Source organism: Pseudorca crassidens, chromosome 20, assembly GCF_039906515.1.
Source record: "Pseudorca crassidens isolate mPseCra1 chromosome 20, mPseCra1.hap1, whole genome shotgun sequence".
Lineage (NCBI taxonomy): Eukaryota > Metazoa > Chordata > Mammalia > Artiodactyla > Delphinidae > Pseudorca > Pseudorca crassidens.
Genome location: NC_090315.1, coordinates 32,851,520 through 32,995,698, shown reverse-complemented (window position 1 = coordinate 32,995,698; position 144,179 = coordinate 32,851,520). Strand labels below are relative to the sequence as shown.

General features: G+C 45.8%; 1 protein-coding gene and 2 long non-coding RNA genes across 5 annotated transcripts; 2 read left to right on the top strand and 1 right to left on the bottom strand.

Annotated features, from left to right (window-relative positions):
• Positions 1-71,620: 71,620 nt before the first annotated feature.
• IRX5 (iroquois homeobox 5) lies at positions 71,621-93,091 on the bottom strand. 3 transcript variants are annotated; one of them, XM_067720905.1, is made up of 4 exons: positions 92,410-93,091; positions 90,953-91,358; positions 90,013-90,792; positions 71,621-71,735 (listed from the first exon to the last, which is right to left on the bottom strand). In XM_067720905.1, exons 1-4 carry the CDS (start codon positions 92,656-92,658, stop codon positions 71,671-71,673), a joined length of 1,500 nt encoding a protein of 499 aa, XP_067577006.1. In that variant the 5' UTR covers positions 92,659-93,091; the 3' UTR covers positions 71,621-71,670. The 3 variants fall into 3 exon arrangements, with proteins under 3 accessions (XP_067577006.1, XP_067577008.1, XP_067577007.1); XM_067720907.1 differs by lacking the exon at positions 71,621-71,735 and adding an exon at positions 85,048-85,764 and having other exon boundaries at positions 92,410-93,086; XM_067720906.1 differs by lacking the exon at positions 71,621-71,735 and having other exon boundaries at positions 89,449-90,792.
• A 4,433-nt stretch (positions 93,092-97,524) lies between these two features.
• On the top strand, positions 97,525-105,202 carry LOC137215549 (uncharacterized). The gene is made up of 5 exons (XR_010939312.1): positions 97,525-97,608; positions 98,683-98,828; positions 100,220-100,285; positions 103,256-103,310; positions 104,926-105,202. It is a non-coding gene; the product is annotated as an uncharacterized lncRNA (long non-coding RNA).
• Positions 105,203-112,209: 7,007 nt separating this feature from the next.
• LOC137215550 (uncharacterized) lies at positions 112,210-141,409 on the top strand. The gene is made up of 7 exons (XR_010939313.1): positions 112,210-117,325; positions 125,943-126,243; positions 130,109-130,235; positions 130,436-132,276; positions 133,823-134,045; positions 136,877-136,966; positions 137,211-141,409. It is a non-coding gene; the product is annotated as an uncharacterized lncRNA (long non-coding RNA).
• Positions 141,410-144,179: the final 2,770 nt, after the last annotated feature.

Here is a 144,179-nt window from a genome sequence, read left to right as displayed (position 1 = left end):
GTGCTGAGGTCTGTCCTGGACCCTTTAGATCGTGATCATGTGATTCAGCTGTTGTGAACAGCCTATGACATTTGTGACGTAGCCTCCATTTTCCAAATGGGGAGTTTAAGTCCCAGTGACGTTAAAAAATCTCGACTCAATCACAGAAGATTTGAGCCCAGCTGGTCAGATACTTTCTGCCTTTCTATTCAACCAGGCTGCTTCCTTTCTCTGAGGCAATACACACACACATACACACACACACACATACACACACACACGCACACACGCACACACACACATGCACACACTTGTTCCCATACACAATTCCTTGCATGAAAATACACTGTAGCGAGAGACTAGCTCAGCCCCCATGTCCCTGTGTCTCTGTCTTGTTCTCCTCCTGTCCCCCTCCTGTCCTCGGCTCTGTCCTTCTTACTTTCTGTGTGTCACACATACTGTCCAGTTTGAACTCTCCTCTGAGATTTCCAAAGAAGCCCCATCCACCTGCTTAAGTTTTATAGTTTCCAGTGAGATGTGCCAGAGGGGCCACCAGCTCCAGCCTTGAAGGAATTGTTCACCAGTTTGGCTTGCAGGGGAGGCCAAGCAGAAACTTCTAAATGCATGAAGGGCGGCTGGAAAACACCCTGGTATTTACAAATTGTTGTTGAAGCCAGGAAAACCCCAGGGAAGAGGATGAGGTAGGGAAGCAGTGCAGAGAGAAACTGCGAGGCCTCAGCCTGTCCAGGCGTGGGTCACCAACATCTACTAGCATCCAAAAAGCCTGGAAGAGGGGATGGCCAGACAGCATTGTCCCCATTGTACAGAAGGGGAGACTGAGGCCAGAGAGCTCCAATGATGCCATTCAGTGAGCTGGAAGTATCAGAGGCAGGAATCAAACACGGGACCTGAGGTCATAGAAACTGCAGCTGAGAATTCAGTGGAGAACTCAGCGGGACTCACCATCCATGGGTTTGTCTAGCTGCGTCCATTCTGATTGGCCAGTGCCCATACCTTACTGATTATCCAATTCCTTCACTTATTGGATCCTACTCTGGCCCCAGGCTGGGCACAATTGGGGGATGGCAGAGATTGGACAGAGAGAAGCTGGAGGTCTCTGGGTCGGCCACAGAACTCTGAGAATACTTCCGGGGCTTGCTTAGATGATGAGGTTGGGTAGACCCCAGCCCAAATTCTATTGTACACAAGTTTCTTCACGAGAAGTTCCCACCAGTGGAAAAGGCACTCTCCCCTCCACCTTGCACTTTCTGTCCCTGAAAATTGAATGTATTACTTGACTCCTTGGGCCATTTTCCAAGCGATCTCCCCATCTGATCTGTAACTTGGCCTCTGACGGATTTACAGGTCCAGCCTTGGTCCCGATTTTTCTGTGCCTTCCCGTGTGCTGCTCAGCACGGATGTCTTAATACGCCAGCTGAGACTTCTTAAATCCACATTGAAACAACTGTTGGGTTTTTATACCGTTGTAAAACTCTTTGTAGGGTATTCATAGAAAATGTTTTATTAATTGCCATATGTTTATTGATTTCTCTTTCATGTCGGTTCTTTTGTTCTTTCTTTGTAGTGGCAAAAGATCTCTCTGCATCATCATTTGCAAGTTATCTAAAATGTCAAAGGTGTTCTTTTGAAGTTTATTATAGATCACATGCCATAAGGCCCGGACGTTGGGTATTTACAGCAAGGGGGGAATTCCTGCACGGACTTTCAAAGCTCACAAAAGAATTGAGATCATATTGGTTTAAAACAAGACACACACACAAAACCCCAATTTATCATTTTTTTACAATTTTTCTCATTTTGAGGGAGTAGGGGTGGGTCGGCAAAGACATACCAACGAGGAGAAATGAACAAATGTTCTGGCTTATTCATAGCATGGGTCTCCCTCTCCGTCTTGCAATCTCATTGTGGTCCAGGTTATGGAATTGCTCCCCAACCTTCAACCTGCAGCCTAGCAAACCTTCACTTGGAGGTCCCCTCAGCTACCCTGCATAAGGGGGATAACCTGCCACTTTTCCCAGCAGGCCAGCTTCCGCCTCCCCATTTCAGTAGAGCCTGCTCCTGCTGAGGTGCTCAGGGGGGACCCCTGCGAAGAGAAATCTCCCCTACAGAGAGGAGGTCCTAGAGGTACCTGGGCTCTACCTCCAGGATCCAGGGTGGGGGATGGATGGGGGAGGGCCAGGAAAAAGAAAGTAAAAAGTGAATAGTGTAATTCCCCAAGTTTTAAGGGAGCTATTGATGTCTAAGTCAGCAGAGCATTTTCTTTTGAAAACCCCAAAAGTCATATTTTAAAAAGCCTAACCGGGAAAAACTCGCACTTTGATCTAGATGGGATATGAATGAGATCCACGCACTTATCAGGGAGGCATGAGGAGCTATTTTCCAAGCTCCCTCCCTTCCCAAGGGAAGGATGACTCCAACAAGCTGGAATCCAGCCCAGGCTTGCACCCCATCATGCTGGTGCACTTGGGTGGCTCACTGATGCTGCAGGAGCCTCGACTGCCTCATCTTTACATGAGTATAATGATTCCTAGCTGATCTGGGTCTCCAAGAACTCATGAGGGTCCACTGACACTTAGGAAAAGGACGTATTGTCTGGACTGCCTTCCTCCTCGGTCTCCTTTGCTAATTGCCAGTGTCCCCCTGGCTTCCGGTCCCCACTGCTTGGTTGGGAATTGGGGCTGGGGGCGGGGGTGGGATTTAGGTTGAGGACTTGATGTTTTGTTGCTAAACTCAACTAGCTGCGCCTTTCTCCCCCAGACTGGGCAAAGAGTCCGTAGCTGGAATCTGGCAAAAGAGCTAAAAGGGGACTGTGCCTGGGGCCCTGAGCTGGCTCTGCAGCAAAGGGAAAAAGAGAGACTCCCTGGATGGGGAGATGGAGAGGTTTGGGGAGGGTGAGGCCAGAGGCTGGGCCAGAGACTCCCAGGGGAGAGTGCTTGAGAGAGGCCTGTTGGAGCCTCTTTTGCTCACTGTCACAAAGCCACCATCCTGGTGGAGGCCTGAGCACTGCCCTGCTTCCCAGCAACCATGGGTCTGATTCCCAGTTCTGCCAGTGTCATGCTTTTTGCTCCTGGGTAATTTACGTCCTGTGTCAGAGCCTCAGTTTCCTCATATATGAAACAGGAACAGGCTGGGACTAGGGTGAGGAAATCCAAGTGCACCCTGGGTATAAGATTTAAGGAGGCACTCGCTTACGTGCTCGAGCAAGTGCAAGGTTGACACCTGAGAGCGAGTGCCTCCTTAAAATTGGCCTCCCACTTGTCTTGGCCCTGAATGGAAACTTGGCCATGCCCCTGAGTTTTGTGAAGGTCTGACGGGCCAGTTACTGGCTGCAATTGTGTGTGTGTGTGTGTGTGTGTGTGTGTGTGTGTGTGTGTGTGTAGAGGTTTGCATCCAGGCTCTAGAGCCACATCCTGGCCCTACCACTTTCTAGCTGTGTGACTTGGGCAAGTTACTTAACCTCTCTGATCCTCAGTTTCTTTGCATCTGAACAAGAGGTATTATTAGCTGCTTCTTTGCAGATTTGTACTGAGGTTTAAATAAGCTAATAGAAGTGAAGTGGCCAAGACAGTGCCTGCTGCATAGCGCGGTCATAGTTAAAAGTGCCAGCTGTTATTAACACCTGCCGCCTCCTTGGTGAGGGCTGCTGGGAGCCTAGAGTCCTTCCTTGTCCCTTCCCCTCTTCTTGCCACAAGAAGGAGCTTCTACCACTACCCCCTGGGCTTCCTCAAGACCCTTTGCCCACCCTCTCTGGGTGTTATGCATGGGGCTGTGCCCACCTCTCACCCCTCCGAGGCCCAGGAATTGCGGTGAGGACAGCTTTGGGGAAGGTTTCTGGGGCTCCCTCCCAAGCTTCAGGGTCGGCAGAGGAGCCTGTGAGGGAGACTGTCCCCAGCCCGAATCAAGCCCACGCCCACTCACACAGCCTCCCCTGGCCTTTCCCCAAAGCCAAGAGCTGTCTGTAGACCCGGAGAAGGAAACCAAGCTTCATCTATTCACACGTTTGTCCTCATCTGGGCCTGGCTCTATCTGGCATTGGGGACCCAGAGATGACCCCGGCTCTGCCCCCAGCCTCCAGGAATCCCCAGTCTAGGCCAGAATGTCTCCTGGTGACATGCTGGGGGGAGGGGCATGAGGCTTGCGGGGGGTGCAGGGGTGAGTACAGAAGTAGTGGCATTAGGGACACTTCCCAGAAGTGGTGACCTTTGAGCAGGACCTTGGAAGGGGAGGGGACCTTGGCTGGAGAGAACTTCGCCAGGCAAAGGGGTGTGTGTCCCTGGCACAGGGAGTCACCTGCACAAAGGTTTGTGGGCAGGAGAGAGGCTGGGAAATGATCGGGTAGGGAGGCCTGGAGAGCATCCCAGAGACCCTGCAGAGGCAGGTTAGGGCAGGGCCGGCCAGGGTCACGGGGTTAATGGGCAGGTTTGGAGACATGGCCTTTGGGGTATAGGGCCTGCCTACCCTTTGGGGTATAGGGCCTGCCCCGCCGGGGGCTAAAGCCTGGCTGGGTCCACGTTCCGTCTCTCCTACCCTTCACGATGGAGAAGCCATTTTCAAGGTCCCCAGGGCAGGATCTGCCATCATCTGGCCATTTGTGGACATCGTGGGCAGCTCAAGTCCCAAAGAAGTGCTGAGGTCTGGTCTCCCTGTGGGGTCTTTCGGATCACCAAGTAACAAGTGGGAGTGATTCTTTGATATGGTCCCGTTGGAGAAGCCTCAGATGGACTCTGGGCTCAAGAGGAGTCCATTGGAAATAGTGCCAAGTCCCTAAGCAACCAGGTGGCCTAACAGAGATGCTCAACTCCTGGGAGCTCTCCTGGGGCCTCCTGGGCCCTCCTGAGGGCAGTGCCCAGTTGCCAGGCTCTAGACATGGGTCACTGCGTTTGAACTGGGAGGTGCCTGGAGAGGCGGCCTGGGCCAAGATTCCCGGGACTCTGGCCATGGTTCCTTCCCCCCTTTCTCTGTCGTCTTCAGTAAGAGAGCCTGCTGGCCAAGAGCCACAAAGTTGACTTCCAATCCCAGCTCCACACTTTCCAGCTGTGTGACCTTGGGCAAATGAATGAATTTATTAGAAGAGAAGTTTCACACATCTTTGTTTTTTTCACTCCTCCATCCCCAGAGCTGAAAACAGAGTGTGGCACATAGAAGGTGCTCAGTAAATATCCGGAGCTCTTAAAGTCTTAAATGCCTTAATTGTCTCATGTGTGTAAAGTGAGCAAAATAATAGTACTTATCTCAGAGGTTAGCTGTGAGTAGCAAATAGAATATCCATTAAAAATGCTAAGCCTGGTGCACGGAGGCCAGTAGGTACTCAGTCACTATGAGATCACAGTGTTATCGCCATTGTAATCACCACCACGGCCACCTCACCTTTTAGAACCTCCCAAAGCACTTTCAGTCCCATGACCTCTCAGGAGTTTCTCAATGCACTAGAGATGGCAGGTGGGCTGCAATGAGGTCCAGAGAGGTCAAGATTCTTCCCCAAGGCCACGCTGCTCCATAGTGGCGGGGCAGCCTAGCTCCCTGACCACCCCTAGCGTGTCCTGGCACCCATCTAGAGAGGCTGACCTTGACCTGTCCTTTTATATACCATCCCGAGCCCAGTGCAGCGTCGGGTAGAGGAGTCGTCCAGTGGGGCTCCCTGATCGAATGATGAACTAGGTGACTATAGCTTGCTTGCACTACCACTTTATTTGTAGCTGGGACACGGTATAGGAAACTTTATGGCGTAAGGCAGAAGTCAGCAAACTTTCTCTGTAAAGGTCCAAATCATAATTATTTGGGCTTTGTGGGCCACATGGAGTTTCTGCCTCAACCACCAATGCAGGACCAAGCAGCACAAAAGCACCCTTAGACAATACATAAGTGAATGGTGTGGCTATTTCCAGTCAAACTTGATTTACAAGACGGGCAATGGCTAGGTTTGGCCCACAAATCACAATTTGCCAATTCTTGCTGAAAGAGGACAAGCCTAAACCAACAGTGAAAACTCGAGTCTGGTTTCAACCTACTGACTCCCTTCCTCTGGGCCTCAGTTTCCCGGTTGGTTCAATGACAGGGTTGAACTAGATCAAGGGTCTCACAATGAACTTCCTACAAGGGCAGGCAAGTGGGACAGAAGTGTGATGTGGCCCGGGGTGGGAGGGGGACAGCTGGAGGCAAGCTTTCTCATCTGAGGCAGCTACGATGTAGCATCCATTGATGGTGGTCAGGTCTCCTGAGAATCTGCGCGAGCAGAATTGTATGTGAACTGCCGAGATCTGTAAGAACTTCTTACTGACATACAACACGCGTACAGGAAAGTACATACAGCTTAATTATCCAGCTTGATGAATTTTCTTAAACTGAACACATCCAAGTAACTAACACCCAAATCAGGAACAGAAGGTGACCGGCACACCAAAAGCCTTCTGTGTGCCAACCCCCAGGGAACCGTTTCCTGACTTTGCACAATTTTTAATGTGGCATCTAGTTCTCTCTCTCTTTTTTTTTTAAGCTCTGTGTAGACTAAACGCATCGGCGGGCCACTTCTCGACGGCTGGCTCGGACATTCCTAGCGCTCAGTGACTTGTTAGTGATGACATTTCCAGGCACGTAAAATCGCAGGCTGTTGCCCAGAGCCGGCCACGCAGAGCAGACAGCAGGTGGGCAGCGCCCCGGGAGTGAGTGGCCGGTGTTTTTGTTCCCCTGAAGGCGTGTGCAGTGAGCAATCAGAGTGACAATGCGGCCCAAGGGGCATCCTAAGTGCCTTCCGAGGAGGGCAGCGGGAGGAGGCCGGGCCGGGCCGGCGCACTCGGCTGGCTTATTAAAACGACTTTGATCCCTGGCTGCTTTGATATCCCGGCTCTTATAAAGAATTCACTTTCAGGGGTAAATATAGGTAGTTCAGAGAGATTTTATGACATACCGTACAGGCTCCTCTTCGAGAGACTTATTTAATTACTGCGGTCGGGAGGGCTGGGGGCAGCAGAAATGCTGACAGAGAGTGGCTGGGCCTCTGTGTCATCTGCTGCCCACCAGCGGCACTGCCCGGCTCCGCTCCCACGGTCCCTGCCATTGGAGGGACCGTCTGTGTTGGCCTCTTCACCAGGGGTGCCCAGGAAAGGCCTAGGCTGGGGAAGCAGGCAGGGCCCTGCTACCTGCTGTTTAATCCGGGGCATTGGAAGAGGAACCAGGTGGGAGATGCGGGATGCGGGGCAGTGCTGCCCGATGGTCATTGCTTGTCACAGTGAGACCTAGCTTCGAACGAATGCAAGCTCTGCCAGCGAGTCACCTGGGGCAAGCGCCGCTCTCAGAGCCTCAGTTTTCTCATTTGTAAAGTGGGAACAAAAGCAGTGCCCACGTCCTAGGGTGGGTGTGAGGGGTTACAGTCATCATGGCAAGGGAGAGACTGACAGTGCTGAGCACACTGTAAGCAGAAAACCCAGCTCCACTGGGACCCAGACCGTGCCCTTTGATGGACCCCGGGCACAGCGTCACTCCTTCCAGGCTGTAGAAGGAGATGCTGTGCTGCTGAGGATCCTGTCCTGAGGGCTCTGATCCCTCCTCTGTCTGGGAGACTTCCCCACCCACACTGGTCCTGCAACACAGGACTACAGAACAAGCAGGACCTGTGTGGGGTAGGTAGTAAGTACCCATGGCTAGAGAAGTAAAAAGAGGCCGGGGAGGGAGTCCCGGGCTGCAAGGAGAATAGACTGGAACAGTGTGCTTCTCACGCTTAATTTCTCAAAATGCAGATTCTGATTCCGCCGATGGGGGGTGGCCAGATTCTGCATCTCTGCAGCATTTCCAAAGCTGCTGGTTGCCAGTCTACTCTGAGAATTGAGGGCCTGGGTGATCCCTGGGGCTTTCTCACCATGCCTTTGCCCCAAAGCACGTTCTTGTTTGGGTCACTCATGGGGTGCTCAATCCAGAATAATTCCCATTCTGTCAAGTGTTCCAGGATTTGCATCATCCAGAGAGGTGACACATGTAGAGAACTTAAAATAGTATTGAAATTTTAGTAAGCGCTCAGTGATGACAATTGAAACTGTTATTCTATTCTGAGGAGAGAGACTCAACATATGAGTATCTCAAAAGCTTCTATGTATTGACCATCTCTGTGTATTGGATCCTCTAGGGAAAATCATGAGGATAATAAGGTGTCGGTATAAAATGTCACAAGAAATGGCTATCATCAGCACCATTTTATGGATGGGAAAACTGAAACTCAGAGAGACGAGGGGATACATGCAAAGTCCCAGAGCTGATCAGTGACTAGGCAAGGATTGGAAATCAGTCAAGAATGTCAAACCCAAGTATCTTCTGCTACAGCCCCGCCTCAGTGATTTCTCCCATCTGCTATACACACATACACACACACACACACACACATATACACGCACACATGCACGCACACACACTTTGGGCCTGCCACTGCACTAGGCACATAGAACTCACGCATCCTTCATTACCTCGTAGAGTTGTTATTTTGTTTTCATGCCAAATGTCCCATTAGCTATGCACTCTTGACGGGCAAGAGTCACGTCTTCCTCATGGTTGACTGTCCAGGGTCTAGCGCAGGTGCTGGTATACAGTGGGTGCTCCGCACGTGCCTGCTAAATGAAAGAATGCCCAAGACATGAAATGAGCAAATTTACTAACCGTCCTTTGAGAGGGCCAGTGAGTTTGTTGCTTTTCCTGGTAACCAGCTGAATAAGCTCTCCCATCCTTCTTCTTGTATCTGTAGAAACACTGCCAGGTGACAGACAATGAATCCATCACAGAAAAATGGTGGTTTCGATCTAGAAAATACCGCCTTTTGCTATCATGGCCTGCTAACTAATCCCCTGTTCTCTCCAAACTGCAATCAAAGAAGGATTAGATAAAAACAAGATGTCAAAGCAGAGTAGACTCCAGGATGGAGGACGAGAGGCCTTCCTCATTCCAGGGGCCCTCAGTGCCCTGGCAAAGACCTTACACGTAGTAGGTGCTTAGATGCTCGTGGAATGAATGAGTCAGTGCTGGCTATTTCAAGCAAGAGAATGGAATAACTGTCCCCAGGTCTCTTCACCCCAGTCACACACGCATACACACACACTCACACACACATGTATACGCACACATTCACGAGCCCTTTCGGCATGGGGGAAGGAACCTGCTTGGAGGTTTAAGGGACCCTGGCATCCATCAGTCTGGGGACAGGAGCCCTTTGCTCTGTTTTTCTCTCCTTCTTCTTCACTCACTCCTCGCCTTGCCCTGGAGCTGAGGCAGTAACTAATATTGTTTCCTGGCCTAAATAGATAATTGCCCTTCTGGCTGGATGAAAGATGTCTCGCGGAGCAGAGTGAAATATCATTAATAAAAGAGACTGATTTACTCAGGAATTCCTCCAGAAGTGAGATTAATAAGCCATCCCCTGGTGTTAGATATAATCTTCAGTTCTCTCCTCACTGCATGACTTATTTTTGCAACAACTGCACTATTCTGTCATTAATCATTAGAGGAGGCCCACAGTTTATCTAGGCTAATGGGCCTGATACACAAACACAACAACTTTTTCCTCCCATTTGACAAGGGAGAAATTCAGGGGGAAAATTAATCAACTGTGTGTTTCTTGTTAAGGAAAGAATCTACCACCTGACCCAGGATTCAAAGCATATACACACCGTGGTGTGAATGAATATGCCGTATGACTACAGATGGGCGCATATATATGGAATATGACTGTGAATAGATAGATATGGGGCCTGGCCATGTGATTCTGTGTGTGCTTAAAATTGTATAAGCTGTGTTTGTGTGTGAATGTATATAGGGCACAAATAAATATGTAAGATATCAGAACCTGTGAATATATTGTATGGGATTATGCGCTCAGCTTTACGTGTAAACAGGTGACATGAACCTATGTATGTGGAAAGGTGCATGGCATATGCTTGTCTGTGTAAATGTATATGCCCATCTATGATGTCGTGTATGTAACTAACTTATGATGGATAATTTTTAGCATGTGTATCCCAGCTAATGAATGTATGCTTAATAAATGTTTCCTATACTAAATTGAAAGACAAAAGTCTGTTCAGTGTGAAAAAAACAAATCAACAAACTTTTAACTTACCCATTCCTGCTCCTTGGGATTTTCTGTCTGGCTGGCTATCTATCTGTCTACCTATCTATCTATATCTATCTATCTACCTATCTATCTATTCATCCATCCATCCATCTATCTATTTGCTGTCTTAGGCTGGGCACCCTAGAAGCAGAATCAAGACAGGGGTTCCCATCAAGTGATTTATGGGGTGGAGGAGAGGCTGACTTCCCGGCATTGAGGCAGAGGGTAGTCTCTATAGAAAGTCGCAGCCGCGAGCCGTTAGCATCCAACACTCCCAGCAGCTGGGGATGGGCACAGCTGCCCAGAACAGGGGATCTGGGAGCGGCACCTTAGCATATAAGGTACCTACCTGGTCTAGATTGGAGCTGGACTGGAAGAGTTCTTGACAACCAGGCTCTGGAATTTCTTAGACTCGATTTTGTGGGGAAGGAGGTACTGGTAGGCTTCAGAAGCTCCAAGATCAGACTGGGCTTCAGGACAACAGCCCTGGGGACACTCAGAGGCAGGGCTGTGGTGCTCCACGAGAGACCTGGGGCATTAATGGAGGCACTGGACCCCCAGGCCTTGCTGCCTCCACCCTGGTCCTTCAGGGGCCTACAGGGCCACAGCACCCGCTGGGGTCCCAAGCCCGTAGGCACAGAGACCACGGCTGCCCTGCCATCCCCTCCCCGAGCACGCGGGCGGTTCTAGCCACTGTCAATGACAGCATTCAGCCAGATGGGTTCCTGTCCCTTGGCCAGAGAAATGTCTGATCCCGGTGGGAAGGTGAGAGGCCGCTGGGTGCTTGTTTATAAACCAAGCTCCCTGTCCTTGTGGCAGGCAGTGAGGCAGCGCCCACGTGGGCAGCCAGCCCTGAGCCTGAGCTCTGACAGAGCCCACGCTTGTCTGGGCGGCGGAGAGCCGCCAGCCTGGCCCCCGTCTCGGGCGGAACCGGGCAGCAGCCCACAGCTTGGGTTCCATCCTTGCCCCCTCCCCGGGCCACGGAGGAGTCGGGTGGTTACACAGGCATTTCTGATGTTGTCTCATGAAACCCGAGTGCTGAATCCTGAATTATAGCCACGCTCCACTTGGTGACTCGAAGGAATGTGAAATGGGGCAATTCTGGCCGCCCTTGCCAATTGTAGTTCAGAGAATGTGGCATTTGTAGATGGAATTAGAGGCGGCTTTCATGTTAACAAACTGAAATGAGCAGGGTTTGGTTTTGCAAAATAAACTCCTCTCGGCCTGAGCTGCCTGGTGGTGGCCCAGGCTGTAGACACCCCATCTGACTCACGCGGGCCCTGACACCCAGGCACACACTCTCACAGCCACGCCATGTACGCCACGGCCACACAGGCGTGCATCGGGAGAGAGGCAGCTCTGTCCCAGCGGTTTAGAGCTCAGAGCCAGGCTGGGTTCAAAGCCCAGCTCCACCACTTAATGAATGAGCCGAATGACCTTGGCCAAGTCCATGGCACGAAAATGTCTTGACACTTCCCTAAAATTTGCTTACATTCCTTTTCAACAAAGGGCGAGTCCCGCCTTGAACTTGGACCTTGAACAGCCACGGTAGCTAGAATGGAAAACTGCCTTCTCTGTTCACTGTGCTCGTTTTCTTCATTATCTACTTTTTATGCCAAATGACCTTGATTTTTCCATTTCTGGTAGCAATCAAAGGTTTCTTTTAAAAGTAAACTTAAGTTCACAAATGAGTCAATTTAATGAAAAAAATATTATAACAAGGGATGGTCAAAGGAGTCTGTGGACTGGGGGAGCACGAGTGAAAGAGCTCTTCCAATGACTGCAGTGTGGAAAAGGCTTCATTTAGCTTTACTGCTTCTGCAGACCTGGGCGACCTGACCCCCTAGCCCTGTCTATGGGAGTCTGGGCGCTGGGGCAGGCTTAAAAGGATCCTGCCAGGAGAGTCAGTGAGGCCGGGACCTGCCCGTGGCCTTTGCAGGGTGGGGAGCCCCTTCCCTGCACACTCCGGATTGGAGTCGCTCTCTAAACGGCCATCATAGTCTCCAGCCCTCAGCTGGAGCTCTAGAAATTCAATAAGACAGCTAGCTGGACGGGAGCGCTGTTTCAAGGGTCCAAATGGATACAGGGTGCTATAGTACCTTCCTCAAGTGAGACTCCAAATGTGGAAGGAGAGAAAGGGAAACACAGAGGGAGGGACCCTGTACACACACACACACACGCATACATGCACACACATGCATGCACGAGCAACACACACACGTACATGCAAACACACACGACACATACATACAAGACATATTCATGCTAACACACATGCCTGCGAGCACAAATATACACATGAACATGCATGTGCAAACACACACAAACCACTCACACAACTGCTTCCTCCCGCTGAGGACAAGATCCTGGGGGAGGCCAGTGCAGTGAAGAGACCAGCTCTTCCGGAGGCCTGCTCGCCTCTGGCCCCAGGTGCTCTTCCCTCCTCTCAGAATGGAAGTCATGAGTAACTCCACACAGCGCCTGACAGAAAAGGTATTTGCTCCATCCTGACCTAATTACAAGGGCCATCCTGGGCCTGGCCTGGCCAGCTCAGCCTCTCCCTGCTCCCCTGCCCGTCTACTTTCCTGTGTGCTGGGGAATCTCTGGCCAGCCCGTTTCCCGGACATGGTGTCCATTAGGCCTCAATTACCTGGCAGGGCCATGGCCTTTGAAGTGGTTGCAGAGACCGCTGGGAGGCCATTTTTCTCTCACCTGTCACCACTTATTTTCCTGGGCTCCTGGCCTGTGGCCTGCCATTTTTAACTAATGGGGATTAAATAATCCAGCTGTAATACAAATGCCCACTCCTGGCCCCTGGGTCCACCTTGGAGTCATTAAGACCTCAGATGGAGCTGGCAGGCGCTCCCTCTGGAAGGGGTAAGGAGAGGCCGGGCAGCACATTCTGGATTTTTTTATTGCCTCCTCCTTATAGCTATTATCCACAAACACAACCGCTAATGAGAGGGCTGAGGAATTTGGGAGAGGAAAGGTTTCATTTGGGCTAGAGAAGGAAGCCATCGTCTGCCCTGAAATAGCAATGCCATGTCTGAGAGCGCCTCTCCCGCAGCACCCCACAACCCAGGGCATGAGCCGTGAAACTGTGGGCAGAAGGGGGCGGGAAAGAGACCTGCAAGCTGGGTTTCTAGTACCTGAAAAGAAAGGGATGCCCACGTCTCACTCGTGGGCTTGGCAATATTTACCGCACACAGCCAAGTGCCCGGGTCTGCATCAGGGCTGTGGAGGGACTGTGTAATTTATCACACAAACCAAGACAGCTCGGAGAGCGAAAGGGAGAAGCTGTAACAGTTTCTCCAGGACAACAGGCATAAACCAGGAATGTCCTAGGCCGGGACTAGGGTGAAACATGCGAGGCACTCATCTCGGCTGCAAAATTTAAGGCTATGCCCAAATACTCAGTCCTCAAGATAAATATTTTAACAAGCTGTTTTTAAAAAATCGAACTCAAGTCCAAAAAAAATTCTAGGCACATGAACAGATGCTCAACTTTGCTAATTATTAGAGAAATGCACATTAAAACCACAATGAGATTACACCTCACACCTGTCAGAACAACTATCATCAAAAAGAACACAAATAACAAATGTTGGTGAGGATGTGAAGAAAAGGGAACCCTCGTACAGCCTTGGTGGAAAGATAAATTGGTGAAGCCACTGTGCAAAACAGTATGGAGGTTTCTTAAAATCTAAAACTAGAACTACCATATGACCCAGCAATTCTACTCCTGGATATATATCAGGAAAAAAGGTGAAAACACTAATTTGAAAAGATACTCACACACCAATGTTCACAGCAGCATTATTTACAATAGCCAAGATATGGAAGCAACTTAAGTGTCCATCAACAGATGAATGGATAAAGAAGATGTGGTATACACACACAATGGAATATTACTCAGCCTTGAAAAAGAATGAAATTTTGCCATTTGCAACAACATGGGTGGACTTGAAGGGCATTATGCTAAGTGAAATAAGTCAGACAGGGAAAGACAAATACTGTATGATATCACATGTGGAATCTAAAAAATAAAACAAACTAGTAAATATAACAAAAAAGAAACAGGCTCACATATATAGAGAACATTAACTAGTGGTTACCAGTGGGGTGGGCGGTGGGGAAAAGGGCAAGATAGGGGTAGGGGATAAAGAGGTACAAAGTACAATGTACAAAATAAATAAACTGCAAGGATATATTGTACAACACAGGGAATACAGCCAATATTTTGTAATAACTGTAAATGGAATATAACCTTTAAATCTGTGAATCACTATGTTGTACACCTGAAACTTATATAATAGTGTACATCAACTATACCTCAAATAATAAATAAATAGAAGAATTTAATTCCAAGCAACTTAAAAAAGAAAGAAAAGAAAAGAAAAGAAAAAAAGTTAATGGGCTAAACACTCTAATTAAAAGGCAGCGATTGTTAATGAGAATAAAGGTCATTGTAAGACCAGAGAAGCCATACGGTTGAATGTAGGCCTGATGTTTACCTCGTAGGGGCTGATGCAGCTTACTGGTGGTTAGAAATACTTCCATACCAGTTGCTAACTAGGCCTGAGTGCTCACTTCATCCTAAACCCTAGCGCTTCCCTATGAAGCCCCACCTCTACCACCCAGCATCTCAATGCTACATGCCTAGCACAGGACAAGGATCCTGGGACCCTGCTCCAGCACGGAGGCCATGGTCCATTCTATTTTGACGTTTCCACTGCTGCACCAGTTGGCAATCTTTTGAATATCACCCCTGGCTGAATGTCAGAATTTGAAATCAGGGGTTACAAATGCCTCACCCCTGGTCTTGCCAGCCTCAGCATGTGATTCATTTCAGTATTTTGTTTCTTGCGCGCATTAAAAAGAGTATCCTGATTCGCACCGAAAAATAGTTTCAAACGATAAGAGTTTTATTTATTTTTTGTCCACAATCCAACTTGCAATCTCAGAATATACTTCACTTTAACAAAGGCATGCGGAGAGATTTTATTCCAAGGTGTTCCCCCCCACCAAATATTAAATTGGCCATATACAGTAATGTAGCAATGATCTCCAGCAGATTCAAATTGGGGAACAGACCTTGACATGTCTTTTGATGTTTTAAGTTTTCTGTAATATTGTTTTTATTATAGCTTTTTAGATACTTAAATCTATATAAAAATTTAAAACTGTCATTAAACGTTTGAAACGCTAAGGGCTGTATAGAATTTACTTTAAACTCCGCCAGCCTGTCCCCGCTCTATGTGTGGGTGCGTCTGTGTGTGTGTACACATGTGGGTGTACACGTGTGAGTGTGCTGTAGGTGTGTGTACGTGTGTGTGCTGTGTGTGAACCAGCACTCTTTCACAAGCATTATCTCCTGGGTGTTCACTAGTATCTGATGGAGGAAGGAGAGAGGACGGCTCTGTTTCCCGGCCTCTGCCTCTGCCTGGGGGCTTCATCTGCTCAGCCTGGAGGATGGCCCGTCCCCCGCCACGCCCACCAGTCGCACCCAATTCCCATCCCGCCTGGCGACGCTGGTGGCTCCCTGTGTCTGAGTGCAGAAAGGTCAGTGATGGGGTTTTAGAGACACTCATGATTACATCCTGGATGACCTCGGAGACGGGCCATTTGGGGGCTGACACCTTTCTAAACATAGCACGGGGGAAGGGCTGACATCCCGTTCGTCACCAAAGCCACTTACCCACCCAGACAGGCCCACACGCCAACAGGAGCCACTTATAGACACCTTCAAAAGGGCCCAGAGTGGGTGCAGTGCCCAGGGGAAGGGAGGGTGTGACGCTGTGGCCTGAGGCCTCTTGACCAGAGAGGAATCTCTGGAGCGTGACATTTAGAGAGGCCGAGGGACCTGCGTTCAAATTCTACCTCTGCCCCTGCCCGTGTGGGATCTCGTCACTGCTCTGAGCTTCCTTTGTCCCATTGGCAAGACGGGGATAGCGTTGCCCTGACTGTTCCTAAGAAGCAGAGCTCGCTGCTGGGGCTGAGGCCTGGAACTGACCCCCGCCCCACCTTTGGCCTCTCCGGCTCAGAAGCTGGGGAGAGGGTCTTGGCCGGGGCAGGGGTAGCTGTGGGCACGCGGGTGTGCATAGATGTCCCGATTCAGCGCCATACGCGCTGTGTGTCTTTGGGTGAACCGCTCTCCCTTTCTGAGCCTAATTTCTCTGAGCTGCCCCCTGTCCTTCCAGACCTATTGTCAGTCCTTCTTGAGCCACTGGTCTTTAACATCTGCATAAAACAGACTTCATCGCAAGTTGGGCTGGTCTTCATTGTGGTCTAATTGCCCCAGAGCCGGCCCAGCCCTGGGTCCCCACGAGGGCTTGGGAGCCTCCAGTAATACAGAAAAGGCCCGGTTCCCTTCCTCTTGGCACACAATCTCATTTTTACCAGGGGCCCAGTAGCTTCCATGCTGCCCTCAGGCTTCTGTCAATGCAAATTAATTCACTCCAAGGTGGCAGAGACTAAATCTGTCTCCAGACTCATGGCTTTTTCAAAGAGGGGCTGAAAAGGGCCGTGCTTAACCCAGCAGCATGACTGGGCGTGAGTGGCACCTTAGAGGTCCACGGGGAGGATGTCTAAAAGCAGAAGCTCCTAAAGTCATAGGTCAGCGCTAACAGCCGTGTCCCCCACGGGCCCAGATCAATAGGATTCTTCAGGCCTTCCTGTCTTGTTTGTCCCGGAACCACTGGGTGGCAGGAGAGATGGGTTCCAGGGGATTGGATGCAGGCGGACCTCCATCCTCAGGCAAGTCCTGCTGGGGTGGGGGTGCTGCTCTGGGTGAGCGCTGGAACTTCATGGCAGATTTGGTCGTGAGCAGCCCCTCTGCCCATGGGCTCAACTTCCCAGGACATTGTGCCCTGTGGCAAAGGGCACCCCAGGGGGTGATGCGTCCGGCTTTGAAGTCAGAGAGGCCTGCGCTTGCATTCTGTCTCTGCCCCGAGTGAGTGTGCAACCTTGGGTAAGCATTCCCCTTTCTGGGCCTCAGTTTCCTCATCTGGAAAATGAAGCCCATGTGTCCTCCTGCACGGGCTTGTGTGGAGGCTTCCAGGAGCTGAGCCACGGCAGGCTCCAAGCGCAGAGCCTGGGGCAGGATCCAGCTCTCCACAGACGGAGGCGTCGGAGGTGCTGGTGACCGTGGGGAAGAGGAGGAAAAGGAAAAGGACCACGTTAGAGATGGTGATGGCTCGGGAAGCAGGCCGTAGCTCTGACAGCGGGAGCTAGGGGTGCTGCAAGCTCCTCTCCCTGCCAGCGACGCTCTTTGCCATCAGCGACATCTGGCTCTCTGCCCTGGATGTGTATTAGGAGTGATTACGTGTCCCTTTAAATTCTGGGAGCTGTCGCTAACGGGTGCCGAGGTTTATCTGCACAGTTTATTTCAGCTCCCTTGCAGCCCCTGCCCTTCTCTCCTGAGAGGGGCAGGGGAGGAGAGACACCTGCTCAGTGTGTTTAATTTCCATGAAAAGCGTGCTTCCTGAGAAGGAAGCCCTTTGAAGTGCTCCGGGTTGCCTGGAAATGAGTCCCGAGTGACAGCCCCGACCCCAGACATGGGGCTCCCCCTTTCTGGAGATGGAGAGGAAGAGGAGTCCTTTCTAAAGGGGGATTCAAATTGGTTAGAAATTAAGGTGGAGGAGAAAAATGATGATGAGCCCGACCTGGGGGTGAGGACAGAGTGGGGCTTTGGGCGGGGTCTGGCCGGCCTGGGCTCCTGTCACATGATAGTCACATTCTGGTTGAGTTTCGGGGCACATTTCCTAACCTCTGGATAAAAAGGAAGAGCTGAGCCCCATCCCCAAAACACACACACACACACACACACACACACACACACACACACACACACACCCAGGAGGATGAAATGTCCTAGAAAATGTTGGATTCGAATTGCAGAGGTTGATATAATCACAACCACCCAGAACATTTGTGGAGCCAGGGCCAAGAAGCCCCCCTTTTAATATTCCTCCCCCAACTGCATGGCTCACTGTGTGGGCCCCTCACAGAGGTGTGTGGACCCTCCAGCCCAGCCACCCAGCCCTGTCCACACACTGCCACCCCTCGGAATCAGGGACATACACATCGGCTGCGTAGCTCAGTTTTGGGGGATTGGACTCACTGAAAAGACCCACAGAGCCCCTGGAAGGACGATTTGGGCAAGAATTCACGAGTCCCAGGTACCCAGAGCATCACCTAGAAACGGGACTGCAGGCTCTGAGCGGGCAGCCCCCTTTAACCCTTGACCCTTGCCTCTGAAGACACCTCACCTTGTGGGGTGAGGCGTAGCTGCAGGAGGGACAGAGCTGGGCTTCTCCTGCCAGGTCTCCACGGAGTACTGACATCAGAAGCTGGGGAGGATGCGAATAAACAGCGGCCGTCAGCCACTACCCGTGGGGGCAGAAGTGGGCACAGCTATTTTGGAGGGCAATTTGGTGGTGGCTGCTGAAATTTCAAATGCACGTAGATCCTATGACCCAGAAATTACACCTCTTCGTGGCGACCCCAGGAAAAAACACCACTGCGTCCAAAGAGGTGTGTGCAGAGGTCACAACATGACGTATAAAAGTCACACTAGGTGAAGTAAGTCAGAGTGAGAAAGACAACTAGCATATGATATCGCTTATATGCAGAATCTTACAAAATGATAGAAATGAACTTATTTACAAAACAGAAACAGACTCACAGACTTAGAGAACAAACTTATGGCTACCAGGGGGAAGGGGGGGGGAGGGACAGATTGGGAGTTTGACATGTACACGCTGCTATATTTAAAATAAAATGCTTTTCCATGAAAAAAAAAGAAAAGAAAAAAATAAAAATAGGTATAAGGATTCTTTTGGGGAGCATAAAAATGTTCTAAAATTGGTTGTGGTGTTGGTTGCACAACTCAGTGAATATTCTAAAAGACATTCAACAGTACACTTTAAATGTATGAATTGTACAATATGTGTTGTACCTCAATGAAGTTTTTTAAAAGAACTATAAAAAAAAGTTGAAAAACTGGAAACAACCTAAATGTCCATCAGGAGGGGAATGTTTAATTAAACCACAGAGTGGCCACACAAGGAACACTGTGCAGCCATTAAAAAGAATAATGCTAAGTCTGTACGTTCTCACAAGGGACAGTCGTGAAGGTGTGTTCTTGGTCAGAAAGAAGCATGGTATTTTGAGCCGATTTATAGCAAATCAAAACATAATACCACCATATATGTCTACGAGTATATGCACATGTATGTAAACACACAGAAACACGTCTGGAAAAATTCACAACGTGATACCAGAGATTATCTCTGGGGAATGGATTAGGGGACTAGGACAGGATTAAGTTCAAAGGAAATTTAATCTGTAATGTGTGAATATCTGCATATAGTTATGTGTTCCTTGTGTCACTAAAATTTAATCTACATTTTAGCTGAGTGGACACTCGATTGAAATCCATCTATGTTTCCTTTCCTTTCATCTTTAGGGCACGTGACAGTCTCCAAAGCATTTCTCACCCAGAGTTTGTAAATCAGCAGAGCCAAGAGAACCCCGTTTTACAGATGGGAAAAACAAGGTTCGTTACAGGGACTAATCAAAAATCTCCAAACCCGTCCTAGTGAGGACTCTACCTAGGAGCATTAAGAGGGTGGCACATAAGGAAAATGTCTAATTTCTTTAATGAGATAGAAAAAAAAAAGAAACCCGTATTCCCCTTATCATTATTCCTTAGCTGATGAAATGTGGTCATCTGAGTGTCCTGCTTCTGCTATGGCCTCTGCCTGGAACCCCTGCCTCACTCTACTTGTGTTCATCCTTCCCAGCATAGCTGCATCTCACCTCTTCCAGGAAGCCATCCCTGACTGCCCCAGCCCTATCTACCTCTCCTTCCTCTGCTTCTGTGTCTGCGAGAATAGCTATGTATCCACAGGAATACTTATTGTGCACCTTCTATATGCTAGCGGCATAAAACATTTTTTAAATGCACACGAAATATTAAGGAAACAACTAAATGTTAAATCGTATGGCACCGGGAGTAAATTATTCAAAGTTTAGTTATTCGGAAACCTCATTAGTCCAAAATACAACTCTAGAATACTGTTGCTTTATCCATACATTTTTACGTAAAGAAGAGTCCCACGAGGTCCTACTGAGGGCTTAATTACTCTTACGTGACAAATTATTCTAACAATCACAGTGATGTGGTTTCCAAATCTGAAGAAGGAACACAAATTAGAACGGGGAGAGAAATGGCGTTTCAGCAGTTGTACATCAGGAAACAGGAATGACATCCCCACATCCCGACAGGAAAATGAGAGAGAAACGCTAAAAAGCAGACAGGAGACTTGAAAAACCAGAGCCCCTTGGGACATTCAGTGCAAGGGCAAACAGTCCTCCACACTTGGGTGGGTCTCGAGCACATTCTCGATGTATTAAAACACAGAAAAATAATGACATAGTTTAAGTCATCCATAAAAGTTAAATAGTGTTCAGAGCTCTCTAAGAAAATAGGGATATACATGATTTATTTTAGAAAATTTTCCCCTGGAAAAAATTTAAATAAGAAAAAGTTGTATCTAGAAAGGGCAGCCTTCAATTGTCTAAAAATTCAAATATGTGAAAAAGCTTTGTTGCCTCATGATTCTGGGTAGCTGAGGCGGGACAGGTTACAGCTGATTGTCCCGTGAGTGCTAGTCTCAGTTTCCTTGACCCACGGAAGATGCGTGTTCTGTGACCACACCAATGTGGCCCTGGCATGAGGCTTGGCTCGGCAGAGGAACATGCCCACCGGATCACAGGCTTACAACTCAGAACTGGCTTTGCACTCCAGACTCCTGCCCAGCTCTGTACCTGGCATGCAGCTCTGGCTCTAAGACTCTGGTGGCATAAGAGTGAGCTGGAAAAAAGCATCTGAAACAGATGACGATAAACCAGAGGGGTGGGCATCTGTGGTCTAAATTAAACAACGCCTGAGAGGAGGTGGGAGGCGGATACATAGACATGAAAGAGACGGAGTGGCTGATTTATGGATAAAGCAACAATGTTCTAGAGTTGTATTTTGGACTAATGAGGTTTCCAAATAATTAAACTTTGAATCACTTACTCTCAGTGCCTTACAATTTAACATTTAGTTGTTTCCAGGACTTTGTGTGTCAGAAAGCCTCAAGCTCACTGAGAAAATCAAGAGGTTCAACGTGGTGAAGAGGGTTCATTTGATTTGCAGACTGCAATCATCTGCTAATGTCTGTTGGGGTAAGAAGATTCAGAAGCCAGGTCCAGACTCAGTGAGAAAGACTGCTGTGAGTGATTGGCTTTCCATCACTGATGTCTGCCACAAGCAGAAGGAGAGAGGGGCAGCGAGCATGATAAAGATTTGCTATCCTTGATCTAGTCTAATGCCTTTATTAAACAAATGGGATGGTGGGTGGTCTAGAGAAAAGAGTGATTTGCCTGGAGTCACCCAGCAAGAAGCAAGGAGATGGTTTAGAACTGTGCTGTCCAATATAGTGGCCACTAGCCACATGTGGCTACTTAGAACTTGGGATGCAATTGGTCCGAGTTAAGCCGTATAATTACAAAATACACATCGCATTTTGAAGACTTAATAGGAAATATCTCATTAACATTTTTATATTGATTGCATGCTGAAATGATAACGTTTTGGACATACTGAGTTGAATAAACGCTATTAATAAATTAATGTCACCTGTTTCATTTTACTTTCTTAAAATGTGGCTACTAGAGAATTGTAAATTCGTGGCTCCCATTACATTTCTATTAAACAGCGCTGTTTTAGAACAAAGCGGAGGCTGTCTGCCAGGCAGAGGGGAGTCAGCTATGGGGGACTAATTATCCTAATCTAGGAGGTCGTCCTGGGGGCAGGTAAGATCCAGAAATGTTTTGGTAAGTCCTGGTATGCAGTCCAATTTTATCTTCTTAAGATTATTAAAATATTGGAACAAATTGATACACCACCTTAGAAGTTAGTCACTTCCGTGTCCCTACCCCATACTGTCCCACCTTTTATGGTACCTTCCATGTCCCGGACATATGTGCTTACCTACCTCCATATCATCTCATCTCACCCAAAGGAGGATGGCATCTCACTAGCTCCATCCTACAGCTGCAGCAGTTGGGGCTTCAAGATGCCAGGGACCTTGCCCAAGCTAACAAAAGCTAGGCAGTGACAGAGAGTCAGTGCTCTTTCCTCCATGGGGGTGCGAGGGAGAGGGAACTCCTCAGCTGGTGCCTATTTTTAGGGCCAGGCGAAGCCAAAGAATTGCATTCGTTCTCCTGAAAAGCTCTAAATGGAATGCAGCCTCGCAATAAACCATAATCAAAACCTGACTTTGCAAAGCAGGGAGGGAAAGAGCCCCCTCCTGTTAGTCCTTCATTCAAATTTCCCTCGGGAGGAAGCTGGGGCATGGCTGGGCTCACATCTGGTGGGTGACGCTGCAGGGCACAAGCCCTGGGTGGCCATCCATGGGCAGATCGTGACTCTCTCCAGGACTCAGTGTCCCTGTCTCCGCCATAAGGAGGGTTGGGGTGATTTCATTTAACCCCTCCAGCCTCTCCAATTCCAGAAAATCTGCTCTGCTTCAAGGCTGGTGACTCAGGGACACTTGATGGGCTCAGCTCTAAGGAGAGTGGAATGGAGACAGAAGAAATCTAAGGATAGGGTTAGTGACAAGGCTTAGCTTTCCCAGCTCTGGGGCAGCATGGTTCTCAGGACTGTTGTGCAGGTTGTTCACTGCACCAGAGCATCCCTAAACAAAGCAAACAGGAGAAGAACTCTACTCCATCCTCCGAGCCGAGTTCCTGGTGCGGGAACCACATCTGCCCTGACGAAGTTGCACCCATACTAATGAGCACAAAATCACTGTATGGGCAAGCGAGGGGTCCTGGTGTTGCCCTCCCACTGCGCACTCACTCCCAAAATGACTCCACCCACCTTTTCTTGTCAATACCTTAACGATCAACACGGAGGTAGTGCCCACTCATGAAATTGGTACATCTTATGGCCTGAGGCTGGAGAGAGTGTAAGCGCCAGCCATGATCTTGGAGTCAAACACAGACAAGGGTACAGGGGCTGGGTGCAAAGGGCGCATTCAGGTGGGTGCATGGACGCCAAGAGACCAGGCCAGCGACCCAGGGACCATCTCTGGCCCTGGGCTTGGACAGCCTCACGGTCCAGGAGCCACTCCACCACCAGCTCCTCATATAGCTTTAGGCAAGTCACTTTCTCTTCCTGAGCCTCAGTTTTCTCATCTATCAAATGGGGGTGATTCTCCCAGGACCCCACTGAGGGTCGGTGGAAAGGTGGATATGGAAGCACCTGGTGGGCCACAGGATCCAGCCATGGCCGACTGACAGGTGCAGTTCAGTGCGTGCAGGACCTCAGCTTCCCCTGGGGCCTCCCTGGGTGACTCAACCCACACTGTCCCTGGCCTTGCACACACAGGCTACCCTATTCTTCGTCCTCAGGACCTTCCCAGTCCACATAAGCCCGGCAGAGATGCCCACCTGCAAAGCTCATCTTGAGGATGATGGACGATGGGGCGCAGGGCTGGGGTAAGGAGACACACTCCTCAAATAGTCACAGAAATTGTCAGCCCCGTCTTCAGAGAACCTGAGGGCCTCTCTCCCCACCCGCTGAGGTCCAGCTGCAGGGGGGCAGTTTGAGAAGGCTGAGACTTGGTCCTTGCTGTGTGGGAGCTGTTCCAGCTGAGGGGACAGAGAACAGGCCCCCAAACCCTGATGCAAAGTCACGGACACATCCACAGAACTGGGGCATGACTTTCACGGGTGCCGAGCCCTTGGTCCACTCCAGGGATGCCTCCGTCTGCACTGCTGGGGCTGACGAGAGGTAATATACCCACCCAACCCCAACTCTGAGGCCCAGGAGGGCCTCAGCTCCCAAATTCAAGGCCAAGACCGGGCAAGTGCTGTCCTGGGTATTAATCAGCTACCATCTGAGGCGTTCGGATCATTCAAGGTGACGGCTGACCCAGCCACTTTCTGTAATTGGGATCAAGTGCCCTCTTGGTGTTTGAAGAGGAGGCTCTGGGGCATAAAAGGCCCTCCAAGGTCTGGCCTCTCAACTCTCCAGGAGGATAGGGGGGCCTAGGCCATCCCCACTTACCAGCCCCCTTCCCCACTGCAGCCCACTGTGGTCTCCCTGCCCTTGCTGCCAGCCCACAGGCTGAGGAGGCGGGAGCTAGGAGCCCACTTCTCCCCGGCACAAGTACAAAGCAGTCCTTTCGCTTCCTCAGGCCTCCCCTTCTGCCTCTGGCACCCTTGGCCCAGATACCGGCTTGAGTCAGACAGATGCGGAGTCCTATCCTAGCTCTGCCACTTATTGGCTAGAAGCAAGTCCCAAGGCTTCCTGAGCCTCGGTTTTCATGTCTACAACACGGGCATCTTCTTATCACCCAGCCAGTGTAGCGAAGAGGGTTAAAAGAGATGATGCGTATCTGTTGTATGTCTGCCATTAATGTGCAATACTATTGCCCCACCCCACATCCCCTCCCTGCATAAAATGGGGGAGAAGAATGCCAACATGCCCAACTCACTAATTTAGCAATGGGTGTTCAAGTTCTTTGTTAGCTCTAAAGTGCTATGCAAATATTTATTGTTATTACATCGGTAATGAAAATTGACATTAATAACAATAGCCAACAACCTATGAGAGTTTAACTATGTGTGTCCAGCTAAAGAGACACCTGTGCTAAATAGATTCCTTTCCTTTCATTGTCTACTTGAATCCTAACATCAACTCAACCCAGTGGGTACAACTGCCATCCCACTTTACAGATGGGAAAACTGAGCCACAGACAGGTTGAGGAGCCTGTTCAAGATCACGGAGGACGGATCAGCCCAGATTTGAAGTCGAGTCTGACTCCCTCCAGAGCCTGCATTCTTGAAGGCTGAACCCTGCTGCCCTCATTAGCAGTGCACTGTCTTTTATTGAGGCCCCCAGGACCCAGCCCCCTGCTAAGGGCTCCCACCTAGATAAAGACAGGCCCTGCCCCTAAGGCCCTGGTTTAGCCCAGCTGCCATCTACTGTCCGCCCCACGATGTCTGTCTCGGAGCCTGTGCACGAAGGTGTTGGCAGAGGGCGAGAGGGCCAGTCCTGGGAGGGCTGCTGCGATCCTGCGATCCTTCCTTCCCCCACCGCATCCATTGATCTCAGCAAGGACTCTGGCAGCCCATCCTTAGGCCGAGAAGCCAAGCATGGCCCCTGCCTCCCACCCTCCCACCATCCCATTAGGTTGTGTCGAGTCACACTGTATAGAGAGAAGTTTGGGGGAACCTGTCTTTTTCCCATGAGTACCACTCCACCTCTGCCTAGCATCTGCTGTGCCTGGAAGGACTCAGAGACTTTTAGCATTTTACAGAAGCGGAAAACTTTGTGGAAAAAAAAAAAAGTCATGTGGGTGAGAAAGCCCAGGGCATTTTTGGGAACTGGTGAAGACTGGAGGGGGATGTGAGAGGAGCTGAGGCTGGGACCTAACAGCTCAGAATGCTAAAAGCCTCGCAGGCTGCACGAAGCCATCTAGACCTCATTCCGTACAGGAGGCACGGAAAGTTGGGGATCAGGAGACTGAGACACTCGGCGGTAACTTAGGAAAACAACTTGGGCTGCGGGAATGAGGATTCACTCATTCGTTGCACAAACACTTACTGAGCACCTACTATGTTCCAGATACTGTTCCAGGCTCTGGGGACTGATTGGTGAATAGGATTGACAAGGTCCTTGCCCTGGGGGGCTTACACTCTAGGGGAAAACACAGCCAGCACTGGAAAAGCTGGGAGAGTGGGGAAGGGGGCTCTTGGAGGATTTCAATTCTCTTTCGGATCCCCTTGTTCCTCGTCTCCGGATCAAGCAAGGCCACCCTCCATCAGGTTCTATGGATCGCAGACATGGCCCCTGAAAGAGGTTCTTCTGCCTAAGCACCTCCCAGAGACTCTGAGCCGTAGTCAATGCCCAGCCCCTCTGTAGGAACTCTGATCCCTTTCCTATGCTCCCAGGCTCCCCTGCTAATCTGCTAGGCCCTTGCTTGTCTGTGCTTGGCTCCTACTTGCCAGCGTCTTTTTTTAATTGTGGTAAACACACAGAACATAAAATTTACCGTTGTAACCATTCGTAAGTGTACAATTCAGTAGTGTTAAGTATATTCACATTGTCTCCAGAACATCTTCACACTCTTTCAAAAACCACTCTCCATTTCTCCCTCCCCCCACCCCCAGCTCCTGGAAACCACGATTCTACTGTCCCTAGGAATTTGACTACTCTCGATATCTCATGTAAGTGAAATCATACGGCATTTGTCTTTTTGTGACGGGCTTATTTCGCTTAGCATAATGTCCTCAAGGTTCATCCATGTTGTAGCAGGTGTCAGAATTGCCTTCCTTTTTAAGGATGGATTTTGTCATCCATTCATCAACAGTTGGGTTGTTTCCACATTTTGGCTATTGTGAATAATGCTGCTTTGAACACGGTGTACCTATATCTCTTTGGGCCCCTGTGATTCTTTTGGATATATATCCAGAAGTGGAATTACTGGACCATATGGTAATGCCATTTTTAATTTTTTGAGGAATCCTTGCCAGCATCCGAAGTTATTAATCAGTATAAAAGCATAGGCACTTTACCATCTTCAAGCACAGGTAACAGGTTAAAAATCTGCCTTTCCTATGGACCATTCAGACGGGTCAGACACATCTCAGGAGACAGCTTTCTAGGCCAAAGCCCACAGGAATAGCTGGTGTACAAATGGTTATGATCTAGGCTTACTGACCAGTGACAAACTAATCACTTGTCTGTTGCTTTAGGCAGCATTGATTGGCGATGTCAGTATCTGAAGACTGCGAGGAAGCTTCCCATGGAATTCAAATACAGTAGGATGAGCTTACACACCTCTTCAGTGGCATTAAGAACCCACTAAAAGGAAAATGGTTTTAATGAGGAGCAAACAAATAACACACGATTAGCCTTGTCAATATCATGGTAGCCAATGTTTCTCCACCTTGGCACTACTGACATTTGGGGCCAGATAATTCTCTACTGGGGCTGCCCTCTGCTTTGGAGGATGGATAACAGCATCCCTGGCCTCTACCCACTAGATCCCTGCAGTACCTTCCTTTCATTGCGACAGCCAAAAATGTCTCCCATCATCTCAAATGTCCCCTGGGTGGTGGTGGGGGGGTGGGATGCAGAATCGCCCCTTGTTGAGAACCACTGGTGTAGCCAGAGCGCCACTCGTCGTGTGTCGCAGTGGCCACTGCTGTTATTTAGACTGTGATGGTCTGGTGACAGTAAAACCGTATACATTTGAACTAAAGCCAACTTGGGCTCACGGGGTCAAGAATGTTTACGGAAAGAAGGGCTCAGAGAGGACTGCTTGGTCCGGGGCGTCCTCTGCTGAAGTTTCCTCTTGTGCTGCATTTGGAAATGAACTTGTAGACCAGAGCCTGCACACAAGACTGCAGGGGGCAGATGTGGCCTTCTGAACAAAACCAGCTTTCCAGGGGCTCTGCACGCAGATTGCCGCTGCCGTGTGCTAATTATAAATAATTATGAATTATTCTTTGATGCTCATGAAAGCGGGTCTTAGGTACAGCCTGTGTTGCTCCCTATGGCATTTGAGAGGAGTGAGCCTGGATTTGGGGGCCATTTTAAAGAAGGAGGGCCATTTCCATACCCATGACAGAGTCGACTGCATCTCGGGGCGGGGGCTGTCTTGGAGGAGGGATGCAGAGAGGTGTGGCATTGCTCCATCCGTGCTGGACTGCCGACCCGGGGCAGGAAGCTCCAGGTGAGGTGGGCAAGGAGACCCTCTCGACTCCCCCACGGATCCATCCTCCACCTGCCAAGTCAGGCTTCAGCACTTGTGCTAGGTGGAGAGGGGCAGAGTTCTCAGAGGATCCGGGGTATCCCCATCGCTGGCCTCTGATTTTCAGCATTAAGAAGTCCATACAGCTGTTCAAACGAATTCCCTGAGGTTTCCCTCCATCAGGTTCCAGGTTTGCCGTTAGGCCCAGACTGTCCGTACTGTGCAGCCCACTGCGGTGTCCACACCTTCGCCTGGACCCTGTACCACAGAATCATCGCCAGAGTCAGGTGCTCAGGGCTGGACCACCACCCCCTGAGGGTAGCACTGCCTCGGGCATTTGTCACATAACAGACACGTTCCCAGCTGGGGGAGTGCATGCAGAGTCCTTTTCACATTCACTTCAGCAACCAGCTGGATGGGCCAGAAATAGGTTTCCAGTCAGATTAAGCCGCTATTTATGAAGTTATCGGGAGAGGCTGGGCACTCTCCCCCATGGACACGGAACAGATGAGAAGGGGCATTGGAGCTGGGAAGGCCTGAGTTGAACTCCAAGAAGCCATTTGTTAAGGTTCTACATAGCATAAGTTTCTACATAGCATAGTCTGTGGAGAGCACAGGCTCTGTCCCCTTGGGGCCTGTGTTCGAAACTCAGCACAGACACTGTGTGATGTTGGGCAGGTCACTTCACCCTCTACAACTCAGAATCTTCACCTATCCAGGGGGCTGATAATAGACCCTATCCCAGAGCATCCTTGTGCCGAGTGAGTTTACGCATGGAAAGCACTAGAACACTCCCTGGCATTTGAGAAGCCCAGCGTGAGCCTTTCTCATTGCAGTGTAGTCTCCAGCAAGTCACTTGAAATCTTTCTGAGCCTCAGTTTCCCACTGCATAAGAGAGAAACCATAATGCCTCCTGAAGAGGGAAAACTAAACAAGAACGCACATCTGACATGCCGGGCACAGAGCAGGTGTACCATAATTGGTAGCAGTTATCTTTATGTGATGGACAAAACCATGTCCCTAGCCTCTAATTCCTCTGCCTTCTCGCTGTATTGTTTTCTCTCCCTCTTCTGTGTTGGAGGAGCTGAGGGATGTTCTCAGCTCATAATTACTCCTTTCAATAAAAGGGTCTGTGCGTAGAAAGGCTATTTGTCAGATCAGAACATTGAGTGAGCTCAGAGGTGGTGGCCACTTCCCATCCTCTCCTTGGCATTTACCTATCTGGCGACAATTTCCGCTGAAAGTAATTATGGCCACTGAGCGGATAATTAGAGAAGGGCTCCATCTTCCTCTCCCAGCTATGAAAATGTCACAGCTGGTTTCTCATCTCTGAGTGCAGTGAATTCTCAGGAGGCAATCAAGCCCACTGCTGGGGTAGAGATAATGCCTTCTCATCAATGCCCAGCTACTCCCCCTGGCGGCATGGCTCTGTCCCCAACTTGCTGGGTGACCCTGGGCCAGTGCTTAACCCCCCTGGGATTCAGCTTCCTTAGAGGAGGACTGAGATCCCCAACACCATGTTAGGACCTGTAGAAGCCAAAACAAAGCACAGGGCATGGCCCTTCCGGTATCATTCAGAAGAGGGTGAACTGGCCTGCAATTCAAGGGATGTGGGTTCTCATCCAGGCCGTGTGACCTCAGACAAGCCACCCCACCTGCCCAGCACTTGTATTGCACGTCTGTAAAATAGGCATTACACACATGAATCAGTTGTTTGTGTTCCTAGTTATTTATACTCTGCCTGCTTCCAAAAAGGATTTGAGACAGCTTGTAATCAGATGCTGTGAAAATAGACATGGAAAATCAAAGACCTTGAGGAAGGTGGGGGAAGAGGCAAATAGACCAGCCACATGGACCAACATAGCTTCTGTGGTTAATCTGACCCTTTTTGCCTTGGATCCCAGGAAGCTCAGGACTAAATTTGTTATTCCGGAGTTACACAATCCACTGTTCAAAGAAAATCCACTGTTACCAGTTGTTGAAGGGAGACAACCTTTTTCCAGAAGTAAATTCTGAAAATAATCAACAAAGATACCAAACCTCAGAAAACTCTCTATAAATATTAGTCTTTACATTGATTCACTCAGTAACTTTATTGAACAAGATGCCAGGTGTGGAGAATGTTGGGGATACGAGATGAACAAAGCTAACAAAGTCGCTGCCCTCGTGAAGTATATTTTAGTGAAGGAAAACACACAACATATAATAAACAACACCAAGTGCATAAACAAGAAGAGAGGAGATAATAAATGCAACTCCAAAAAATGATAGGGTGAGGGCTGGTGACCTTGGAAAGTCAAGAAAGCATCTTTGTGGAAATAACATTTGAGCTAAGAGCTCAATGGCAAGAAAACAGAAGCTTTGACAACATTTGAGGAGAGACAATATTCCAAGCAGAGGGAATAGCATGTGCAAATGTCCTGGGGGCAGGGGGGGAGAACTCAGCACTTGGAGGAAATGAAAGAAGAGGGGCAAAGCATAAGATGAGGAAGAGAGGGATAGGAGATGAGAGATGAAAAGTTAGATCATGGAAGTTGGAGGTTCTCACGCGGAGCTAAGCCTTAGAATCACCTGGGGAGCTCTTGCAAATACACTACACTCTGGTCCCATCCCTCAAGATTCTAATATAATTGGTCTAGGGTGGGCCCCACACCATAATTTGTTTCAAAGCTCCCCAAGTGATTCTACAGAACACCAGCATGAGAACCAGTGGTGTGGGGCCTCGTGGACTGTCTTAAGAAGTCTACTCACTATGATGGGAATCCACAGGAGGATTTAAAAGTCTTCTCTGCTGTTGGGTGGAGTATGAATCTAAATAGAGTAAGAGTGGAAGGAGGGAGCCTAGGCTATGTTGGGCCCTGGGAAAATATTTTTTCAGGGCCTCTGTCTATATAAATAATTTGAGTCACCCTGAATCAGTGAGTCAGCACCATTCAGGTGACCAGAACTCATAGGATCCTGTGAAAGAAATAGTACACGGTCTAGTGTGAAGGACCTGCTTGCCAGACTGCCCTCCTGGAACTATGGTGAGGCCACAGGCCCTGGGATGACCCCACAGGTATGTGTTCTGGAGCTCCTTGGGGCATCTGGTCTACCCAACGTATGTGTTGGGTTGGGATAGGGGGTTAGAGAGCACAGAGAAGGAGAGGGTTGGGGACCATAGCCTAAACAAGTCCCCGTCTGGACTGGGGGTGCCCAGTGGCACTGCTGGCCCCAACTGGCTCCAGGCATTAGAAGGGGACTAAGACTTACAAACTTTCAAGAAAATGACTCCAAAGCCCAGGACCCACTGAGGTCCAGCCCCCAGACCAAATCTAAGGATGGCACTGGGAGAGAACACAGGTAGTGGAGGTGACAGGTGATGGCAGCCTGGGCAAAAGTAGTAGCAGAGTACAGGGAAAAGTGGACTGCTCCAGGAATCCAGTATACACTGACTGGGAGGCAGAGCTGTTCTTATGAACAGAATTTATGACAATGATACTCATCAAGGCAGCTGACAAATATTGGGTCTTCTTGTTTGAAGGCACATGTTAGAATCACACTTCTTTGCCCACCTGAACTTTTGTGTGGTCATGTGAGTCTCTCCGGCCAATGAAGTGTGAGAGGAAGTGACATGGCGCTTTGACAGAAGTTCTGAGATAGCTCACAGCCCACCACGCTTTCCTCTCTACCTCTGCAAGACGGAGTCTCCACAACCAAGTCCCCAGGGTGGCTGTGCTGAACAGACATCCCCCACCCCACAGTGGGCATGCCACACGAGTGAACATGTGGCTTTGCTGTTGGAAGCCTCTGAGATGAGGCGCTGGGGAGGTATTTGTTATGGCAGCAAAACCAAGCTTGTCCTGACTGATGCAGTGGCTCTTGATTGGCCAAGGCTGAGGTTTCACCCACACTTTCCTCTTGTCCTTGGCCCACCGGGAGGGGGGCCCTTCCCAGCCTTATCCACTTGGCAGGACCCTAGGCAGCCATTTTCTGGGCCTTTGGAAGCCTCTGGAATAAGAACAGGCTGAAAGAGAATGTATGCGTGGCCCTCACCCCGCAGGCTGTCCAGCCGGGGCTCTGGCGCCTCCACCCCGGCTGTGGGCTCATTAGATGAAAGTACTATCACCTGTCAGACAAACTGCTAGAACTGTGATAAATTAATGATCAAATGATACAGTCAGCGCAGCTACTATACGGCCTTGGCTAGTTACAAGCCGGCCGGGTGCTTAAAAAATGCAGCCGGCATTAAAAAAAAATCAGGCATTAAAGGAAAATGTCACCTGGCTTTTCAAAAAGGATCTGTTTTAAAATGACCACAGACGGCTTGGTTTCAGGGTCTTTATTTGATTCCTGTTCTTTGTATTTTGTTTTATTGCTCACAAGGAAGGAAGGGGGTGGTGGTGGAGTGGGGAGAGGGCAGAAGGAAGGTTGGAATTTCTGACAATTTTCACCAGCCTCCAGCCCTTTGGAGCATCTGACATGGGACTCGGCCCCTCTTGACAAACACAGGGAGGTTCTTCCCAGGGCCTGGCTGGATTGAGTATCTGAGCAGTAATTACTATACAAATACAATAGTTACACGTCTTTTGTTCTAGGATCTTTGCTTTCTTATTTCATTTACTCATCCTGATAGCTCTACTAAGTCCCCATTTGTCAGATAAAAAAACTGATACTCAAGAAGTTACCGTGGTTAACAGTCTTCTGAGTGCTAACCATGTATCCTCAATGCACGTTCCACCTCTTGTTTTATGAGCTTAATTTATTCTTTTTAATATAAAATCTCATTACCTGAACATGATACCACCACTTCCACTTTACACGCACCATCTCATTCAACTGCCATCGTGGACCTGGGTGGATACTAACATGACCTCCACTTTAAAGAAGGAAGAGAGGATCAGAGAGGTTAAGCCACTCGCTCATAGTCACACAGCCAATAAGTGGTAAAGGGAGGACCTCCACAGCTGCTTCTGGCTCCTGGGACACTGAAATCTCATCTCTGGGGGCTTATGGGAGCAATTTCCAAAAAGAAACAGGAAAAAGAGTTCTCTTGACTTAAAACCCAGGCCCAAACCTGGACTCCTAATCATGGCGGATACACATTCTGTAAATGTATAGGTTTCCTCTGTGTGTCAGCCCCGCCTGGTCCTTCCACCTCCCGTTTTATGAGCTTAATTTATTCTTTTTAATATAAAATCTCATTACCTGAACATGATACCACCACTTCCACTTTGATATAAGAACAGAGAGAAACCTAAATCAAACCTTTAAATAAAGTCTATAATCATGCAGCACTTTCACTTGCTTTTCAAATTTCTAAACAAAATTAAGTCGAAATAGTTCAAGGAGAGGAGTGTGGAAAGGGAAGGGGAACTAGGGAGGGGAAGACCCCCACACATGGCTTTGCTGGGCAGCCACCAGGGACGTGATTACTCAGAGAAGGAGAACAGCTTCTGCTTGATGCTTGGTTCCTGCTGTTCTTTGGCTCCCCGGCCCAGGTTTGGAGAAGGAATCAAATGAAGTCTGCCCAAACCTGTGTTTGCCAGGGATTGATCTCAAAAAGCCATTTGCCTCACCTTGATATATATTTCAAGGCATTTGCTATCCGGCGTTAATTTTCATAAAGTGAAAATTGATGAGCAGTTTAAAGAAATATAGTCAAGGGCTTTTATTCCCCAGGAGCCAGGGGTGGGCAAGTTGAGGCCACGGGGGATCTTGGCAGCGGAGGGTGGCGCCGGTTGCTGGGAGAAGAAGCTCTTTCTTGGCCTTCAGAAGCATGGGTTCAGACCAGGAGCTTGGCTGGATACCAGCAGAGAAAGAGAACCGTGGGCAAGGCATGTCATTACTCTAGGCTCCCCTCAGTTTCCCCATCTGTGAAATGGGGATGAACACTCCCCACTTCACAGAGCTGTGCACATAAAATTAAAATAAACTATGGGAAAGTGTCCAGCTTTGTGTCCACAGACAGGGTAAGTGATACCCATTGTCAAATCTGAGCATGAAGAGCTGGACCCCTTCTTTCCTTTCTTCAACACATCACTTATCTTGGGATCTGGCCAACGTCTCTCCTCTTCCAGGAAGACTTCCTTGATTTTTGATAATGGATCTGAAGTATCCATGGTTTCACTTTCTTTAGACCTCAGGTAAATAGCACACATCATTGCAGCGTGAAGGGAGCAAGCAGGCTCTGGTGTCAGCCTTGCCTGAGTCCAAACTCTGGATCTGCACATCCTCACCTGTGACCTTGAGAAAGTCACTTGACCTCTGGGACCTCAGTTTGTTTTCTGTAAAGTGAAAAAATTCCCCAGAATCCTGCTTCATCGTTGTTGCTTACATTCAACGTATTAATTGCTGTTAAGGAGCTTAGAAAAATGCCTGATACATAACAAATCTCAATAAGGGGTAACTAATATTATCAATATTATTGCTGTCATCTCTCAAAGCAGCTTAGATGTCTATGGCTCTGTGTGTGTGTGTGTGTGTGTGTGTGTGTGTGTGTGTGAATCTTATGTAGGTGATGTTTTTATTGAAGTTTATTCTACAAACAGAAATACGAACATACCAGAAATCCAAAAATTTTCACAAAGCAAACACACTTGGTAACCAGCTTCTAGATCACGTTGCAGAATACCACCAGCCCCTTGGAAGAGCCCCTTGTGCCTCTCCTGGGAAGCAGCAGTCTCCTGGAGGAAGAGCTGGAATAGATAGAATCCCAGTAGATGCCAGTAGTATAGCCAATCTTAGAACAAATTCTTGAACCCGTGGGGTAGATGGACAAGGGAGAGAGTGGCTGTGATGAAAGCCCTCACCGCTATTCTATTTGGAACAGACCCCCACCCCTATCTCCAACTAGCTGTGAGACTAATCCCTTCCTCCCTCCAGGCCTCAATTTCCCCTTCTACACAAAGAGGCATTTGGTTGAGATAACCTCTTAGAGCTCTAAGGATGAATTCAGTCATCTATTGACTTAAATATTTGAGCACCTACTAGGTGCCAGGCTCTGTCCTAGGTACTTGAGATCCAGCAGTAAACAAAATAGATACCCATCCCTGTCCACAAGAATTCTACATTGTAGCAGGATGGAGTGAACCATAAATACCAGACATCATAAGTAATTACACGTGATTCTAGAAGAGTGCCCCAGCTAGAAGATAAAGGGTAGCCACCTGCCACAATTGTCTTGCCTCTCCAGTCCCCCTGGGTCTGTGTCAGAGCCAGGCCACAAGTGGCTACAAGATGGACTTTTCTGAACTGTGCTCCCTGAAGTGTGAGCCTATCCCTAAGGGGATGAAGGGACCGGGACATCATTTTTTCCAATTTGTCCAAATTAGGACAAAAGATTTCAGACACACAAAAGGATCGTAATAGAAATGAACAACCCCCAGCTTATGAGATGGAGTTGGAGCTCTTTGTACCCCTCTCTGATTGCATGGAGGTATGAATTCTCCTCATAAGGAGCTCTGCCCCACCACTTATGCTCTGTGGATTTGAAGGAACCAGTCCCCACACACCTGCCATTTTCCCAAAAATGAGCACATTGCCTTAGGGATCCCCTGCTTTCTGCCCAGAGAAAGATCTCATCAAATGCACTGAGACCTTGGAGAACATTCTCTCTGCAGAATGAACCTCCCGCTGCCTCTCTCTCCCTAGGTAGGAAGTGAAAACAGGCTGAGCTGGGCAGATGCAGGCCTTCGCTGGAACTCAGTCTGGGTGGAAGAGGCGATGAGAGGCTGGTGGGTGGTGGTGGAAGTGAGTCAGGAGAGACCAGGAAAAGGCTGATCTTAAATACCTGCAGGAGGGGGCAGCAGAGAGAAATAGCATGAGGGGTGAGCAGGAGGAGGAGGAGGAATAGCATCAGGGGTGATATTTCAATTATTTAACTTGAGTGCGTTGCATGGGTCCAAACAGGCCTTCTGGAGCACATCCTGGGTGGCCCATACTGGGTCAGGTTTTTCCCTTTACCTGCTGGATTGTGGGAAATCCAGGCATTGTAAGGAGGGCCTGGAGCCGCAGGGTGGGAAGGCACTCAGGGACTTGCTATGGCAGTTATTTGACAACAGGTTGAATATATTTTAATATTTTTACAGCCAATGTGACTTGTCCTAGAACGGCAGAGATGTGGGCTTTGATTGTAAAGAGCCTTGGGAAAGAATGCTAATGTAGGGCTCATACTCAAGTGCAGAAATGTCTATTCCATCTTGAGTTTTGAGGGTCCAGCTTTATCCTGAGCACAGGAAAAAGACAGTTTTCTGACATCAGTAACCATTTCAGGGGTCCAACGGGCATGGGTTATACCAGCTAGCTGCCTATAATCTACAAACTGATTTGCTGGAAACATAGAATGTTTTCTTTAAAAATTGTCCCTAGTTGTCCACATTTCCAAACGGGGAAATTTCACGTAAAAATCTGAACTTCCAGTTTCTCTTAACAGATCAGAAGAGGGGGCCATTGTCGGCCCAGCACCAGCTCTACATAGTGCCTGGAGCAGGGTGGGGCTGCTCTCCCAGATGGTATGTGCCCTCCCAGATGGTATGTTGCCCAAGTCCCTCTATAGCCCACTTCACTTGCTTATGTCTCCTTCCTGGCCCTGAGTTTGTCATCCCTGAGAAAATGGAAAAAGCAGAGGATTTGAAGCCAGAAGACCTGGGTTAATGTCTTACTCCTGTCTTCTCGAGCTCATCTAAACTCTTGGAACCTCAGTTACTCCATCTGTCAAATATGGGTCATAATAATTTCTTCTTCACAAGCGTTTGTGAGGATCAGATAAACTGTACAAATCACTGAGAGGCAGGACCACACAGAGATAAAGGGCAGAGGCATCTGAATCCAACTGTGTTTAAATGCTGGATTTGTCGCTGCCAGGCTGTATGACCCTGGACCTACCCTTTAACCTTCCTGTCCCTCATTTTTCTCATCTGTAAAATGGATACGATAAGAAGTCAGCCTGACAGGCTGTTGTGAGGATTCTGTGGATTGACACACGTGGAGGGCTTAGTCTGCTGCCACAACATACGTGTTCAATAAATGTACATTTATTACATTTATTTACATTTATTACAATTACTCTTACTATTATATGACTTGCTCTTTTTGTGCAGCTAAAACTTACACCCCTGGATCCGGGAAGGTGCTCTGTCTGCAGAATACCACAAGAGCAATCTCCTTTCACCCAGAATATTATCCCAAGGGAGGATAAATTGTAAGTTGGAAAATTATTATTTAAAATAATTTTGATATCAGTAAAATAAAAAACCAGTCAATGATAATTATTGTGTTCAATGGGACTCTTTGAGGGTACTTTTTATACACTTCCCGAAATGCTTCAGGAATCAGAAAACCCAATGGTATAATTGCTCTCCACTCATCCTTTAAGCATCTTCCTAGTATATCTTTCTGTCGTGAGCAGACCACAGAGCTATATATTGGCGACAAAAGAAAAAGGCTTGAACCATCAACTTTGGTGGGTGCAGAGCTGTGCTGGAAAGCTCTTAGACTGTGCTCAGAACCACTCTTTTGTCCTGAGGCAGTAACACGACCATGTTCCTTGATTTTGCAACAAAAGCGGGCTCCCTCCCCTGTCCAGAAGCAATCTGGGAAGAAGTCATCTTTTTTTTTTTTTAAATAAATACATTTATTTATTTTTGGCTGCTCTGGGTCTTCGTTGAGGTGCACGGGTTTTTCTCTAGTTGCGGCGAGCAGGGGCTACTATTCGTTGTGGTGCGCGGGCTTCTCATTGCTGTGGCTTCTCTTGTTGCGGAGCATGGGCTCTAGGCGCGCAGGCTTCAGTAGCTGTGACACATGGACTTCAGTAGTTGTGGCTCACGGGCTCTAGAGCTCAGGCTCAGTAGTTGGGGCGCACGGGATTAGTTGCCCCGCGGCATGTGGGATCTTCCCCGCCCAGGGCTTGAACCCGTGACTCCTGCATTGTCAGGTGAGTTCTTAACCACTGTGCCACCAGGGAAGTCCTGGGGAGAAGTCATCTTAATGGCCCATCTCCGACGGGAATAAAACGAACAGGATGACAAATGCAGGTCAGGCAGCCTAGGAATTTGCCAAGGATGGAAACCAGTCAAATGCTTCCCTCCGTGATGAAAGTCTGTTCCCCCAATGTATCATGCCTCCTCCCTCGCCTGTGCCCCTTTTCCCAGCAGGCTGCGCCCACGGTGGGTGCTTTTGAAGTCCAGCCAGCGGCCTCCCGTCTCCGCGCTTACAGCTAAACACGCCAGCCCCGGAAGCATGAGCCATTATCATTTTTGCCCTGGGAGAGAAAAGCAAAGATCTAAAACGGCTCTAGGAGATCCAAACAGGGAATATTTAAAATACCAAAGGAACGGGAAATGGGGTCGGGGGTATTTCTTTACTTTTGCCTCCTTTGCGCCAGCAGCAAGAAAACTGTTCTGAGCGCTCCGGGGGGAAGGAAGGGTCGAGGAAGCAAGGACGGTGTTGGGAACCAAGGTGCTGCTGGCAGGAAGCAGGATTTAGAAGGTGAACCAAAATCACTGAGGTCACATGCACAGACTCATGTGTATGCACTGGGCATCTTGTTACAACTCAGATTCTGATTCAGTAGGTCAGGGGTAGGGCCCAAGTCTCTGCATCTCCAACAAACTCCCAGGTGCTGCTGGCCTGAGGACCACACTCTGAGTGACAAGGGTTAGAGGGCTGGTTTTGAAGCTGGAGTTGCACAATTTTTACTTCGACTGTGCCTGTATTTGGAGAGATCTTGGGGTATCTGATTATCAAGGGGCTACAATCCATCATGACTTCCCTTTGCTTTCAGAATCAAGTTCAAGCTTCTTCCCAAGACTTGCAGAGCCTGCAGCATCCATCCCAGACCCATCCATGGCTTACTGCCCCCAGGCCCATGTCCTGTCCATCTCAACCCTACAGTCCAGAAACCAACCATCTGAACTGCTTGCAACGTCTGAACACCCCCATGCTCTGGCACTTCCGGGTCTTTGCACATGCTGTTCCCCCTGCATGGAACCTCAATGCCCATCTCTCTGTATGGTAAACCTCCCTGCATCCAGGTTTCAATTCAGATGACTCTTCCTCCAGGAAGCCTTCCCTGACTGTAGTGGTTAATTTTACATGTCAACTGGACTGGACCATGGAGGGTCCAGATATTTGGTCAAGTATTACAGTATTCTGGGTATGTCCATGAGGGTGTTTCTGGATGAGATTAACATTTGAATCGGTGGGATCAAGCAGATTGCCCTCCTCGATGTGGGTGGGCCTCACCCTATCTGTAGAAGGCCTGAGTAGAACAAAAAGGCTGACACTGCTGAGAGTAAGGGACAACTACCCCTGCCTGACTGCATTCCAGCTAGAACAGCGATTTTTTTTCCTGCATCTGAACTTGAACTGAAACATTTTTCTTCCTGGGTCTGTAGCCTGTCAGCTTTCAGACTGGAGCTATACCATAGGCTCTCCTGGGTTTTTAGCTTGCTGACTGCAGATCTTGGAACTTGTTAGACCCCATAATCACATGAGCCAGTTTCATATTATAATAATAATAATAGTAATAATAATAATAAATTCCATTGGTTTCTATTGGTTCTGTTTCTCTGGAGAGACTTGACTAATGCACTGACCCACCCAGGATTTTCTCTCTCATTTCTGCTGTTCTTGTATTTTCAACTTATACCAGGGATTCCATCTTATACCAGTAAAAATACCATAGCTGTACTTTAGAGCTGTACCATCCAATAAGATAGTCACTAGCCCTATGAGGCTGTTGAGAACTTGCAATAAGGAAGTGTGAACTGAGATCTGCTGTAAGTGTAAAATACACACCAGAATTTGAAGACAGTATGAAAAAAGAATTTAAAATCTTATTAGTGATTTATTGTACCCATTATCTGTTGAAATCATAATTGTGATACATTAGATTAAATAAAATATATTATTAAAATTAATTTTCCCTGCTTTTTTCCTCTCTAATGTAAAAATAGAAAAAAATATTAATATTTTAATGTAAAAATACAAAAAGTTGTGTCTACATCTTATGTTTATATTTCTATTAGATTGTGCTGCTCCAGAGCAAGGCCCAGTCAAAAGTCTAGATCCAACCAAGCTAGAAATGCTGAAAGTTACCAGAGCCTTCCAGGCTCCAGAATTCAAATTCCCACAAGATGGTTTCATAAGAAAATATATGTTAGGGCACTAGAGCAGAAATGAGTAAATTACAACCAAGGGGCCAAATCCAGCCTGCCACTGGCTTTTGTAAATAAAGTTTTATTGGAACAGAACCATGCTTCTTCATTCACATATCGTCTAAGGTTGCTTTCATGCTACAATGGTAGAGTCGAGTAGTTGCAACAGAGACTGTCTGGCCTGCACAGCTTAAAATATTTACCATCTGGCCCTTTATAAGAAAGTTTGCCAAGCCCTGGTCTAAGGCAAGAAGGTGGATACTGTAGCTCCGGCGGACAGAGAGGCCAGTGATTGGGTGCCGGCTCCACGGCTCATTAGCTGGACGTTCTGGGCATGTTACTGCGGACCTCTGAGCCTCAGTGTAGTCTGTAAAATGGGAGAGTTATAATAGTTACTTCATGGGTTGCTCTGAGAAGTGAGAGGATGCAGCTAAAGGGGCTGGTACCTAAATCATAATAGTAATTTATATGTCTATATGTCTCTGTTTGTTTGTTTTGCTGAGTTAGGGGCCCTGCTCTGTGCCTCCACAGGCCCCTGCAATGCTCTCTCTATATAAGACATTTTTCTGCTCCCCGGGTGTCTCCTTACCTGGACCATGACTTCTCTAAGGGAAGAGGAGTCTTTTTCTTGCTTTTGGTAGTTGCAAAACCAGTGCCAGGAAGTGCTGGCTGGCTCCCTCTGGTCTGGCCCTCACTCCTCTTGGCTCTATGGACAGCTGAGGGGACACTTCTCTGAGGAAACTGAGTGAGAATGTGGCCTTCCCACACTGAATTCTCCTCAGTGCTCTCCCCATTTGGGTCTGGGGGCTATGGAACCCTGAGGGGCTGGAGGCGGCAGCCTCTCCTTGCAGTGTTTCGCCCGACCCGTCTTGTCCAGTAGTTTCCACCCTGGTTCCTTATGGGGTGCCTCTGAGTCATTGAGGGACCCAGAGCGGGCGTCCAGATGGGATGGAAGCCTATTTTTATCCCCTATTGATCTCTCTTGCTCAGAAACCATCATTATCCTGGTGTAAAGTGGCCGCTCCCAATGCAGGAGACTCTTGGTGTCTCTGGCCAATGGACACCCGGCAAATTGCTCCAAGCCACACCGGCCAGGGAAACCAAAATAACGTCATGAGACAGCCGTCCAGCCAGGCCCTGCTGGGGCTCTCGGAAAACGGCTAACTTTGACCCTTTCTAACATTATCCACAGCTTGTCTTGTCTTTTCGGAAACAAAGATGAAGCTAGTCTCTAATTGACCTGCTGTCTGCAGTTCTTGACTGTGCCTGCCAGCTGGGCAGAGGTGAGGGGCCTTTGCCAGGGTCCAGCCCGTCAGTGACCATCCTCATGGAGCCATTGGTGGCCCAGGGCTCCGGGCTCACAGAGGAGTCACAGGGACCTCGTACACCGAAGGGCAGCTGCGGCCGAGGAAGAGGGTGATGTCTGGTCCTCATCCAAGGTAAAGCCAAACTCCCATCCAATAGCCCAGAAATCAGTCCCTGCTCCTCTAAGGGCAAGACGAACAAGCTTACCCCTTACGCACCCAGAACTGCCCTGTGGTATAGGAGTCAGCAAGGGGGATACAGTGATGCAGGGGGCACGGTCTTGGTAGCTGGACCCAGTGAGTCCTTTCCCATGGTTTGCCGGGAAATGTTTGACAACCGACTTCCGGGGGAAGGGCAGTAACCTTTATCTGTGGCCTTATTTGCTGATTCCCACAGTGTGAATATTACTCGCATGGCCGATTTCAAGGCACCAACGTGACTAAACGCAGAGTTGGGAAAAGACGCACACGATCGGCTCTCCCGAGCCATTCCACACCAGCTCCAGCTCACCAAGGGCTCCAGCTCTACCCCTGGTTGCTCTGTGGCCTCAGACAAGTTACTTAACCCCTCAGTTTAACTGTGCCTCAGTTTCCTCAAGTGTAAAACAGGACTCATAATAGTGCCTACTTCTTAAGATGATCGTAAGATGCAAATGATAAATGACTGGAAAACATTCCACGCTGGGCCTGGTGCATCGTAAGCACTCAGTAAATGCTGGAAGTAATTACGACCCCTGGGATTATTGCTATTAAGTTCATAACTGAGTTGGCAGGGAAGCACTCACGTACATACACGCTCTGTCACTTAGAGATGGGTGTAAGATAGTGCATCATGGGGCTTCCCTGATGGCGCAGTGGTTACGAATCTGCCTGCCAGTGCAGGGGACACGGGTTCAAGCCCTGGTCCAGGAAGATCCCACATGCCGCGGAGCAACTAAGCCCATGCACCACAACTACCACGCCTGCACCCTAGAGCCTGTGAGCCACAACTTCTGAAGCCCACGCACCTAGAGCCCGTGCTCCGCAACAAGAGAAGCCACCGCAATGAGAAACCCGCGCACCACAATGAAGAGTAGCCCCCGCTCACCACAACTAGAGAAAAACCTGTGCACAGCAACAAAGACCCAACGCAGCCAAAAAAAAAAAAAAAAAAAGATAGTGCACCACTAACTTGTGAAGGGTCAGGCAAAGAGAGATGAGCCTCGCGCGGAGCAGTCCCAGCAGGCTTCCTGGGGAGGCAAGATCCGGATCCGCAGGAGGTGAGCGAAGAGGAGAGCAGTGAGTGGAAGATTGGGGGCCAGAGACAGGACACACAGAGAGAGGAACACGTGAGGGCTCAGTCAAGGGGACGACAGTTCACTTAGAGAGTGGGCCCAAACCCACTTAGTGTGGGCCGGCTGGCGCATGCGGGCTGAACCTCCCGGGGCTCCCAACAACCGGGGCCCAGAGCGGAAGTCCAGGCCACGGGGATTCTGGAGCAGGGCACCTGGACCCCGCTGGGTTCCCCTGGCAGGCCGTGACCTAGAGAATTGGCCTGAGCAGCGGGTCCCGTACCCCCGGACGCGCAGAGTTTGCAGCTGTGCCTCCCTCCACGCCCGCCGCCCGCTCCCAGCCCGGCGGCCCCGACGCCGGTAAGGGCGGGTAATAATCAGCCAGTGTGTACAAAGGCCGGGCTTGTTTTCTCGTTCGGGTGGGGTGGCTGGGTAGCTGTGTTTGCGCCGGGAACTGGCGTAGGGCCTCTGTCCAGCCAGCGCTGTCTCTGCTTTGTTAACATTCCTCACTAACTGCGGCTCCTCCGGGGCTGGAGCCCGGGGCAGAAGGCGGCACCTCGGCCCGCGGGCCTCCGCGGCCCCGCTCCCGGCGCCGCAGACCCCTGGGAAACCTTGGCCCGGCTTCCTTCTCGCCACGGCCCCCAGGGACAGGCCCAGAACTAGCCCAGCTCACCTGGCAGGTGCAAGACCCACATCTCAGGCAATTGCCTTACACACGGGGCCTCCCCCGCCACCCCAGGTGGGTTGAGAACACTCCTTAGGTGTTCCTTTCTATGGCGGCCTTCTCTCTCTTCAGGGCCCCAGGGGCTAATTACACAGCTGGGCCCTCCCCACCTTGCACAGCCCCCAGGACAAATGCTACCTGGGTCCTCCCTCGGTTCTTCGAGCCCACTCCCACCCAGCACTTACACGGCCGACAAATGAATGTTTTGGCCTGTCCTCGGTTCACATAAATAGCCACAAATTCCTATAATTAACTACAGTAAGCTAGGCTGGGATTAAAACAAAGATGGGCTTGTTTACTGGGATGTCCTGAAACAAGCAATTTTCAACATTACAGTGACAACTACTGTCTCTGTCTTTGTTAAGCAAGGCATGGGGTAAGGAGGCGGGGGCGGGCATGAATGGTGAGGGGCCCCAGATGGGAGCCGGGAAGGCGTAGGGATGATCGCTTCTCATGTTTCAGCCAAAACTCCTTTGTCCATGGGTCATCGGACCCCCGAGGCCCCAAGACCCACTCAGCGTCTAGTGGAGACAGTGGAGTCAGGCATAGCCAAAGAGACACCCTCTCCTCTTCCCAGACGTTGGGGTTCGAGTGTTCCCCGAAGAGCTCCCTCCCTCACTCCTGGCAAAAGTGTCTCCCACTCACCCAGTAAGATTCCCGAAATTTCCACCGTTACGTGTTAAAGTGGGATAGGACTCTGGAAACTGTCTGGCCCAAGCCCGCCTCTTCCAGGTAGGGAAAATGAGCCCCAGGAGGCTGTCGTAGCTAGCCGCTCAGGGTAATGGTCTAGCAGGACTTGGCCCCAACTTTTCTTGTCGTAATCTACAAGGGTCAGCAAACTGGGGCCCACGGGCCAGTCCTACTCAATGTCTGTTTTGTTTTGTTTTGTTTTTTAACAGCCTGAGAGCTAAGAAGAGTTTTTACATTTTCCAATAGTTGAAAAAAATTAAAAGAAGAAAACGACAAAGCATGTGAATATTCCATGAAATCTAAGTGTCTATGAAAAAGAAGTTTTACTGGAACACAACCTCTCATCCATTTACAGGTTGTCTATGGCCTCTCTCAAGGTACATGAGGTGAGTAGTTGCCCTCGACTCTATGGCCTGCAAAGCTGAAAAGATTTCCTATCAGACCCCTCACAGGAGAAGTTTGCTGGTCCCTGTGCTAGTATATTACATGCTACTCTATTGCTTTAGTTAAGATAAAAAGGCAGAATTTTTTTCCCAAAAGTTTGTCTTCTACTCGGGACTCTTTTTTCAAACAAAATCTTGGGCACACCTTTGGTGTAGAATGCTTATCTCAAAAGGGGGTCTGTTCTGTTTAGTTGGGTGGGAGTGGGGTAAAAGCCCTGAGGAGACTTTGTGGGCTCCCCGAGCAGGTGGAAGAGTGTCTGAGCCCCCAAGTAAAAATAGCATCTCTTGCTAAGGCCTCCCTGTCACCCCGGAGCTGCAGGGGTGTCCACATGTTACAGTCATCAGCGGACGAGCCAGGTCTCTGGGCAGATCCACTCTAAGAGAGGAATTTTAAGGAGACTTTTCTGATGGGATTGCCTTACTTGGCATGGGTTGGGCAAATGAATTGAACATTCAGTGACTATTTCCTGAGCTCCTCCTCTGTACCAGGCACTGTGCTAAACTCTGAGAAGCCCGAGGTGAACATCAGGCAAAGTCCCTGCCCTCCCAGAGCTGACATTCTAGTAGGAAAGACAGAGCGTGAAGACATTAATTAATTAATGCCAAGTAGTTACTCACTATAAGGAAGAAAAATCGAGTAAGGGCTTAGAGAGAGATGAGATAGTAATACGAAATAAAGGAAAGAAGGAAGGACTCTGACAGGGTAAATTTGAGCAGGGAATGAATGACTGAATGATAAAAAAAAAAAAAAAGAAGAAGAAGAAGAAAGAAAGGGTAGAGAAAAATCCAGACTTTGGAGAAGGCTGGGGCAGGCTGGCCTGCATAGGTCACTAGAGCGAAACCTCAGAGACCCTTAGAGAGCGGCAGGTTGGACATTGAAAGATGACCTTGTAAACTTGGAGATTTGAGCTGGGAGAGGGGTTGCGGCAGGGGGTGGTCCCCCTGCAGACACAACCTTAAAACCCTGTGTCCCATCACTTGTGATCCTAGTTAGACCACTGCAAAAGAACCCAAACCACTGGCAAGACCAGGTATCAAAGGCACAAAGCAATCAATGGAGAATACCCTGGAATCCAGGTCCCTTGACCCCCAGAGAGGTCTTTCTGGGAAGGGTGGGCTGCTGGGGGTCACGGGCAGTGATTCCAGTTCACGCCCTGCTCACAATGTCACGTGTCTGCAGGCTGTGCTCTTGAACTCCCCAATGTCCAACCATTTATACGTGAATTTGTTGATCCTGATGGGCTGCCATAAAGGCAGCTCGGTGCGTGGCACGGTGACAAAGCTCTTAAAAGAGTCAAGAGTGTGTTTACTGGCCACCCAGCGGTGATGAGGGCTCCTGCCAGCTCTGTCTCTGGCCCAAGGGGCCAAGTAGCTGCAAACACATTAGTCTGAGCCCGAGTCTGGGCTGAGAGGGCAGAGCACTGTGAAAGCAGAGGAAGCCAGGCGATTCTACCCACGGTGACCTTCTGCAAGTCACTCACCCTCTCAGGGGCTCTGCTGGCGCTTCTGAAAAGTGGAGGGAAATGAACAATGCAATCTCTTGGGTATGCTTTGGAGCGCCAATGAAGTGACACGTACGAAGCCCTTTAAAAAGCGCTAAAGGGAAGTGCAGGCACCGCTGATGATATTACTAACAGAGGCAGAGCAATGGGTGTCCGGTCTGGCCAAGGAAAGGTCATGACCTCTCTGAATATCAGGAGTCTCATTAGACAACAGGTTGTAGGTGCAGAAATTAAGACGGGGCCTCTGGGGTCAGGCTGCCTGGGTTCAGATCTCAACACTGATACTTGGGGGTCGTGCAGTTTGGGTCAAGTTGCTTTGTTTCTTGGGATTTCAGTTTCATCATCTATAACGTGGAGATAATAATGGGTCTGACTTGACTTAGGGTTACTGCCAGAACTGCCTGTGTTAGTAACATAAATAAAGCAGTTAGAAGGAGCTTAGGGAATTCCCTGGAGGTGTAATGGTTAGGACTTCGAGCTCTCACTGCTGAGGGCCCAGTTCAATCCCTGGTCGGGGAACTAAGGTCCCACCCACAAGCCACGCAGGGTGGCCCGCAAAAAAAAAAGAAAAGGAGCATAGTTCATTGTTACTAACCAGGACCTTCTCTGCCACCCAGGGCTGCAGGGCTGTTGCGAGGACAGAGAGTGAGCTCTGAGATCAGTAGATAGCTGGGTACACGGGGAGGATTGTCTTACTGGTGTCTGGGGGCTGGTTGGGGGAATTTGGTGCTGATGAGGCCTTGCTTCTTGCTTCTCCCTCTTCTTAGGGCTTGTCACTGCGTGGCAGAAGTCGGGAACTGGCCAGAGCTCTTGTTTTCTCTTCATCAAATTATTTGCTAATGTTGAATTTACTGAATGCCAGGCATTAGTCTAGGTGCTGAAGACACTATGGGGAACCAACAGAGCCCAGTACCCTGCCTTGGGGAGCTGGTATTCTAGTGGAAGAGGCAAGAGATGCGAACGCAAACAGATGCACCATATCGTGCCGGGGAGTGAGTGGTGCTGTAAAGGAAACTAAAGCAGGTAAGGGGCTAGTGCCTGGGCCCTGCTTCAGCAGGGAGGGGTGAAGATCTCTGTGAGGAGGTGACGGCCGAGCACACAGTCCTCTCTGACCCTCGGTCTCTTCATCTGGATGACTTGTGGGACAGGAAGAACTGAGCAAGATGTTCGCTCTGGTCACCTTGCCCACCTTGCTGCTGCCTTCCTGGTGCCATTGTGTTGCAGACCCCGAGGCGTCCACCCTGAGCGAGCCCAGGGGCTGGCACGAGGCAGTACCTGGCTCCTCAGGCCCAGTGCTGCCATCAGCCCTGAGCAGAGCTATTTTTTTAATTCGGACCAAAGGTACAATTAACGGCCTCCGCTTGGGCCTCGCCCAGTCCCAGGGCCTCTGCTCAGCCTGACTGACCGGCAGGAGGGAGGAGACCCTCCCAGTGCCCCTCAGTCCAGTGCCAGGGCTATTTTGGTGACTGTTATTTGGGCAAGGAGTGGGCTAGTGGCTTGTGGGAAGGAGGGAAGATGCTAAAAATACGGAGGCCAGACTGAGGTGACCGGCCTCTACCCTCTCACGGGCCGGGCCTCCCTTCCTGGGTGAGGAGGGCCTGGTCCTTGGTCTCTCCTGGGGGATGGGCTGCTGAGGGCTCAAACCCACTCAGGAGCCCTTTGGTTTTGGATCATGTTAGTTGTGGTTTCCATTAGTAGGGAGGCTGGGGGGGAGGCGGTTAAGTGACCTGCAGAGGTCACGCAGCTGGTAGGTGGAGGACAGATGTCTGAAAAGTTGAGAACCAGCTGTAATTGGAGCAAAGGCCAGCCGGTCAGAGTGGCGTCCTGCTGAGGAGACGGTTTGGGAGAAATCTGCATGATGGCATCATCTCCCCAGGCCCTGCCAGTCCTTCCCTTGTTACAGGAAGACCCCAGCCGTCACCCCCCAACCACCAGTGCCCCTTCTCCACACATCAAATCCCACAGGCCAGGGCCACCTCCTCCAGGACGGCTGAAGCGAGGACCCAGTCAGCTGCATTCTCACTCTGCTCTCTGCTTTCTCATCTGCTGAACTGGTGGGCCCAGGGGACCAGGAGGGAGAAAACTCTTCTGCATCCTGGTTTGGTCACACCTTGCTCTTGGGTGACCTTGGACACAACACCCAACTTCCCAGGCCTCAGATCTTGGCTCTGACCACCTTGTAAACAGATATTTGGGTGACTTGCCATGACTTCTACCAGATGGGGGCCCCAGCTGAACTGTGGGTTCTTCAGCTTGAAGGTCAAGGTCTAGTGCATGAGTGAGCCCACCTCTACCTGGGGAGATAGGATCCACTGGGGGAAGGAACCTAAGAGGCCCTTGATGTTGGGATCTAATCATTCATTCATTCACTCATATGTTCCTTTCTTCAGTTATTCCTTCAAGATTTTTTGAGTAAGCACCACCTACATTTAGGCATTCTTCTAGACGATAGGAATCCAGTGGGAAGCAAGTCCAAGCCCTACATCCTTGTGGAACTTGCTTTGTAGAAGGAATGGACAGCCAGTGCACCAAGGAATGAAGCAATGTGCTCGGAGGTGATGGGGCCATGAAGAAGAAAAAGCAGATTAAAGAAATAGGGAGTGTGTGTGTGTGCATATGTGTGTGTGTGTGTGTGAGTGTTTCTATGTGTCTATGTATGTGTGTGCATGCATGTATATATGTGTGTGCATGTGTGTATATGTGTGTATGCATGTGTATACGTTTGTATGTATATGTATGCATGAGGGTTTCTCTGTGCATGTGTGTACGTGTGTTATGTGTATGTATGCATGTATGTGAGTGTGCATGTGTGTATTTGTGTGTGTGTGTGTGTGATGTGTAGGGGGCTGGGAATGGCGGTCAGGAAAGGTCATGTTTGAAGCAGGACTTGAAGAACGTGAGTGTATGAGCCATTCAGATACCTGGGGGAAGAGCACTCAGGGAGAGGCTGTGAAGCACAAGGGCGCTGAGGCACGGCACGCTCGGAGGAGACAGAAGGAAAGACCTCTGCGCCCTTGGTCCACCTTCTGCCACGGGTCCTGGGGGCAGAGGCAGTCCCTACACTCCCTCGCCCATCACAGCACCCTCTCCCCAGGGCGGGCCTCGCTCCCCTCTGCAGCCCCTGGTGAACCTTCACCCTACAATTACCATCCTCTGCCCAGGGCTATTTCCTGCAGACTTGTAAATAGAACCTCTTTCAGCTCCACACACATTATGGTTTGTCTAAAACGGTGTCAAAGGAGCCAATTTTCCTGAACGGGGACCATTGACTAGAGGTGAAGTTTACAGAGGGTCCCCGCAGGACCTGGGTCTGCGGAGTCGAAAACAAGGACCCAGGGGTGACGCAACCACCTGGCAAAGCCAGCTTGAATGCTTGAACAGAGGGGCAGACCTCAGGCATCTCTAGGGTGGATTTCCTTGGGGACGTGGAAATAAATAAGATGGCTAGGGCACAACCTGACTAGCTTTATCAGGGAGGGGCCCCAGCTCGGGCTCCGGGAGCAGGAGGGCCTGGGTGCTGGGCCTGGCCTCTCTGCTATCTTTCCCTCTCCATGAATCTGCTTACGTCTTGTGAGCAGACGCCAATGAACTTGACTAGCCAGCTGAGACGAGTTGCAGCCATCTTGCAGAAGGGAAGGAGGTTTATGATTGAGAGAGGAAAGAAGTATGAGTAACGGGGAGATGGTTCTAAGGACTCTCCCCCACTCTCACGTAGCCCTTAGTGACTTCCCAGGAGGCTGCAGGTCCACGTGATGGCTGCAAGTTGAGAAACAGCACCCGCTCTGGGCACAAGCAGTCCACAGGCACGGGGCTTGGTTGAGTAGAAGGCAGCTGGACTGGGGTCCTCCTGTGAAGTGAGGGTGATGATCTCCATCCTATACATGAAGAAACCGAAGCCCAGAGATGTCACACATTTAATGCTCAAAGTCACACATTTGATAAGTGGCAGAAGCAGGGTTTGAGCCCAAGCCCGTGTCATCCCAAAGCCTGTGAGTCTTCCACACTTCTGGACGTCTCCCCATCCTGACCCTGCTCTGCCTTAGCAAGTCCTGGGCACAGCCCTCTGAGCAGGAACCTCTACCGACCGTGACCTTCCCGCGGCCCCAGAGGAGTGTCCCGTGCCAGCTCTGCAGCTGCCGGCCCTTTCCAGGGGCCAGGCCTGAACCCTACAAGGCTGGTGCTGCCCGTTTTGGCCCAGGTTCCTGTCTTACTTAGGCTTCTATGAATAAAGGTTCAGAGAGCATTTTAGGAACCAAAACCACCTAGTAATCTTCCCTGACTTTAAAACAAAACAAAACAAAAAGAACAGATGTGCAAGGAATATCCTAGCTAGAAAAGTACACTCACTTGAATTATATAAAGATGACCCAGGAAACAGAGGTCCGGGATAGGGTTCTGGACCCAGATTTACCTCTAAGTCATTCGACTTCGCTGAGCCTCAGTTTCCTCATTTACCAAATGAGAAAGGTGTTAATATCTACCCTGTTCACATCCCACTTGAGAAACAGGGTAAAGTGGTTAAGAACACAGGTTTTAGGATCAAACACACCTGGATCTGAACTCTCAGCCTCACCGTTTCTAGCTGTGTGATCTCTGACATCTGTTAGTCTCCTCTCTGAGTCTTAGTTTCCTTAGCTGCAAAACGGAATTAACAATCCTTGCCCTGCCTCTCTTTCAGAATGAGTGTGAGGATACTGAGAAAGCAGGGGGGTATAATGTATCAAAGGGTTTCTTTCTCTCCCTGGGGATTTTTAGTTGTTAAAAGATATATATATATATATTCACACACACATATATATGTATATATATGTTAAAATCATGATTTACATACAAAAAAAGGGAACATGTATCAAAGATTTTATTTAACTCATTAATTAATGAGGCAACAGGCAAGATGTTACAACTGTTCAAAGGAGAATCAAAAGAACCCACATATATAGGCAATCGAGAAAGCAGGAAATGAATTTACAAATAGATGCAAAAATAATCCATCCACATGGCATTAATCAATTGCATTCCAACCAAACAAAATTCATTTGCATTCCTACGAACGAGAAGCGTTTGAATTATTATTAGTTCTCTACAACTGCAGAGATGTAAAATACCTTAAAGACTAAGAAATGCGGAAATAATCCAGAAGGGTGGACTATACAGAAGACACAACAATTTTTTTTCTGCTCATTTCAAAGCATTTCACAAATTTTCCTGACACGGTTCTGGTGCCCTCCCCACCTCCCTCCAAAATAGAGAGCAAAAAACATGTGTTGCTTGAGCCACTGGAATCATGGTGGCAGAAAAGTTTCATGTTAGGTATCAACTTCAATTAATCAGTAGCAACTGCCTAGAGAGCTCTTTGGAGGAGATTTGAAGGCTGCTCACCATGGGAGAGAATGGGTCTGGCCTGAGGGTGAGTGGTGCTCAGAACTCTCCCACAAACTCCCCTCTGTGGACCTGCTCCTCTCTTTCTCCTTCCAGCTGGCTGGACAAAAAAGGTCCCTGGCGTGACATTGAGAGTCAATTACTGCAAAGGACAGAGCCACGAGAAGGAAGGTGCCTGAGTCTCTGGACTGCAGGAGAACCTCCCAGTCAGGATACCGGACACAAGTGAGAAATAGAACTCTTTCTTCATTAAACCACTGAGATTCTGTGGTTTCTTTGCCTGTCTGGATTTGAAATCTTACTTACTTGCTGTGCGATCTTGGAAAAGTGACTTCATTTCTCTGAACCCTGGATTCCTCAAATGCACAAAATGGGGATTATGATATAACCATCACAAGTGAGGCGGGAGAATCAAATAAGAAAATGTATATGGCAAGAGCGCATGCCCCCTTTCAGGCAGACACTTAAAATCAAAAGCATCTTTTCTCCTGGACTGCACGGACAGACCTCTTTACAGTCGATATGATATTCTCTATAAGAGAAGCCAGGGCCAAGCAGGAGCAGAAAGAGAGAAATGAAATGCTTCTTAGCACAATAAGGGTGGAGGGTAAGAATGGCAATAGTTCCCAGTGGGCAGCAGCAAAGCCACGCTAATGGGAGAAATGGCCCCTCCTCCGCTTAGGAGCAAACTGAACCAACTCCAAAGGAGATGAATGCCCGCTGTGATGGTTTGTATCGTTCTCGCAGGTGATCTAGAAAGAGCATTGGTACATGTCTTTTGGATGCAGAGACTGAAGTGGAATCCACCCTCACTCATGGAACTTGACTGCATCCCTAGCTCCCTTTTGGGGTTTGCAATGGCTGAGCTGAGACAGTCCTCAAAAGGGTTCTGTTAGGGACACAGAAAGCACGGAGCCTCTTTCCCTTTGTTTGTAGGAAGCAGAGTGTCTTGAGGACAGACAAGAAAATGCCCCCATATGGAGAGATGTGGAATGTTAGGAAATGTTTTTTAAAGAGAGAAAGTAATCAGGGGGAGAAAGATTATCCACGGTGTGGGGTGGGAGAAGAAGTAGGGGAGCATCCCAGTGAAGTCTGAGTTTGCAAGGATCTTCACAGGACAAGGGAATGACCCTGAGAGTTACCATTCCCACCCTTTATTTCTGCCACCTTGTCCTTTCTGAGAAGTAGCTGACCCTTCATTAAGAAACTCCACTGTTAATGACTAATAAGTGAATTTAATAAAGTTGCAGGGTACAGAATCAATATACAAAAATCAGTTGTATTTCTATACATTAATAACTAGCAGAAAAAGAAATTAACAAAATGATCCTGCTTACAATTGCATCAAAAAGAATAAAATACGTAGGAATAAATCTAACCAAGAAGCTAAAAGATTTGTATACTGAACACTATAAGACATTGATGAAAGAAATTGAAGAAGACACAAATAAATGAATCCATGCTCGTGGATTGGAAGAATTAATATTGTTAAAATATCCATACTACTCAAAGCCATCTACAGATTCAGCACAACCCTTATTAAGATTCCAACAGCATTTTTCACAGAAATAGAACAAACAGTCCTAACATGTATATGGAACCACGGAAAACCCCAAATAGCCAAAGCAATCTGGAGAAAGAAGAACAGAGGCATCACACATCCTGATTTCCAACTATATTACAAAGCTATATTAATCAAAACCATATGGTATTGGCATAAAAACAAACACATAGATCAATGGAACAGAATGGAGAGCCCCAAATAAACCCATGCATGTATGGTCAACTAATTTATGACAAAGGAGCCAAGAAAAGAAAAAAAAAAAGAAACTCCAGGTGTTTGCACTGTAGTCTCAAGCCCTTGGTTTGGCAGAGACTGATGAGGCAGTGGTGGCCAGTGGAAGTGGCCGCCATCTCTGCTTCTCTTCTTTTGGGGGCGCTTGCAGAGATGATGCTGGGGAGGAATCCACCCCTCCTGGATGAAAATGTGTAGTCACCACTTGTTGTCAGCAGCCAAGTGAGACCCATGCCCCAACAGCAGGCACACAAGACCTTGAGGTGTGGGAGAGCAAGACCAAATTTCCTGATCTCCACCCTGACATTGCTCAGAACCCTGCCCCCGACCCCGGCCTCTTCTGAGTTACGACATGAATGGACCTGATACATGATGGTGGGTGATGGCACATGTATGCAGTTGTATATTCCCACGGGCTGGCACAGCCGTGCAATTAACAAGTGGTAGGACATCATTTCTCCCAAATGTGAGCACAGGGTGCTTGTATAGAAGCATAACATCTAGAGCCAGGGAGATGTAGGCTTTGCACTGATCAGACCCCATTGGGATGCTGGATTGTCATCAGCACCGTCACTAGCATGGTTACCTTCATCATGGTCATCATCATCACCATCATTACCATCATTTGCAACATCATTATTCATTACTACACACTTAGCACCTAGAACAGAGTGAATATAAGTGTTGAAGAATGAGTAAGAGGATGCATAAGTGAGAAAAGGGAAGAGCTAATGGCTCTGGCAGATATAAACATGTAGGTGTCTTATTTCCAGATAAGAACTAAAATGAGCCTGGTGCCCGGGGCCCTGGGACCAGTTGCTTCTGGTGCCAAGTGACAGGAAGCGTGTACTGAGCATACTCAGCCCAAGAATTAAGCTCTGAACTCCCAATGAATGCTGCTTCTTTGGGAGAAAATATTGGTTAAAATATGCAACCCCTGCCTACTTCCAGGTGCATCCCCTTAATGTCCTGTGGGAGTAACCGTGAACTTCCAATACCCCTTGGTGTTTTCCTGAGTTACCTGTCTTACAGGCCTCCAGATGAGATGTTTGTTTCTCAAGTGAAGGTGAATGGAACCCTCAAGGCAGAAAATAGAGTCTCTCTCCTCCAAACTGCATGGCCACCCACAGACTCCAGGAGAGTCATCACTCCTGTGAACAGGTTTACAGCCAGAGACTGCTTCTTGGCATGGAAGCTCAGCAGCTCCAAACACATCTATCATCTTGTCAACCGCCCTGGCTGCTGGGAAGAATTTGAGAACTATGACTTTTTAAATTTAAACATTCAGAATGCCTCACTATTAAACTTGGGACACTTTGAAGTGGAAATGTACTTGGCACTCAGAATGATCTTTTACATAGGTGGCTCTGAAAGCTTGCACTCCAGCCACCAAGACATGCCATGTTTTCTATCAGCCTTGCTTGCTGGTTGTAACCAGTCTCTGTAGAGACTCTGTCTTCTCCCTTGTATGAGTTGCTGGGAGAAGCATGGGATTTGGAATGACCTGGATTGGGATTTGAGTCCTACAGCTGAAATTTTTTAGCCGTTTGACTTTGAGCAAGTTTCTCAAACTTTCTGTGCCAGAGTTCTTTGTTGTGTTAAAAGGAGATCACAAAAGTTGTAACCCCTATCTAACTAAGTGTATCAGTCAGGACAGGCTAGGTCATGCTGCGTAACAAACAACTTCAAAATTTCAGTGCTTTAACACAAGAAAGATGCATTTGCTCACTCATCTACATGTCTATCCCACTGGCATAGAGTTCTGGTATATGTCCTTTTCATTCACCTAGGCTGGTAAAGTTACCACTGCCTGGAATATCACTGGTCATCGTGACAGGGTGAAGGGAAAGTGGAGAATTGTGAATTACCTCTGAAATGCTTCTACCCAGAAGCAACACATTCACTGATCTGGGCAAGTCACAAAGCCACACCTGAATTTAAGGGGAGAAGAAAGTGCAATTCCTCTGTGTCTGGAAGGGGAGGGAAACTGGAAATTTTGTCCTGCAGGACTCATATCTACCATGCCAAAGTTGGAAGGGGAGCATGTGTGAGAATCCCTTAGATTGTGGAAGACTCAAGACTGTAAAGAGTTTTCACATTCATTACTATTTTCAGAATATTCTGGCCACTGGGATGACCACCTTATAACTAAGTGACACACTTTCCAATGCCAGGCCTACTTTTGTGGTTACACTCACACTGGTGTCAAGAAGTACAACTATAATCATTGAGGGCTAAGGAGAAAAGGAACAGAGATAAACTTAACATGAAAAGATACATTAGTGTCAAATGAGAACCGATTGGCAAATGTATTACGGAATGCTTCCGGAACGCAAAAGAGCATCGGTGTAGCAGTCAGCACGATATTCTTATTTCAGGTGATGATTTGGTTTTGGTAAGACAATGTTATTCTTCATCTTAAATATTTATATTTTAAAATTTGAATGTTAATATTTTAAAACGTGGATGTTACTACTTTTTAGCAAAGTTCATATTTAATTTGTCAATGTGTTTGCATTGTATAGCAGTACAAGGGCTCTAAGCTAGTTTTATATTTGTAGTTTGCAGAGGACACTTGATGATTGTTTTGTCACTCAGCATTTGAACACTCTTCTGATGATAGTCAAATCCCCATCTTATGAATCAAGTCCACCATAAACATGGAGAAGCTGAAAATGCCAGCAACTTGCTTTCCCAGCCTCACTTGCAGCTAGGGAACAATCACATGACCTGGGTCCACCAAACAGATGTGCTCTCACCAGAGTCTGAGCAGGAGCTTGTGATGGGAAAAAGGAGACCACGTGGAACCCTTTCAGAGGAGGTTGGCGGCTGTGGTAGTGGCCACACCTGGGGTGCAGCACAGGTGGTGTCTGCAGAGGGCTCTTGACATCTATGCCAGCAGGGGCCCCACCCCAAGCTCTGTAGGACCAGTTCTGCCACTTGACTTGAAGTTATGGCATCTCCATCCTTGTTCCCTGGTCTTAAAGGAGAGTCTATTAGCCACTCTACAGTCTTTCATTAATATATTTTTTGCTCGTATTAGCCACCATAGTTTTCTGCTGTTTGCAACATACCTATAAAAATCAGAGTGATATTAAAATATTAAAATAAAAATAGTGTGTGTAGAACGTCAGCATCCACAAGAACCATGCCCCCCTCCTTGAAAGGACTGTGTCTATAACTTAAATATAAGCATTAACCTAGTGGGTCTCTTTTTAAAATGGAAAGATGGAGGATGTGACGGGGAAGGAACCTGCAGGGTCCCACAGTGGATGAGTAACAGAGTCCAGACGGGGACACAGATTCTGCACCTTCAGTCCCCAAGTGTCTTCCAGTGAAGTAGCCCAGCTGGGGCAGGGCTGACCTTCTCTGGGCCTGTGGCAGGTGGGGAGGGCAGGAGGCGTGAATGGGAGCTGATAATGGAACCCAGTGAAACGTCTGCACCCCAGGAACTGCCCCTCTGAGCATCCTGGCAAGGATGGGACTGGTCCGGGACTGGTCACCAGGATTCCTGGCATGGGCCCAAGAGCAAGCAGGGACTGTGGAGCAGCAGCCATTGCCCCCGGAGCCACCAGACAATCGCCCCGCAGTCCGCAGCCCTCCTGTAAACAAGCGGCTGTGCCTGAGAGAACAGGATAATAGCAGCCCCTGCCACCCTGCCCTCTCTCTGTGTTGGGGAAGGTCTGTAATTACTGTCTTAACTGACTCAGATATGACTGGCAGAGGGTAGACATTTCCTGAAGCTGTATACAATTTTTGCAAGCTTTTTCCTCCTCCCTCTTCTAGGGCTGGGGGTTCAGGCTCCCTCCCTCCAGCCCCACCCCTCAAACTTCTCCTGCAAGGCCAATGGTGGGGCGTGCTCCAGAGAACCGAAACACAGAAACTTCCTCTCCCAGAACTCACATCCACAGCTGTGGACCAAGGCTTGGAGGTGGGGTTGGGGGAGGGACAGTGAAGAAAGGTCTCTGTCTAATGGTCCCTGCCCAGACCTTTACTGTGCATGGAATTTCTCCATCAAAGAGCCAATCCTTTGGCAAAGCATGGCTCTCATAAAGTACCTGCTAGACAATGTTTTTCTCTTCAGGACACCGAAAGGACTTCAGAGAAAATCAATGGTTCAGATGCCTAAAACAGAGCATATTCAGAAGTAGGTAAATCCTGGAGAGGGTGTGGAGAAAAGGGAACATTTCTACCCTGTGGGAATGTAAATTGGTGCAGCCACTGTGGAGGACAGTGTGGAGGTTCCTTAAAAGACTAAAAATAGAGCTGCCCTTTGATCCAGCAATCCCGCTCCTGGGCATATATTTGAAGGAAACTATAATTTGAAAAGACACATGCACCCCAATGTTCACAGCAGCACTATTTACAATAGCCAAGACATGGAAGCAACCTAAGTGTCCATCAACAGATGAATGGTTAAAGAAGATGTGGTACATATATACAGTGGAATATTACTCAGCCATAAGAAAGAATGAAACAATGCCATTTGCAGCAACATGGATGGACCTAGAGATTATCATACTAAGTGAAGTAAGTCAGACAAAGACAAATATCATATGATATCACTTATATGTGGAATCTTAAAAAATGATACGAATGAATTTGTTTACAAAACAGAAATAGACTCAGACATAAAAAACAAACTTATGGTTACCAAAAGGGATGGGCGGGGATAAATTAGGAGTTTGGGATTAACATATACACACCACTATATATAAAATTTAGATAACCAACAAGGACCTACTATGTAGCACAGGGAACTATATTCAATATCTTGTAATAACTTATAAGGGAAAAGAATCTGAGAAAAAAATATAAATGTATGTATAACTGAATCACTTTGCTGTACATATAAACCTAAACCTAATACAACATTGTAAATCAACTACACTTCAATTAAAAAAAAAAAAAACAAAGTAAATCTGCCCAGGCCTGAGCTGAGTGACAGTGGCTAAGTGGCCTGGATAGGTCAGACCCGAGTCTCTGAAATGAGATTTGGTGCCCACCACTCACTGTCAGTCCTGGAGGCTCAGAAATGGGTATTAGGGAGTCACCACAGAATGAGGAGAGAAACTGGGAAGTAGAAAAGGAGCCAAGGAGACTTCTGGGCTTTAGAGAAATTTACTGATAGAGCCTGAACCGGGCCAAGTATTAGCCACCAAATCTTTTTGTGCCTTAGTTTTCTCATCTGTAAAATGGGGATGATAATTCCACCAATCAGGACAAGCTACGTTATCTTGCAGTAACAAACAACCCCGAAGCTCGGTGGCTGTCAACAACACAGGTGTGTTTCTCACTCACACTACACGTCCACCGTGAGTCATCGAGGAGTTTCTGCTCATTGTTTTCAGAGCAGCTACCAACCCAAATGTTGCTGGTTGATAACAGGAGGGAAGAGGAATGATTGAGATCTTGAACCAGCAATTGTGCTCTGTCCTGTAAATAACACAGGTCTCTCCTGTTCACACTCATTGTCCAGAAACAGTCCCCTGATCCATCCAGTTATCAGAAGTGCAGTCCACGTGTTCTGGAGAGAGAGTGCCAGAAATACTTGGTGAACAGCATGAATGCCTACCACAATAATCATAGAACAAACTTCTAAGGTTGTTGAGAGAATGAAAGGGATTCAATGTGTGATAAGTTCTGTGTAAGTGTAGGCTGTTCGCATTATGATAATAATGATGATGGTGATGTTTATTAGTAGGAAGAATATTAAAATAGGACCCGAGGAAACCATCAATGAAAGAATAATCACTGTTCTAAACTCCTATTAAAATGATATTAGAAAGTTGGATGTCATGTCAAGAAGAGCCACATCCTGGGTCTGCCACTAATTTGCTGTGTGATCTTAGGAAATAACGCTCTTTGTCTGAGCTTCCAATTCCTCTTTTGCGCAAAAGGGTTCTTGGGCTCGTTATTCAGGAATGAGCTTGGGGGTAGGTAGGGGTAGAATGTAAGTAAAAGGAGTCCAGGGCCTGGCTTGGACTCACCCTCACTAGCTTGGGTGACATGTACCCCTTGATGCTGAGCTCAGGAAAATCCTTGACATTGGAGCCATCTGTGTCAGGGTTATGAATCTCAATCCGTAAATTATGGGTGACAGTGGCTTCTTAAAGAGGAAATGAATTGTTGCAACACAATCCAGCCATGTTGTATCGATATGATTAGGTAGTTATCCACGGAGTGCAGTAATTTGCTTTGATTTTTAAGTATCCGTTAGCAGCCAAGTCCTAATGAGGCGGCTCTAAATTGATTAGATACTCTAAGATACAGCACGGTTCACAGATTGTTTCAGAAAACTGTCAAGATCCCGAGACTGGCGTTTCATTGGATTTAATGATTGCTGGAGAAGGTGTGCATCCCAGCCAGATACAGTCACATTTGTCAGCGTGATCCTTTTAAGCACAATTCAATTAAAGTGTTATTCTCTAATTTTATTAGAACCTGAGCCCAGAGCTAATGCAAACTCCCGATATTGCGTCAGGAGGGGAGTGTGCACAATTCAATTTCCCTAATTGGAGTTTAGTGATCTAACATGCTTTTCATATCTTAATTCTTGGGATAATCTCCGGTTTTTGCACCTGCTACAATTCCTTTAATGGAAATGAGGAATCAGATGCAACGGTTACGCCTGGCATGGAATCACCAGGTCACATCTGCCTCATTGAAGCGAATTTGCACATCTGGATCCTTTGCTTTTACCTGATCCTTTCCCACTGACCTTGGCCTTGGCTTTGATAAGAAGCATCTCTAACCTGGATATGATCAGCTTTTCCAGCCAGGCTGACAATCTTAGAATGAAGATGGTGGAAAGAATGTGGGCTAGTTTTGGATCTCAGCTCCATCAGGCATCCGTCCATGCAGCTGATCAATATTTTGTGGGTTCCTACTATGTGCTGGGCACTGTGTTAGGTGGTGAGGGTACAAGCCTGAGCAAATCAGACATGGCCTCTGACATCATAGGACTTAGAGCCTGCTGGGGAGAGGGTCATAAATAGTAATCACACGAATATCAAAACAATCGTTATTGTAATAAAAGACGTGAAGGGAAGGAATGATGTAAGAAAGACCTCGTCCCACTCCAGGCTTAGTTGTAGCAAGGGCCTCTAAAAAGGTCCTGTGGCCTGAAGATCCTGGATGAGAACCAAGGAAAGTGCTATGTCGCCTTCGTGCCAGACCCTCTCACTGGCTGCAGTGCCCCTCTCCCTGCCCCAAACAAGTCCCAGCCTTCAGGTTTTGGGTGGAGCCCCAAGTGGGAAGAAGCTTGGAACATTTGTGAAGCTAAGAGTTGGCTGTTCAGTTTAAATGACGTAGAAAGGGTCAAGGAATTAGGTTAGAGAGGTAGCTGGGGGCCAGATCCCATAAGATCTTACGGGTCTCAGTTGACATCTGTTGTCCTAATGCCCCAGTATGGGCGATAAATTACAAGGCCACCCACTTACAAGTCAAAATGGGGAGGGGTGTCTTATTGCTAACATCGTCTAGAATTGCTGATGCATGGCGCTGATAAGAAAAGATTCATAATAGGAAAAATAGCTAAAATGTATTGAGTTCTATGTGCTCAGCTCTTCTATACATTATCATTTGATGCTTTCAATGGCCGTAGGAGGGCACTGTGACAGTGTCCCTTCTACAGATGGGAAAACTGGGGCTCAGAGAGGTAAGTACTTTGCAAGGTCATCAGCTAGTACGTAGCAGAGCAGGATTTAAACTTTGCCTAGCTGACCCAGAACCACCAGCGTGAATTGCTTGATGTCATAAGCCTTCTCCTCACCCCCAATCCTGAAGTGCAAGTCCTGTTAAAAAAAGGGGAGGTACCAGAGCCTCACCAGGCCACACTGGATGTCTAGAGCCCTGTGGACCCTGCATATCCTCTCCTCAGCTCTAGACTGGCATAGCAAGTCCAACTCCAGCCAGGATTCAAAGGCAGGACACCCAGGGCCTGCCTCATTCCTGCCACTGTCACTTCTGGGACCTGGCCTGGTTACATCAGCTTTTGTTGGACTCTGTGGGGAAATAACACCCCAGCAGTGATCACAGCTAGATGACAGGCAAGGATGCTCCTTGCTGGTTAGAAATGGCTTCCCATGGCACTCAGAACCAAACCTCAAATTGTTTCCATGTTTCCACAAAACTATGGAAAATCTGGCCTCTGATCTATCACCAACCCCTCTTCTAATACTTTCACCTTCATGCGCTCCCACCACGCTGACCTTCTATCTGCTCCGCTATTTCCTCTCAGTCCTTCAGAGACAGAAGGCAGGTGAGAAACATATTTCTGGGAGTAATCAGTAAAAACTAACACTTGCCTAGGTATTGCTCTGTGCCAGACAGTGTGCTAAGTACTTTACATGAATTAACTCATTCTCATTCTCCCAAAAACCCTAGGAGGTTGGGGATGCGGGAGTATTACAGGCAGATGAAGTATCCGGGGCACAGAGAGGTTAAGTAACCTGTGCAATGTCACACAGCTGATAAGTGGTAGAGATGGGATTTGAACTCATAACCCTGCCTAGCTTTAGAATTTTTGCTCTTAACATGCATTAACTCATTCCAGCTTCCAAACACTCCTGTAATGGGGTACTATCGGCACTTGCATTGTGGCGATAGTAAAACTGAGATTCAGGGAGGAAACGTGATTTACCCAGTGTTTAAGCCTTGTGAGTGGCAAGCTGACAGGCTAGTTCTATTTGGGTCCAGGCCAGACAGTGCCTCCCCAGGATGGAGGCAGGAGATGATAGATACTACTGGTAGCTAACATTGAATGTGTACTTACAATGTGTCAGCCACTGTTCTAAGTGCTTTCCAGGAATTAACACAAGTAATCCTTACATGAACCCTATGAAAGAGGTATAGCTTACCCCCATTGTACAGATCAGGCAACTGAGGCCCACAGAGGTTAGGCAGTTTGCCCAGGATCACACAGCTGGTAAGTAATGCAATCTGGCTCTAGAGTCCTTCTGCTTTTCTGCCTTATCTCCTAGACAAATGCCCTCTTTAGGCCTGAGGAGCACTAAACAGCACTCAAAATTTGCATCTAGGTATGGGGAAAGGTATCTGGGGAAACACTGGCCTCGCTGACTCTGAACAGCGCCAGATGATAGCTGATGCAGCCCGGATCAGGGGTTGGGAGGCCACCCTCAGCTGGGACCGTGAAGACCCAAGAATAAGATGTTCAAGTTTGAGGCTCCCCCAGGGGCTGGGTTCACTAATGGAAACCCACAGGATGTGCCAATAAAAGATGTGATGGGGAAGGTGATCACCTTACTCTGCTCTGCCCAGGAGTGACCTTACTGTCAGAAATGATTAGGGGTCAAGTTCGTCTGTGAGCCAGCTTGGGGGCCAAGGCGGTGGGGGTGAGTGGGAAGATGAGAGGGCCTATTAAAACAGAAAGAGGGGCTTCCCTGGTGGCGCAGTGGTTAAAAATCCGCCTGCAAATGCAGGGGACACGGGTTCAAGCACTGGTCTGGGAAGAGCCAACATGCCATGGAGCAACTAAGCCCGAGCACCACAACTACTGAGCCTGTGCTCTAGAGCCCATGAGCCACAACTACTGAGCCCGTGTGCCACAACTACTGAAGCCCACATACCTACAGCCCATGCTCCGCAACAAGAGAAGCCACCGCAATGAGAAGCCCACGCACTGCCACACTAGAGAAAGCCCATGTGCAGCAACGAAGACCCAACACAGCCAAAATAAAAAAACAAAAACCAGAAAGAGAAGCAGACTTACAGAGGCCGGGAGAGGGGAGGAGGAGGGAGAGAGATGGAGAGAGAAGGGGAAGAGAGACGAGAGACATATTGAAGCAATTGGGAAAAAAAGTAAAAGGAGAGAGAATCATTTCGAGCAAGCTCTTTTTAATCTCCCCTCCCCCCATATCCGTCATTCCATCCCAGTTTCCCTCTCCGCTCAAAGTTGTGATTAAGTTATCCTATACATAACAAATAGAATGAGACTGGCCTCTTGGAAAGTGATTTGGGGAAATAATTAAATTACTGTCTTCGTGAGCACTGGCCAAATAAAATGATTCTGGCCCCTTTTCATTCCAAGATGGGGCCGGGGCGGTGGAGGAAGGGAAGGGGGACCAGGTTAGCAGCCTGCCGGTGGAATTAACTTCTCAGTCTTTCTCTCTCTCTGAGGAGTGGTAAAGATTCATTTCATCTTCATGTTTGACTGTCCTGGCCGAGGAAGTGCTCACGACAGTAAAAAATGGCATGTGGTTCCAGGAATGACATCAGAGAAATAAAGGTAGCTCTCCAGCCTCCATCCCCAAGTAGGAGCCCAGATGCCAGTGCCCAGGATGACAGAGAGCCCAGGACTCCCCTGAGATGCCAGGAAAATCCACAGCCCTTGGCTCCACGGTTTTAGGGCAGAAGGCTCTGCTCCCCTCTTGGACTCCAGGGAAAGAGATGATGATGCCCCGCCCCAAAGGAGCTAGGTAGGTGGACCAAGCTTATTTATGATGCTGCCCGAGTTTCATTTGACTCAGGCAGAAAGACGAGTTTGTCCCCCGCAAAAGAGCGGCTTTTGATAACACGCTTTCCTCGATGACTCTTACTCCTCAATTCAGAGCTTCCGGTTAGAACTCTTAGCGATGGATGACCAGTCCCTGTGAAAGACTGCGCAGGTCATAACTGGCGGTGGGATTTCTTCTTGTCTTTGTGTTTTACAGCAACGGTGCTGACGGTAGCTTCATAATGCATTGCTGTCTCCTCCTTGGGTGTGGCTCCTTCCTTCCTCCTTCCCCCCCCTCCCCCCCCTCCCTCCCTCCCTTCCTTCCTCTCTCACTCCCTTTCTCCGTTACTTCAACAAATATCGACTGAGCACCTACTCTGTGCCAAATCCTGTCCTAAGCTCTGAGAATCCAGCAGTGAACAAGACAGACAAGATCCCTGCTCTCATGTAACCCGCATTCTGTATAGAAATTATAGACAATAAACAACAGCAAAAAAAACAAAGCCACAAATGCTAATACTATAAATCATGTTAAGCACTATAAGAAAAAAAAATGGACAAGTGTCATGGGGTGGCAGTGGGGGATGCAGCGGGCAGGGGGCGCTGTGTATTTGGAAGGCATCTCAGAGCGGGGTCTGCAGCAGAAGGGAGGGTGGTAGGAGGTGAGCTTGGAGGAGACGTGTGGTCAGATGGTGCAGGACCCGATGTTACTCTGGGTGAGATGGGAGCTGTCTGGCTGCTGGGTGGGAGATGGACAGAGAGACAATAGTCCAGGTGAGAGATGGACGTGGCAGAAGGAACGGAGATGTAGTTTGCAGGTAGAGCTGATCGGATTTGCTTAGGAATTGGAGAAAGAGCAGGGTCATCCTGGGATGATGAGAGGGTGAGTGCTGGGCGAACGGAATGCAGCTCCCTGCCTGGCAGTGCAGATGAGAAGACCCTCACCCCCTCGTTAGGGTGGGTACCTCAACTGCGGGAGGGCAGGCTGAGGCAAACACCTTGACCTTCCTCCCAGAGCTCTCTGGTGACCAACAAAGGAGGAGAAGGCACTCCTCATAGAACAATTACTCTTGCCACCCCTGACGGGGGGCCTCTCTGCAAAGTGTTATTACCCCCTTTTTGCACAGGGGAAAAAAAAAAAGATAAGCCTCGATTTCCGTTGATCCATCATGAATCAATGCTTTTAAAAAATCTCACGCACATACGCACATTTGGCTTAAGAGCCAAAGCATGCATTTTAGGTTTTGACATGGTGTCATCGATCGGAGGCAGGCGCGCACGTGTGTGTGTGTGTGTGTGTGTGTGTGCGCGTGTGCGCGGGCGCACGTGCGCGCCCCACCTGCCGGAGCCCCCCAGTCCACCCCCGGGACGGCGGGCCTGGTCGCGGTGCATCCTTAATGGCCTTGCCCCCGCCTGCACCTTCCATGCCTCCCCTGGCCCTCAGCACGGGGCCCTTTCTCAGGTTTTTTGAAAGGATCGATAAGGTGCTGAGGCCTCCCGCTGCTGCCTGTCACTCATACGCCGCCATACCATAAATTATGTATCTGCCTCTCTCTCTCTCCCTGCTCTCATTCCTCTTGCATTCTTCGATGACTCGGCGATGGTTGTCTCTTTTCAGCCCTCTGAGGCAGGGGTGCAGTTCAACTTTAGTGAGGACACGGGTCGGGGCTGCAGGCTTAGGAAGAGGGGCTGGAATGCGGGGAGAGGGAGTCAGCAGCTGCTGGTGATGGATGGAGGATAGGGGGAGGAGTGCTGGGGCTCGGGACGGCTGAGCTGCTTCCGGTGGTCCTGGGACCTTCTCAGTGGGGTGGCGGTGGATCAGAACCCAGCCTCCCAGCCTAGGAAAAAGGAACATCTTTCTGGGGGAGAAGGGAGAGATTGAAGTCGGCATAAAATATCATCTCCTGCTGGCTCTTTTACCCTGGCTTTTAGACCAACAGGGAATTTTGCTAAGACTGGGGCAAGCAGAGGGTAGTGAAAACAGGGTACAGCGTCCGTTAGCTGGAGAGTGGGCTTTCCTCGCTCGGGAGCCTCCAGACCACCCACCCAGAATGCTGAGTGATGTGTTAGAAGAACAGTGGGCTGGAAGGTCCCTTATTTACTGTGTGACTAGAGACGAGCCTGTTCCCTTCCCTCAGAGGTACAGCCTGGAGATCAAAGGAGCTAATACATGTAACAGCTACCAATTATTGAGCATTTACTACAGTTCATCTTCCCAACAGCCTCGGCACAATCCCAATCCCTATTTACAGATGAGCTAACTGAGGCCAGAGAGGTTGTCAGTTACTCAAGATCACACAGTTAGAAGTGAGGGACATTTGAACCCAGGCCTCTCCACATCAGAGGCTATGCTCCTAGTCACTCTGCCCTGCTTTGTTCCTCTTTGATTCTCTTAGAATCTGTCCATGTGATCTTTGCACTCTTATCTCAGGAGGTGTCTCAGAGACAGGCTTGGGAAGAGGGGCTGTAACTGGGAGAGAGGGAATCGAGCCCGTAGCCCGGCCACGCTCTAGCCAGGCCTCTCTTCCCCGCACCCTTTCTCTCCCACTCTCAATCTACACAACCACCATGCCTTCCTCTCTGTTGATGACAACGGTGGCTAGTGGATTGGTATGTTTTCTCCACCTGTGTAAATGTTTGCGATGAAAACTAGAAAAAGATTTGAGCCGGAAGTCCAAGTAATAACTTCTGCCTTCCGGTATGACCTAGAGCAAATCCTTTCCTCAATTTTCACCTCAGTTTCCTCCTCTGTAAAATGGGTACTATAAGGTAATGCATGTTTTATGTACCTCCTAATGGAGATGGGAAGGAGGGAAAGAAATGAGGTCATTTCTCAAAAACCGAGTAGATAATGAATGAGGAAATATTTTGAAGCCCTAAAACATCATACACATGAAACAGATTGGTGCAGATTTTGGTGCAAAGAGTGTTTTATTCTTACCCCAGGGAATAAAACTCTAACAGATTCTCTGGGTGACACTGGAAGGGAAACTAAGAAGATAGTCTAACTCTGCAGCTATAGTGACCTCTGTCTACTGGTCTCGGGGTTTCACTGAGGCCCAGCACGGCTCTTTGGACAATGAAAGATGTTTTCCGGTTGGTAATGATCACAATATATGTGTCCCTATTCCACTGATGTGAGTGGATCTTGTTAAGGCCAAGACCTAGCAGTTGGATGGAGCCCCCAAATCTACCAGGTTCAGAGCTGGAATATCTGTTCATATCTCGCAGAGAGAAGGGGTCTGCAGCTCTGAGCTGGGAACCGAGCAGAGAGACCCATTCATTCGGTATTCATCTAGCTGTAAAGTACTTGGTACAGTGCCTGGTATATAGTAGGTGCTATATAAGTGCATGCCTTCATCATTCACTTGTCCTTTCCCTCGCTCACTAGCTCACTCAGTCACAGGGCTGGTTTGCACAATTCCAGGGGGTGACATTCATATGGATGGGAGGGGGGCTGTTCATTCCATCTCTGAAGCTAGACACTGGGCCAGGGCCTTTGGGCTTACCAGGTGAATAAATGAGAGTCCCACCCCACCCCCACCCCAAGCATCTCACAGTCTGTAGCAGAGGAGACCAAGATGCCTATAAACATCCGTAATTCCCACAGAAGGTAGAAAGCAAGAAATAGCCCCTAGAGGGCTTCCCTGGTGGCGCAGTGGTTGACAGTCCTCCTGCCGATGCAGGGGACACGGGTTCATGCCCCGGTCCGGGAGGATCCCACATGCCGTGGAGCGGCTGGGCCCGTGAGCCATGGCCGCTGAGCCTGCGCGTCCGGAGCCTGTGCTCCGCAGCGGGAGAGGCCACAGCAGTGAGGCCCACGTACCGCAAAAAAAAAAAAAAAAAGAAAAAAAAAGAAATAGCCCCTAGAAGAAAAACACAGAGAGTGGAAGAGGAGGGGAAAGTTGGGGAGGATGGAGAGGAGGGGGAGGTGGGAGGGGAGGGGGAGGGGGAGGGGAGGGGGAGGGGAGGGGAGGGGGAGGGGAGGGGAGGGGAGGGGGAGGGGAGGGGAGGGGGAGGGGAGGGGAGGGGAGGGGAGGGGAGGGGAGGGGAGGGGGAGGGGAGGGGAGGGGAGGGGAGGGGAGGGGAGGGGAGGGGAGGGGGAGGAAGGTGACAGGAGGGAGGATCTCAGTTGCCTTCAGGTCTCAGGCAGGCAAAGTCCACCCTGGAGTAAGTGGAGAAATCGTGAAATGACTGCCCAACCTGCAGGGGGCAGCAGTGACCCATCTCCAGACGATTTTTTTTTTCACGATTTTTTATTTTTCACGGTTTTTTTTTTTTTTTTGGTCCAGGAATGTAGAGCCAGGATTGCCAGGTCTTCCGACTCTTTTTAGAGAAGGTGGAAATCCAAAATTTTAGGTGACGTTTTCTGATTTTTAAAAATATAGTGCAGGTCAAACAAAAGAGCCGCTAGCTTGTAACTCTGGCTTGAGCTTTGCAAGAAGAAATTAATTCCTTCCCAGGGAAGGCTTCATGGTGGCATTTGAGCCTGACCTTGTAAGACTGACATGCAAGATGGGAAGAAAAGATTGGCAGTGACCTTAGAGAGAATCTAGTTTCTCTATCTCACTTCATAGATTAGGAAATTAAGGCCTAGGGGTCTGGTTCCTTTTGGTTGCCAGTTAAGAGAAGATGGGAAATGGGCAAGAGTTTGGAAGACTAGGTTGGAGAAAAATTACAGAGGAGCTTGAATGCCAGGCTGGGGAATCTGGGTCTGAATAAGCATGTATGCCTAAGGGCATACTTAACTATGTGCACTTAACTATGTGCCAGGCCCAAGCACCATCTCATTTAACCTTCACAGTACAATTACTATCATTCCCATTTTACAGATGAGAAAACTGAGGCTTAGTGAGTTTAAGAAACTTGCCAAGTTCACACGGCTGGTAAATGGCAGAGCAGGTCCTCAGACCTAGGCCTTTCAGACCCCAAAGTTTGTGTTCTTGACCAGCAGTTCCTACTGCAAGAGAAAAACGGAGCAATGGATTTTCAAAAGATGTTCCATTACCTAGACAAATTTTTAACTTCTCTAACTCATTTCCTCCCAGAGCCCTGTTTTGTTCTATTGACTTGAAGATTAGGTTTCCACATTTCTTGAGAAGTCTCTCTCCACCCCTTTTTAAACACAGCTGTCTTTGAGGGTGGAGAGGAGGAGTATTTTAAACAGGAGTTGTTTAACTAATTGCCAATTATCTCTGAATAGGGTATGGTTTCCAACAGCTGTAAGGGATTTTGGTCTCCATCCATTGCCTACTGTTGCTGGTACTTGGAGTGTGTTGAGATATTCTTGGCCTCTTGCTTCAAAGGGACAAAACCAGTGCCTCACCCCTCCTCCATTCATGCAAACAGTCTCAGCCCTGCTTTTCACTGACTGGCTGGCTCAGGAGGGCACTGGCTGTTTCTGACTGTAAGAAGATCAGTAAAGACTTTCTATCTGTCTGTCTCTGAGTGTAAGTGGCCTGGTACTTGTGAGGGCAGAATTCTCCCCCAGGACTTGGCACCTTTACTATCATTTCCCAGGGCTTTTTAACATCTCCCTTGTGTATGGAGGTTTCTTGTTGAAATAGGAGACCTGCTTTGCCTCCTCCATCCTGAACCCAGCTGAAAGCTCAAAAGAAATAAATATGAGACGTCAGAAGACCCCAGTGCAGATGGGTGATGTTAATTGTCCCTTCTGGCTCTGTCTGCTGGATTCTTGGGAACCGGCCGAGGGGCAAACTTTTGTAAATGTTAATCTCCTTATGCTTAAGATATCACACTGCCTTTGATGTTCCCAAACATGTTCACTCCTATCTTGGTTAAGGGTGTGTGGCTCAGACAGGCCAAATGCTTGTTTTGTCTTCTGTCTTCCTCCAGGAGGGCTCAATTGATAATATGCTCACCTCCAGTTGAAATATGAACAAGTCCCTCTTCAAAGCCAAGGTGGTATTGGGGGTGGGGGGTGGGGAGGAAAGATGCAGTGACACTCAGGGCCCCTCCACCTCTATACCCAGAAACCAAACTTAACTGGAGTCATTTTCTCACCCACGGCCCTTTGCATTCAAGTGGGTTGAATTCAAGTGGATGGCCCTGTCCGTTGCAAACCCCTCCGCTACTATAGAAAGGGGAAAAAAGGAAAGATTTTTAAAAATCTATTTAATATATATGTATGGTTAAGGTAACACTGATTGCTGTAACAAAAAAAACCAAAAACGTATGATGGCTCAAATACAATGGAAGTATATTTATCCCTAATGTCAAGTCCAAAATGGACGCTCCTAACGGGAGGTGGCTTTCCTCCAAATGATGATTCAGGTACCCAGATTCATTGTCTTGTGGTCCTTTCATCTTCAACAATTGTTTCCAAGTTTGCTGTGTTCATCTACAAGGAGCTGTGGAAGAAGGAAGAGAGGGTGGGGAAGGCACACCCATTTCTTAACTGCTGGTGTCTGAAAATGGTACACATCAGAATGAGTCACGTGACCTCACCTAGAAGGGAAGCTGGGAAATGTAGTTCTGGCTCGTGGCTGCTTCCCACTAACACCCTGTATTACAGAAGTGGGAGCATGACTCTTTGGTGGACAATTCATTTCTCTGCCATATACTTGAGCTGTGAGGAGACAACTGTGACACCAGAGGAAGAGAAGCAGTTAGAAGCTATGGTTTGAGTTTCAAAGTCTGGCCATGTCCTTTTGGGTAGGTCACTTTCCCTTTCTGAGTCTCAGTTTCCTAATCTGGAAAATGGAGATAGTGCAGAATGGGAAGAGATAATAAGGATGACCGAGTTATATTCTATCAAACATCCTACCCGTGGCTGCACACTAAGCTTGGATGTTAGAGTATTTTAGGGAAAATGTGATGCAGTTGACGATTTATATGGATTTCAACTTTCCCTGAAAAAGAAAATAAAAAAGCAAAGGACTAGCAACACTGGGTCTGCATTCCTGGATGGTGAATCAGCCAGTGCTGAATGTAGAAAAGGTAGCATTGTGAAGTCCCCTACAGTTGAAACCACTCCCATATAGACTTTTGCCCATTTATATGGCTTTTCTTGCCATGTCAGCAGGGAAATTTGAGGATCCTGAGCTATACAAGTGTCATACCTGCTCATAACGGTGATCACACTCAAGCCTCAGGAATGTTTTACTTCTTTTCTGATTTCAAAGAACTTAGTCAGGGCTTCCCTGGTGGCACAGTGGTTGAGAGTCCACCTGCCGACGCAGGGAACACGGGTTCGTGCCCCGGTCCGGGAAGATCCCTCATGCCGCGGAGTGGCTAGGCCCGTGAGCCATGGCTGCTGAGCCTGTGCATCCAGAGCCTGTGCTCCGCAACGGGAGAGGCCACAACAGTGAGAGGCCCGCGTACCGCAAAAAAAAAAAAAAAAAAAAGATTTAGTCATTGCCAAACTTCCACCCCAGCGGCAGAATCTTGTACATTAGCTTTATTAACTGATAAACTCTAGAAATTCCATATTAACAATGAAGGCCAATGTATGTAATTTTTAATTGTCAATTTTTTTTTCAATCTTGGCAGAGTATTGTTACGGCTACCATAGCACAAACTTCAGGACCTTGTTAATTTTCCTGAGAAAATGGGCATTCTTGGAGAAGGTTCCATTCCAGAACTCAGAGCCCTGTGAGTCCAGTAATTTGCTTAGGAAGTTACCTCCTGCCGAGGCCAGTGCTGGGGAGGTCGACTGACTGACAGCTGTAATTGATGGACACTGGTGATGATGCCAGGGGCACAGCGTTGTGGGGCAGGCTGGTGATCTCCTGCCAATGTCCACTTGAATATCACTGGGAAGGCAGGAGATGACCAATCATCGATGCCTTTTAATAGTCTGTTGACAGAAGGTAAGATAAGAAATAGAGTTATGTAAGAAAGGCTGCCGGGCAGAGCAGAGCAGCAACGGAAGAGGGAGGGAAAAGGAGGGGAAGAAAGAGAAGGAGGACGAGTTCGAAGAGGATTCTACGTATATTATTTAGGATAGGCTAAGTTATGCTGTTATAACAAATGACCCCAAATCTCAACGGCTTAAAACAACAAAGGTTTATTTCTTGCTCACAGTGCGTATCCATCGAGGGTCAGCAGGGGTCTCTGTTCCATACTGTCCTCAGTCTGGGACCCAGGCTGATAGAGCCACCACCATCTGGAACAGCATTATGGGAAGGAAAGAGAGAGAGTGGTGAATCGCGCACGACTTGTAAAGAGCCCACCCGGAAGTGACGCCTATCACTTCTACTCCCATTTCATTGACAAAGGAAGACATATGCCCCGCCTCGCTCAGGATCAGTGGAGAAGTACAATTCTCCCACATGCCCAGAATGAGAAAAACTGGAAAGCTTGTGAATAGCCTTAATATCTACCTCTCAGAGGATCCAAGATTCTAGATCTGGAAAGAATCTGCACTAGTTGGAACCATTTGGGTTGCAAATATAGAAAGTGAAACTCAAACTACTTTAAACGAAGGACATTTATTGACTCACAAAACTAAAAATTCAGTGGTAGGTCTGTCTGTCTTCAGGCAAAACTTAATCCAAGGGATCAAATTCTCTAAGATCTGGTCTCTTTCCATCTCTCAGCTCTGTTCCCTTCCATGTAGGCTTTGTTCTCAGGTCTTCATAGTCCCAGAGTTCAAGTTCGATGAGAAAAGAGAGCCTGTACCTCTCTTCAATTTTAATAAAAATCTGAGGCCTCAATCTCTCTGGACCACATTGAGTCACGTGCATATTTCTGAACCAGTCACTGAACCCAAAAGGATGGAATGTCAGGCAGCCCTAAATCATACGTCTAGCCCTAGAATCAAAATTGAATTAACTTCATCAAAAGCATTTAGACCGGGCTTCCCTGGTGGCACAGTAGTTGGGAGTCCTCCTGCCAATGCAGGGAACACGGGTTTGAGCCCTGGTCTGCGAAGATCCCACATGCCGCAGAGCAACTCAGCCCGTGCGCCACAACTACTGAGCCTGCGCTCTAGAGCCTGTGAGCCACAACTACTGAAGCCCGCGCACCTAGAGCCCGTGCTCCGCAACAAGAGGAGCCACTGCAATGAGAAGCCCGCGCACCGCAACGAAGAGTAGCCCCCACTCGACGCAACTAGAGCAAGCCCGCGCACAGCAACGAAGACACAACACTGCCAAAAATAAATAAATAAAATAAAAATTTTAAAAAGCTTTTAGACACAGGGGAGGGGAGAGATGGTTCCCAAGGGAAATTCAGAATGCTGGACTAGAATAAGTATCCAAAAATATACACCAATAAAATAACACATATCCACTATAGGATGTAGAGATGCTCTGACCCAGTGGCTTTCCAAGTATTGTTTTGTGGATGGGAAGAGTAGGACGGAGTTCCTGCACTCTCCAATCTCCCTTTCAATTAGAGCAATTGTGCTTTGTTATACATTATACATTACATTATTACATTCCACGTAAGATTTTTTTGGAATTAAAAAAGGGGGATCTTCTGCTTTTTAAAAAAACAGGGGGATTAAGCAACCCTGCTGTTTGATCCCACCTGCTCGTTTTACAAAAGTAGAGATTGAGATTCAGAAAGATTAGTAGATTTCTCTTCACGTCTCATTGGCTAGAATTAGTCACATGGCCTCCTACCTGTAAGGGAGGCTGGGAAAGTGAGCATCTGGCAAGGAGAATGGAATGATCACAACTGGCCTAGAGATAAACGGTCCACCCCTAGGGCTGGGCACATTGCCACCCCACACAAAGGTGGGGTTCCTTTAGGAAAAGAGAAGGAAGGAAATGGTTCTCAAGGAGCTGTCAGCTGTGGTGGTATGAGTCTGATCTCATTGAAAGTTCCTTAAGGCTAGGACTGGGCCTTGTGCCTCTGTTTATTCCTCCACTGGTCTATGAATTGTGCCTGCAATGATCTCCTTTAATCCTCACAGCAATCCTATGAGGCAGTGAATCACACACTGACTGTTAAAACTGTCCAGCTAGAATGGACTTTTATTATTATGATTGTGCCCAGTTTTACAGAAAGAGAAACCGAACTTCAGAGATGAATTAATTACCCAAGGTCACACAACTAGTAAATGTTGCTTGTTCGTTACTTGACACCTTTAGCACTGAAGGAGGAGGGAACTTTACTCACAGATCTTTAACCATGTAGGGGTTGACTGTAGAAAGGTGGGGGGCAGACAGTGAGAACTGGGGCATGACAGAGGGAACAACAGCATGTGCAAAGGCCCAGAGGCAAAATAGTGTATATGAATGGCAAACAGGTTTGCCATTTGCAGGTTTAGAACCTAATGTTTAAAGGAACATTATACTCAGGAGTTCAAGTTTTGTATGAGGGCAATAGCGAGCCAATAGATATTTCAGGCAGAAGAATTATATCATCACATATGCAGTCTATCTTCAGTGGGGAAAATCAACTTCAGGAAACAGGACTAGAGCTGGAAGGCCATTGAGGAGGTGAGAGATGACAGTGGCCTGCATTACAAAGTTGGTGATGGTAACGAAGTGTAGATTCAGGGGAAAAAAATCAAGGACATTAAATCCACCAAGTCTGAATCCAGATTTCATAACCAGAGGTGACGACCTGGAGAAAATGGAAAAAGCCAAGACTGAGTCCCAGGTTTCTAGATGGTGGTGCCGTTGGCTAAGCTGGGGTAGGTGGGAGGTGAGTGTGGAGGGCAGGAACCCAGGCAGCCTGGCTCCCAAGGCTGCACCCCTCGTCACAATTCAGTCTGAATCCCCGACACTTAACACGCAGTAGGAAGATGTGAGGACTCAGGACCGGGCCAGGGGTATTAAGGGAAACCTGATGGAAGTGAGGAAACCTCCCTCATCCGGTGTGGGTACAAGTCCTCACACAGCCAGTTCCTCACCCTGCAAAGAACACCAGGCGCAAGTGAGTGCCCCTTGCCAGGAGCAGGTAGTGAGCCCCTCCCTCATCCTGCCTCAGAGCCACCATCTTTGCCCCTCCCCTGCACCCATCTGGGCCCTCAGATTCATCTTAGACTGACTGCAGTCTATTCTGGGCACCCCAGACTACGTCTTAGGGTGCCCAAGATAGATTCTATAGAATCTGGTATGCACTTGATTCGTTTCTCCACCTGTAGCCTCAGAGAATCATCTGGGTGCTCTCACACCTGTTACCCTGAAGCTCAGACTCTGTGCCTGGTACAGTACTGAGGGAAGGAGTACCAAAATTAATGATTTTGACACTTGTTAAATTCATCCTAAAACTTGTGTGGAAGAATAAATGCCCCCAAATAGCCAAGTCAAAGAGTTCTGAACAAGAAAAGCAAAAAGTAAGGACTGCTCTGTCGTATTGTAAGACACATTGCAAAGTCATAGTCAGATAAACAGTATGGGGTTCCAGACAAAGAGCCTGGGAGAGTGCAGAACCAGATCTGTGTGTTTCTGGAAATGTACATACAAAGATGAAGGGCCAGGTCTAAGCTCACAGAAGCATGTACTTTTTGGAATCACCTTGTTTCCAATCCTGTACATGGATGCTAATATGTGAACAAAGAACATACTGGCTTTGCAGGTGGTCCTGGAACGAATGACTTCTAAAGCACTCCACAGACAGGCTCACCCTCTAACCAAAAACCGGGACACAGATAGCATCATCATTACTTCACTCTGGTGGAACTGAGGCTCTGAGAGGTTAAGCCACTTGCCCAAGGTCACACAGCTGGCATGTGACAGAGATGGGAGGCAAACCCAGCTTTCCCTGACCCTAGAACCCGTGCGCTCTGCTGTCTCTCCCTCAGCAGCAGCCCCATGTGGAGAGGAAGCGGTGTGAGCTGGAGCCATTGTGAAAGCCCTAGAAGCTGCTAGAAGCACTTGAACTCAATCTCTGAAGGGCAAGTGGATTTAGACAGGTGACTGGGATGATGGCTCTGAGGCAGGGGACCCAGCTTGGGGAAGAGGGCTTGGAAAGTGACTGTTGAGCCAGTGTGACCAGAGCACAAGATACCCAGGAAGGGTCTAGGGAGACGGGGTCACCTGGGAGAATGGGGTCAGACTGATGAAGAGCTTCAGATGACTTAGAGAGGAATCCGTTGGAGTATAGTTTTGATTTTGTCACTCTCCCGCTCTACAACCTTCTGTAGCTCCTTTGGCTACTGTCTCCTGGCTAGTAAGGTAAGAGTATGTAGATGGAAAGATGGGGGAGAGCCTGGAGACAGAGAAACCAGTTAGGAGGCTGATGTCACAGTCCAAGAGGAAGGGGCCAAGGGCCTGGAGGGGATGGGAGAGAGGAAGAGCAGGCACTTTGGGACAGGGTTTTGTGAGATGCACGCCAACCCCTCCCCCTCCCCCCGCCCCTGGCCCTCATCACGTTGAGGATCACTGCTTCTCTGTAGCATCAGATAACATTCCAAGGTCAGCAAATGGCAGGTACCTTATTCTACTCACAGTAGAATTGAGCTGTGAATAGCCAGAGAAACAACTGCTGCCTAAAACTGCAAAGAACAGCCAGCAACTCCCTCCTGGCTCCATCTAGGCACAGAAGATGAGAGTCAGACATTCCTAGGTTCACATGTCACTTTGACGCTTACTCAGGCAAGTAAACCTTTCAGAACCTCAGTTTCTTCACCTGTAAAACAGAAATAGTGATAGTACGTACTCCATAGGTTTGATGAGGCATTACTGAGCTCATGTACATACAATCTTCAGTAGAATAACTGGTATACACTAAGAGTTCAATAAGGTAGCTATTATTATCAATAACAAAATCATTGTTTAGGTAATATGTTAACTGTTAACTGTACTATGCGATTGTTATGCAGCTTTTAGCAAAGGAATTGGTGTTGGAGTTCTCAAACATCACTTATTTTATCACCAAGGTGGCGACATGGGCCTTATGACTAAGAAATGTCAGAAGATGAAGCAAATTCCATTCAATTCAATTCAGGAAGTTGTGAATTGTCAGTCCTCATTATAAACTGTTAGAGAGATAGATGGACAGATAGTAAATCATGAAAGCTAACCATATTTCCCTATTTGAAGTACTGATTGCTATTTAAAAGAAAAGGAAAGAAAAGCCTATTATATCTCCCTCCAAAAGCCCCTGCTTCTGTGACAGAAGTCCATCGTTTCACCTCTAAGAGTTTTCATTATTCAGCAGTTTTGAGAATGAGTGATTGATGTAATTAAAGTTATTGGTAAAGAAAGACTCAGTTACCACGGAACAGATGAGTCAGCAGAAAGTTTAAGTAATGAAATAATGTTCCAAGGAGTGATTCTTAAAATAAGATTTTTTTTTCACTCTAGACATCTTAACCATTGCTGATCAGCAAAAAGATGTGAAGTAGTTAAGAAATGGAGAAAACACGCTACACAATTTTAGAAATTCTCAGATGAAATCATTTGCAATCATATGAAACCATATTTATTGAGTAATAATGGTAAGCACTCACATTTCTTGAGAGTCCACCATGTGCTTCGGTGCACTTTGCATCCATTATCTCATTTAATCCTCACCCTGTGAGGTAGGTACTGTATTATCCCTGTTTTATGGATGCTGAATTTCAGAGAGGTTAAGGAACTTTCCCAGGGTTGCACAGCTGGCAGAGGGCACAGATAGGAACAGAATCCAAGAAGTCTGGCACCCAATAGAGTCCACCTTTTCCAACACCACAGGTGCTGGGTCTCTCTGTTTAGATTTTTTAGTCATCTAATCTGGTTCATTAATATACCCAAGATAGTAGAGGGCAGTCAGGATTTGAATTCACATCTGTCTGACCCCAGAGCTGTTTCAAAATTCATTTCTATGGGAAAAATCCAAGTACACTGGCTTGGAATCCATTTCTTTGTTTTCATTTCCATCAACATGTATTGAATACCCAGGACGCTCCAGGCTTTGGGCTCTACTTTGGTGCTACAAAGATGGCTGGGGCAGGGAGACCTTCAGGAGGTATGTGATGGTCAGTATGACAGACGATGAAGTTCAGACCAGTGCAGTAGGTGGGGGAGACGGTTGAACAAAATCCCTCAGAAGGATCTATGGGACTTGGGGAGTGGATGCATACGAAGCATTGGGGAAAGGAAACTGTTGGCATGTTTCTGAAGTCCTTCCACTGGGTCACTGGATGAAGGAAGGCAAGAGAAGCCAATCTGGGGTTGGGGTGAGGCTAGGAATGGGAAGGAGGTGACTATAGCTTGGAACATTTTTTTTCATCTGTCATTTTATCTGGCTTTATTCTTTTATATATATATATTTCTTTTTATTATTTTTAGTTTCTATTGAAGTATAGTTGATATACAATATTATATAAGTTACAGGTGTACAATATAGTGATTCAAAAATTTTAAAGGTTATTCTCTATAGTTATTATAAAATATTGGCTATATTCCCTGTGTTGTACAATATATCCTTGTAGTTTTGTTTTGTTTGTTTTTTTTTTTGCCGTACGCGGGCCTCTCACTGTTGTGGCCTCTCCCATTGCGGAGCACAGGCTCCGGACACGCAGGCTCAGCAGCCATGGCTCAGGGGCCCAGCCGCTCCGCGGCATGTGGGATCTTCCCGGACAGGGGCATGAACCCGCGTCCCCTGCATCGGCAGGCGGACTCTCAACCACTGCACCACCAGGGAAGCTCCTTGTAGCTTATTTTATACCTAATAGTTTGTACCTCTTAATCCCCTACCCCTATTTTGCCCTTCCCCCATCTGCTCCCCACTGGTAACCACCAGTTTGTTCTCTATATCTGTGAGTCTGCGTCTTTTTTGTTATATTCACTACTTTGTTGTATTTTTTAGATTCCACATATAAGTGGTATCAGACAGTATTTGTCTTTCTCTGTCTGACTTATTTCACTTAGCATAATACCCCCCAAGTCCATTCATGTTGTCACAAATGGCAAAATTTCATTTTTTTAACAGCTGAGTAGTATTCCACTGTATATATATATATACCACATAGAAATTAAGGAAACAATCCCATTTACCATCATGTCAAAAAGAATAAAATACCTAGGAATAAACCTAGTTTGGGACATTTTGAATTTGAGTTGCTTGTGGTCCTTCCGGCTGGAGACAGACTTCAGGTAGTGGATAGGTGGCCTGGAGAAGAGGTGAGAGTGCTGGCTGGATGTAGGCCAGGTGTGCTGCAACACCACTGAGGGGCATGGCAGGCCTTCCAGGGCAGGTGAGGGAGGGCCTACCCAATAAACAAGCTATGCTAAAGGTCCCCACCCAGGGAGAAAAGAAAAGAGAGGAGAAAGGAGCAAGGTCCCCACCCAGGGAGAAAAGAAAAGAGAAGAGAAAGGAGCAAGCAAGCAAAGAGGAGAAAGTGTGTGTGTGTGTGTGTGTGTGTGTGTGTGTGTGTGTGTGTGTACAGGGGTGTTAACTTTGAGTGATATTACAGCCGGGAACCTAACAACACCCTACTTGTTAGCACTAAACAAAGTTCCCATGTGTCTCTGTGGCCAGCTTCAGAAAGGAGGGGAGAGGGATGGGAACCTCCCATTGTAAGTATCTGGAAAAAGGGGCACTGATAGGGCAGGAACCTCTCAAAGGGAAATGCATCCACCTCCTCAAGCCCACCCACCCCTTCTCCAAATTTTGCTCAGAGCTGGAGGCTCCAACCCTCTCTTCTTCCCCTGCAGAAGAAATGGAGAAGGACCAGAGCCCTTTGTGGCGTCAAAGAGCATACTGGGTTGTGGGTCTTGGCCTCTTACCCCCAAAGAGTGACCCACAGATAGGAAAAAAGAGATTCAGGCCTTGCAGAACCAGTGGAATGGAAGGAACAAAAGTTTACAAGGTTTGTACGAATTCTCCCATCTCGGTCCTGCTTCCCCAGAAGCTCACCCAGAGATGAGGATTACAGTGCAAGGAATTCATTAAGAAAAAGGCGTAGGGGGAGCAGGGTGGGGATAGTGGGCAGCCACCCCTGGCTGCTCTGTCACCAACAAGCTGTGTGATCTGGAGCAAACTGCTTTACCTCTCAGGGCCTCAATTTCCATATCTGTAAAATAAGCAGTTACTATTTTTTAAAGTGTGGGAAGCACATCTCTGGGGGGACACAGGATGACTTTAGGTGTGGGTGAAAAGATGCTCACGTGACCTACATAATCATTGGCAAAGCAGAAGGGATGGGGTTGCAGTAACCTCTAGAACAACCAGAGACCCTGAGAGACACCAGTTGCCTTCAAAGCCCAGGAGGCAAAGAACTTCACTTAATTAACTGGCTTCTTAATAATTGTCTTCCACTGATGGCGAGTGATACTCGTTTTTCAGTGACTGTAGTGGTACAAACATTCCTTTCAATATAAGTAAATGGTAACAAAATTCAAAGGAAATTATTCTGTAAATAGTAGTTTCAATAATCGTAGGCTATGACAAGGACTGGGAGGGCAGGGCTCAAATGAGTAAGTTTTGGGGAACACGGAGCAAGGACCCTTTCCTTGCAATTTCGAGTCCCACAGAGCCTTCTCAGACATTCCTCAGACATTTTCTAGGACCTGTCAGGCACTTACCAGATTAAAAGAAAAAAATTAAAAAGAAAAAAGAAAGTAAGAAAGAAAAAAATGTCTGGAGAGAGGGGGAAAAAAAACTCCACCAACCAAAATAAACCAGATTTCTACCAGATTTCTACCACATTCTTCATGAGCACAAAGAGGTGGTGTTTATTCCAAAAACACCCTTTTCTCCAAGTTGCCACTCATCCACTCTTTTATGTGATCCAGGAAAATCAGTCCTCAACTACCCATGAACATCTCTGCATGTATGAGTATTTAGAAAAAGAGCCACCTATTACAAATAGTAGGCAAACGAAATCAACCAACCAACCAACCAACCAACAAACAAAAAACCTTGTGGCTCGGACCTTAAAAAAAAAGTCTCAGCAATGACAACTGTGTGGTAAGTCTGATGTCAAACTCTGTTAGCTGGGAAGGTGTCTGGGATGTTCTGGAACTGTGAGGGTATTTGGAATCTAGGGCTAACAGATGTCTCACTCTGCTTGAAAGACATTGAGATGCTATTCCTAAGGGCCTGTGGGTTCCCTTGGGGACAAAGCCACTGATAGATTTTACAGAAAAAAATCCCCAAGCAGACGACCATATATATGACACAAGGAGTCAAGAAAAGGATTGAGGTGGGGAAAAAAAAGCAAAAAACAGTCAAGGTGAGGCACTGAAAAAAGAAAAAAAGAAAGAAATACAAAATACATGCATGAAAGACCTATGATTGGAGTCCTTGTCCCCAATTCAAATCTGTTTGCTGGGAGCTGCTCTGTAAAATGATGGGCAAAGGAACATTCGTTTTTGCTGCATTATGCGAGATCATTGTGGGCAGGCAGGCAGTCACTTCCAACAGGAGAAATGAGCAAATCTTTTCAGATGGTCATCTGTACTTCACACACACAGTCCTGAGGGGGCAGCCTGTCCTCCAGCAGCTTTGGAGGAGGGCTAAGATATTTCCCGGCCCTGCCTAAAAATATCTCCCTTGACAGCTTGTCACAGTGTCTGAGACTCCACCACTCTAAATTCATTCCTCTCTGTTAAGGCATTTTGTTTCCAGGAGTTCTCCGTTAAAACACAGATATCCGTGAGATCTTAGCTTCGCTGAGACAGAAGGAGAGCACAGCCTAGGAGTTAGGAGACCCGGGTTTCTGATTCGGTGCTGCCTATAAACTCACTGTGTGAGCTTGGGCAAGTCATTTCATTTCCTGAACCTCAGTTTCTCCACTGATAAAAAAAAAAGAAAAAGAAAAAGGGAAAGGAATAAAAGGCAGAAATAAAAGGGGAGATGGGGTTAGAAAGGTCTGAGATCTCTGGTCTCAGGCGGCAGGATCTGTTCACTTCAGGGTTTGGCCTGGCCACTGGATGACCAGCATGTCCACGAGAGCAACTCCTTTGGGCCAAAGGGCTTGGGGATCAGGTCAATGAGTATCTTACTTCCCCCTTCTCCAGAAAAAAAAAAAAAAAAAAAATCCCTGCTCCTCCCTTACCACTGGACATCTCAGCAAATGGCAACCCCATGCCTCTGGGTTTTCAGGCTCAAATTCTTGGAGGCATCTAGAACTCCACTCCTCTTATTCCCAACATCTAATCCATCAACAAAGCCTGTTGACACTACCTTCAGCCCAGACCTGATTGCTTCTCCTCACTTCCCCGGCTACCGTGCTGGACCAAGACCGCATTCCATTACCCCCCCCGCCAAATTCTCCATCACCCTCTTAACTGGTCCCTGCCTCTACTCTTGTCCTCCCAGTGTCTCAGCTCCTCATATAGGGGGATGCCTTTAAAACATAAATTTGATCCTGTCTCTCCCTTCAAAACCCTCCCTGCCTTCCTCTCCCTCTCTCTCTCCCTCTCTCTCTGTCACATCATAAAATCCACAGATCTCACCAGGACCCATGAGGCCCCATATAACCTGAACCTGGCTTTGCCTTGATCTAATCCCCTCCCATAAAAGTCTTCTTGGCGTTGCTCAAACCTGCTCCCACCTCAGGATCTTTGCACCTGCTATGCCTTCTTCCCAGAACTCTCTCCCCTGGGATACCTGCCTGGCTTATTCCCTAACTTCTTTCAGGTCTCTGCTCAAATGCCCCCTCCTAGGGGATGCTTCCCAGACCGTCCTCACTCCAAGAGCACACTCCCGTCCATGTCCTTACCCTACTTAATTTTTTTCCTAACACTCATCACCTGGAGATTGTGATAAGCCATTATCACACTTATTTGTTTGCTTTCTGCCCACCCCTCTAAAATGTAAGCTCCAGGAGGGCAGGGACTTTGCTCTGTTCTTTGCTCTATCATCAGCACCTAGAACAAGGAATCTGGCATATTATAGATGCTCAATTATGTATGTGGCAGGAAGGGAAAAAATAGTCTAAGTGGAGCTGCACTAACATGGAGGCCAACCAAGCCTCTTACTGGAGAGGTCAATGCCAAGGGCTTCCCTGTGCTCTGCTTCAGCAGGGCAGGATGTCCCAGGGAGGCAAAGGTAGAGCCAGGTGTTGGGAGATCTGGGTGGGGCAGTGTGCGGGGTACAAGGTAGGCAGGGGAGGTAAAGACTCCAAGCTGAGTTTATAAGTTTGTGGGCTGCAGGGTTTTGATTGAGGCTAGAGGAAGTGGCTAAAAGGACTTGGGGACACATTCCAAAAGACAGGAGCCTGCAGAAAAAGGGTGGGTTATACATAAATGAGAGGAGGTCTGAACTGTCCTGTGAACTAACTTGAACTTCAATTCTGCCCCCATGCAGGGGATCCCAAGGCAGGTCCGGTCAGCTCCCCAAAGCTCAGCTGTGATCAGAGCTGCCTTCCCAGGCTCCCCAGTGTCCCCCTCCAATCAAGCCCCAGAGAGTGATGTATAGCCAGAGGAGGCAGGGAAAGGGAAGAGTGCTAAAGAACAACAGCCATTCTGGCAGGATTCTCCCCAAGTCAGAACCCAAAGCCTCGGTCTCCCACCTTCTCCCCTTTCCCCCAGGCCTTGGCTAGCATCTCCAGCGAAGTGAAGTGCTAAGAGAGCATGACCCTAATAACTGTATTGAAGGATGACTATCTGCCACCCACTAGAATCCTCACAAAACAGGGGTGAAGGCTTCCCTGGTGGCGCAGTGGTTGAGAGTCCGCCTGCCGAAGCAGAGGACATGGGTTCATGCCCCGGTCTGGGAAGATCCCACATGCCGCGGAGCGGCTGGGCTCGTGAGCCGTGGTCGCTGAGCCTGCGTGTCCGGAGCCTGTGCTCCACAATGGGAGAGGCCACAACAGTGAGAGGCCCACGTACAGCAAAAAAAAAAAAAGAAAAGAAAAGAAAACAGGGGTGGTACAGGCCCATTCTACAGAGGAGGCCATTGAAGTTCAGAGAGCTTATTTGATCTGCCCAAGGACCCACAGCTTAGTAAATTGCAGAGGGAGGTAGGATTGAGCCACCAAGGCCCGAGGACCCAACCAGTACACTGTAACGCTTCTGGACAACAGCCTACATCTCCATCTTCACACTGCCTGGGGTGCCCTGGTCACACTCAAGGCCTGGCTTCTAGGACGCTGGAGAGGTGCTGTCCACCTCTGGGCCTGCAGCCACTGGAGTCCTGGCCTCCCCCCACCTCCACCCCCGCCGGAGCCGCTGGCCCGCAGGGGGCGATGGCGGCATGGCTGGAACCTGAGCCCCAAATCTTAGGCTGGTCAGCAGAAAGCGGCTAAGGTCAAGGAAAGCCCCCAGGGCCAGGGCTGGGTGCAAGAGAAAACCGTTGCAGGAGCTGAACCCCCGGAGGCCGAACCCCAGCTGTGCTGAGCGCCGCTGCCAGGCCGCCCCGTGTGGACCCGAGCTCTCCAGCCGTTGTTTGATGAGCAGCGGCCAATAAATTCATTAATCATCATTTTATGCCTCATCAAACCCCCTCCAAGCCCCTCCATGGGAGTTACACAAATTAGCCCCTGAAAAGACAGTAATTTCAGTTTAGCGAGGTAAGTGCTTTCTGATGGGCTCCGCGCACAGAGCTCTCCTGACAAGCCAATTCATCAGCGAGTTGGGGATGGGACGCGGCCGGCCCGCCCTGACCAGCCGGGCCTCACCAGTCCCAGCCCTGCCCAGCCTAGCCTCTGGGGTCTACCTGGCAAGGGTCTCCGCCTAGGGCGCCCCCTTTCCCAGGCTCCTTTGCACCCATCCTCCGCAGTCTGTCTCAGCTGGCCTCTTGCCTTCATCCACCCAGACCTCCTCCACCCTCCTAAACGGAAGAAAAACTTTGCCGGAAAAACCAAGGCCCAAACTTGGGGAACGAATTTGTCGAGGATGGCGGAGACCAACGCACTGGTGCTGAAGTTCTGAACTCCCGCCCAGTGGAGCTGGGAGTCAGGTAGTCCTTTCTCCTCCTACAGTCTGGATGTCCGGGTTCTGCGACCCTTTGAAACTATTGAAGGATTGTGTGCATTGCGGGCATACATTGGGGGAGGGGAGGTTATCCACGCCAGTCCTGAAAGAAATCCCAGAATCCAAAAGAGGGCCAACTGGGAACAGAGAAGGGTGGTCCTTCCATCTAAGGGGCGACTCCATGGGACCCTGGTGGCCGGGGGTCGGGGTGGAGGTGGGGGACGCCCCTGGCCTTTTCCACGTCCCTCCCGTCTTTCTTTCGGAAACCCCCGCCTGGGGTGAAAGACGACGCCTGGGGAGGGGAGCAAGAAAGGATTTTCTATCGAATCGGCCCTGCCAGTAGGACTCCTGTATGGAGAGTTGGGTAAAAACCGCAGAACACTGTGGCGAGAGGTTGAGTATTTGCAAGCGCGAAGCCGAAGCCGCGCCTTCTCACTTTCCGGTCCCTTTGCACAGAAAGTCCCAAGGGGATCCTACCCGGCGGGCAGGGCGCATACAGAGGGGGTGGACAAGGAGCCGCCGCCCAAGCCGAGCCGACCGACCAGCGCTCGAGCGCCCAGCGACGCGCCTCTCCTTCATTAGCTTCCCCTCCACGCGGCGCTGCATGGCTCGGAAAATAAGTTAGCAAACGGGGAGCCGTTTATCTCTTTTATCTTGGGGCCTGATCCAATTAAATAAGTGCACATTTACATTTGCATCCATCAGGCGAGAGCGCTGAGAGCCCGGGGTTTGCTCGGAGCAAATAAAAGCAGATTTCACTGAGAAAAGTGGCGTCTGGGAGCGCCAGGCTCGTCCGGGCGCCGGAAACGAGCGCGGCCGGGAGGGCGGCCTTGGGGACCCAGGGTTGGGGCCTGCGGCCGACGGGAGGCCGGAGATCCCCAACGGCCCGGAGGGGCCGGCCGGCGCTGGGTGTGCAGCCAGAGCTGCAGCCCGGTCCCCGAGGCGATCGTGTTAGGCCACAACCTGGGTCCCACCTCGTGCCTGGGACCCAAGTCGCATTTAGCGCGAAAACGAAAAGGAGATTAGCTCTGGCCTGGTTCAAAAGGGAGACCCGTGGGGTGGGTGTAGGACCAGTTCCACAGCTTTGGCCACTTTCGGGGGAGAGCAGGAGGCAAGATTCCGGTCGGGCCGATTTTCCTCCTATTCGGGGGCCGAGTGGCAAAGAAGGCGAAAGTCAGGTAGAGGGCGCGCCCCCCGCTGTCCCCAACATCCTTGCACCGGGGGAAACCAGCTGAGACTTCCCGTTAGCGCTTCTGGATGGGTAGAGGGGGACGTCCAGGTGAGCACCTCCTCCTTTGCCACGCCGAGCTCATTAAAGGTGCTTTCGAAATAGGGTTTGAAGAATTCGAGGGTAGTTTTGTTTTGTTTTTCCTTTTCCTAAAGATGTCCAACCTACAGGCCAAAAGATAGAAACGATCTTTGGGGGCGCGGCTGCGTCGTAGACCCCCGACATGCCAAACCGCAAATTAAAACTGTGCGGGGCCCAGAGGCCGGGAGTGGAAAGGCCAGCAGAAACGGAATACCTGCACCTGAAGCGGAGCGGGCGCACCGGCACTGCCTGGGCTGCGCACCGCCGCGCGCCCCCCCCCCCCCCCCGCAGGCTGCTCCAGCAGCCCGCATATTTCTCAACTGCCTGCCGCCAGGTTTTAAAGGCTGTGCCCAAGCCGCGGCAGGAATCTGTAGGGTTAATACTCTTCCAGTCGAAGGCCGTGCTTTCCGAATCCCCAATGTTAACTGGGTCCTGGGTCCCAGGCCGAAGCGAGTGGGATGGCGGAGCAATTTACTTTTGACCCTGTTGGGGTCCAGAGCTAAGGCCCCGCTGAGGGTGGAGGGCATAGCTGGGTGTCGCCTAACTCCTCCTCTTTGCGAGCCGCGTGGCGCCCGGGGACCAGTAGGCGGCGCCCTTCCTAAACTGCATCCGCCTCCGGCTCCCTCTTGGGAGCGCAATCACATTCCTTTCACTTTGGGCGCTTTGCAGGGCGCTGTTCTGTGCCTCCGCCCCAGCTGGCAGCTTGTTAGGCGGGACAGGTGGGCTGGTAGGAACAGCCAGTTCTGAAACCGCTCGCACGACCACCGCAGCCCAGCCCCCAACCTTCCAGGCTCCAAGAGCTGTGCACATCTCAGGGAACGAGAGGCCCTGAGGGGTTTGCAAACCAGGAGGCCTCGATAAAGACCCCTCACCCAGGCCGGGGAACAGCAGTTCGGGCCCTGGCACCCCGGTCCGAAGAGCGGGAAGGAGAAAGGGCCCCTTCTGCAGCCTCACCTCAATGCCCGAGTATGCACCCTCGGGGATTGACTGGGCTGTTGGTTCCTCACCCCAAATCCCAGAAGCTGATTCGTCCCTGCACAGGGGGGCAAGGGAAGAAACCCAGCCGGGCCCTGGTTTGGCGCTGCCTCGTGGGGCTGACTGCAGGGACCCCACTCAGTGGTCCCGCGGCCTCTGTTGCCAGTGGTTCAGCGACTCCTAGTCCCCTTAGTGCCAAGCTAGGCTCTGCTTGGGGGCTGCAACCAGTGCAGCCAAGCGCAGGTGACAAACGCCCGCGATACCCCAGCACCGAGGTGTATTAGGCACTGCTTCGCATAACTTCCGCGCCCCCGTCCAAGTCTGCGAACAAACCCCTGGCACACGCCGAAAGGTTTCCCCCAGCCCCCCTTGCAAGGAGCATCGCCTTCGACACGGCCCAAGATGCGGCCAGGCTGAGGCTCGGAGGCTCGAGGAGGGACTTGGGACCTTACAGACACGCATCTACTTCTGGGATTAAACGCAGGAGACATTTCCTAGCTGCACATACCTCGACCCGCCCAGCAGGCCGCCCCCAAACTGAGAAGTCTCTAGACAACAGAAAAACCACTGGCCAACGAAACCCAGCTCTGCAAAGGAGAAAACCCTAAACTTAATTTGGGGCTTGTACTTAGGACGAAGTACGCAAAGAAAACCCTCGACCCTGCAGAGGCCAAGGGCAGGAGGGATGCGGACAGGGGGCAGCGATGTGGGCACCAGCCTTCCAGACTCTGGCGGTTTCGCTGCGCAGCCGGGAGGCGTCTCGCACAGCCCCTCGTTGGGGAGAAACGCCACGGGCTCCCCGGTACGCGGTTCCCGTTCCCAGGCAGCCCCCGCGGGCATTCGGCTCCCAGCCCGGAGCCTCGGCAATCAGACCCGGGAGGCCCGCGCCGCGCCATTTGCATATTCCCGGGAACACAAGGAAGCCTACAATTTTCTTTTTAAAATCGTTGGGCAGGGTTTAGGGCCAGTGCTTCCAAATCCCGCAGAGTTGATGTCGTCCTTAAACTCTCTCTTAAGAGAAGGCGACTGGCCTATTCTTCTGACTTTTTTAGAAGAGAAGGTGACTCCTGGGGCTGCATATTCAACAGGGGGGAAAAAGCTGATTGTGAACCGGGCTGTCGGGGGGTGGATGGAGGGGGCTGGGGCGCGGGGGGTAGGGCAAGTCATCTCTGGAATTCAATTGTTTAAAAAAATCATTTATAATTAAAGGGACAAAATAAAATACGATCGTCTCATGCATATTTAATCATTCACACTTCCAGCTTTGAAACCATTTTCCCTGCGTGAATTTTCTCACTAATTTAAACACTGAAGTCGACTGCTGTTCAAGAAAACATCTGGACAATGCTGCTTTCAAACTTGTTTAAATTCGAATAACTAAAGGAGCCCCGTTGCAGGTTAAAAAAAAAAAGTAGCAAAAGTGAAAACTCCAGTGAAAATTTGGGCTGTGTTTAAAAAAACAGGGTTAAAGTGGTCTTGAGTAGAAGTGCAAATATGTGAGTTTTGATTTAGCCTAATTAAACCGGTGTTATGTGCAAACACATTCTCTCTACGCTCAGGCTTGGGTTTAATAGAGCAAATTAATTCCCCTCGCTGGGGTATGTTTTTGCTGTAAAGCCTCCCGTCCCCCGACCAGTGAAAATTTCCCACGAAATTCCACAAGTCCGCGGTTCGCCATCTCCCGCGCAAAATGGAGAGGCGAACACCGACCGTGCTGGCGGGCCTCGGGCGCAGGGCGGTATCTCTTCCTCATGTGGGATTGAGACGTAACCTGCCTTTTCGTTTTGCGATGAAAGATGCGGGATTAAACGGAGAAAATAAAACCTCAAAAATACTTTTGTGGCTACTCGGACTCTTGAATCCGTGATGGGAAGAGTGCTAAAGTGACAAGCCTGATCAAGTCCACAACAGCCTCATTATCTAGGCAAACGTCCTCGAACTTTTGAATGCCGCTTGTCCAAAAAGGGGCCCTTGGGGGTAGGGCGGGGGGGGCTCTTCTGGTTCGTTCGGGGCTCCCCTTGCTTCCCCCAAGCGCTTATGGCACTCCCTCCCCCACTTCCGCCCACTCTCTCTCCAATCTCCGACTCTGCAAAGTGCAGGCTTGTAATTCAGGACAAGTGTGACACCTACCTGTGAAAGGGAGGAACCGTCCCCTCGCTGGTCCCGCGGCCCAGCCCCGCGGCTGCGCGGGGAATCTACCCGGCCGCCTACCACCCGCACGGTCGCGGATGGAACATTTACTAATCTAATCAAATCCAGCGAAGAAATCAATGCCCAATTTTGAAGGGGTAGAGAAGACAGTGACTTGGGAAAGCCTTCTCCTTGTCATCCCCTAACGCTTCCCGCCCGCATTAGCCCAGAGCACCTTTGAAAGAGTAATAAGGGCTAAATCCGGCATAAAATCGAACTCATTAGCAAAGTTCACCAGCTGATTGCTTTGCATAAAACACGACACTGATTGGAAGTAATTAGGTTAAGCAATGGAGCTCGGGTGGTGCGTGTCTCTAGCTGCCTTTGCCATCTCTTCTCCCTTCTGGGCACACACTTGGGTCTCTCTCCTCCCTCCTTCAGGGTCCAATCTCCCCACAGCAGCCCGCATCAGTGATCCAAATCTGCATTCCGGGCAGGGCCAGGTTCCCCGGGGCTCGAAGCCTAATTACAGTTTCCCGCTGCCACACTAGGTTTGGTGGAACCTTTCATTCCCCACTTCGAAAAAAAGTTGCAGTTTGCACCTTTTGTCCAGGGCGATGGACAGTTTACTGTGGCTTCTAAAAAGTAATGAGTGGCTCTGATTATGTTAAAATCTCTTTTAATTAAATATTTTGCATTTTACAAAGGCGGCTGCAGTTTCTTTTACTTTTTAAATCTAAGAGTATAACCTGTTCCCTTTCTGTAATAATACTTCAGCTCATACCCAGAAAAATCAATAGGTGTAAAAAATTAAATTAAACTTGTATTTTTAAACTATGAAACAGTTCTGGGGGAAACACAAATGTATATAGTTATATTACAAAAAAACATTAAATGCCTGTACAGGTGTCTTAATTTCATAATTTACTTCAAAGATATTGAGTTATCAATTTAAATACAAAAATGCTACATTAAATATACAGAATAAGATTTAATACAAATCCTTTTTTAAATTTTTCTTTTCAGTTGGTTAAGACATTTTTGTTTGTGTGTGGAGATGTTTACATTTTTATGTCATCCATCTCCAGGAACTATAAACTTTTTAGTAGGAGGGGTAGTTTTGTTTTTCTCTCATGTTGATGGAAAAATAACTGCCAAGGCCATTTTTTTTTAATAAATTAGGAAAGTCCAGGACCGACGCAGCCCGCGTTAAATGTCGGACATACCTTTCTTCAATTCATAGGGAGAGTCTTTGCACAGGTCTAGCTGGGACTGGCTCCGCAACATTTTCGGGTCTTTAGCCAAAGCGTCCGCTCGGTTCAACACGGTCTGGTTTAATCCATTGAAATGCGAGCTCGGACCCGTTGTAGGGCCTGGCCCGGGCCCCGGGTGGCCGTGAAGATGTCCGAAGGAGCCATAGTTCGTGTAGCCAGGATAGAAGGGCGCCGTGTAGTAGAGAGGCCGGGACAGCACTGTCCCGCCTGGAAAGGGACACTGAGCCGAGGGCGAGCGCGATGGCGCCGGTGCTGGTGACGCGCGGCTGCCTCCTAGGGCTTGCCCGGCTACGGGCCCGGGGCACGGTGGGCACGGAGAGCCCTCGCTCCCGCCGCCCCCGTCCTTGACCTTGTCCGAGGATGTGGCGATCTCCGCCAGAGACCACAGTTTGGGCTTGGCGAGCACCGCCTGAGGCGGTGGCGGTGGCGGCGAGTGTATGACCGAGGGCCCTCCGGGACCGGGGGGCAGCTCTCCCGCGGCTGGGTGTGGGCCCGGAGCCGGCGCGCCCGAGGAGTAGTGAGGGGCCGGGTCTTCGGCCAGCCGAGCTGCCGCAGGCCCGGCCGGGGAGGGCCCGCCGGCGCGGGGGGGCCCGGGCAGCGCGTCGAGGCGGCCCTCGGATGGCGGCTCTTTAAAATCCGAGTCGCTGAGGCTACCCTCGGTCTCTTTGCCGGCGGGGGTGGGCGGCCCCTGCAGCCGTTCAAAGCCTGAAGCCGCCTTCTGCTCTGCTCCTCCTGCGGGCGAAACCCAGGCGGTCAGAGGCGCGGAGGCCGCGCGGCGGGGCCCAGGTCCCCGCCCGCAAAGGCAAAGACCCCTGCCCTCAACCTCCAGGCCCTGTGCGCCCCCTCTCCAGTCCCCCTTTTGCTTAACGCACGCTTTCCCGCGTCCACCAACCTGCATCGGGGCCCTCGGGGTCGCCCTTGTCCTCGGGCTTCTGGGGCTCATCCTCGTCGTTCTTCTCCAGATCAATGTTCTCCTCCTCCTCCTCGTCCTCGCTGCGGTTCCGCGGCGTCCACGTCATCTTGTTCTCCTTCTTGAGGCGCCGGCGCGCATTAGCGAACCAGGTGGACACCTGGGTGAGGGTCATCTTGGTGATGATGGCCAGCATGATCTTCTCGCCCTTGGTGGGGTAGGGGTTCTTGCGGTGCTCGTTGAGCCAGGCCTTCAGTGTAGCAGTGGCATCTCGCGTGGCGTTCTTCCGGTACGCGGGGTCCCCGTAGGGGTACGAGCCCAGGGGTGCTGCGTACGGGTGGTACCCCAAGGAGCCTGCCATGCCGGGTGTATGGTCGTAGGGAGAGCCCTGCAGGGAAGGGGCAGAGAGAAAGTGAGAGTGGGCCGTGGTCCCCAGTGCCACCTGGGCGACTGAAAGACACTTTCCCTGCGCCCAGGGGTCTTCGGGCTGCGAGGCCCGCACTCAGGCTTTCCCTGGGGTAGGGCTGGAGAGCTCAGACCCTGGGGCAACGCCTCTTCCTCCTCATAAGGAAGCGGGGGCGCCAACTCCTGAGTCCTTGGGGGCGCTTGGAGCCGTCCTGGCTTCCCTGGCCCCTGGGAGGCCCAGGAACGTCCTCCCTCCGTGCGCAGATCCGGCCACGGCGGCCGGGCCCTCTACCCAGAGAGAGGCCTGGGCAGCGGCGGCGACTCTGCGCTCCGCAACCGAGTGGTTGCGCGTTGGGAGCAAGGGTGGTGAGCAAAGGAAATCAAGGACTTTTTTTCCCCACAGAGAAAGGCAAACGAAAAGCTAAGCCTTGCCTCGGCACTCCCACCCCTCCAAAAGTGTTACCCCAAACCGAAGCCAAGGCGCTTTTCCAGAAAGTGCACCCGGCCGAAAAATCCCGGATGCACCGCAGCTCGCCCGACTTTTCAGAAATTTAATACCTCCAAATCGGATTGCAAAGATAGGATTACGGATTTGCAACATTTTGGAGGACTAATTAAAGGCGAGGCCAAACACATTTACACAGACTTAGCACGCTTCTGTTCAGATTTCGGGTCTATTTCTTTTGAACTACTTTCTCCAAATGGCAAAACCAAAAAAAAAAAAAGAAAGAAAGAAAGTAAAATGTGCAGGGCGGCCTGGAGCTCACGTTTGCTGCTCTTTAATCGCAGCGACCTCTCCCCAAAAAACCCTTTCGCCAACTCAGCGATCCGAGCAAGACGCGGCTCTTCTCTCCGAGCAACTCCTGAACCCGAGGCCCGGGCGAAGCCGAGGGAGACAATCGCCCAAGGTTGCAGGGTCCGCGAGGCTTGGCAGGGGCGGCCCGCGGTGGAGCCGAGGCCCGTGTCCCCCGCAGCCCCCGATCGCCCCAAGCTGCCGCAGCTGCCCTCGCCCGCCCCGGCTCCAGCTCACTCACCACGTACGAAGAGAAGGCGGCGGCTGCCGCCGCCGCGGGGTCGGCGCCGTACTGGAGGTGCGAGTTGTAGCCCGGCGAGGGCGCCGTGAAGGCGGTGGAGCCGGCGTAGGGCGAGAACGCGGAGCCCGACGACGAGCGCCCGAGCTCATCCGTGCGGGGCCCCGAGATGACGCTGGTGCTGTACGCCGGGCACGAGTAGAGCGCCAGCGAGGCGGACGGCTGGTACAAGTAGCCCTGCGGGTAGGACATGGCCACGCACGGGCATGGGGCGCTCCGCGCCGCGGCCGCCAACGAGCCGGGCGGCGCCCTGCGAGGGCGTGCGGGCGGGCACCTGGTCTCCGGCTGCCCCGGGCCGCCGCTCCTCGGGCCCCGGCTCCCGGGCTCCGGCCCGCGTAGCCTCCTCGCTGACTTCCCGCGCGCCTCCGGCTGCGGCCGCCGAGCCCGCTCCTCTGCGCGCCTCGCTCGCCCCGGCAGGGTTTTCCCCCCCCTCCCTTGCTGCTTTCTCTTTTTCCCCCTCGCTCTTTGCACTGGGGGGCTCTGCTTTTGGCTTCGCAAAGGTCCTGCCAAGATGCTAAGTTGGAAATTGAGGATTCTGACGCCTTGTGCGCGCCTGAAGCTCCTCCTTCGCGGGGTGTAGTCGGTGGGAGGACTGGCAGGAGCCTCTGGGCGGCCGCAGCCAACCCGGCCGCCAGGCGCGCCTCGCCCTCTCCCTCTTCCTCCCCGGCTCCCTCTCCCGCTCGCTGGCGCTCCCCTCGCCCCTCCCTAGCGCCCGCCTCTCCTCCGCGGCACTCCTCTCCCCCCTCCTCTTATTTCCCCCCTCCCCTCCTAGGTCTCTCCCTCTCTCTCTCTCTCAGACTCTTGAGCGCCGGCCCCAGGATGACAAACACATCCCAGGCGCGCCGATCTCTTCCAACTTTCCTCCCCTGCTAAGTCGGGGTGGAGCGGCGGTTCCGACACAAGGCGGGCCCTGATGGCCGGTCCCGCCGCTTCGACGCACAAAGGGAACGAGGCCTCGGACCGCGCGCCAACGAAAGCTCTGCTTTCTGTACGCCGCAGTAAATCGCGGAGTTAGCGGATTTCTCGTTCGCCAGAAGGCTGAACTCCAAGGCAGATCGCCGCCCACCCGCCCCTGGCTTCTCCCCCAAGCTAGGGGACCCGAGAGCGAGATGGATACCCGGAATGAAGGCCCCCGAGAGAGCCGGATGGATGCCAGCGTCCAGGGCGCAGGGAGTCCGGGGTGACTGTCCCTCTCCGCCAGCAGCAGCAGGTGGGCGAGAGACAGGCCTTGGACATCTGCACGTCTCCGGCCCGGCCTCCCTTCCACCAACTCCCCGCCAGACGGCGAGGGAGGAGGCACTGGGGACCCAGTACTACGGGGGTAGCCTTTCTCTAGAGAGGTAGTGGGCAAGAGCTGCCAGACGGAGAAGCAGCTACACCGGAGTAGGTCGTCGGACTCCACTACACCTCCTCCCGCAATGCCTGGCTGCCTCTTTCTCGGGGCTCTGCATTATCCGCAGCCCGCCCCGTCAGGCCGGTGGTGGTGGAGAGTGCGGGTCCTCTTCCCCTTCGCACCCACTCGCGCATCCGCCCACGCTCCACTGCTAACATTGCGGAGCAGTAACCAACCCAACCATTTGTTCAGCGAGGCGCTGGCAAGGCAAACACACACAACCGAGTCACAGGCCGAGCCCTTGCCCACGAAGGCCACACATTTAGAATACAAAACAGACCCTTTGCCTGTCTCTCCACACCGCGCCGCCACAAGCCACAGAAGCACTCGAACTGTGGGACAGACAGGGGCGCTGGTGAACCAGGACAGGGGCTGGCACAGTGTTGGGCACTCCGCTGGGGCCCAGTAGATCGGGGACTTTGTGGCCTTTTATAATGAGGTCACACGGAAGCCGAAGTATGCCTATACACAGAGTTTCCCTCAATGACTCTGACGGGAGAGATACACTTTTACTTCCTGAGCTCCAACCCCTGCACCCAAGCCCACTCTCCACAACGGCACACTCTCCGCAGCGCGACTTCACGCACGCGCGCTGACTCCTCCCCTCCGTCAGTTCCCTCCAGACTCCGCCCCTCAGGCGGACGTCCTCCTACAACCGCTCTAGCCTCCCGGCCCCATCCCTCCCTGCTTTCACCTCTAATTGGACGCTGGCCTCTATTGGCTCCGCCCTTCGGCTACGTGAGCCCGCTTTCCTCAGAGTAACGGCGCCGAGAGGGCGGGGCTGGGCGGGGCGACGGCGCGCTATTGTCATGGAGACGGGAAGCCGGCGGCGGCGGTGGCGGGAACAGCCAGGCTGAGGTGGCAGCAAGCCGGCCGAGACTGAGGCGAGGCTGAGCGGCCTGGCGTGCGGAGCCGGCCAGTGGTGGCCTCGCAGGCAGCCAAGGGGCAATGTCTTCTGGGGCTCGGACAACGCCCGGGTGGTCGCGGGGAGTGCCCCGAAGCGTCCCCGCCCTGCTGGCATCGCTCCCGCCTCTCGCTGCCCCTCAGCTCCCCAGCGCCCGCCCCCCGGCTCCGCCCGCCGCCGCCGCCGCCGCCGCCGCCGCCGCCGCCGCCGCCGCCGCCGCCGCCGCCGCCGCCGCCGCAGCCCTTCGCGCTAAAGGTCTGTAGCGGCCCGCGCGCGCCGCCCGCCGGGGGCTCGCGCCAGCCACGAGGGAGCGTCCGCGGCTCGCGCGCCCGCGCCGTGGAGGAGAGGTGAGCCCCGGGTCCTCCATGCCACCGCGCACCCGCCCCGTTGCGGCCGGGCTTCCTGCCTCTCGAGCCGCGTCCGCGTCCCCTCGTGGACCGGACGGACGCGACGGTGCCCCGCGCGCCTCCGTGGGCATGGGCCGCGTGAAAGTTGGGCGGGCTTCTCCTGGTGTGACGGTCCCCGGGCGGGCGGGCGTGGGCGTGTCCCCTCCATCCACGCGCGGCGGCTTCACCCTCTGGGCTCTCGTCCGAGATTTCTGAAATGGAACCGTGGAGGTTTGTGCCACCGAAAATCTGAGTCTGTCCACACATTCTCGTTACATCATCATGTAACTCTGGGCAGCTAAGCAACCCCCCCACACAGACACACTATACTTACCAAACCCCCCTCCCCCCCCACTTCGTTTCTTTCTACTGTCTTCTTTTTGGTGCACGGACTGTAGAGAATCCTGCAAGATATTGAGGCATTTAGAATTTATGGAGTTTATGGTTCTGTTGCTGTGGTTGTCACCTCCGCTCTACGTCAAATTTGAGACTCATTTCTTAAGGATGTCTCTATTTTCTGGTTTATTTGCACATTGATGGCTCTGATGCTCGGCTGGCCACGGCCGCCCGGCGTCTGAGATAGACTCGTGTTAATATGTGAAAGGGAAGAGCTGATCATTAGCGTGCAGACGGGATTCAGATAACATCTGGTGGGTTTTCTCCGTTTTCATGTGAAAGCTTTCACGTTTTTGCTGGTAAACCGGAGGTTTTAACTTTTAGTCTTGGTAGCAGTGACGATAAGGATACGTTCCCTTCTCTCCACCCCGCCCCCGCCCCTTTTCCTCCTTTATTCATCAGCTTTGCCGTTTGGGAGCCTGCGTGCTTTTAGCAGTAGTTTAACTCCTCTCTTGTCACTGAAGCTTTCTCCCCCAGCAGAGGTGGGAGCTAACTCCCTCTGGTTCCAGGTTACCAAGACGACTCCTTTTGTTTTTGGCTTACTGTTGCATTTGTATCTTTCCGAACATTTTAACTTACACTAGGGATAGGTATTCCCTGATTGTTCTTAATGAAGGACTTTAAAAAAAATTCTAATTTTAAAACTTCCTAAGAGTTTATTGGTTTGTCATGTCTGCACGGATCCTGTTAGGCATAACTCTTAAAATTTAGAGCTTTAAAATAAGATCCACAATTGTATTGTTAAGACATGGTCGTGGAGCTTACTCTTCGAGTTTTGGCTGTACAGTTGTCATTGTTTAAATCAAGTGCAAAAGAGGTTATTCCTGTTTATTTAGTGTAATAACTGTTTACAGTTAAAACTTTAAAGACTCATAAAAGGAGATCTGCTGTATTTTAAAGATCTCATCATTCTTGTGGGAGAGACACAACACTGACGCTAGGAAAGGCAACAGATTGCTTCTGTCATATCGCTTTGCAGTTTTGGAGTGTACTTAAAGGATTATGATTGATAAGGCTGTCTTGCCAGAGAATGTTGACACAGGTGTGCATCGTTATCTTAATTAAGATCTTGAGAAAATGTTGTCTATAAAATGGTGACATAAGAAGGGCGGCATATTTCTGTACAGTTTTGCTTTTGGAGAATTTAATTGCATAGAAACCTGTCTTTGAGCTTCCAGCACTCTGGCAGCAGAAGTTTTAGACAGAAATGATAGTTCAATGTTAAGTGTTCTGGCATGTATTAATACTACTTGTGGCTTTTTGGCAATGCCTTTGTCGACTTCTTTTGTGCTTCCATCTTTGTGGAGTAATGGTTCCTGATTTAGAAAGAAAAGCATAAATAGCATAGTATATTATTAAGCAAACGTTTATTAGTGTTCAGTAAAAATATGTAGAGGAAGGCGTGCTTAATGTGCAGAAACAGGATTGTAATGAAAAGGTAAATATATAAGAAATTTATGTCCCTTCACTTTTTTTAGAAGACAGTCTCCTAGAATGTTTTAATGATCTAAAACAATTTCTTTTTTCTTATTGTCAGGTACTTAACTACATTTTTTATGGAATGTCTTGTTTTTATTTCCAGACGTAGAAGAAAACTGTTTCATTTCTTCCAAAATGTGGTTCTGTAAACTTGAATTGATGAGCAAGTGAAGATAGTGCATTTAGACTCTTATTAGTTTAAGGATCTGAATCATAACCTGGATGACCACTAGAATAGTATTACTGTCCTTTACTTCAAATCTCTGAATACCAAATGCCACAACAATAGCAGGACGGATGCTGCTGATTATATTACCCCTTGGCTTACTCAGCACCTAATACCCTTCAACATAAGTATTGCATTAAGATTTCCCCCCTCTCTTTGTAGCCCATGATTTCCTGGAAGCTGGCTGTCCATCAGTGTATATGTAAGATGTGTGAGTGTTTTTCTTTAATATTAAAACTCATTGTAGAAAGAGGAAATGAAAGTGGAGGAGGCCATAGGCGTTATGATCGGAGAGGCCAGGTGTAGAATCACAGCTCATTCGTGACTCCAAGGATAATGAGCAGCCGAGCATTACATGGTAAACTAAAATCAGAGAATGACTTATGTAGATTTGTTTGCTGAAACTAAAACAAGAGCATTAATTTTGACATAATTGCTTTACTTATCCCCCAACTCCCCTTCAAAAATTTCTTTTCTGGCAGCTAAGATCAGCATCCCAATGCTATTATCCATACATTATTTTCAAATTTGATATGCTGTGTTAAAAGAAATGAAATAGGAATATGAGCTAATTACCTGTCATCTGTTTTAATAAGTAACACCAAGTAATTATTACTATATTAATATATAATAATATAATATATTTTTACAGTATAGAAATCTTGTGGAAAATGTCAGTGTTCTTCAGTTGATAATGTGCAAGTAAATGAGATCGTGTAATCCTGAGTGAATTAAACATGTTCTTTAAAACAGATTATGAAAACAGGATCATATTTTGGAACAGTGTTTTACCTCTGAGATAGCACAGCCTATTTTGTGTGGTAATATCTCAATATCTTTGTGTATTTCCCTTCAGCGTCTACATTGTGTTGGCTCCTGTAGTTTAACATCTTTTCGGTATAAATGTTAGCTGTGTTATAGAGAATAATTGTCCTTAATAGAATAGCAGCTGATACCACTCTAAGAAGATGTAAAATCTTGGAATTATTTTTTTCTTGTTCAGTAATGACTCTGGTTTGCTTTCTGGTTTAGCACTACTCTGGAGTGTGATACTCATGACTTATTTCTGCATAAATCTGCAGTATTTTATAGCTAGAGTATACCTGAGCACCAATTTAGCTTGGCAAATTAACTTAGATGCTTCAAAATTGAAAACCAGTATATTCAAATGTAGTTAAAGTTTAAATCTTTATGAGTAAGGATGCACTTAACATTTGTTCAAGAGAATAGAATATAATTTTCTCCTGCAGTTGTCATTTATGTAATCCATTTTTCTAGCCTTTTCTCAGGCTAATGATATTCCACACCTTGATACAGTCTTTAGTTGTTTATTTGAGATAATATAGAGTGATACCTTGGAGAAAATTAGATTAGATATTCATATCTAATATCCCTAAAGTATTTAACCAGACTTCTGTGTTTCCTTAAACAGAATCGTTTCCATTTGCTGTGCAGGTTTTAAGTATGATGTTTCCGTAATACATTTGGATGTTTTCAGCTAAGCTCACTTCTGAACCATGGGGTTCCTCCAAATGTTGACTGAAATTTGTCCTTGTGCATCCCCAGGCTCATCTGCAAGTGAGTGTCTGCACAGTTGTGCTTGTGTGTGGAGTAAACCCAAAATAGCATTAGCGTTTGTTTTACCAAAGTATTTGTATTGGAAATGGGGATGGTCTAAGTACAGAATGTAGAGAATGTCACTTGAGGCCTTTGATTATTAAAATTTTACCAATGCATTGGTAAGTAGGAAAATTTTTGATTCATGGAACTGCACTTAAAATGCATTTATTTTTTAATGTTATCGTCGGATAGTGAAACTTTTGAGCTCAGTGCTTTTTGTAAAAATCAAGACTAAAGTTACGATATGTTATAGAAATAGGATTATTATTTAAAGGAAATAATGTTTATATCAAATTACAGTTTTTGATTATTTTCATTACCCCAGTTCTTTTAAGAATAAACTTAGAGGGAGTATCAGCTCTAGTCATGGGTACTAAACTCTTTTAAAAAGACAAAGGATATACAGGTGTGCACAAAACTTGTCACTTCTCATCAAAATAGGGGATGCTGAATACAAGCAGATGAGAAAAGCTATGAGAAAAAAAAAATACTGTGCAGAATATTTGCGTTGCCTAGTGGGGAGAGCAAGTACTGGATTTAGTGATAGAGAATATTTTCTTAAGTAAAAAAGATGGTTGAATGACCAAAAAAAAAAAAGCTAATTCTACAGAAGGCAACTCTAGTACAGCCTGCAGTAGAATAAGTGCTTCTCTGTGGATACTTTCAAAGGTATTAAAGTGATTTTTAATGTTATATAATTGTTTTTAAATAACACACTTGTGTTCTTCTATCACTGATTGGGCGTTATGGGGCTTCATGTATGACCAAGAGCTGAAGCATTACAGTCACTTAGGAAACACACAAATATGAAGAAAATGTTAAACAGTGAGCAGTCTGATTCCTCTTTGTTTGCCTTTAAGCTTAGTTTTTGTTTTTTTAACCACATGTAAACTTGTTGAATTTATAAGACAGAAGGATTAGATTTTTCTTCCCTCCTAAGGATGAATATAGGAAAAATCTAAACATATATGCAAATTAGTTGAGTTTTATATCTGTAATTAGCCAAAATTTATTATGAAGATTCATGTTTATTTCTTATATATTAATGGTATTCAAATGTATTAAAACCGATACTTCTTTTATATAAAATAGGTGGTGTGAGGGGGGGTTCCCCACTCTTGAAAATATGAAGAAAGCATGTCCTTTCAACAGTAATAGGTTATGGTTGATTAATTGAGAAGGTTATACTAAATGTTCTCTAGTGGAAATGGCTAGAGTATGCTTTTTGAGAACTATATCTATCATTCAGGAATAAAATCAATTGAAGTATTGGTAATTAAATTGTAATTCAATGAAGGAACGAACTGGTAGGAAAGATGAAGCTAACTCTTGCTGTTTTTCTCTTTAAGAATCTACAGTCCATAATGGAGCTACTGTACTGGCTATTGGAAGAAGGAGATTCTGAAGATAGGGAGGTAATATTATCTCTTTTAAAAGAATACTTTCCTCTGTAATCCTGTGCCTTTATTACATATAAGAACTTTATCTAGTAGAGAGCAATTTCTTTAAATTTGGGGTATGGAAACAATCTGATTTTCCTGTGCTGAGTTTTCGAGCTCCTCCTCCTGGGGTAATAGGCTATGTTGGGAGAGCTGAGAAATCTCATCTAGGCATACTCAGCACCCTTAAAATAGCTTCTTTCTGAGAATTAGGTCTGTGATGGTGGCCTACCCCGTTCTAGTAGATGTCATTTTAGCATGTGGTTGATGTGCAGGCATTGAGCGCGTTGCTTAGCTGTCCTCATTTACCTCTCTGGCTTTGTTGCCTTCTCTGGGGGAACGTGCTCTCGGCAGGGTGGTTTGCTGCCAGCCACCACCCAGCTCTGAGTGGGAGACTTGCTGGTTGACAACTGGTTCCAGGGCTCTGCCAAAGAGCTCACCAGGCCCAGCCTGGGCTGCTCTAGCGCACTGGAGGCCAGGAGCTCCCACACACGGGTTCCTTCCCTAGTTGTCAGCTTTAGGTCCCTTTCCATTTTTTGTGTAATCCTAGGCTATGGGTAATACTTTCCGTTTCCTCTCACTAGGTTGGCTTGTTGCTTTCTTTGCAGCTGTTGCAGGGATTCACATGGAATGGAGGACTCTGTTTTATTCTGGATGAGATCTTTGATCATTTCCCCACATGCTTTTCCAGTTTCAGAAACCTAATGCTGGTGTTACAGAATGAATCTAAGATTCTTGAACAACAAAAATGAAAAATCTGTGTCAATAAGAAAATCTTCCATCTTTTCATGCTATGTTGCTACATTGCCCATGCAAGTTAAATTAAAAACAGAGTCAAACCCCTTTATAAATTATCAATCGCTATGTCTAAGAATGTTTATAAAGGCTTAAATTGTGTAATGGTATTTATATCATTTTTTTTCCTTTTTAAGAAAAATGATATACTTTTCTAGTCATCAAAAATACTCCCTGAACTATATCTATGGAGAGATATTAATGTAATAATAAAGGGCTTTATGATGTCTAATTATATAATTGGGAAATTGGTAAGCAACAGTAGTAGATAAAATCAATTTCTTCTATTAAAGAGCTAGTATACATTTAAAAACAAAAACCTTCAAGAAGGGGACTCTTTAATCTTTAAATCATATGATGTTTTTGGTTAATACAACGGGAAGAGGAAATATACTAATCTCAGATTCTTTTATTCTTGCCTAGGTAGAGGTTGGAAGCAGCTGAGGAGCTATTAGCATGTAGCCTAGAAAAAAAATGATATAAAAGTGATTACTTGGAAGGCAGTTTACATTTGCAGAACAATTCAATATTATGTCCTTGACCAACTTTTACACTTCATATACTTGGGTTATTACTCTAGCGTTTAAAATATCAATCTATGGTGTAGCTTGTGTATGGAATGCAAGGGTATTTTTGAATTGACTAGGTCTTGCTGGTCATTCTAAAATGTGCTACAGTATTACAAAGTTGAAATGTAATATTTATTAATAGAAGGAAAATATAAAATTTAATATCTGGGCAACTGTGACCTTTAAACCTACTTTAAAAGTATAATCTTGACATCTGTGACACTATTTTTTGTCTTTGTTTATAGATAGAATTATGGATATTCTACAATCCAAATGATTTATTTATTAATTCCAAATTTTGTTCTCTATAATGGACTTTTAAAATAAAAAGAATACGTACTTTAGACATGGACTAATTTATTAAGCATTAGTACACAGAAAAGCAGCCTTGATTAATTTAAAACTGTGAAAGGGGGCAGGTAAAACTGTTTTCGGCTGAAATTTACTAATGCAGTAACCATTTAAATTAAATGTTTGTTAACGTAATAGTGATGGCATTTTCTCCTCCTCCTCCTTGTGGTTTTGTCCAACTAGATGTTACAGTGGCAGTTGCGCTGACTGTTAAGTGTTTAAATGATGACACCATTATGTGAAGTGATTTTGAAATGAGAGATTCCAGCCAAGAATTACATCTGCTCCCATCTCCTTCAAATCATACTCTCTGGCAGTACAGATTATGATTGATTTGTTTGTGACAGATTGCAGGAAACAGTCATTGATTTTTCAATATTTTACCTTAAAATTATTTACAGTTGTAACCATGGGGAGGTATTTCCACGGGCTGTCAGCCCCTGAAAGACTAGGATAATATTCCCTGCTCTCTGACAAGACAAATTACCTGTAATGAGTGCAGTAGCTGAAGGGTATACTTTTATTTTAAAATATGTCAATAACCCCAGTGACTAAACGAATATTGATTTAGCATAATGAAGCCTGAGTAATGTGAAAATGAGCTTTTTCAAGGAGCATGGTAAAGACTTTCTTTTTAGCTGGTTGTAAGAAGCTTTTCATTCTTTTCAACTAGCTAGTGGAGATAAGGAGTTTTATATGCAAACCATCAGGAATGATAGTGTTGTTTGTGATAACCAGGGTCCAAATATTTTGCCCTTGCTTTTATCGATTCTTTTTCAGATCTTATTTGGAGTCTTACTTTCAGTCATAGAATAGCTACTGATTTGCTTGCTCTTATCTTGAACCAAATAAATGTATTTACCATTTCAGCATATTTTGCGTTAGAACCTCTGGTATTGAATATTAAAATATAAGTCTATATACAATCATTTGTAGATGACATAATAATTATCTTAAGACATTTCAAATGGGTCTATTGTAGTATTTAATGTGCTGTGTGTTATGGTAGAATAATTCCTTGTCCCTGGACATCAGACTGCTTTCAGTGGGAATGAAGATTAATTTACTTAAGCCCTGATATTTTAGGCATCATTGCATGTTTTCATTTTTGTCAGACTTCCGCCCACCCTTTTCAAATGTAATTCTCAACTTTTTAATGGATTAAGATCCCAATACATAAGGTCCTTCAAACAAGAATGATAATAAAGTAGTATATTGCTTTATTTTATAGTTCATCAAGAAGCCAAAGATCTTATGCCTGACTAAGAATCTCCATATCTAACTTGGTAAGGAGAAAATAGGGTAGACAATGCCCATAATATATAGTAGAAAAGTCAGTATTTGAAGATGTCTAACTTGTATTCCATGGGAACCTAACGTATTTTATGATAACTAATAGTAATAAAATTTTATTGAAAGCAATAGGTAAAGTCCCTTTAGAAATTAAAAATGAGTTATGATTTAAAGAAAATTCAGATGGCTCTTTGTCAGTGCTAGTTCTTTTGTAGCATTGCATTGGAAATGTTGCAATAAAATGAAAAATATAAACATATCTTTTCATGGAAAATAGGATAGACTCTAGAACAGAAAATTATCGTTTTATTTTTTCCCAGGAATTTGCCTGAGGGTGTGACACAGATGATCTCTGTTACTCTTCTTAGTTGTGTCCTGCAATAAGCTGGATGCTTTATAAAATACTGGTCCCTTGGTTTCAAATGTAAGATTTTAGTTCTCCATCACCCCCTCCCCCCAATTTTTCCCTTTTTTCTATAAAGGACCTTTGAAAATAGAAATATAAAGGTTGCACTATCATCACATATGAAACTGGTAGCCCGAATTCTTCAACCATTAATTTGGTTTATAGTTTTCTAAGTTGATACTTTATCCTTAGAACTTATCTGTGGTTAAGGCCTATCTATAGATGTGCCCTCCAGAAAAAAATGAATATAGATTTTCTTCCTCAATAGTTTTTTTAAATGAAGCGTATTTTCTTCATACAAATCTACGTTAAGGAAAACATCTATATTGTTGTTTAGTTTATTTTGGAGTAAAATAATAAATGTATATGGTAAGTACCTCCTGACCCCATCATTTAGTTTAAACCTATCTGTTCATTTTATAGTACATGTGCAGAACTATTTACGTGAATAAAATTCAATAAATACGTAGATAAAGTAAAGCTTTTTCTGAGGAAATTATTCTCTTTTGGATACTCTGCCCTTTTCCATTTCTTTTCTCCCCTTGGGAAAAAAAAATCTTGCCCTTGTTCTCCTTTAAGGAAAAACTATTTAGATAAAGTGTTTTTAAATCATGCAAGTCATTGCCTGGGGTTGGTTAAAACATTTACTTTTTTGCAAAGAAGAAAAATGCCCCTGTTTTAAAAATCTTTCTTGTATTTGTATCTATTAAGATAAACAGTTTACTTTGATACGGTACATACCAATCTACTTAGTTAATTTTTTTTCCAGAATTCATTTTACTGTGCTTGGTATGACCTTCTATGATAACTTAATATAGGAACAAATTAGCATATAATTCTATTTTCCATGTGACCTCAACCAGTTGCAGAATTGTACCGCCACTTTTGGGGCGCAGTTTGATAGTCTATGTAGACTGTAGCATTTTTAAGTGTTTGCAAATGTTCAGTGCATCCTGCCTAAGGTGTTATCGAAAATGTTTAAAAGTAAGCAGTTAGAGGAAATACCCCTATTCCTAAGGTATCAAAATGCCTCCTAAAGGTAGCATTTTAAATTAGTGTGCATAATTGATTAGTGATTTGTCTTTCTCCCAAGCATAAAGCAACAGGGCAAAGTTAAGTGAGGTTGGTGAAGTATAAGAAGATATTAGGAACTGGTGGTGACAATGATCATGGCAACTAAATGGATTTCTTTTTTCTTTTAGATTCAGCTGTCAGTCTGAAATTTCCTGTGGTCTGTTCAGTCTAGATGCAAAGGCCATGGAAAAATCAAGTGCTCAAGTGGTTTAAATATGTTTTGGATGTTCTTATTTATAGATTACAGTATTTTTCCACTTAAAATCCACAGTTGTCATGCAGAAGAAGGTTATGCCCTTCTAGATCACCAATTTTATTTGACATGCTTAGCGTTGTAATGTATTACCAAGTGCTATCTGTTTTAATCAAAGTATAGAAAAAAATAAAATCAATTTTATATGTTGACTTTTTTTCTAAAACGACTTTATTGGATTGAATGAATGTTTATACCTGAAAAAGAGCGTTCCAAAAAAAAAAAAAAATCACATTCTCCAACCTAGCAATTCTTCTGGCAATCTGATATCATTAGAATAGGTTTAAAATCACTTTCTAATGTGACTGTATTATATTTATGGGAGAAAAAAGACTTGAAAGGTATCCTTATATATATTTTAATTCTCTATATTAGTCCCTCTGGAATAGAACATTTTCTTCTCAAAAAATCTATTAGCTCAACTCAGATACAAGATAAAAATCATAACTGGCAGAGCATTTGTTACGTGTTTGAGCATTTGTTATGTAAAGAAGGTTGACATCCAGTCTTTCACAGAGTTCTTACATTTGGGGAGACTGAATAATGACCGTTTGCCTTGCCATTGGGAAATTCCTTGTTGTGGCCTTTGTGGTGGCTGTAGGAAAATGGAAGGATTCCTCTGTGGTAGGCAGGCCTCTGGCTTCTGTGGTGTGAACACTGTCAAGGGGTATGTGTCACTAGAGGTGGCCCTTAGCGAGGGAACTGGGGAGATTCACAGATGCTCATGACACTCGAAGAAGCAGTTGTGAGTAACTGTTTTGTAAATGACCCAGTTCGTACTTCATCCACTTCTGTAGTTTTTACAAAGAAAGTGCTATGATAAATTCTTAAGCTCAGGTCTCCATATGGCAAAGTAAATTTATTAGGCTAGAGTGTTTCTTTTTTATTTTTAATTAAACTTAGTATTTTGAGATCATTATAGATTTCACATGCAGTTGTACTAAATAATGGAGAGGTCCTTTGTACCCTTTACCTAGTTTCCCCAAATAGTATGGTATATAGTGCCATATCACAACCTGGACATTGGCATCAGTACAGCCAAAATACAGAACAGTTCCTTCAGCACAAGGATTCCTCATGTTGCCCTTGTGTATCCATAGCTGCTTCTGTCCTGCTCCCCTTCCTTAACCATAGCAACCACTAGGCTGTTCTCCATTTCTATAATTTTTTCTTTTCAAGGATGTTATATAAATGGAATCATATAGTATATAACCTTTTGGAATTGACTTTTCTCACTCAGCACAATTTTCTGGAGATTGAACTTGAATATTTCAAGTCTGTTCTTTTTATGTTTGGGTAATATCCCACGGTATGGTTGTCCCACAGTTTGTTTAACCATTTACCAGTTGAGACTTCAGGGTTGTTTCTGGTTTTTCACTATTACGAATAAAACTGCTGTAAACATTCGTGTATAGATTTTTGTGTGAACGTAAGTTTTCATTTTCCTGGGATAAATGCCCAGGAGTGTGATTGTGGGTCATATGATAATTACAGAGAGCATTTCTTTTTAAGACTAGAATTGATTTTGTGTGTATGGAAGGGGAGACAAAGAGAACATCTACATTTTTGTGGTATTTTTGCTTTAACAGGATTTGTTTATGATTTCAAGACATGCAGACTATCTTAAATAACTTGTAGCTAGATATCAAAAAACATTTTTTCCACAACGTAGATTTTGTTCTTATTTTTAGAGAAATATTTTTGAGAAAAAATTACTTTTTGGGGGGGTAAACAATTTCTATGTAAAGGAATAAAGGTAGACATACACTATAGAAAAGATGCTGCAAAGCTGACAGGTTACTTGGGGGTATTTTCCAAGTGTTGATAGAGAGACTTGACGTTCAAGGATATATTATAATAGTTTTTCAATTGGTAGACTCTAGCTTTTGTCACCACCATGTTGCCTGTAGTTTTTATTTGTAGAATGAATTCATTATCTGTACAATTTGTGTTCAGCGGTATTGCATTTAATGTCCATTTAATTCAACTATATGCACTTAGGAAGAAAAGAAGGAAATAAAAAACAATAAGTATCTTTTCTAGTACATGGCCCCTAAAAGGCAACTGTTGACACTTTACATGATGCTTAATGGAAGAAACAGCTCTGTTCCCAACCCTGGTGAAAATTATACTGTTATACTTCCTGAGAGGCATGTATGAAACCGTCTATGCTATATTTTGGGAGAGACTTACTGAAAGTACTTTCAAGGGTAATTTTTATTCTAATTTTCCACCGTATATATTGACTTTGGAACTCTTACTGAAGACGTAGCTCCATTTCTTTTTTAGAAACATTGGATGCCTTTAACTGGTTACAATAATCCTTCTAACAAAAGTCAATATTTTAAATCTTTAACCTTTTTGAGTGAGGCCCTAGGCCCAGGGGAACCCCAATCATGCAATTCTTCTAAATATAGTTCATCTTTAGCCCATATGGTCATGACCACAGTGATATAAATGACATAAGATAATAAAATAGTCCTTGCCCTTAAAAATGACCTAGACAAAAGATAGTATGGACATATAGAATCTTTGAATACCAGTAGTCACTCATCAAGAAGCAGCTAGGGAAGCATCTCCTGTCTAGCACTTCTAGGAACTGGGACCCTAACAGTAAAGAAGAGCAATACAGGCCCTGATCCCTTTGCGGGGTTCTCGCGGCTCTTAGACTGGGGGGTGGGGACAGGGGAGAAGTAAAAAGAAACTGAGATAGAGTCCAACATGATTATGTGTTACTAGAAATCCAGAACCTTCGGAATTTAGGAGAGAGACTAGGAAAGCTGAAACTGCTGGAGCAGGCCTCACAGAAAATGGTGGGCTTGAATTGGGAAGGAGCATGTATGTGACACAGAGAAGGAGGACATCAGCAGCGGAGGGAAATGAGCTGCAGTGTGGTTGTTGGAAGTGAGGTGCAATCTGGTCTGGTCATCAGAATAGTAGGTGACTGCCCCAAAGTATACTTAACAGCGTCCTGTGTTTCAGGAACTCACCAGAAATGTGGCATGCTTTAAGAGTAATATTTGAGTTTAAATATGTATATTTGAGTGGAAAAACAAATGGATACTCTTCTTCTTAAAACTAGGACTTGGAAGTAGCTTTTGGACTATGAGGCTCAGTATGTGTGTGTGAATGTGAAAAACCACCTTACTTTCCTCCGTTTGTGTTTGATAAGGAATAAGATATTTTGTACCTTTCTGATGTCTTAAATGCATAATCTGTTAAGACTATAATACTTTAAAATGTTTTATTTTAGGCTTAAAATAAAAGAACTTAAAGTTCTTTTAGAAGAGCTCCAAAATTAAAACTGCAAGATCATATATAGATACAAGTTACATAAAGAATACATTTGTAAGGTGGTACATAGAGCTGATGGCTTTACTAAGAAACTATTTTGGGCACCCTAAGAAAATACAGGCATTTCTGTGCATTCTTTTCAAGTGTTCAAGGTAGTAAGAGAGCTGAGAGCCTTTTCTAAGTATGCATCCAATTTTAGAAGGCTAAACTAGGAAGCGCTAATACGCCTGAGGCCCTTTAAGTCAGGAACCTGGAAAAAGGAAGACACCTAAGGGACTATCAGAGTTTCTTTAAATTTATATAAATCATTGAATCATTTGATCAATGTGGTTATAAAAGACATCAAAATTAAGATACTCAGGATTTTATGTGTAATAATACAGATTCCAGTGCCCCCAACTATATGCCATTGCCAATGAGGCCAAAATGAATTGTGTTTTAGGAAAGTGCTACATTAGGTGGACGACTTAAAAGTTCTGAGTATGTATAATGAGCCAGCACTGTGGAATCATCTTGTAATACTGTTTATCTAGCAGTTTAAAAAAAAAAAAAATGGTGCTATTTTAGACAGTTAAAAAAATTTTTTTTACAAATATTGCAAATCATAGGTTGGTTACCACTAGACTTCCTGACTCTGCTGTGATTGCTGTATTCTCTCTATATTCTTTTAAAATATGAGGCACTTTATAATTTTGTCTATAATTGTTTATATATATTTTCTCCACAAAATGTTTTTAGAACAACTTATTGCTAAATTACCTTAACCTACCTGCCATTTTTAAACTTTGTGTATGAATGTACTGAAGTGTCAGTTGCAAGACACATTAGCAGACTATTTAATTTTTTTTTCCAGGAGTCTTTTTATTCAAAACACCTTGCAAACTCTATGCATAAAAATAGCAGGCAGCTTCCACTTGCAGGCTTTTGAAGCTGGAGAAGATGTGTTTTTCACGTGAAGAAACTTGAGTCCCAGGAAGATGAAATGCCTTGCTTCTAAGTGGTAATAAGGATCTTTTGACTCCACAGCAAATGCTGCCATCTTGAAGATGCTTGTCCCCAGTTCTGGAAATTCAATCTGCAGATGGTTGTATCACATCCCTATTCTTCATAATATTTTATTCTATACACATCAGAAATAAATGTCTACTTGCCATCTGTAGATGTCATACAAACATTTTGTCATCCAGTATGGGTACAAGTAACAAGTTAAAGTATGTTAATCTCAGAACTGAATTTTAACCAATAGAATGTTCCATGTATTCATTACTATTTATACATACCTGCTGGCTTTTAACATTGTGATAAATCCAGGGAATCAAATATGAATACAATATGTTCCCTGAATTCAACAACGTGGGCATTGGGCTCAGGCATGGAGATGAAATGGTGAACAGCATGCAGTGTTTGCCTTTGTGGAGCTTGGAGCTTAGCATCTATCTTGGCTACAGAGGCATAATCAGACCATTTCAGCACAGCACGGTGAGAGGGAAAGGCTAGGTGCCATGGGACCCCAGGGGCAGAGTCCTCACAAGCCTGACGGAGGGTGGGCAAAGTCAAGGAAGGCTTCCCAGAGGAGAGGGGCATTGGGGTTGAGCCTTGAAGGAAGGGGGAGCAAAGAAAGACAAGGGAGAGCACGTGCCTTCAAGAGTCAGCAAGGAGTTTGAAAGAAGCAGGAGAGGTGCGTGCGGAGGTTAGAAGGAGAGATGAGAGTAATCAGGGGCCAGGCTACAAAGGGTGGTTTATACGCTCGAGAGAGCAGCTTGGACCTCATCTTACTTTCACCTGACCAGCTCTGCGTTGTGGAGGTATCATGTTTGGTGGCAGCATGGGGAGTACATTGGAGACCAGCAAGACTGGTGGTGAGAGACTAGTTCAGTGGTTTTTGCAAGTAATTGTCCAGGGGTGAGAATAGTTGCGGGAGCCAGGGGAAGGAGAGCTGTCGGTGGATTGATGGGAGATACTAAGATGCTAGAAAATAAAGGACCTGTGGCTGACTGGTTACGTATGGGGGTAAAGGAAAAGCCTGTCAACAAGGGCGTCCAGAAGGCTGCAGCAGTTAGTTCGTGGTGGTAGTGTTTTGAGACAGGGAACCTAGGACAAGGAAGTCTAATGGGAGAAAAGAGTGTGGGCCGAGTAGACGGTGAGATGCTAGTAGAATATCCAGGGGATTTGGAAGTCACAATCTAGTAGCAGGCAGGGAACACAATCTATTCTTTCATATCCGTTTGTTTTCATTTCTCTGAAAGGCACATTTCTCCAAAAATGTGTTTTCTTTCATTATTAAATGTTGTTTTCCTTTTTTTCTTATGTGATACAGCTGTAATGGTCCTATGAAAAGCAAGTCTGAGATGAACCGTTCAATATTATTGGGCAGCGTTTGTTTTTAAAAAAAGATGGGCTTCAGGATACGAAGGAAGGAAAGTGAAAGAATATTCCTGGCTATAGCTGTCCCCTAAACCGTTCAATGGATTAAGTATACTCAATTTCATTTGTGCAGAGGGATTTAAAGATAGAGAGGGAGGGGCAAAACATTTCCAAGAAAAAAGCACTGGAGAATATTTTTGTTTTTAGACACTTGGTGAGTTTGGATTACAACATATGCTTAAGTGATTAGTAAGTAACATTATCTGGATCATGTTCTTCCAACATTCACCCACAAGTCCGTACTCAGCATGTACTGGGTACTGGACAGTGTTGGCCATCGAGTAGAGACCACAGTGGGCATGGTCCTTCCCTCACAGAGTTTATAGTCTAGCTGGAGGGTTATAAATCCTGAAGGTAGCTTTTTATGTTATTTCTGTCCATGTTTGTTTAATATAGTTGACATACATTGCGAGGACAACTTACGACTCTCAAATCCTATAAAAATGAACGTTTATGCCTCCAGAGGGCACTGCCATGTTCACAGGAGGAAGAAAAAGAAAGGCTTCAGGCTGCCTTGACTTTCTATCTGTTGAGGTGGGGCTAGTTGGAATTGTTCCTCAAATCAGGGGACTGGAGCACATGTGGACAGTAGCTCCTGGCTATTCCTGAGTAGCTAAGAAGTGGAGTTGTGACTTACTTGCTCAAAAGGGTCAACATTCCCCACCAGCGTGGTGCATTTGTTATAGTTGATGAACCTGTATTGACACCATCACCCAAAGTCCGTAGTTTACATTAAGATTTACTGTTGGTGTTTTATATTCTGTGGATTTGGACAAATGTGTAATGACATGTATCCCCCATTAGAGTATCATACAGAATAGTTTCACTGCCCTAAAAATCCTCTGTGCTTTGCTTATTCATCCTTTCGTCTCCACTAACCCCTGACAGCCATTGATCTTCTTACTGTCTCCATAGTTTTGCCTTTTCCATCATGTCATACTGTTAGAATCATCAAGTATTTAGCCTTTTCGGATTGGCTTCTTTTAGTTAGTGATATGCCTTTAAGGTTTCTCTCTGTCTTTTCATGGCTTGATAACTCATTTCTTTTTAGTGCTGAATAATATTTCATTGAATATACCAGTGTTTTTCCATTTACCTAATGAAGCGTATTTTGGTTGCTTCCAAGTTTTGGCAGTTACGAATAAAGTGGCTGTAAACATCTGTACGCAGGTTTTTGTGTGGATATAAATTTTCATCTCCTTTGGGTAAATACCATGGAGTGCTATTGTTGGATCATATGTAAGAGTATTAAGTTTTATAAGAAGCCGCCAAACTGTCTTGCAGAAGTGACTGTATTGTTTTGCGTTCCCACCAGCAAGGAATGAGAGAGACCCATGATTAGGTCTCTGGCTTTTAATAAGCCTGCTGCACCTCTTGTCAGAACTTCGCACTCCTCAGTCTCCCGCCCCCTTAGGTAGGACAGGGTGGCTAGAGCGGGCTGCAGTTACATATTTCCCTTCCTCCCTGTGGAAGGCTATGGCCAGCTGGAAGTGAGTATTTCTTTTCCTTCAGGTCAGTTAGGTTAGGCTCTATGAAAATAGTTTCTCCTGAGAGCAGACCTTGTTACGAATAAAGCTCTGGCACGTTTCAAAAATGCTTCCTTTTCCCCTCCCCCTGCCAGAAGCATGAGGGGATTTTTCCTGGACGTTCACTGTGAGGACCTGGTTGAGCTCCTGGAGGTGAAACTCACAAAAGGGTGGGAACTCCCTGTGACTGGGCCCCCCTGGAACTTTTGCCTTCAGAGTTGTCCACACTGAGCCTCCAGCAACTGGGCAATTACAGTTCAGGTTCTCCCACCTGCCATTGGCTCCCACGGAGGTTTCTGCTCTAGTGAGTTGTGATTTTCTGTACTCATCTGTCTCTCACTCCAGCTTTAGGGGCAGAAGTTTGTCCTGTAACTGCACTTCCCTTATGCATCTCACAAGATTGGCTGATTTTTCAGTTTGTTCATTTTTTTACTTGTTTTATATTGGAGTTGGTGACATCTAAGCTCCTTACGTGTTGGACCAGAAACCAGAAATCCACAAACATTTATCAGCCTGTGACAAGATAAATACCAAATAATAAGAGAAGGCATTTAGAAACTTACATGGCGATTTGACTTTGCCATAATATCTACGTGCACGATTTTATATTTTACAAAAATATTGGTCTGCAGAAGATTGGAAATTAGAAGCAAAACAAAAAGACAATGAACGATTGGCCCTTCACTACAGATAGGTGGAGGAGCTTGGAACTGGGAGGCAGTCAAGAAAACGATGATTGGGGATGGGAATTATACCACTTTATCAATTGTCCAGAAGGTGCTCTGAGATGCCAGGGGAAGAAAGTCAAACTGCTTGGAGTGCAAAGAAAAGGGTGATTAGGGCCTTTCAGAGTAGCTGTGCTGGGCAGGATACAGTGGCTTATGGGAGAGCATAGACATCCTCCACCCCCCACCTACCTCGCCCCTGCTGTCAGAGTGATCTTCCTAACATGGAGATCAGATCCTGTCACCCCCCTTGCTTAAATCCTTTAGAGACACCTTCTGCCTAACGCTCCTCAGCTTCTCAGCACCATTCCTAAGGCTGCTCTCCACCTGACCAGAGGACCCCTCTCACATCGTTTTCTACCGCTCCAGCCTGTGACCCTTCTCTCCAGCAGCTGGTTTTCCTGGAGTAGATCGTGGCATGCACTGCCACCTCAGTCATGCATGTGCAGCAACTACGCATCTGTGACCTCTTCTGTTGGGAAGGCCTTCCCTCCTCTCACTGTTCTCTGGTGAAATCCCACATATCCTTTAACATCATCCCCTTGGGGGTTTTCCTGCATTTGATGTCAAATGCACAGGTGAGGCGGGCCCAGGTGCTCAGTCAATGTGGGGTGAGTGTGGAGCTGGAAGGGAAACTTACAGATTCTGCTACATTTCGGATGATTTCATGTTCTTGTGTCTTCTTTGGGCATCTCATGACTGGAAAGGGGGATGTGTTTCAGGCCATTAGGTAGGAGCAATTACCAGATAACACTGATACTAGCATCTGGATGCCTCAGGGCTGCGGGGAGACCAGAGAAGAGGCCATTGAAGGTCGGGCTCTCCTGGGGCAGCTTTCCTGGGGTTCCCATCCTTCTCAGAGAGAGAGAGCCTCTAAAGCAGGCTTGGCACACTTTTTCCCGAAGGAGCCAGATAATGAGTATTTTTGGCTTTGTGGGCCAGACAATGTGTGTTGCGACTATTTTGTCATTGCAACGCAAAAGCAGGCATAGACAAGTGGGTGTGGCTGAGTTCCAGTGACACTTCTACAAAAGTGTTCCAATAACATTTATGAAAACAGACTGCAGGCTGAATTTAGCCCATGGGCTGTCGTTGCCAACCCCTGCTCAAAGGAAAGAAAACGTCCCCTTTCTTCTGCCCTGTCTCTAAATAGCCTTCGGAGGCCTCGCTAAGTTTACCTTTATAGTTTCTAAATTCCTGGATTTTATTTTCCTTCAAAATGGCATAAACAATGAGTAATCTGCCCCTACTTGCCAGTCAGTTGCAGCCTAAAATGTTCTTTATTGGTGGAGTGAAAGATGCAGTGGCATACACTGAACATGTACAAGTGTTTGTAAAATTCATCCTTAACCCAGGTCTTTATGAGATAGACACATGAGATTCTGACTATGAACTATATGAGAGCTAAAACCTTGCCATGAAGTGATTTGGTAATATCCTTGGTGCTCTGACTACCTTTTGGTGGGCTATGTGAATTTTGGACCTGGAAAGTAGAGTTAAGCTTTTCACAAACTGGGGTAAGGATGGGAACCTAGAGGATGCCCACGTCCATGGCCCAGTATACTGTCTAGAATTCACACCCGATGGGAAAAACTGCACAGCTTACTGATATCTTATCTTTGAGATAACAGAGTGGTAGATAGCGTAGCAATGCATAAACTAGGCCAGTAGACATTAAAGGCAAGTATACCTGCCTCAGCTGGCTCAGATGGTCATATACTCTATAAAATGCTCAAGCCAAATAGCCATGTAAATTAAAGTCGAAAACAGCGGGGTTACTAAAACCCTGACATCATCAGCACCAGGGAAGCAGGTAGAGGAGGCCTGCTAATGCTATGATAGCCTTTGTCACCTCCCTCTGCCCCCAAGGGGCCCCATGGAGGTCACCCTGCTACCCTATTTCCCCAAAGCCACAAATCAGGACATCTTTTGTGGCCCGACCGAACAGGACGACCTAGTAGCAAGACTCATGCGAGCTGTGACAGGGGGACTCTGACTTGGTCCTCATCATCTTCTGGTGCTATTTGGAGTATCTTTAGATTAGCCACAGTCTCCTACTCTGAAAAATAACCAGGATGGGACTTTCTTCACCCGGCAGTTTTTGCCCCCAGATGCAGTCAAAATCAATGTGTGCTTTATAGCCAGCAGTGGAGTGGTTTCCTTTACAATCTTGAATTCTTTCCCTTTCCTTATGTCTTAGACGTCTAACTAAACACCCCCAAGAAAAGTTGGTGATATTCCCAGTATCTCTCTTCTTTTATTTATATGACAACCAGACCAGTTGCAAATTGTATTTCAGATAAACAACAATATATTGAGCACCTACTAGGCCATTATGATGTGAAATCAAATTAGAATGGTGTGAAATATTACTAGATCCTCACCCAGATGTATAGGCTAGGTTTGTTCTCCTACAGCCTCTTCTCATGAGTGTAGTGTGTGATTATTTAGATTTTATCAAAAGGGTATAAATTAGTAATTTTATGTCTCTTTTCTCTCCATTTACCTTTGGAGATTTTCACTTTTCATTTTGAAAAGTCCATATTGAATATATTTATCATCAGTGTTGAAGAGGGCTAGTTTTAGTTTATTCTAATGTTATGTACTTTAGGGCTTGAATTATTTACTGTGGGTTTGGTTATTGACCTATTTTATTTGTCATTTTATGACATACATATTTTCAGTGGAGACGCTTAGGCTAAGCTATATTTATTTTTACCACAGTACATTAACGATAAAACTATCTAACTACAGTAAAAAACCACGATAATCTGGAACCCTCGGGGAATAGGTTATTCAAGATAGCCAAGTTTTAAGAATGAACATTAACTATTTGTGATGGAAACCTTTGTAAAATGGACCATACCTGTCCCTCTTATCTTGAAAAAAAGGTAGAGTCTCACTGCACTTTGATAATAACTCATGGTCTTCAGTAAGAATTGCACTGCGTGACTCAGCTCTCATTAAAGGACTTAGGTGTTCTTTTTTGTTTTTAGTTTCTTGTTGTTGTTGTTGATTTTTAATTCTCATGGGCATTTCTTAAACCAGTCTTCTTTCTTCAGTGGCTGTCAGCTGTGTTTCTCATGTGCCCTCCTGGTAGCCTTCCCTCTGCCCTTCAATTTACTGCTTTTATACTTCTGTGGACTTGGAAACAGGTGACGGAACTCATGAGAATATAGGCAGGCATGAGAAAGGACTTCCGGGGACCCACTAACGGGTCAGATGCCTCAGTTGTGTATTAATAACTTGCAAGCAACCCTTGGCTCCCTGAAAACTCTCACTCCTTAGCCTGTCGGTTCTCTGCGTTCTAGCCAGGGGGTGGTACAATGGGGCAGATCTGCTGTAATTCCTCCCCTCAACATGCTTCTCTACTCAGCAAAGCTCTGCAGAAGCGGATTCTAGCCAGGATAGGGGAGCTCTGAGCCTTGTGTCTGGGAACTAAGGCAGCTAGTTGAATACACCTTAGAAAAGAAAATCAGGTTTAAAACAGGTCTCATTTTAAGTTCACAGTTTATTAAATGATGCCTATATCATGATAATATCCTGCAAATTCTCCTTCTCTTTATCCTATTGCATCTTTTTCCTTTTTTAAAAAAAGTAAAATGCTAAACATATGCTCTTTGGGCTTGTAATTTATTGGGACTAAAGCTAAAGGCTTAATTCTAAGAAAGCATCTCTAGTCAAAACTGCCTAGCCCTTAACGATTCTAGTTTTTTTAATGCACGTTATTATGGATGCGTTACATATACTTTTTACTTTAGTTTCTTTGCACAAAAACAATGAAAAATTCTTTATTAAAGATGCTGGCAGGTGACCATTAGACTAGAAACTTGGTTGTCTGACACTTCCATGGTGCTTTGCAGGGTTTCATCATGTTTTCTCATTGGATCCTCAGAGCAATGCAGTGGTTATATTGTCAGAGCCCCATGCCAGAGCCAGGAGACCAGAGGTACAGAGGTGTCCAGTGACGCGTCCAAGGTCACACTGCTGTTAGCGCTCTCAGGATTGAGCTCAGCAGCTCTGCTTCCCAGACCTGTGGGCTTTCCCCCATTAGCTCCTAAGTTATCGTACTGGTCAGTAAGAGGTGAGACTTATTAGTTTACAGTGTGCAGGCACATTAGTTCTCAGTGTGCAGTTGGGGCTGCCAACCCCTCCGAGTATGTGAAGTGTCAGATCTTCCAAAGCGAGAGGAGGAGAACTTGATCAGCATGTGATCCTAAGGGAGAAGTCTGTCATCTTCAACCAGCCGTCACCCTGCTGCTGCTGGAGGGCTGGAGACTGCCCGTTTGGGATCCAAGGACTGATGGTCAGTTGTGTACAATAACCTAGGGACTCTGGTACTAAATATAGTGGCATTAGTTATTACTATAGATAATTGTCCAGTGTTTTTAGAGAACCAAATATTGTTTTGTTTAGTGGTTTTGGCCACATATGAGTAGTCAGTTAATGAAATTATTAGTTTTCAAAACCAGGTGCTAAAGAGTTTGGGAGTGTATTCTGATCCATTTCTTAATACAAACAATATATCTGTACCACTTGTATCCAAATCACAAGTTTCCTTTATTTTTACTTTCAGATTTCAAAATATAGCTGTTTTTGAGCTGGAAAAAATTAGTCTTTGGCAAAAACAATTTGCGTAACTGGATTTAATTTGTCATTTACAAACTCTATTGCTTTTTGTTTTAAGAATTGTAAATGATAGGTTATATTAAACCAATGTTTTTGAAGGTCTATTAAGATGTTACATTCCAAATAGAATGATATTTAAATAAACCTTTAACAAATTTATATTTTTCTTTTCATTTATATATGTGTGGGTGTGTATTTGCTGATGGAGTAGAGATTGCTTCCTGAGAAGTCAACCCAACCCCCAAATTCTAAAATGTTCGAATTCATTATCCAGTTTAGCTTTTTAAAAATCGGGAATTTAGTCCGATCTATTTATATTAACAGACTGGTGCTATCAAGTTAATCCTGTAATTAAAGTTCATTTCTCAAAGATGTTACTAACATCTTAGAAATATTAAAGATTTAAACCCTAAAAATTGGTATGGAAATTATTAAATTTTCCCTATTTTTTTCCCTTCTCTCCCAGAGTGATTCATTTCACTTTCTGTGTCTTCTTCCATGAACCATAATGCTTTTGTGGAGATCCCTAATTCAGTGAAACCTGTTTAGGGGATCATCTCTGTTAGAAAGACAGCTGCCAAAAAGGCATTCACTCTCCAAGTATGGACTTTAGATTATGGCCAATCAAGACTTGGAGCTGGAGGAACACCTGTCAGAGACGTTTTTCTGCAAGGAGATGGTGTCTTTAATCAGGTTTCATTGCACTTCAGAAAAATATTCATTTTAGAATGTGGGTAAAACAGAATCTGCTTTTATGATTCATCCTCACCATCCTTTTAAAGCTGAGAAACCAATTTAGAGTTTATTTATGACATTGTTCTATGGCAGAAGGAGAAACTTCAACAAAGTGTTTAGCAAAGAAGGACTTTCCCAGATGTTTGATTTGTAACTTTCTTTCGTGAAAGAAATCTAAACATTTATTTTTGAACTTTTTTCCTGTGAGTATAATTGACAATAGGAATTCTTATGGATAAACTTTTAAAACTGTTTAAGCTAAGTTGTGAATATGCATCCTGAAAGCTGGGAAACTCTCCTATGTTGCATTTATATGTGAACAATGCAAAGTATTATTGATACGGACTGGTGTTTAGAGGAACGACACTCAGCTTTCAACTCTGCTCTAATTAGAGGCACGGTTAAGTACATAAAACACAGGTACCTTCTCATATCTGCAGACTATACTGAGCATAACTATTAGAAGACAAACTTCATTTTGCAAACTGTAATTTAATGGTATAACAGTGTGCAGACCGGAATATTGGTTAATTTTCAAAACATTTTATTCTACACCAATTAGCTCAGGTCCTGGAGGGCAAAATGACAAGAGGTTACTCGTTTACTATGTATTTAATTAATTGAAAAATGCTCAAATTGCTTTTACAGTTGTTATTAAAAAGTAGAATCAGTGTTGCCAGTGCTCAACCATAATTGGAACCCCAGGGAATTAAATATTTAGCATTAGTAATGTAACAGCACTTAGGACACAAATTTCTATTTTCGTAATGAAAGCTATACACTGTGAGTGCAAGCGGCTGAAACGACAGCTGTGACAAGTGAAACGGCCTGGGATATTTCAATAAGACACCTCATTGGACAGCAAGTCTTACCACATTACTCGTTTGTAAGAGATCTGCAAGTTTAATTCCCAAAAGAAACCCGTTACCCAAGTATTTAGATTTCTAATTGCACGCAGGATGAACAGTTGGGCAAATGTCTTGCCATAAGTGGCTGAAATGTATAGTGCTTTCTAAATAATCCTATATAAGTTCATGCCTTTGTTAATTTAAAAATAGCAGGACTGTCAGGGAATAAAGATCTTGTTTGTTTTAAGTTTAATTACATTTTAAGCATAAATGCTCTCAGTGTTACAATGAGAAAAGTTGGATATTAGACTCTAATGAGCTACAGTGGTAGACGGCTGGAGACCCTAAGGGATTCCCTCCGTAAATTAACTGGATAAAAGTACTTGGTTAGGATATAGTTGATGGCTGAGCTGTTCTTAAAACCCAGTTATAGAGCTGTCTCTCACTCCTGTTTTCATTCCAAACAGGCCCTGTAGAGACTTTAATGGCCGCCTGTTACAACTGTTCAACTTGTCAAAATGTATTATATTACTCCACTAATAAATAGTATTAAAGGGTATTTGACTTCATTTCTCCTTTTCAGAGGAGATCAGGTTGATAAACACAACTGGCTTAGGTCAGTCTCATTTTAATTTATGTCATCTAAGTAATATTGAAGGTCCCTGGTTTGAATTTGGCAAACGTTATTTTCCCGGGGATGTAAAACTTACAAAATATTATGGACAATGGAAACAATTAATGGAGACTATTTATTATAGACTCTTTGTCTGTGAGAGATGTATGACTTTGACATGTTTAGCCCATGTTCAAAGTATTTGAAAAACCGTAGCTAAACTGACATTCTTTGAAGCATAACTCGACTAATTCCTTTGCCAATCATTCTGTCTTCTTGAAAAAAGAAAAAGTTGCAGGACTTTTTGATTTCATAATTTATTTTGCTTACCATTGTCTGAGTCAGTTTTTTTGAGAATTTATTCTAACTGATCATGATTTCTATTTTATTTTTTGTAATGTTTAGAACATACATGCTTATTTTTAAAAAAAAGAGAAGAAGAACGTAGAAATTTATTTGAGAGTCTCCCTTTCCCCCTTTCCCCCAATCCTCCCTCCCTCTCTGGTGATCACCTTTGCTAACAGTTTGATAACATATCAAGCATTCATAACCTTTTCTGTGCATATTATACACGTGCACATACAGATGTTATTTATTTATACATAGTACACAAAGCGTATTTAAAGAACATAATTTGGATCACCCCATAGAAGTCAGTGATTTGCTTTTTCCCCACACTTACTCATCATAGATATTTTCCTATACTGGTGTCCAAATATTCCTCATTCTTTTTCATAGCCAGTTGTCATTTCGTATTTTAGAGGTATAAAATTTATCTATTGCCTATTGATGTCATTTGAAGTCACCTCCGGTTTTTCCGCTATGGCAGATAGCATTGCAGTGAACTTCTGATTGTGCTTGAATGTGTGTGTGTTTGCAGCAGGTGTGTGTGCATCTTTGTGCACATGTCATAAAAAGATTGAGCTAACATTTATTGAGTGATTACTCTGTGCCAGGTGCTATTCAAAGCACTTTACACATACAGTATTAACTCATTGCATCATTACAATAAAGAGCTAAAATGTGTTATCTATATTTTACATATAGGGAAGCTGAGGCACAGCGAGGTTGAGTTGCTTGCCAAAGGCCACAGGCAGGTAATAGCAGAGCCTGGGCTCAAACGCAGGAGGTCTGGCACACCAGTCTGAGTGTTTAACCAAACCAGTGTGCCTGCAGAAATACTTTGTTTTTTCTTCTGATTTATCTTTCCTAAGTAGTGAGTTCAAATGTGGTTTCATATGTTTATTGCCATTACATTTCTTGTTCTGAGAATTGGTCCGTTTCTGTCTTTTGCTTGTTTTTCAGTAGTGTTGTCTTCTTAGCAAATTACAATAGATCCCTATTGATAATGGCTATTGACTCTTTGTTATAGTTTATCAAATTTTTTTCTAAGCTTGTTGCTTATATTTTTACTTTGTTTTATTTTAATATTACCAAGTTTTGCTTTATGGATTGAGGTATAATGAAGCCTTTTATCACCTGCAAGATTACAAGTATGTTTTCCTACATTTTCTTCTACTACTTTTAATTTTTTTTAAGTTTGATCTTTCACTCAAGTGGGTTTTATTTGGGTGTGCAGTGTGAGATAAAGATCAAACCTTTCATTTCTAGTAACACCCACAGGTTACTTTTGTAATTTGTCCATTTTTTTCTCTATGGTTTGAAAGATAATCTCTGTCTAATGCTATATTCCACCTATATATGTCCCTGGATTGCCAATTCTCTGGAATATTCCACTGGTCTAATCCTGCAACGTCACACTTTTTACCATTATAACATAAAAGTAAGTTTAAAATCTTATAATTAAAAAGATAATCTCTATCAAATACTCAATCTTAAATTATAAAAGTTATAGATATTATAAATATTATATAATAAAATTGTATATAATATAAAATTTCAAAAGATATTTTAACATCTCATACATTTGCTTTTTCAGATAAACATTTGTATCAGCTTTCAAATTTCATTTTAAAATTCCTTTGGGATTTCTATTGGGAATAGATTGAATTTATAGATTAATTTAGGGGAAGGGATGAATCTTTCTAATCCTTACTCCTTATGATATCTCAGAATAACAGCTAATATATATTTGTTGAATGAATGAATATATGCTTTGTTTTGTTTTTGGAGATGAGAGGGAGTAAATATTTGATCATTTTCTAGATGTTTTAAAAATTCTTAAAAATGATCATTTCACTTAGATTTTCAATTTATCATTGTAACATTTTACATAACATTTTCACTTAACAATTTTCCCCATATTTCTAAGTATGTCTGCTTTCTTAATCCAAATGTAGTTTACTTTGGTTTCTCCACTTTTTGTCTTTGTCAGACTTGACAGAGTTTTACTTTATTGGTCTTTAAGTATATTTAACAAATTGCTTTTATTGATATGCTCTCTTTTTTACTTGTTTGACTGCCCTTTCATCTTAATTCTTCATTTTACTTGTTTTAGTTTATATGATTGACTCTTTCCTGGGTATTTTAGCTGAATGTATAGTGTGTTTATTTTTTCTCTCTCTTAGTTTTTAATACATATTTTTAGGCTATAAATCATCCTCTAATTTCTGTTTTGGCCATGTCCAGTAGTTTTTATATATATTCCTTTCATTGTCTTTCATAAGTGAATAGTCCGTAATTTTACACTTTTATTGTTTTTTAACCAAAGAGTTATTTTGAAAATAGCATTAAAAAATAAGTGGTTAGAGCAATATTTTTTTGGGGGGGTGGGTGGCAACAGGTAAGGAGGAGAGAGCTATCCATATATTGTTTATTTCTAGGGTCTTTTTTTTTTTTTCATTATAGGTAGAGAATAGAGCCTATATGATTTCCCCTTTGGGTAGTATATTGAGATTTCCTTTGTAGTCAAACAGTTAATTTTTGTAAACATTCTACAGGTTTAAAGAAATGTGCATTCTCTCTTTAGGAAAAGTATCTTAAGTCTGCTTATTAAATCAACCTTGTTAATTATGTTTTTCAAATACTCTACAGTCTTATTTTCCATATATCTTAACCTGTCAGTCTTTAGGAGCTTGTGGTTTTCAGACATTCTCCTGTATTTCCAATAATGTGTTTATATATTTTGAGGCTTTGTTGTTTCATGGAGTAAAGGTTTGTTTCCACTGTATCTTCTTGGTAGATTGTACATTTAATTGATACAAAATTTCTCTCTTTGTTCCCTTTGATTACTAAAGGAAGCCTTTTCCCTAGTGTGGTGCTCCTTGTGATTTTTTTTTTTTTTTTTGAAGAGCCTGGAGTTATTTCACATTTTTCTTGCTTCTCCCTCTGCTCCAGCCCTCAAGCAGTGAGCCTTCCCCAGGCACATTTCTCCTTCTCTTTGGTGAGCAATTCTCAGCAGCAAACACTGCTGCTACAACCCACTGTACCTATGGGTGAGGGTGGGTGAGTGTGGAGAAAGGCTGGCACTAGGGTGGGCCAAGGGAGGCCCAGAGGGTGCAAAATTGATCACTGTCAGTGTCTGCAAAGTCAGGCAGACCTTGCATGCTGCTGAGAGTGAGTGCCCTCCTGAATTTGGCACTCTAGGGGCCTCACCTGCCTCCCCAGAGTCCCAGTCCTGCTAACAGAATCCATTGTCCTCCAGGTGGGCCTTTCAGGGATCTTGAGAGATTGCCCATCACTCACTCTGGGTCTCTCATATCTGTCATCTCTGAGTTTGCTCTTTCATCACTCCACTGAGAAGGACGACCTTCATTTCCATAGTAGCTATTCCTATACCTGTTTGGACTGTGGTTTACTCTGGTATTTCTGTTAATCTATTCCTGTCTTTTTAATTTTTATTTTCATCAGGGTAACAATGATAAATTAGTTAACAATGAAATAACCCTAAAAGAAAAACAGAAGGTCTTTACCTTGCCCTTCTTCACTCCCATTCTACTCGTCAGAGATAACCCTTGAAAAATTTCTAGCTGTTTCTTCTATTATTTGCCTTCACATTTCTAAATAATATGATTTCTGCTTTGCTTACCACTTGTAGGAATGCTTTATTGACTTCCACTCGTGACATATGAGTATATAGCTTTGTTACTTTACCATCCCCATTGCTCCAAAATTTCATTCTCCCAATATAATTTTTGGCTAAATTTGGTTTTTACTGCTGGGAAAAATAGTATACTTATACTTCCTTAATCATTTAAACTTTTTTTTCTTCAAGCTAATAATGGACTTGTTTCTATATTTGATTAGTTTCCATGTGTTCCATCAAATCCATTACTCACTATCAACAGTTTCTAAGCAGTTATATCTATCAGATAATAATTTATCAATTCTCTTTTATTTAGTTTTTCTTTTCTAGGGAACTCTCTCTGGAAACGTTTTTCTCTCCTTCTCCAGTTTGGATCGATTGCTTTCTTGCTTTGCCACCTGGTTGTCATCCTGAAACTTATCTTGATGTTCTCCTGTGTTGGAGTCTGTGTTTTCTCTTGTTTTATGTCTTCCTCTTTCTTGCTTCTCATTTTCATGGAGCACATCCTTCCACAGCTTTCTACAGAAATATGGATGGAAGTAAAATATTTTCATGTGAAAATGTCTTTATTGGAGGTGCCACACTTTTCCCAGAGCTCTATTTTATGCCCTGATTGCTCCTATTCTTTAACTGCCTCTTCTTGTTTCATCAATATAGCATCTTTTATTTCTCTGAGGTTGTTAATAACTTGATTTTAAGTACTATTTCCTTTTGTGCTCTGCATGGTCTCACGTTTCCTCCAGATCCCATTTTTATGTAAATTTAGGTCTTTCTCTTTCATGTTGGAGAATCTGCTCAAATGTCTTGTAGTCATTAGCTATAATATTTAAGAGAAAGGTGCTCAAAAGCTGATGGAAGCTCTGTGCTCATCTGTGGAGCTTGTTGGTGGATGAATTTCACTGTTGGATGATCAAGTGGCAAGGCATCCTTGGCTCTGGGGGACCCTTGAACTTCTGGATCTGGAAGTGTCCCTTTCCTTAGGCTTGGGTCTCAAGAGATGAACCTTCCAATCTCCTCTTTGGGAGGTATGATTTAGTGACTGACTTTCTGGAAGCAGCGAGGAGGAAGGGCCCAGGGAGCTCCCCGTTCAGTACATTTTTAAACCCTGTGCCTTATTGCAGCCCTTCTCTCTGCCTGGTATCTTTGAGTCTGGAGCCTCTAATTTAACGTCTCCTGCCCCCGACAGTTGCCTGAATACATACGAGAGGGGAGGAGATCTGGGAGTCTGCTGTGTACACAGACTTTGAGCCTATGTCCACCTTAACGCTCAGCCCTCATGCTCCACCATACCTGCTTCCTCCCATTCCTGAGCCTTTAGGTGTCCTGGGCTACATTCTCATTTTTGCTCCCCTTTGCAGAATTTAGCTTCTAGCTTCCTTTGCTCTTTAAAGCCAACTTATCACTCTCCACCCACTCTCCACTTTTGAAAATTGTTTTGATGTCTTTGAAAATGACTTTGATATCTTTCATGCAGTGATGTCTTCATCCTCTCTTTTTCCTTACGTACTGGTGTCCTCTTTGCCTGGAACCCTTGTCTCTTCCTTCACTGTACTGTCACCTCCTCAGAAAGCGGCTCCTGGGTCTCCATTTTCTCCCTCTTGTATTGTCCCTTGGCCTCTCTAGGCTGCAGGCTCTATCTTTCATCACTCTTTACTCAAATCCTGGCACCTGCTTGATACTTACTTGTTGAGTGAATAAACAAAGCAGAGCTAGGTTGTTCTAGACTGGAAGAAGTGTGACGTTTTCCTTCTGCCTGGCCTGGAGGAAGCTGCCGTCAGAAGCACCCAACGTTGCCTTTAAAGAGCCAGATCTGGGACCACATACTGCTTTACGGGCGAGTGAAGTTGGGATCCATGCGGAGAGGAGGATGATGTCTGCTCCTCACTCCCCCACATCTGTGTTCCAGCTGTGATGACTTAAGCCCTGTCCCTTTTGGAGAAAAGTGTGTAGATCAGTGCTCTGGGGTTGGGACTTGATTCGTAATGTTAATAATGACAACGCACATATATTGAGCATCTCCTATGTGCCGGGCACCATACTGCGTATGCAACATGCATAATCTCATTTAATTCCCATCTGGGGTAGATTATCCCTATTATTTCTGTTTTTATAGGTGAGGAGACTGAGACTTAGAGAAGATGAGTAACTCACTCAAGTCCATGGGATTCGTGAATGAAAGAACTAAACTTGGACCCAGGTCTGTCTGATGCGAAAGCTTCTGCTGGTACAGTCATGTTCTACTGGTTTCTGTGATGTTTTCCTCCCTCTACATTTAAGCATCACAGAATCACTGGCTGGAGTCACGACATCTCAAAGGAAGAAAAGATCATAGAGGTCATCTATTTGTTCCAACTCCTGTTGGCATTGAGGAGAAAATGTAAGCCTGACATTTCCAGCCACGTATCATTTGCACGGTGAGCACTGCATTTAGCATTGATGCCTCACAGGAAACAGTAGGATCAGAATCTGTAGCTAACCAGGGCAAAGAAGGGCACAAAAGCTGGCCCCAGATCATTTTTGGCAAGTGCACACAGCCCTCTGTCTACAGTGTGAATGAAGCTATACACCAGAGTAACTTAAGAAAGTACAGTGCTTGTCCTGAGAAAGGCACCTTGGGAATCTACTCTGACATAGATTTCCTTCTGACTTATAGTTGATATAAAACACCTAATATTCCATTGGTCAGCTTTCCGAATCCCCTGTGCCACTGGGCTTTGTGTTAAATACAACACACATGGCCCGAGACTGCAGACTCAAAGGACAATGTGGAATAAAAACAGCAGGACATGATTCCAGGATTCACTATACGATACAAATTTTGGACTAAAATCACAGGATATTTCTCCCCACCCTTCCCTCCAAGTTCACCTACTCCCATAGTTCCTTAGGTTTGCAAAGATTTGAAGGCAAGGGGATTACCACTGAAGTAAGTAGATTTCAAGTCCTGGTGATGTTTTTGTAGCTGCCACATGTGGCCCAGTGTTAAGTAGCTGAACATTTCTGCTTGCTGGCAGCCAAAGTCAGCCCTCACCTCCTATGGAGCTCTTTCTGACTTCAAAAAGCATTCCACAGGGTTGCAGAGAAGAGGAAATGTGGGAGAGGGTTACCACTTACGCTGCCTGAATTCATTTTCCATCTTTGTGCTTTCTGGTTATTAAAGCCATGCAGGAGACAACAGAAGGGCAGAGGAATTTGAGGGCTTCTTCAGATAAGGTGCTAGAAACCCCGATATTTGAATGAGAGATTGCATTCTCCTAGAAGCAACTTTTTTTAAAAGCGTAACTAAATGTAATTTCAATTGGGAAAGTTTCCTGTAACAGATGTGCAAAGTATGCTGAATCAGTTAAGGGATCCCTTGCTATATATGAAAGCTCATCTCTCTGCATCTTTCTGGGGAAAAACCCAGTCATTTGGAATGTTTTCCACAGTATAGCAATTCTGCTGGTGGCAAGCAAAGCCAGCCCAAGAAGGCACTGCTTACAGAATGGTGTAAGAAGCATGTCATTTACAAACCCTCTCTGTGCATAGCTGGAAAGCAGGAATGAGGCTGGAATAAATATAAGCTGGACACTCCCTGATGGGGAACATCTTAACAGCAGCTACCCTGTTGAATTTTTGAAAAAAAATTTGTTTTGCCTGTTAGAATTTCTGAAAGCTTGAAGAGGACTTTCAAGTCTTCTAGATCATTTCGACATTGAAAATAAACCAACATAATTCTTATTTTGTTCTACTTTATATTTTGAATGAAATTTTAAAATAATAATTGATTTTTTTTAATTTTCAAACTTTTGGCAGAACTCATAACACAGTACCATAAATTGCTGCATGAGCCAACCTCCTCCAACCAATTTAATGAGATGTGAGCAAAATTTGTTAGATCAAATCAAATAGGCTGATTTTTATTTTCAAATGTAGTCAGTCAACAGATACTTACTGGACATACCTGCATGTAAGGAACTGTGTGAGACCCTATAGGCATCACATGTTTAGGACACAATGACTAACTTAGAACGTTAGACATCTTCTGTTTTCCTTCTGCAGTGATACGTATTTTTATTGGAGTATGGTTGATTTACAATGTTGTGTTACTTTCTGCTGTACAGCAAAGTGAGTCAGTTATACATATACATATATCCACTCTTTTTAAAAATTCTTTTCCCATATAGGCCATTACAGAGTATTGAGTAGAGTTCCCTGTGCCATACAGTAGATCCTTATTAGTTATCTATTTTATATATAGTAGTGTGTATATGTCAATCCTAATCTCCCAATTTATCCCTCCCTGGCTTTCCCCCCTGGTAACCATAAGTTTGTTTTCTACATCTGTGACTGTTTCTGTTTTGTAAATAAGTTCATTTGAACCATTTTTTTTTAGATTCCACATATAAGCGAGATGTCATATATTTGTCTTTCTCTGTCTGACTTCACTCAGTATGACAATCTCTAGGTCCACCCATGTTGCTGCAAATGGCATTATTTTGTTCTTTTTTATGGCCGAGTAATATTCCATTGTATATATGTACTACATCTTCTTTATCCATTCCTCTGTCGATGGACATTTAGGTTGCTTCCATGTCCTGGCTATTGTGAATAGTGCTGCAATGAACATTGGGGTGCATGTATCTTTTCGAATTATGGTTTTCTTTGGATAGATGCCTAGGAGTGGGATTGCTTTATCATTTGGTAGCTCTGTTTTTAGTTTTTTAAGGAACCTCATATTGAGTGTGGACTATGAATTGGTTGTGATGATCTTGGGGAGGAAGGAGGCAGGGCCCTCTCAGCGGCACCTGCCCTTTGGTGCTGAACCTGACTTGAGTCAGTCTCTCTGTCACTCTGGGTTTCTGTCTCTCTCTCCTCGGTCTAACCCACAGGGTGGACTATGGTTGGAGTGGAGCTGGAGGTTTCGCTGTGTGAAGCTAATTGGCCCATTTGGGGCTTAAACCCAGATTCTCAGACCTCTTAGTATCTTACTGTAGACAAGTGGGCTTGGAACTTTGGATGCAAATGCTAATTGTTGATCACTAGGAATGACTTTCTCCATTGGGGTCCCAGAGGAGACAGGGGGGCTGGCTGGCTGCTGCATCAGCCCTGACTCACAGTTACAGTGAGAGCTTTGGTCCTCTGTGTAGAAACAAATGAAGTACAGGCATTGCAGGGCCAGTATGTCCCTCTAACATTCCAGGGGACGACTCAGTGGGCGACACATCCCACAACCTGGCCTCCTCCACGAGAACATGCATTCATCAGGAGTTAAGTTAAACAGCACCTAGAGATTGATGCAGATGTGTGAGCCACACGCGTATTTTTGGGTGTTAACCTAAAGGCTACCCTGGTGACTTTTTGAGGAAAAACTGTCTTCCTCTTCTCTGAGTCGATGGATTTGTTGGCTTGAGTTTTAGAGCAACCCGAACAGTGATTAGGCTAATGGCCTTTGTTGGCTCAAGGCAGTGTTCTCCTTATGTTCTTAAATAATAAAGCTTAAACATCCCAAGAAATAGATGTATAAAGAAAAACATTTACTTTTTAGTGAATTCAAAATTGCTGCCTTCCGGTATTGAAATACATCCAATATGCACAATAGCCTGAATCTCTGATAGGCCTTAAATTTAAAAGATGGATGCCAGAAGGACCCATCAGTCAATGTCCAGATCCAGGATGTAACTATCTGTCTCCCCATGTTCAAACAGCCATTCCTCATCTACCCTGGCACTCTTTCGCAAGCCCAGATGTGTCATTGGAACCTTTCCTCAGCACAAGTTTAAGTCAAGGGATTGGAATTGGCCCTTGAGATGACATTTATAGACCAGCTCTGATCTAGGTAGCTTCATTCAAGGAAATTTCAGAGTTCTACTTTTTTTTGCTCTACACTGGTTTATGTTTGGATATTCTCACTCTCCTTTTGTCATGACTTTTGTGTATTTCTGTCCAAATGGCATCAGTTTCCAACCTGGACTTAACTACATGTGCGGCCTTGTAGTTGCATGGGTACCAGGAAGCAAAGGAACTTTCCAAAGTCACATGCAGTTTTACATCATAATATGATGTCATATAATAGTAAATGACTTTTAGCCAGTGTTAAGTAGACTGTATTACTTTGCCCACTTTCCCACTGGGTGTGTCTTTTTCCAAGTGAATTATATAGACCCTTTATCAATTAAGGAAACGAGCCCTTAAGGCAGATATTTTCCCCACTTTACCCTTTGTCTTTTGTCTTTGTTTACAGTATTTTGGCCCATCCTAAGTTTTTAAATTTACGTTTTTAAATTTCTCAACACCCAGGAAATTTGTGGAGAGTTGGACTAAATCGCAAGATCCCTTCAAGTCTAAAGAAGATTCTACAAATACTAACAACCACAAAATGAAAGGAGCGCAAGTCCAGTGGTGGATTTTTTGCAGACTTTAGCAGGTGGGTGAAAGCCGCTTCTGTTGTCTAGGCCTTTCCAAGGATTCTGTCATCTCTCCTGTAAAATACTCTACTCTGCGTTGTAGCAGCTGAACAGTTGACATTACAGTCAAGATATGATTTTTAAAATGTTTTTAAAATGTTTTTATTAGTGTTATAAAAGTTGTATGTTTCACTACAGTGATTGAATTTTTAAAATCCAGGCTCTGGCACCATGCCTACCCCTCAGGAATGTGCTGGATGAGTCTACCAATGTTTGTGGTAAAGGAATGTGATTCACGAAAGGATGAACCTCCCTAGAAGGCTTGGTGAGCTCAAGGATGCCCTCACACTTCTTCAAGGGGAGGAAAAGAAAGTAAGAACTTTGAATGCAGACACTAAATGACTTGGAGATAGCTTTCAGTGATTTATGATATAGTTTTGAACTTTTTGGAAAATATGGATCCTCCCTAAACTATTAAGGTAAACTCAGTTATCTAAATTAGAGAGCTTCTCAAAACCTTGATGTGCATATGAATCATTTGGGGATCTTGTTTGAACGCGAATTCTGTGATTGGGTGGGGGGCTCAGGTAGGACTGAGATTCTGCATTTCTAGCAAGCTGCTTGTCCCAGACCTCTCAGTAGCCAGGCTCTAAAATATAACTCTCCTGAACACAGTCCCCTACTCCATAGTACTGTATGTGCATATACACATGCTTTGTATATATCTTTATATTCCTGCTTTCTCAAACATTAATTGGGAAATAGGCCATTGTTACAGAAACCGCAATGTGCTTCATGGAAAAAACATTGGATACAAAGGCAAAACATTGACAAATTGATACTTTCTTGCTTGGTCATGCCTGATTTAAGGAAATGAAGCCAAAATAGGCTATGTGAATTGGAAATTGACTTCAACCACATTTAAATTATTCTCTTTTAAAATATTAGCAGTTGAGTGTGTAAACCAATATTTATTTTCTAATCAAAGGTTTGTGGCAAATGGTCTATAAATGAAAGAAATGAGGGAAGAATGCTTTGAAATGCTTCTAGTAATAGAAATGGAAATAGGATATTTTATTTCTTTAAATGGCAGACACAGGCCTCAACTAAAATTCATCCTGCTCTAGGAAAAGGAAATTATATGAAAAGTTGATCATAGTATAAAAGCACAGGCCAGCACCTCTCTGCCAGCGATCATAATAAGTATTTTTTGGTGGAAAAAAAAGTTGAAGATCCAGCTACATTAAGGGAGAATCTATTAACAGAGTAATTGTATAGAGAGGATCCCTTAAGAAAAGCTTCCAAAATTCCATTATCTTAACTGTCACTCGCCACTTTGAGTTGTCTTGGAGCTGTGTGTTTTCATGAATTACCAGAGCTGTTTGTTTTTTCCTTTATCAGTCATCACCCTGTCAGCCGGGCCATTCATAACAACTTTTGGCAGCTCATCAGGAGAGTTCAGAGCTTGAATAGGACCCTATCAGCTCTCACACCTCATTGTGTGAAACTGTTTACCACCATTGCCTTTTTCTGTAAATATTACAAGCAGAGCCCTGAAAGTGGAGATGTGTGAAAACAAAATGGACAAATCTTGTAGCAGTTGGCTGAGATGGCAGATGGGGGGTGACTGAGAATTTACAAGTCCTTGTGGTTCCTTTATTCGGCTGAATACCGCCCAGTCACTGGGCTTGCCTTCTCGTGTATGCTTGTTAATTAGACAATATTTAATTTGACTTAACATTTGTGTCAGTTTGGTGAAAGTGAGACTTTGTAATTAGGGAGTACAGACCAGGTTTCTGTCACAATTCTACTCACTTACCCTAATTTAATGCCCCCTTTTCCAGTGTATTGTCACACTTGGTGTGCTGAGTTCCCCTGCTGTCTTTTATGCTTGCCTAGTAACAAGGTGGCCCACATTATACAACCACCAGCAAATGGACTCTGTCTCCTGGACTTAACAGCCTGAAGTTTCTGCCAGATTCACCCATCAGAAATAATTTCTTATTTAAAGCAAATGTCAACAATTCTCTATTGAAGCTAATATCATGAACTTGCAAATGGGTATGATTTTTTTGTTCTCTATTTTTATTGAAGTTATATATGCACAGATTTTGAAGTGTCAAGTAGTTCCAGGTTTTGTGACAAAAAATAGCCATGTCCCCAATCTCCCACCCCTACCGCCACAGACAACCACTTTCATTTCCTGCAGCAGATTATTTAGAAAAATAACTTCACAGTGAGAAATAGGTTGTTTCACTGTACCTGTTTTTGGATGTTACATACATGGAATCATTGCTGTGATTCACTTCTTCCACTTACCATGAAGGTGGGTTTTCTTTTTTTTTACAAATTTATTTATTTATTTTTGGCTGCGTTGGGTCTTCGTTGCTACGCGTGGACTTCTCATTGCGGTGGCTTCTCTTGTTGCGGAGCACGGGCTCTAGGCTCACGGGCTTCAGTAATTGTGGCTCGCAGGCTCAGTAGTTGTGGCTCACGGGCTTAGTTGCTCCGCGGCATGTGGGATCTTCCCGGACCAGGGCTCGATTCCGCATCCCCTGCATTGGCAGGCGGATTCTTAACCACTGAGCCACCAGGGAAGTCCCAGTGGGTTTTCTTTTAATTACTCTTTTTTAAAACCAAAGTATAATTTATATGCAATGAATGCACAGATTTTCAATGTACAGTTCAATACATTTTAACAGATGAATGTACCCACGTAACTGTATACCAAACTATGGAACATTTGCAATACCCCAGAAAGTTCCCTTATACACCTTTGCAATCAGCCCCCATCCATGAAGCAATCACTTTTGTTATTTCATTCATCGTAGATTAGATCTCCCTGCTCTAGAACTTTCTGTACGGCATTATACATTAGGCACTCTTTTGTGCCTGACTTCTTTTGCTCAAAGTGACATCTTTGAGATTCATGCAGAAATTTATTCCTTTAAACTACCAAGTAATGTTTCATTGTGTGAAAATACTACTGTTCATTTATCAGTTTACTTGTTGATGCTCAGTTGTTTCCATTTTGGGGCTATTGGGTTATCTTTTTATTATTGATTCATGGGAGTTTTATATATTCTAGATAAGAAGTTCTTTGTCAGAAATCAGCTTTGCAAATATCTCTCCCAGTCTGTGTTTCATCTTTTCATCTTCTTAATGGTATCATTTGATGAGCAGAAATTTTAAATATTGGTTTTGTCCATCTTATGATTTTTTTTTATGGCTTGTGCTTTTTGTATCCTGTCAAAGAACTCTTTGCCAACCACAAGTTCGTGCAAATATTCTTCTATGTTTTCTTTTAGAAAACATTGACGCTTTCTAGTTTCAGATTTTACATGAAAGATTCCTATCTAAATACAATTTTTGTGTTATGGTGTGAAGTAGAGGTCAAGGTTCTTTCTTTTTTAAAATATGGATATACAATTGTTCTAGCATCATTTGTTGTAAAAACTTTCCTTTCCCCGTTGGATGTGTGTGTGTGTGTGTGTGTGTGTGTATACTTCAGAACTTTATTCTGCTTCACTGATTTGCATATCTATCTTTATACAAGTAACAGTGTCTTAATTATTGTGGGGTTTTTTTGTTTGTTTGTTTTTTGCAGTACGCGGGCCTCTCACTGTTGTGGCTTCTCCCGTTGCGGAGCACAGGCTGCAGAAGCGCAGGCTCAGCGGCCATGACTCACGGGCCCAGCCGCTCCACGGCATGTGGGATCTTCCCAGACCGGGGCACGAACCCGTGTCCCCTGCATCAGCAGGCGGACTCTCAACCACTGCGCCACCAGGGAAGCCCAATCATTGTGGTTTTTAAGCACAATTTAAAAGCAGGTAGTGTAAGTCTTCCAAATTTTTTCTTCTTTTTCAGGTTATTTTTACTATTCTTAATCTTTCGTGTTTTCATATACATATAAAATCAGCTTGTTAATTTCTACTACAAGCCTCATGGAATTTTGATTGGGATTGCACTGAATTTGTAGATCAATTAGGGAAGAACGGATACTTTAGCAATATTAATTTTTCCCATCCCTAAATGTGTTATATGGTTTAAGTTTTTTATTTAATAACTTTTTGCAGTACGTAGTAGTTTTCAGAATACAAGTCCTACCTATCTTTTCTTATATTTATTTTTGAATATTTTATGTTATTCCTTCAATAGTAAATGAATTGCTTTTAAATTTCATTTTTTAATAATTTGCTGGTATAATTTTGAAATATAATTAAACTTTGTGTATTGACCTTAATTCCTGTGACTTTGCTAAATTCACTTTTCAGTTCTAGTAGTTTTCGGGGTAGATTCCTTAGAATGTTTTATATATACAGTCATGTCAACTGCAAAAAAGACTGTTTTGCTTCTTTCTTTTAAATTTTTATACCTTTATTTCTTGCTTACATTGTTGTGCTAGAAAGGGCTTCCACTATTCTGCTGAATAGACATGGAGACAGTGGGTACCTTGTTCCTGAACTAAGAAGCATTCAATATTTCACCAATAAGTATGCCATTAACTCTTCTTTCTTCATATATTCCCATTATCAGGTTGATGAAATTCCTTTCTTTTCCTAGTGTTTTGAGAGGTTTTTTTTATGAATGGTGTGACATTTTTTGACATTTTCAAAAATGTTTTTGCATCAATTGAGATTTTATTTTCTCTTTGATTCTGTTAATGTAATGAATTAGAACTATTGATTTCATAACGTAAAACCAACCTTTAATCCTGGCATAAGCTCCATTTATTAATAACATTTATCCTTTTCATATAATGCTGAATTTGATTTGTTAATATTTTCTTGAGGACTTTGTATATTTATTCATGTAGGATATTAGTCTATAATTTTCTTTTCTTGTAATGTCTTTGTCAGGTTGTAATAACAGGGTTATGCTGGCCTCATTAAACTACTTGAAAAGCATTTCCTTCTATTTTCTCAAAGAGTTTGTATAACACTGGTATTAGTTTTGTGCTTAAACCTTTCATAGAATTTGTGAGTAAAGCCCTCTGGGCCGGGGTTTTCTTTGTTGAAAGGTTTTTAATTATGAATTTAATTTTGAAAATGGATATAAAGCTCTTTGAATTTTTCTATTTCTTCCTGTGCTAATTTTGGGAAGATGTGCTTTTCAGGGAATTTGTCCACTTGCTCTAAGTTGTTGAAATTATAGGCATAAAGTCATTAATGTTTTTGTCTTCTTGGAGAATTGAATCCCTTTTCATCTTGTAATAAGCCTATCACTGGTAATATTTTTTGTCTGAAGCCTACCTTGATATTAATAAAGCCACTTCAGCTTTCTTTTGAGTAGTGTCTGCATGGAATATCTTCTTTCATTCTTTTAGTTTTAATCTAGTTATCTCTTTATATCTAAAGTGGTATTCTTGTAGGCAGCATATAGTTGGGCCTTGCTTTTTATCTAATCTAACAATCTATCTTTGAATTAGTGTGGCTTACATTTAATGTGATTATTGATATGGTTGAATTAAAATCTACCATCTAACCAGCTCTTTGCTGTTTCTTCCCTTTGTCCTTTGTTTCTTTTTTCCTTTCTTTTTGCTTCCTTTTCGATTAATTGAGCATTTTCATGATTCAATGTGATTTCCACTATTGAATTATCATGCACACCTCTTTTGAAAAAGATTTAGTACTTTTAGGGTTTACCATGTACCTGGTATTTAATTGAAGTCCACTTTCACATAATATCCTGTCATGTCTAGTACAAAGACAATATATCCCCAATTTCTCCCTCTCATTCTTCTTCTATTCTTGCCACATACTGACTCCTACATATGCTGTAAATACACAATACTACTATTTTTGCTTTAGGTAGTTATCTTTCAGAGCAATTAAAAATAATAAAAAGTAAATTTTGAACTTTGCTTACCTTTAGTTATTCCATTTATAGTGCTCTTAATTTTTTTGTGTAGATTCAAGCTTCTGTCTGCTATTATATTCCTTCTGTCTGAGGAACTTTCTTCAATATTACTTATAGCATGGGTCTACTGGCAATGAATTCGCTCAGGTTTGGTTTTTGGTTTTGGTTCAGGAAAGTCTTTATTTCTTGTTCCTTTTTGAAAGACATTTTTGCTGGGTATAGGATTCTGACTTGACAGGTTTTTGTTGTTGTTCAGCTACAGAGACCTCATTCCTTATCTTCTGTCTTGTGTAGTTTCTGGAGAAGTCTACTGTAACTCTTATCTTTAATTTTTATTCCTCTGTATGGTATGTGTCTTTTTTCACTGGCTGCCTTCATAATTTCCTTTGCCTTTGGTTTTCAGCAGCTTGTATATAATATGCCTATGGTGTGGGAGTACTTTTGGTAGGGTAGCACTTATCCTGCTTGGTGTTCTTTGAATGTCTTGGAACTGTTGTTTCATATCTGTCATTCATTTTGGAATATTCTCGTGTATTATTTCTCCTTATTTTTTCTTCCTGGGATGCCAATTACACACAGGTTAGACCTTTTGTTATTATATCGTATCTCTTGGATGCTCTGTTGTGTTTCTCCACCCACTCTCTATCCTTCCCCACTGTTCTGCAATCCATGCCAGAATTGTTATAAATCCAGTTTCCACAGATGTGAGGGTCTGACTGAAGAAACTTCATTGCTGTTCTCCTCTTATTCTCCAAATCCTTGTGGGTTTATCCCTTTAAAAGATTGTTTTCTGCCATTTTAGTGGTCTTGGGAAGGAGTGAAAGGAGATGCACATAGTCAATCTACCATCTTTACCTGGAAGTCAAGTGTGAGTTTCGTTATTTAAATTAAGGTTAGTGGTGGTAAGGAACTAAATTTCCTATTATCTTTGAAATAAATCAATCTATTATATCATATTTTCTAATTTTAAAGAACTTTTACATTCTGCAAAATAAAAGAATCACAAATAATAATAGCTAACATTTATTATACACTTATCATGTGTTAAGTGTTGTAAATGCTGCTACTGTATTAACTAATTTCATTCTCACAACAGCTTTATAATATAGACATCCTTATTCTTTTCATTTTTACAGATGAAGATAAACTGAGGCACAGAAGATTAAGTAATTTTTCCAAAGATTCAGAAATAGAAAATGACAGAACTTGGCTCCTTAACCACTATATGTATTCTGACTACCTCCAACAAATTGGAAGATGGTGGCTTTTAGGTAATACCTTTGTTTTTGGTCTCTGCAATCCTTCGTGCACTACTGTTACCTCTCCAAGAGTCTTAATCTATGAATCAGTAAGAACATATTCAGTGCCTGTTATGCGACCAGAATTGTTTTGTTCACTGCAGAGGTATAAAGAAATACAGCAAAAAAAAAAAAAAAAAAAAAAAAAAAAAAAAACAGCAGGGCTGCTTCCTTCAGGGAGTTTACATCTCTCTAAGAGAAGGCCCCCACTAGTCTGAAAATAAGCTTAATGGTACAAAGTAGTACCATCATTCAGGAAGGTGAAAGCTTGATTTGATCTGGGTGCTCAGAAACCATGAAAAACTCATTAAAAACACTGATGGTTATTCAAGAGTATACTTAGCTTCTGGCTTACCCATGCTGCCTTTCACTTCTCCCTTTACCTCTTGTTTTTGCAGCCTAATTTTAGCTACTGTACTGTTATAAATATTTTTTCCGCAGAGCAACTTAAGAGGATTGTTTATAAGCTCAAAAGATCTTTGTAAAAGTGTAAAGTGGGAAGAGTCTCAAATTCTTGGTCACAGTGATATATAGATATAGATATACCTTTTATTCCAACTATCTTCTTTCTCTGTCAAGATGGATAACTGAGAGTGAACATGTATTAACGTTAGGTGTTCTCTAGTATTTCTGGAATGGCTGTGAGTAAACAAAGGGTTGATAGATGCAATATTATCTTTAGATTGGCTAGCACAGGGACTGACTCCTAATAGATACCTAACAAATGTTTATTGTTTCATGGATTGAATGAATGAAATTAAATCCTAAGGTGAATCTTTTTTAGACAATGAGGAAAATCCTCATGAGTTTGTATTTTAATTTGAAGGAATTTTCCTAATTCAATGCACATCAACATGTCTTAGGGAGAAAGTTGTTGTAGTTGATTCATTATCCTTACCTGGAAGCTCTTCAGGATTAAGGGACGGGATTCACTCATAGCTTATGACCACTCCCTCCCTGGGGCAGTGCCTAGAATTTGTTGGATGGAAAGTTGAATCATTTGACAGTATCTGGTTTGAGGCTGAAGGAAGTCTAAGGGCTCTGTAACCACCTATCCCAACAGTAGGTTCTACACAAAACAGTAACAATAGAAAAAATTTTCAGGAAAAACTTGGTCATGTAGTAGTCAGACCATGTACTTTTTTTTTGGTGTTTTTATTTTTTTAATTTTTTTCAATTATTGGAGATTATATATATATTTTACATCTTTATTGGAGTATAATTGCTTTACAATGTTGTGTTAGTTTCTGCTGTACAACAAATTGAATCAGCTATATGTATACGTATATCCCCATATCCCCTCCCTCTTGAACCTCCCTCCCACCCTCCCTATCCCACCCCTCTAGGTCGTCACAAAGCACCGAGCTGATCTCCCTGTGCTATGCAGCAGCTTCCCACTAGCCATCCATTTTACATTTGGTAGTGTATATATGTCAATGCTACTCTCTCACTTCGTCCCAGCTTCCCCTTCCCCACTGTGTCCTCAAGTCCCTTCTCTATGTCTGCATCTTTACTCCTGCCCTGCCACTAGGTTAATCAGTACCATTTTTTTAGATTCCATATATATGTGTTAGCATACGGTATTTGTTTTTCTCTTTCTGACTTAATTCACTCTGTATGACAGGTCCATCCACCTCACTACAAATAACTCAATTTCGTTCCTTATGGCTGAGTAATATTCCATTGAATGTATGTGCCACATCTTCTTTATCCATTCATCTGTCGATGGACATTTTGGTTGCTTCCATGTCCTGGCTATTGTAAATAGAGCTGCAATGAACATTGTGGTGCATGCATGTTTTTGAATTATGGTTTTCTCAGGGTATATGCCCAGTAGTGGGATTGCTGGATCATATGGTCGTTCTATTTTTAGTTTTGTAAGGAACCTCCATACTGTTCTCCATAATGGCTGTATCAATTTACATTCTCACCGACAGTGCAGGAGGGTTCCCTTTTCTCCACACCCTCTCCAGCATTTATTGTTTGTAGATTTTTTGATGATGGCCATTCTGACTTGTGTGGGGTGAAACCTCATTGTAGTTTTGATTTACATTTCTCTAATGATTAGTGATGTTGACCATCCTTTCATGTGTTTGTTGGCAGTCTGTATATCTTCTTTGGAGAAATGTCTATTTAGGTCTTCTGCCCATTTTTGGATTGGGTTGTTTGTTTTTTTGATATTGAGCTGCATGAGCTCCTTGTATATTTTGGAGATTAATCCTTTATCCATTGCTTCATTTGCAAATATTTTCTCCCATTCTGAGGGTTGTCTTTTCGTCTTGTTTATGGTTTCCTTTGCTGTGCAAAAGCTTTGAAGTTTCATTAGGTCCCATTTGGTTTTTTTTTTGTTTTTATTTCCGTTTCTCTAGGAGGTGGGTCAAAAAGCATCTTGCTGTGATTTATGTCATAGAATGTTCTGCCTACGTTTTCCTCTAAGAGTTTTATAGTCAGACCATGTACTTTGAAACCAAGCAGACCTAGAGTCTAGTCCCATCTCTACCACTTAGGAGCTAGCCGTGTGACCTCAGGAAGTTGTTTAACCTCTCCAAGTCTCAATTTCCCAATCTTTCAGTTTGGAGCAGTAACAGTATTTCATATGTTTGTTGTGAGGATTGAATAAGATACTCCACACTGTGAACAACTACAGGAAGTGCTCAACAAATGGTAGATAAATAGTTATTATTCTACACAGATTTCAGGAGTTGAGGCTGTGGCCATTTTGATCTGTAAAGAATCTTGACAAAAGTGGGGAAATCTAAAACAGAGATATCTATATGCTTCCTGTGTTTGTCTCTTCTTGCTTCAGGAATTTTGAGTGGTGTTTGTTTGACTATATGAGTGTGTGGAAAGAGGTGCGATAGGACAGGAGCTAGAAATTCTTTCTACTTTTAGAGAAATGCCCTCTACCAAGGATTTATGCTAACAAGACCCCATAGGCCCACCCTGTCAGCTGAGGATGAAAACAGCCAGAGACAATGGAATATGACACAGTAATGCGTTCTCATTTGTCAGGTGTCAGCTTGCCGATATGGTCTAAGGATATGGTGTTCAGTAATTCCTAGAAATTGGTAATAATGATACCATTTACACAGCAGCTCCTCTGGCAGTTTTCAAAGCCCTTCCACATACACCATCTGATTTAATTTCCACCACAATGCTATGAGGAACCTGAAATAAATATTATCATTCCCATTTTATAGATGAGTAAATACATTCTGAGAAGCAAAATGACCATGCCCAAGGTCACATAGTTGCTCAGTAATCAACCTCAGACTTGAACCTGAGTTCTCACTCTGGGATCATTTTTTTTTTTCCATCAAACAAACAGCTTGTTTGTTCTACATAATCCATCTCATATTTTGAATATTAAGTGTGCTTGCACCCATGCTAGACCCTTAAGAATTTGTGTTTATAAGATCATTTAGTAATCAGTAGCAGCAGCTAACCTTGTGTGTCTTTTTCGTCCAACAAAGAACAAAGTTGGTCATCCTGATACACAGGTCTTTAATGATGTCAATAAAAGAAACAGCCCACCCTTTGGTTAAAAGACTCTGAGCCTAGGGCTTCCCTGGTGGCGCAGTGGTTGAGAGTCCGCCTGCCGATGCAGGGGACACGGGTTCGTGCCCTGGTCCGGGAAGATCCCACGTGCCGCGGAGCGGCTGGGCCCGTGAGCCATGGCCGCTGAGCCTGCGCGTCCGGAGCCTGTGCTCCGCAAAGGGAGAGGCCACAACAGTGAGAGGCCCGCGTACCGCAAAAAAAAAAAAAAAAAAGACTCTGAGCCCTCAAGGACCACTGGTTGTCCAGAGGAAGCCATGGTTATTCTGGTGAAGCACAAGGCCACGGTCGTTTTGATCAGTCGCTCAATGGAGGGTCCAAAGCTTAAGCAGAATAAACTCAGGACAGACAGCACTGGAAATCTAGGAGTGTAACCTCACCAGCAGATGAGGTAGTGATGGATGACTCCGGATTATGGAGTCCTTTTCATCTCTCAATTTATATTCTGAGTTGTTACCTAGAATAAATCCTACTGTTTCTAATTAATGCACTCGTTGTCTTTATTTTGAATGGAAAAGGGAAAAAATGTGTTTATACTCCTGCTAGCAGCATACGAAGTATGCCTAAAGTGGAATATCTTTCTCCATCATGAATAACATTAATCTTTGCAGTTCTCCAAAGTAACTAATTGCTGTATAGTTGAATTCCTGTTTGTATGGATGGGTGAGTTTCCAGGTGACAATTTGTTGCAGGAAGAATTCTCTCCAGAACCATTCTTAAGATTATTGTCAAATTCCTTAATCAAGAATGAGAATCCAGGGAATTCCGTGGCAGTCCTGTGGTTAGGAATCCGCACTCTCACTGCCAAGGGCCTGGGTTCAATCCCTGGTCGGGGAACTAAGATCCCACAAGCTGTGCAGCGTGGCCAAAAAAAAGAAAAAAGAAGAAGCCAGACTGGTTAGGCTAAATACACAGACAACTAGTTGGCAACAGGCTGAGCTCATCCTTCCTGGATTCTTAATTGTCAGAGAGAATTGATGGATAAAGCTACAGAGGACTTGTCATCCATTACAAATCTTCGAACGGGAGAGGAGCCGCCACGCCACAGTTTTCTTCTATCCTGAGCCTGTCTTGTGTTTTTCCAAGTTCGTGAGTATGAGATGCCTGCACACACCCATGCCCTCTGATGAGATGATGACGGTAATAGTGAACCTGAGGATGCCACACAACTGTGCCATATTCTCAAAAGAACCCAGTTTTGTTCCAACAACAATTTTCAGTGAAAAGAATCATCACATTTTGCATATTCCCTTACAAGGACTTGGAGAGATTACATCCCTTGTTCAAGGTCACACAATTATTAAACGGCAAAGTAGGAATTTGAGCCTGGGTCTGTCTGCCCCCAACCCCAGGCTTTCCAGCATCAGCCTCATTGTCTCTACTGTGATAATGGCTTCCCTGTGGTAACTGTTAGAGGCTGGAAAATGTGGGCCTGAGAGAACTTTTAAATATGAAATAACTCTTTGCCTACTGAGATTCTTATTTTTAAAAACCCAGAGGAAATTATATTAATATATTTATTTAACATTTATGTACAATATTTACATTTACAAAATGCTTTATAGTATAACAGAATGGGCAGAAGTATTTATTGGGGCATATAATTTGCCTTTCTTTCATATTCATTTATTCCTTTGATTTATATCAAATGTTCACCACTTGGTCTTCTGAGATCATGTACAATGGTAACAAATTTAAAATAAGATTAATAAAAGATTATTTTATATCACTCCTAGGGAAAACCGAGCAGGGCCATGCCATTCTCTGTTCTTGATAAATGTTATGCAAAAGCGCATAATATCGTCCCCAGCATACTGTCTGTAGCACCAGCTATGCTTGTTCATGGTACTTTGAAACTCTTATTCCTCATTGATTTTGTGGTATTCATTTCTGCCCTTCAGCTGGTCGGGGTGCTCCACATTTTGGATAATAAACTGCTGTGCGCAGCATCTGAAGAGGCTGCACTCTGGCCTTTCTTCATTGATCACCAAGCCAGAAGCCTCTGCAGAGTTTTCTCACTGATGATTCCCTCTGCCTGGACATCTTTCTTCCACTGATGGTCCCATAACTGCTACCTTCCTTCCCTCGGGCCTGAAATCAAACAGCACCTTCCCCAAGAGGCCTGCGTTGATCTCAGATCCCAAAGAATCACACCCCCATCAGTGTATCCTGGCATGCTCTTTTATTTTCTCTTTAGCACATAAGACTATTAAGAGCCCTAGAATTCCAGCGTTTGGGAAGAATAGATAAAAATATATATATTGATAAGCTAATATTTTGTCACTTTAAGTTGCTATGATCTGCTTTAAAATTAATCTTTTAAGGAATCTCTTTAATGCAAAGTACTCTCAAGGTTTGGAATACACTCCTTGTCTTTTTAGACTCAGATCGTTATTCTGGAGGGCATGCCAATATATGGCTAGGGGCAAATGCCCATGTTTGGTTACCTTACAGGTTCTAAATCTAAATAACTTGTGTGTATAATCAGTAGATTAAAACTCTACTCTCAGAAAAAATGTTTTTCTCATCCTTGTATATGTGTGTGTGAAAATTTACTTTTTTCTTTAAAGAATTGAAGGTAGAGTGCCTAACTAAACTGTGGTTTAGAAGGACAAGTATAGAGGTCTGCCCTGGGAGGGAGGGTTGGGGGACGGGCAGATTAGGTATGTGGTTCTCCACCCCGGCTGCACGTTATTAATAATGATCTATCCTACCAACCGGGACCAATCAAATCAGGATCTTGGAGGGTGCGCCCAGGCACTAGTGTTTTGTGTACTGTGCCAGGCGAGCTGGCCAGGGGTGAGAGCCACTGGATCAGCAGGCTGCTGTAGTCCAGTCTTGAGAAAAGGGAGTTACCAGGGCAGTCGTTGTCAGCCCTGCCTTCCCCACGCCTGCCAGTTAGAGGCGCCTGATTCTCATCCAGCTCTGACCGAACCTGGAAAGAACCTAGGATCCCCCTCTCTGCTGGTGGTTTCCGGAACTGGTCTTGCTATCTTCAACAGTGTTCAAAGAGCCTAGTGCTGCCACCATGGCACCCTCTCCTCCGTTCTGGTACCCTGTTTCGATTTCCCGTTTTTTTTCTTCCCCGCCGCACTACGTGGCTTGCGGGGTCTTAGGCCTTAGCTCCCCAGCCAGAGATTACACCCCGGGCCTCGGCAGTGAAAGCTCGCAGTCCTAACCACTGGACCGCCAGGGAATTGCCCTGTTTCAGTTTCCTGATTGGTTTCCAGCTGCCCTCCTGAACCCTCAGCC

Excerpts from the sequence above, each read along its gene's own strand:
- IRX5 (XM_067720907.1), bottom strand. The coding sequence starts at position 92,658 with ATGTCCTACCCGCAGGGCTACTTGTACCAGCCGTCCGCCTCGCTGGCG. Across the intron at positions 91,359-92,409 it reads CCGCCTTCTCTTCGTACGTG|GGCTCTCCCTACGACCATAC; the intron begins GTGAGTGAGCTG and ends CCTTCCCTGCAG. Across the intron at positions 90,793-90,952 it reads CCCCGAGGGCCCCGATGCAG|GAGGAGCAGAGCAGAAGGCG; the intron begins GTTGGTGGACGC and ends TTTCGCCCGCAG.